General features: G+C 46.3%; 1 protein-coding gene across 5 annotated transcripts; it reads left to right on the top strand.

The window, feature by feature from the left end:
- Nucleotides 1-28559: 28559 nt before the first annotated feature.
- Nucleotides 28560-123514, top strand: IGSF9B (immunoglobulin superfamily member 9B). 5 transcript variants are annotated; one of them, XR_014463990.1, is made up of 21 exons: nt 28560-28849; nt 52509-52706; nt 54576-54722; nt 61124-61275; nt 63080-63197; nt 63323-63464; nt 64099-64244; nt 64845-64987; nt 65937-66077; nt 67842-67958; nt 69401-69551; nt 74068-74191; nt 76601-76776; nt 76996-77222; nt 87711-87795; nt 88544-88705; nt 89483-89528; nt 90447-91937; nt 105769-105875; nt 106520-106643; nt 109224-109360. XR_014463990.1 is itself a non-coding variant. In XM_083162899.1 (20 exons), the coding sequence occupies exons 1-20, from the start codon at nt 28786-28788 to the stop codon at nt 109436-109438; spliced, it is 4140 nt and encodes a 1379-aa protein (XP_083019025.1). In that variant the 5' UTR covers nt 28560-28785; the 3' UTR covers nt 109439-123514. The 5 variants fall into 5 exon arrangements, 3 of the variants coding, with proteins under 3 accessions (XP_083019025.1, XP_083019024.1, XP_083019026.1); XR_014463991.1 differs by lacking the exon at nt 106520-106643 and adding an exon at nt 95966-96008 and having other exon boundaries at nt 109224-109240; XM_083162899.1 differs by lacking the exon at nt 106520-106643 and having other exon boundaries at nt 74068-74179; nt 109224-123514.
- The last annotated feature ends 20665 nt before the right edge of the window (nt 123515-144179 follow it).

Below are 144179 nucleotides of genomic sequence, written 5' to 3'. Positions count from 1 at the left end.
GGCCCAACATCTGCTCTAGGTCTGCCCTGTTGTGTTGACTTGCCCTCCCCCCTGCTGTTTATCTACTGCACCCCCTCACCCCCTAAAGCTGCCCTGCACAGGGCACCTAGTGACCCCCCACTCAGGGTGCCTCTTGAGAGGAGAACAGGCCTCAACCCTCCTGCCAGGGGCAGCCCATCAGGGATATCATCCCCCAACCACTAAACACTCATAACAGTGAGACCGACCATCGGACCTCACGTAACCAATTGGGGGCCGCCTAAACTCACCCGGACTACAGGGGACTGACTATTGAATTCCTAGTTGAATATCTGCTCCCCCTATTCAAATGAAGTGTACAAGGCAGCAGTCTGTGATCCACCACCGGGACACCATATCTATCAACATCCAATAGACTGCACGCTCTGGGCCCTCCCACAGGCGGGCGAAGGACAGTCCCCCAGTCCTCTGCTTGGAAAACAATCTGAGCTACTGCTTTACTACACACTTTCTATCACAAGTAGGAGATACTGAATCTGCCATTCTCCAATGTCTAGAAGGTAGGGGTAGCACAGAGCTTGACAGGCAAATACAACTAATTTCATATATGCGTTAAATTAAAACTAAAGCGTGTCTTTCCACGACCAGAACAACATCTAAATTAATTTCTGTTTGGCAGGTTATGAACAGGTTTTTTGAACCTTATCCCTCTTTCACTATGGCAAAGGGTAAATCACAGGGGACTAAGACTCCCCAGGCCGGCTCCACCTCCTCCGCTGTGTCCCTTCCTGCCCAGTCTCCCCCCCCCCAACGCCTTGCCTTTACCAGCTGGTCTCCCAGACTCCGGACCCTTCAGCATCTTTGGTTGCTGTGTCGGCCGCGGATACAGCGAAGGAGATGTTGCTGATACTTAAACCAGCAATGGATCAACAGTTTACTCAGTTCAAGAATACACTGACCTCAGTGGTTGCGCAGCTAGATTCCAATACTAAGAGAATCGCCTCCTTAGAACAAAGGGTTAGCGACAACGACGACGGCCTAATGTCAGTACAAACCTCTGTAGAAGACCATACCGCCACAATAAAATCCCTTATGGATAAAATTGACGATCTGGAAAACAGGAGCCGTCGGAGTAATCTGCGGTTCCTGGGAATCCCAGAATCAACAACAGGCCAGTCCCTGATACATTACCTCCAATCCGATTTGCCCCACGCACTGGGATTGACGGGTACAGTCTGGTCCCCGTCAGGGTACTTAATCCACACAACAGAGTGGTCAAGGTTTACCGAAACTAACCCCTTGCAACCTTAACGTGGGGGAGACAGGTTCTAGAGTTACTGTTGGACCTCTAGCATTTGCCAAGAAAGCACAGCGCTTACATCGCTACCCGGAACTATGGATTCCAGGAGCGCTGGCATTCTGTGCAACTGCAGCCTCTGGCAATGAGCATGTAACACCCTGGTAGCAAGCATGTAACCCTGTTGGCAATGAGCATGTAAACCCCCTGGCAACACGCGTGTAACCCCCTCAGCAATGAGCATGTAACCCAGCCTAGCAACCAGCATGTAACCCCGATGGCAATTAGCATGTAACCCCCCTAGCAATGACCATGTAAACCCTCCCCCTGGCAATGAGCATGTAACACTCCCTAGCATTGAGCATGTAAGCCCCCTAGAAACAAGCATGTAACCCTCCTGGTAGCAAGTTTGTAACCCTGTGGGCAAGGAGCATGTAAACCCCTGGCAACAAGCATGTAAGTGCCACCCCCCCCCCCCCCAGCAATAACCATGTAAACCCTTCCCCTGGTAATGAGCATGTAAGCCCTCTAACCAATTCTCTGGTGAGACAGGTCCCAATTCTATCAGGACTAAAGTTGGGAGGTATGATTATAGAAGACAGCCTGCAGACAACATGGATACTACAGTGCATAGTCAGTTCATCCAGGTTCCTCCATATGGAATCCAAATTATTAGCAGAGAAATACATTTTATAGTTGTTTGCGTATATTCGCCGCTGCAAGCCGATAATCGGCGCAGTCTGCGTGTATACGCACCGAATACAGCAGAAACTTACCAGGCACAAAACAGAGCATATCTACAACACACAACGATACAATGAACCCCTAGCAGAGAAGGAATGCCAACACCAATACTTGGTTTTTAATGCTGTGGTCCGAAGCAGCAGCATATGTTTTACTTAGGGAAAGACAATATACAGTCTTACAGTCAAGTACAAAGAAATAGCTACAACCAATATACATATGTGATACGCAAGCCAGGGACGTAACTAGGGGGGGGGGGCTAGGGGTCACGTGCACCGGGCGCTGGAGGGTGGGGGCGCTGGGGTGAGGTCCCGGGGATGGGCAGCGGGGGTCCAGGGACTGGTAGGTTAACGCTGGCTCCTACCGGGGTCCCGGGGATGGGCAGCGGGGGTCCAGGGACTGGTGGGTTAACTCCGGCTCTTACTAGCGCTGCCGGGCGGTGGGCGGGAAGCAGGTTTTGAAAAGACTTGCCGGACGCTGATTGGCTGAATTCAGCCAATCAGCGTCCAGCAAGTCTTTTCAAAGTCATCGGTGCTTCCTGCCGCCAGGCAGATAGCGCTAGGAGATGGAGTGAGAGAAGGCTGCCGCTACACCAGTCCCTGGACCCCTGGACGCTGCCTACCCCTGCTGGCTGCACACAGGTATGTTGGCAGCGGGGGTCCAGGGACTGGTGTAGCGGCAGCTTTCACATACACAGCCGCTCGCTATTTGCCTGGAAGCGCTGATGATTTTGAAAAGACTTGCCGGACGCTGATTGGTTGAATTCAGCCAATCAGCGTCCGGCAAGTCTTTTCAAAATCTGCTTCCCGCCCACCCGCCCGGCAGCGCTAGGAGCCGGAGTTAACCTTCTCCAGTCCTCGGACCCCCGCTGCCTGTCCCCGAGTAATTTGACCAAGTGACTGCCGACCCGGGCACCGAAACACCTAGTTTCGGCCCTGCGCAAGCGCTCCCAGGCCTGGGCCTCAGTCTAGCTTAGCAAGATGACCTCAGAAGAAGGTGTGTTTTACCTGGGCTGGGTGTGCTCTTTTATACAATAGTTCAAAGGGTAGTACAATAGAGAATGTGTGCTCTTCTTCCATTGGTCCGGGGGAAATAACTAGTACATTGGTGGGAAATAACTAGTACACTGGGGATTATTGGTCGGCTCGAATGATGGGCGATGTCTGAGTCTTGAGATGTGATTACAGTTGTTTATTTCTGGGTTCCCCACCCCGAGACTAGTCAAACCCACCACATTATCATACAGTAATATACATGAACCTGATATTCTTAATAACTTGTTGCTGCAATATGTGACTATATTTTCACAACCACCAGATTACTGCTTATAAATTACTGAACATTTTGATCCCAAGAATGATGCTCTAATGTGGTCCCATTCCCTCACAGCATGTCCGGCTCGATACCTCAGTCACCATGTATTGGAAGTGGATGAGACTCGCTGACCAGATGGGTGAGGACTATATGTAGGGGGAAATGTATTTTATACATTTGAAATACCACTATTTATATATACATTTTCTTAATGTCTTATATCAATGTCTTACAGTGTACATTTAAAAGTTAGTAATCAGATCCAATGGTTACAATCAGGAATCTGCATATCCATTAAATCGTGTATGGTGTATTGTATTCCTAGTTGTTCTGACCTATAGTGTATACAATGACCAACCGAAATCTATGGACCTATCTATTGATGAACAATTCTCAATTGTTCATGCTTGCAGTTTATGCTGCCCATACATATTTGAGATATCGAATGCAATCATTCTATTTCGGCCACATCTGGCTGATAAATCGAATGATTGCATTCTAACTGACATTAGACACGATGCGCAGGCACGCCATTGAATGTCGCATCGATAGATATTATGAGCTGCACATGCGATTGCTCGAATGCAATCAGGTTCAGGGAGCGGGGCCGGGATGGGTACCAGAGTGCTGGCGGGGAGCCGGTACCTTAATGCTGGGGACCGGAGGGACTCAGCAGCAGGGGAGGCATGGCGGTTGTGTAGCATGGAGCTTTCAGGCAGTGGGACGCGGCAATGGCAGCAGATGAGAGAGAGTTCTCTCAGCCAATCAACGGCCGCCTGAATGTGAGGCCGCTGACTGGCTGAGAGAGCGCTCTCTCATCAGCCTCAGCCAATCAGAGGGTCGTCCCAGTGTTTCAAAGTCAACTGCTGCCGCTGACAAGTCCCGCCGCCTGAAAGCTCCACCGCTATGGTCCCCAGCTCCGGTTCCGCCTACACAGCGTACACACCACCCCTCCAGCACCCGATGTCCATCGCAGGATGGCATACGACATCGGGTGCTGCACTGGCACCACTTGATCTGATCAGATTCAATGGGACATTGCATTGCGATGTCCCATCACATCTGATCGCACATATGTATGGGCAGCATTAGACAGAGGAAAACAGAAACTACATTGTATTTTTCACAATGGCTGTTTGCAAAAATGATAGTACAGTATCTGTCATCTACAACAGATATTGGGCAACTCTAGAACAATGGGGGGGGGGGGGGGGGGGGACGAAGGTATTTACATTTCCAATAGATCAGGTTCTATTTTCCATGATTTACAAAGCCTTGCATAAACAAGACAGTCTGATACATTCAAGACACTGTTTATACTTGAGTTCTTAAAAGTATCACCTTCATTGTGTGTGGGAGTGATTATTATAATGTGTGCGCACAGTAACTTGCCATGGAAGAGTGTATAGACTGTGTAGGCCTTATGCACTATATGGATAAAATATTGAATATGGCTTTTCTATGCAAATGCGTATGTTACCGTATTTACTCATACCACGTGCTAATACTTCTTCATGAGCGAATGTACGCAGGTTTGCGCATGCACGGCTGGTACACAACCACACAGAGGCCACTCTGAATGGCGTTTGCACGTGATACATGTGGCTATAATATTTTCGACTTCCACATCCACTACCAGGCAGTGGCGTAAGTCATCCCAGGCGCCCGGAGGCAAGATGAATGATGGTGCCCCTAAAACCCCCGTATATATTTATCTATCTATATCTCAATAGCAAGGCGTCCCTCAGGTTCTTGATAAGAAACGTGAAATTCAAGTGTTTATTGTCATCAGCATTTCGGGCCTGTGTCTGTCTTCAGGCGAACTACAGTACGTGTGGACGCCCGGCAGTGGAGCAAGTAGAATTTTTTCTTAGTGGTACTATTAGCTTGCACCGCCAAAAGTTGGCATGGTCATGTGTCATGATGGGGGTGGTCATATGAAACTAGGGGAGGGGCTACATGACAATAGGGGCATAGCCACATTATACCACACATTGTAATGAAAATTAGATATTATGCCACACATGTAATGACCATTACACCACATGCCATAATGCTCATTACACATTATAGCACACGCCGTAATGCTTATTACATATTATACCACACACCATAATGCCCATTACATATTATACTACACACTGTAATGCCAATAACACCTTATGCCATACACCGTAATGCTTATTATATATTATACCACACACTATAATGCCATTACATATTATACCATGTACTGTAATGCCAATTACACATTATGCCACACGCTGTAATGCTTATTACATACTATACCACACACAATAATGGCCATTACATATTATACCACACACTGTAATGCCAATTACATATTTTGCCCATTACATATTATACCATGTACTGTAATGCCAATTACACATTATGCCACACGCTGTAATGCTTATTACATACTATACAACACACACAATAATGGCCATTACATATTATACCACACACTGTAATGCCAATTAAACCTTTTGCTATACACTGTAATGCTTAATACATATTATACCACACCATAATGCCCATAATATATTATACCACACACTGTAAACACATTATGTAACATGCCGTAATTCTTATTACATTTATTACATATTATACCATACACCGTAATGCACATTACATATACCACACACCTTAATGCCCATTTCACATTATGCCACACACCTTAATGCCTAGAACATATTATACATAACATAAGTGCCACTTACCTACATGCTCTTTGCCAGGAGTTATATGCTTGATGCCAAGGGTTCCATGCTCTTTGCCATGGGGTGGGGGTTCATGCTTGTTGCCCGGGGGATTACATACTTGTCGCCCAGGTGGGGATCACATGCTCATTTCCCAGGGCATATTATATGATTATTGCCCAGGCGATCACATTCTTGTTGTCCAGTGAGTTTACATGCAGTTACATAGGGGCAGATGTATTAAGCCTTAACAAGAGATAAATGCAAGGCTGATAAAGGCCCTTATTCTGATCGGTGCGGCCGGATCCGAATATGCGGCCAGGACCGTGCGTGCGAAACCCCGCCTTCCATACGGATCGGCAACTTCGTCCGTACGCGGTAAGAAGCTGGCCGAACGGACCGCACGTGTATTTTTCATGGAATACGCCTCCTCCATCTCAGGGAACCTCCCCCATCATTTGATGGTCGCAGACCATCGAATGCAGGACCGAGTGGTCCACCAGCTCCCGCAACCTCAGACCACACGGACATTTTTCCGTGCAAAAGCAGGGATCTGGGCGGGCAGCTGACATCCGGCGATGTCATATGTCCGCCCCCTACACGTGCGTCACGACTGCATTACCATACGTACGCCCAGCGTTTGCATGGGAACGCCCATGAAACGCGGGGCGTATGCATATGGTAATGAGCCAAAATAGTCCTTCACGCCCCTCTCCACCCCCTGTTCGTAGTGTTGACATTTCATGCAGAATTTGGCCGTACGCCCCGCTCGCACATGCGCAGAGACGCCTCTGCACATGCGCAGACACAAAACATCGGCGGCACGAACGCACGCGGATATTACCGCACCAACCAGAATAAGGGCCAAAGAGAGATAAATGTCCAGCCAATCAGCTCCTTACTGACTTTTTTCAAACACAGCCTGTAACATGGCAGTTAGGATGTGATTGGCTGGGCGTTTATCTCTCCTTATCACCCTTGCATTTATCTTTTGTTAAGGCTTAATACATCTGCCCCATAGTTACATAGTAGGTGAGGATGAATAAAGACTTGCGTCCATCTAGTTCAACCTATGTTTATAATAGTTTATCCCTTGTTGTATAGTATGTTATGATATTTTAAAGACAGATTATGTTACTTATTCATACCCATGGATGTTTTTAACCAATAAATGTTTATCCAATCTTATTTTAAACGTATTTATAGTGTCTGCCGACACCACTTCTCCAGGAAGAGAGTTCCAAAGTTTGACTGCTCTGACTGTAAAGATTTTTTTTCTTCTAGATGAACAAAATCTATTTTCTTCTAATCTAAACTCATGCCCTCGCGTCCTAGATTCCTTTCTAAGGAGGGGGGGGGGGGGTAGTTCCATATATGTGTATGTATGCATGTATATATATATATATATATATATATATATATATATACACATATACTTACCTTCTCCATATGTTGTGTGAGAACTTCAGAACCCACATACAGATTAGATCCCCAGTAGCGCACGCAGGGGGGGGGGGGGTTCTGGGTACCCAGAAACCCCCCCAGTAGTCTAAGATCACCTCTTTCAATGGGTGCAAGAATTTTAAAAATCGGCCCTTGGGAACCGGAGATATCTGACTTGTGGTCCCCATCCAAGCCTGTTAATTGCTCTTCCCAGTCAGATATTTCAGGTTCTGTCTGACTTAGAGTTTTCTGCGAGTATATTGCTGGGACTCTCCCCCTTTGATGGATACTAGTAGCTTGTCTCTACTGTTCTCCGAACCAGAGATATCAGCCTTCCAGCAGCTGGTTACTGCTCCAGCTCCACACACCTGGTATGTAGTTTTATATTCTCGTGGGCAGATTGCTCTGCCTCCTGAACTCTGATCCTCTAGTCCCCAATACCATTTGGTAGGTGGGATTCTCTAGTTTTTAATTCCTTTAAAATCTAAGAAATCTATTTCCGGGAACTGGAGATATCTGCAGTCAAGCAAGCTGTCCTCCCACCAGAAAATTATGAATAATAAGCCCACTCCACTATACACCCCTCCTCTGTGTATTAAACATCCTCTACCACACCGGAAGTTATGTATCAGGACCCCTTCATTTAGCCCAATGCCCCCTTCTCCCACCCCATCTCCCACCATCTGTGCAGTAAAGGGGTAATTAGTGGAAATGACTGATCCAGGACCTACATGCTGAGCGGTTGATATAATACCCCCTACCACCCGCGGGACATCAAAGCTTCCCCCACCCATACCGCTGGAGGATCGGTAGGGGCCCCAATACATTGCTATGTCCAGGGGTCTACACTGCTGTTATATATATATGTGTGTGTATATATATATATATATATCCAAATTCCAGATGACGGGCACATTCCCCAGCTACTCACTACAGCCGCGGTGCTCCAGCAAGCATAGAAATACAGGAGACTTCCAGAGGCGGGCACCCACGAACTTTCAGTAATCAATGACTCACTCTGGCGAGAGTTTGGTAGCAAGCTTTCGGGCCTTTATTGTAGCCCTTCGTCAGGCAACACATATACAAAAATATATGTATATTTTTTTATTATTATTATTTATATACATTTGGTCTATCTATAATACTTTAACTGACCCGGCATATACTGGGTCACCTAAGTGTCCATCTCTGTGCTTTGCTCCGCCCCTCTGGAAACCCCCCTTCTGAAAATCCTGCGTTTGCCCCATATCCCCTGGGATAACAGCTACTAGGGTACATTAAATGGACAAGAAATAACAGCCCCATAGCAACTACAGCAACCAACCACTGTCAAGAAGATGTCAGATCTTCTGATAGTTGATAGAGTGCGGTAGATAGGGTAATATCTCTTATTCTAGCTGACCTGCAGATTTCACCTAGGATGGCAGCATCTTCAAGTACTGTGCTGAGGCGGCTCTCTTCTCCCTCCGACACATTGTAAGACATGGAACTGGCTGGAAGCAGGAGTATGAAATTGGGGGACAGCGAGCATCTAGCACTTCATCTGTGGAACCTGCCAAGCTGACCCCCTGAAAGCCTCCTCCGGCCCTTCACTAGAGATCGACTAGTCAGTGCTAGAATAGACTGGCGCTGGCTTTCATGCATCTCTACGGCCGGCCACAGTACACCGAGAGGAGGGAGGAAGCAGGCCACATCTGAGCGGTCATCCTAGCGGAAGTCGACGGAGCTCAGACCCGTGATCAGAGCTGCCTGGCTGCTGTCACTGCTCTGCATCAGGTGGTTTGGTAAGGTTATGAAAGCCATTTGATGCGGTAGCACTGACAGCTGAACTGGCAGTAGCCGGGTAGCTCTGAGCGCAGGTGGTCTGTTTCTGGCAACAACAAAAAAACTTGGTCCATCAGGGGGAGTTACCGAGTACTCAGAAACCCCCCTCCCCTGTGTGTGCCACTGTGTCCCCCCTTAAACGTCTCTTCTCTGGTGTAAATAGTCCAAGCTGCTTAATCTCTCCTCGTAGCTTAAATTCTCCATTCCCCTAATAAGCTTTGTTGCTCTTCTTTAGATTTTTTCTAATTCTATGATGTCCTTTTTATAGTGCGGGGCCCAGAATTGTACCTCGTATTCGAGGCGCGGTCTAACCAATGATTTGTACAGAGGCATAATTACTTTTGAGTCCCTACTTTCTATGCCCCTTTTAATACATGCTAGAATTTTGTTGGCCTCTTTTGTTGCTATATTACATTGAGCACTACACCCCAGTTTGTTGTCTATTTGGACTCCTAGATCCTTTTCGAGTACTGAATTACCCAATTCATCCCGCTTAGGATATAACTAGCACACTGGTTATGTCTCCCAAGGTGCATAACCTTGCATTTGTCCACATTGAACCTCATCTTCCACTTTTTTGCTCACTCATCTAGATTGTGGTGACATCTTCTGATGATTTAATAACTCTGCTCAGTTTTGTATCATCCGCAAAGATGGATACAATCATTGCAGCAGCCGAAGGACTGGATATCCTATCCCCATGCCCTGAGAGGGGGGCAATTAAGCATGACCTGAGGGGATTATCTGAGAAGGATCTCTGTTGGTGCCACAATCCAACCCATAGTTGAAGCAGCCCCTAGGCATGCAATGCATGGCCCTAGGCAATGCAAATTCCCTAGGCATTTGCCTATGCCTGGCTTTGCCAGTGAGAACAACCCCACATGATCCTGATGTCATAATAGTTGTGAAGTGAGTGATCTCAGCTTCATATGTGCAGCCGCTCATGTGCAGCCGCTCCTACAGTGACACACATCGGTTCCCTGGGAAGGAGGGGCCTGAGGCAGCGTGGTATTTTGTCAAATCCGGGAATGCATATTTTTCTGGCACAAAAAATGGAGAAACGCTCTGCATTTGCTGTAATGCAGACATGCCTGCATCTTGGTCTAGCTACAATATTGCAATCACACACAATCAAAGCATTTTTTAATGAACAGATCTGGCTTTCCATTGGGACTAAGTAAAAACCAGACCAATCGGGGGGCCTGTGATAGCTTTCACCTGGAACATTGGGAAGGGGAGATGTCAGCCTCCTTGTGTGGTCCAGACCATTCCGGTTTTGCTACATGCAGGCTCCTCTACCTAGTGACAGCTGTCACATGAAGCTGTAACGTGGCACTCCAAGATCTTGTCCGGCTCCGGTTTTTACCCATACCCCATGTTTTAGTGAACACATCTGGCTTTCCAGAGCCAGCATCTGAGAAGGTATCTTTAGGAGGTGTTGCAGAAAGGGACAAGAATGCAGTGTGCATTGCAGTGTGCAGCTCCCAGCTCAACGTCTTCGGTACCCAAGAACTGTGTGTGTGATGTCAGCTGTCTGTTCATATTCAGAGTTGTGCTGTAGAACGCAGGAAAAGTCATCCATCTGCTGTTAGATATCATGGAACGGAATTTGTTCTAGCAGAGACGTATAAAGCGTTACATGACGTAGCCTCTGATTTGTATCATGCAGGTAGGAAAGGCTGACCCTACAGGAGGGAGTTACAAGTGAACACGTGAGCCTGGAATACAGGGCGTGAATTGCGTCAGCAGTCTGATCTCTCTCTCTCCTACAACTGTGTTACATGAGCACAAGTGTGAGAATCAACTTAACCCACTGGCTGCTAAACAAGAGGGACTCATTCAGGCCTGTTTGCTAGGCTTCACATGTTCTCAGCCTAGCAAACAGGTAAACACCTCGCTGAATGTCCAAAGAATGCCCGTGAATCTCCGCACCTCGCTGAATGCACGCCTCGTGAATCCCTGCATTTGCATGCGAGTGGCCGTGTTCGCTTACACCTCCACACGCATACGGCCAAACGGGTGAAAAATCATTCAATGGTCGCTGATTAAACTGACTTGTATGTTGGCCAGAGATGGCTGAATTTGGGGCGGGCTCTGACATCATGTGACATCAGCCACCCACCCAAGTGGGCATCGACATGCCTGATTGGCAGGGGAACACCCTCTGTTTCCATTGGCGTGCCCAAAAAATGCTAGATGTTGTGCTGCTTCCTCCATCTTCCCTCCCCTTACTGAGTGAACGCCACGGCTAGTGTGAAAAGCACAGAAGGCACTCAGGGGGTTTGCACATGCCCATATTAGCGCAAGCGCAGATCCCCACCATTGCCCGGGGACCGAATTCGGACCGCAACAAGCAGGGTCTGAATCTCCTCTTAAAGGTGCCCATACACTTATACAATTTGGGCACTTTTCACCCGATTCCGATGGATTGGGCCGCAAAATCGTGTTAAGTGCAAAATCGCATCCGATTCTGATCCGATGCGCAGTTCCGTGTACATCGGATCAGATCCAGAGATCACAAGTGCTGCACAAAAGATTTATCAGATTGCATACTATACATCAATACAATTTATGCGGTCCAGCTGCCGGGGAGTCCAGCAGCTCCCTGGTGGGCAGCTGCCGAGGTACAGTATTGCATGGGAATCCCTGGCCTGGTGCACGTCTCCGTGTGCATCGGATCGGACAGGTTGCATATGATACATCGATACGATGTATCGCATGCGGTCCATCCACCAGGAGTCCAGCAGCTTCCCAGTGGGCAGCTGCCGAGGTATTACATGCGAGTCCCTGGCATGGTTCAGTAAGGATCATATATACGAAGCTAGGCATACTGTATACCCCCCGACTGTCTCGATTCTAGAGGAACAGTCCCACTAATTATAGACTACCAAAGAAAATGGATCACTGGGCGCAATCTAATGGTGCCCATACACTAGGGTGGAACATGCATACAATCCGTCGATTTCGACTGCATCAGTGCAATAAATGGCATGAATGTATGCAAATGTAATGTGTCCGCCCCCGATGCTATGCGCGGGCATGCTGGTCGAATCTCACATCTCAAGATATATATTTACTATATAAAGAAGTCTATTCCTCATATAAAATGCATTCATGTACTGTACATGTACCTTAATAAGACATGGCAATTAAAACATACATGTGTATACACAGCTCCCAATGGATATTTATAACGGTATGTGTGGCAGAGCACCCCTCCTGGTGGCTGGATATAATATTTGTGCTGGTGCACAATCAAATATACATTCATGTATCATGCATTGTAAGGAGGAATGGGTATTAAACTTACCATCGGCAATCTTTATGCCCCACACTTTAATAAACTTATCTAAACCTTATATAACTTAACACTAAAATAACGAGACAGACACAAGTGCTGGCGTTTCAATATGAATGTCAAATTTATTGATTGAGAACTATATATATTGATCTATAAAAGGGGTGGCGGCCCTAAAGAACGGTCATAGAGAAAAGAGGGGTAAGATCACATTACACCGTTCACACATCGTTGGTGTTCAACTCTCCCCTCGCAACCTGGTGTAGCCCATCCCCCGTCCAAGGGGCATGGGCTAGTGACACTATCCTCATACTACTTCCATTTGAACAAGGACCGTTCTTTACCGCCACAAGCCAGGCCATAGGCCGCAGCACCGCCACCACTAACAACGCACAGCACTTCTAACTAAAAACAACTAAACAAGTCGTCCAGAAAGATGGCCATACCTTCTGGACTCAGATGGACACCGTCCGGCCTATACAGGGAGCCCCACTTATAGATGATGGAGTCATGCCTGATGACCCCTCCGCCATTTGCCAACAGGTAACGCTGCACCGTAGAATTCACCTTCCTCCGTGCTCCATCCAAGCGGGGTCCTGACCTAGCATTCCTCCAGACCCGCCTGGGAATCATCGAGCACCAAACTAACCGGAAGCAAGGGAGCGTCTTGGCCACGATGTGCAGGTCTCTGATAATAATAGACCTCAGCTCCAAAGCAGTGCACCGGCCTAGATCGTTGCCGCCGAAGTGCAAAATTAGTACCTGTAGGATTCTATGTGTACATAGCTGTCTTTATTATATCCTAAACGTCTGTTGTGTAACTTCTTTGTCTTTTGTCTGCTCCTTGACCTCCCCCCTCCCATCCCTGTTTATGTCGAGTGCAAACTCTATTTGTCCAGTGTGCAAACTTCTTGCTGAGTACAAAAGTTTACCAAACATGTAGTTCTGCTGATGCAGTATCCCCCTACGTCAGAGCCACCCCTATGCACCACTTTTGGTCCAATTAAATGTATAGTTCAATGTTCATTTTCTTGTCTACTGATATATATACCTATAATCTGTACCATTAAAGGCAGAGTTGTACCCTGCATACTTGGTCTTCGATTATTGATCATTCCTATACAGGGTCTCTCTCACGGAATTCTAAGGAGTCATCACATTGAGGTCTATCAGGTAAAGGAGAGATAAAATTACATCTCCGAACAGTACCTCAGGGACCCCAAAGTCCCGCACCGACTTCAGCAACAGGCCCTGCAACGCTCCCCAAAGCATGCCGTGCACTCCCATCCATCGGACCCTCTGGGCCTTTGCACGCGTACACGCATCCAAACTCCCACATGATTTTGACGCCCAATGGAAAAACGAATGTCCCATCGCCCACACCGTCTTGGCGTCTCTGCAACCTGCAAGATGTCAAACAGGTTAGGCACATGACATCATCATCTCACCACTCTCAACAATTCAGGCACACTAGAGAAGGGGAGAAGAAGAAGGAACCGTAGCCGACCAGACCTTGAGGCACACTGCACAGAAAACCCCCGGAGTAAACTAGCCAGGACGCCATGTCAGATTGAAATTGAGCCGAATTGTGCCCCCGGGGGAAAGTGAACCACCTCAAGACTCCCGATAAAGTGAGACGAGTACTTATGCGTTCAGTCGGCTACGGTCAGGCAGATGGACAGATAAACCAGGCTGAATGTATTTGCAGAATGCTGCCGAACGCCATCGACCCAGAGATTGACTATTGTGTCCATGGGAACTATATTTATGGGATACAGTCCTTGGGTCACCAGCAAGTTGTTAGACAGTCATTAGGTCGACACCATTAGGTCGACATGCATTTAGGTTGACGTGTCTAGGTAGACATGCAGAAAGGTCGACATGGTCATTAGGTCAACATGTGTTTGGTCGACAGTCAAAAGGTCGACATGGGGTTTTTCACTGTATTTTTGAGCCAACATGTAATGACAGGCGATATTTCATGCCCTACCATCCACTAATGCATGGTGGGAGAATAAAATAGTGTGCCGAGCGTAGCGAGGCACCGAGCCCGAAGCATGGCTCACGGTGCACGGTGCTCACGGGTTTGAAAACACTTGCCGCATGCTGATTGGCTGAGATTCAGCCAATCAGCGTGCGGCAAGTGTTTTCAAAATCAGAAGCGCTTCCCGCGCCGCCGCATAGCGCTAGTTATTCTCTATTCACTGCAGGGACCCTGCCGCCGCCGACAGCAGCTTTATACACAGTGACAGCGCCGCAGGTACCCCCGCGTCACGGACACCCCTGCCCGCTCCAGCACTGCAGGGACGCCGACGCCGACAGTTTTATAATCCAGTTACCAGGTACCACCCCCCCCCGGGCACCGGGGCGCCCCCACCCTGACTCGCCTGGGGCGCTCCGGTGCCTTGCACCGGCCCTGCATATAACATTTCTTTCCCTGCTCATGTGAGAAGGCTCCTGGAGTTCACAGGAGCTGGTGGAGGAGCGGGTGCTATGTAGAAGTCACCATCTGCTGAAAGCATTCTCTGTCTTATTTCCCAGAACTGTTTGTGACAGTGAATCACCTGGATGTGTCACACAAGGGTCCTTGCACAGACACCACCCACTCCGTACTCTGTGCACAGAATGTGAGGGGGAGCAGGAGCTGGGGTCCTTGTGTGCTTCATCATGTATTATAAAAGGTATGGCCTAACAGCCCACTCGCACATTAACCTCTATGTGGAACAAGTGACTACAGCTCACATGTGGGTTTCTCAGATCTTAATGTCTCACAGCATTTACTAGTGTGCTGTTACATGAAGGTCTGCAATGACAGTGGCAGTTTGATTGACAGCCAGCATAGGTATGCCACAAAGGTTTTGAGGGTATATACTAGCCAGCGACGGCACCTTCACAATCTTCTGGCCCCAGCGTCTCAAAATCGCAGGGTTGGAAGAATGCGACACATATACTTACCAACCCATTGGTGCTCAGATGTCTAAAGGTGAGACCAGTGTTTCCAATGTGTGATGGATGCTGTGTCTTTGGAAGCTAGCTGCGGATCTTCGGAAGATGATGAGCAGCAGACAGGTGCCCTCCAGCTCCCGAACCGAGCCATACAGCAACCTCCTGTAACTACCCCCTGTAACCTAACACCCCTGGAGCCTGATGTGTCCAGATTAAAGATACGCCTGATAAATTATGTTGTATCTGTAATAAAGTCCTCAATTCTGAAATCACCAGTGGGGGTGTACCTATGGCATACCTCCCAGCATGACCCTCTCCAGGAGGGACACATTGCTCTGTTCCTGGACTTTCCTCTTAATTTATGATTGCCATCACCTGTGGTGAAGCACCTTTCTTATCAATTAATCTGTTCAAAACAGGTGATGGAAATAATAAATTAAGAGAGAAGTCCAGAAACAGAGGGTGAGATTTAATAGGATGAGAGATTCAGAAAGTGAGAGATTTTGTGAGAAATCTCCAGTTTTTTTAAAGAGGCAATCATTTACGCAGCAAAATCAAACTGGTTTTGCAGTGTAAATGATTGCCGCTTTAAAAAAACTGGAGATTTCTCACCAAATCTCTCACTTTCTGAATCTCTCATTCTATTAAATCTCACCCAGAGCATTGTGTCCCTCCTGGAGAGGGTCATGTTGGGAGGTATGCTATGGGCTCCAGTTCTCTCTCAGTCCCGAAACCCCTTGCTATTTCACGTGTGGATTTTTAGATAGACAGGGCGAAATAGACTAAAGAGTTCTATTTCAGATGGGATGTTGCTATAGGCAACCAATCAGATACTGGGCGGGATGTTCTAACATCCGCACCCCTGCTCCTCCCATCGCATTCATAATTATCGCATATGCTCTAACATATGCGATAATTATGGCAAAGGGCAGCTCTTGCGTTAAAAGCTGTCCTTTGCGGTGAGTCAGCGGGTCCCATCGAGTCTTGGCGGCTTCCCCCTCCCTCCCTTACCTGGCGCTGCTGCTGTGCTAGGCTCTCATCCTCCCTGCACCCGGAAGAGGATCATAGTGCAGGTAGGAGGAGGTCACAGATCCGGGCAGCACAACTCTGTGCTGCCTGAACACAGGTGAAGGGGGTAGTGGCGGGGCGGCGGTGGGTCGCGGTAGAAGCCCATAGACTTCTATGGGGCATCGCCAGATTTTTCTGCCGATGCCCCCCGTCGCGGTAACCCGGCGGGGGATGTTTAGAGCATCCCAAAATGCGGTAAAAACCCAGATAACAGGGTTTATACTGCATTTTTAGTTTAGAGAATCTCCCCCAAAATCTTCTAGAAGGTGCTAAATAAATAAGTAGATTCTGATTGGTTACCCATAGCAACATCCCATGTGAAATCAAACTTCCATTTTAGTAAATTTCCCCCATTGTATCTAGATAGACAGTTAATAGGTTTCACCCAAAAGGTTGACATACAATAAGTCAACGGGGTTAAAAGGTCGCCTTGAAAAGGTTGACATGAGTTTTACAAAACATTTTGGTGTCAATGTCAACAACTGTTGACATTGGCCCCCAATTAGTGTAACTCGAAAGCTCGCCATGCTTCAGGCTTGGTGTCACACTACGCTCAGCACACTATGATATTCTTCCTCTGTGCCGACATGAATAGTTAAAAGAAAATCATAAAAAACGCATGTCGAACTTTTGATCCTGTCGATCTATTGCGTTTCACCTTTCTGGGGTAGACCTATTGACTGACTTTCTAGATACCTTAGATCTACAGTATCAACCGCAACCACGTTCACCCAACACCGGAGAAGCCCCTACAGCAGAGGTTCCCAAACGTGGTCCTCAAGGCACCCCAACGGTTCAGGTATTAAGTATATCCATGGTTGGCCACAGGTGAATTAATTAGTAATCAGTCAGTATTTTAACCATCTGTGCTGAGCCATGGATATACCTAAAACCTGGACCGTTGGGGTGCCTTGAGGACCGCGTTTGGGAACCTCTGCCCTACAGAGACCAAACAGGAGACGTCTATAGGGACACCATATCTAAAAGCTTATCTAAAAGATCTACCATATGTACATGAATATGAAATAAAATAATCAGAAGCCGCACCATAATTGATACCAGGTGCATTTGCCCTTCTTCTACTTTCTCTCCTGGCTGTGCCAATGTGCTCACCACGTACGTGCTGCGGGACACATGACCTGCATTGTACAGTCCCTTCATAATGTAATATTAAGTACTGATGCTGTATGTACTGTATGACTAATGTGCTGCCGTTCTAAGCCTGCTTTAGTACTACGTGTGTGTTTCTCACCCTGATATCCTGTTTCCAGCTGGCATTGCATAAGGCATAGCATGGTGCGCAATTGGTAAGGTGGGCCCACAACTAAGTAGTGCTACTTAGACTCTGCTGCTGTGCATGGCAGAAATGAATCACACACACTTGCTATTTCTGTATGAGTCGGTGTTTAGCAGATAAGTGAGATTATGATCTGCGTAAGGAATATGAACCATTGAATGATTTCTCCAGTCTGTGCGAGTGTGAGAAGCTCTGATCCTTTCACGGCGGCAGCTCTATGCCACACTGACAACGTAGCCTAAGCTACGTTGTCAGCATAGCCGGTGCCGTGAAATTAATCAATGGCTCCCCCCCGCTCCCAGCTGTCTGCCGCGGGGCATCACCCCCCCCCCCCCACCCCTGCTCCCGGCTGTGTGCACGGCGCTGTATGGTTCCCCCCGCTCCCGGCTGTGTGCCGCCGGGTGCATCTCCCCCTGCTCCCGCTTGTGTGAGCGGCAGTGCTCCCGGCCAGTGACAGGCAGGTGCGGCGTATCAGCAGAGTGTCAGCCGCCAGCAGCAGCTTCAGCATGACGCAGGCGGCGGAGGGGGGAAATCGTTGAGGGTATCACGCACTGCAGTACACACATACACAAACTATCAACACACATTTCACACACTAACACAATCATAGCCCCACTATCCACGGCATACCCCCAGTGTCCACGTGGGCGTGGAGTAGATTTTATAAAGAGTGGCGAGAGCCACCAAGCCCGAAGCGAAGCGTGATGAGCGCAGCGAGCTCCGCGAGGGGACGCGTATCCGCGTTCCCTCGCCGAGTTCGCCACGCTTTGGGCTCAAGGGGGCTCGCTGCGCTTGCCACGCTTTATAAAATCACCCTCCCTGATAACGGATTGGGCCCGCGCGCATTTCCTGACACTCCCAGAAAATGTCAGGTTAGCACCCCAAATGCTGGCTTCCTGTCAGTCTGCCTCCAGCCACATTGCGTTTCAGATCCATAAGCATTTTCTGCCACTTTTTGGGCTCATGCATGCACAACACAGGGGGTGATTCTAATCTACTCACTAAACAGCTAATTAGGTCCCGTCCCAATGGTTATGGGACTACGCATGTGCAGCTCCCCTTTCTGATCGGCTTTGGCGACTTGCAGAGTTGTTTGCAGGGATCAGGGCTGTCTAGGGAGCAGCCCATGTGAATGCCCAGCGTTTCATGGGCATCCCCATGCCAATGCTGGGCATTCCCATGTAGGGGCGGGTGGGACGATGTGGGGCAGAGGTGGTCGGCTGACGTCACAGGAAATCAGCTGCCCGAACTGTCTTCGTCCCGGAGCTTGCAAATACAAGTCAGTTCACACTGACGTTTATTTGCAAAGCCAGTAGAAATCATTCAATTGTCGGCGACCATCGAATGATTTCTCCGGCAGCGGCAGGAATGCGAGGGGATGTGTTAACACATAACACATGGTTGAGCGGGGAAATGGCATTGGGTGGGGGGATATTCTGTGGGGAAAGCAGCTTACAGAGTCAACCAGATTATAGCCCACAGTGTAATGGGTAATTTGTCATATTGATGGTAAAATAAAAAAGAACTAGAATTGAATTGATAGCACCAATACAGGTAGTGCATTCAGGCTTTACTTTTTTTTTTTTAATATATATATGTTTATTGAATTTTCCAAAAATAACTTCCATTACATACATTTTACAAAGGGTATAAATGGAGGAATATACATCAAGTCTTCCAACATAACAGCAAAGTTTTTATACCAACAATGACATTCCAGGGGAAGCTAGGCAGCCTCAGTCTGTCTATACTTGGATATAATCTGTGGTAGTATATGGAATTGGTAGCCAGACTTCCCTGCTTGTGTGTTGGAGTGGTGTCGGTATCTAAGTAACTTTTTCGTTGTTTTGGTGTTTGAGAACCTTCATGGTCTTGAAATGGCGGAGAAAGGTAAGTTACCCTGAAGTGTTAAACACTAGTTTGCTGTCAATTAGAGGAAGGATGATGAGTTGAAGGAGAGGGGGGGGGGGGGAGTAGGGAGGGTGTCGTTCGCATGTATCCTGGGTATATTCGAGGTATCTTTCCCTGGTTGGAATTACTTAAGGTCTATATTATTTATCTACTCATTCCGTATTTGCTTCTATGGAGGGAGGGGGGGTTTGAGGATGGAGGAGGGGGTGGGTATTCAAGGAACTAGTGGTCCCTTACTTGCTTAGTCTTCTATCTTTCCCGTCTGGCTACTTCTTTACAAGGCATATCACATCATATACATCACATTCAAAACACATTATACAATATTCAGGTTACAATGTCTGTTAGAGGTCTAGTGCAGAAAAAATGCGTGTTTGGAACTCTAAGGGTTTTGATCGTATGTAGGGTTCCCATTTTCTCATGAAGCTAGTGGATAAAGTTTTAGTTACATGTAATGAGTTATACCGTTCATACGACATGTATTTATGCAGGAGACCCTCCAAATCCATGAGATTGGGAGTGGGTTTATCTATCCAAGATGTCAAAATCACCTTTTTTGCTGCGGTAAACAAGTTGGTAAGAAATGGGATTAGGTGACAATGGGCGGTATTCAATGAGAATACCTGCGAGGTGCAGCGAATCCTTTTTAGGATTCGCTGCACATTCGCCACGTTCCGGAGCCGGCGGGCTCCGGTATTCAACGTGTCAGGGGCTCGCTGCCCCTGACTGGCGAATATGAGCTCCTGCGGCGATTGCCGCAGGGAGCCTGAGGACGGTGCCAGACAGAGAGATGGTAGTCTCTCTGCCTGCCCCAGAACTTTGTGGGGGGTAGGTGGGCTCCCCGGGTGCCAGGCAGCACAGGCTGCCCCCCGGGGGTGCCAGCAGGGGAGCGTATATTCACTACACCCGATCGTAACGATCGGGTGCAGTGAATATATGAATATGTAATGAGCGGCTCGGCTCCGGCGCCCCCTGCTGGCTGCTGTGTAAAAAAAATAATATATATTTTTTTTAATTAAATATATATTCATGTGCTTACAGCACATGAATAAAAATAGCATGCCCCTCCTCAGAATAAAATTCCTGATTTTTTGACACCAAATGTAAAAAACAAAACATTTTATTTTAAAAGTTCACATTCCACTTCACCATAAAAAGATAGCGATTGCTACTCGGTGAATCATGGTGAAAAAAACCTTGAAATGTATTCGCCATGTGGTCATTGAATAGGGTGATTCACCGTTTTAGTCAGAAATTCGCCAAACAGCACAAATTCGCCATAAAAACATGGCGAATCAGGCTCATTGAATACCGCCCAATGTGTTTCATCTAACTGCCAAATCGTAAAGTCTAGGAATAACATCGGTATTGGATGTGTCGATATGCAGAGATGGAATGTGGTGTTCACATAATTAATTACCTTGTTTCAATACTTTTTTTCCACAGGACCAAAAGTTGTGAAAGTAACATGCTGAGTGGTACCCGCATTTGAGGCATCGACCTGACTCGTCTGGATCGAAGTAGCTGCGTTGTCTTTGCGACATGTAAGCTCTGTGTATGAACCTGAAGTGCACCTCTTGTAAGACAGATGATTGGAGTAAACGCATTGATGATTCAAATCTGTCAAATATATTGGATGTTTCCAATAAAGGGATGTCTTGCAACCATGAGAGTTTGGATTTATTCCATATGTTCTATGTGTCTAGGAGTAATAATGCCTCATATATGATTTTGGGTTTAAAGGAGCCTTTCAGTAGTTTGTCAACCCATACATTTATCACTGTGTGTAGGTGCAAGAGAATTTGGGATGGGGGTAGAGATAGAACATAGTGGTGTAATTGCATAATCGGGAACAGACTGCTGTGTGGGAATTTTTGTCTGAGTGCTGAGAAGGGGATTTATTTGCCTCCAGGGTCAAATACCTGGGAGATCAGTTTTAATCCTTTGGCCTGGATACGGTTAAAGGTTGGGTTGTTCACCGCTGGGGGGGAACATAGGGTTGCCGCATATTGGTATCCACTCAGTATGGGTATTGGAAGTCCCTATTTTTTTGCAGATCTTTCTCCATGAGAGGTAAATATCTTTAAAGAGGGGGTTATCCATGATATTTTTAGGTATGTGCTTAGGGTCAGAGTGTAATAGGGCTTTCGGGGTGTACGGGAAAAACATTGCACTATCAAGTGCGTAAATTGAGAGGGTGTCGGTTTCTGCGAGCCAGCCTACTGCAAATCTTGCTAATAGGGAACTAGAGTAATTTCTTATGTCCTACAGTCCTAATCCATCTTCTTTTTTTGGGAGTTGTAGTTTGGCTAGAGATATCCTTGTTTTTTTGTGGTTCCATATAAATTTGGAACATACTTGATTTAATATTTTCTCTTCTTGGGCTTTGATTTTTATTGGAAGCATCTGTAGTGCATACATCAGCCTCAGCATTACCACCGTCTTTACCACTTCTACTCTCCCTAATAGTGAAAGGGGCAGATTCTTCCAATCTATTAATGTTTTAAGAAGTTTTTCAATTATCGGGGGAAATTGACTTTGTCTAAGTTCACTAACTTGTTTGGGATCTGCACTCCCAGGAATTTTATGTGGCTGGCGTTTAGTTTGATGGAGTTAAGGATGTCTCCCGTCAGGAAATTTGGGAGAGGTCCCTGAATGGTTAGAAGTTCCGACTTATCAATATTTACTTTGTAGCCAGAAAAATCTCTGAAAGTTTTTAAGATACGGAAGACAGTTGGTATGGCATATTGCGGGTAAGAGAGAAATAGCAACATGTCATCCGCGAACAGTGAAACTCGCAGGTCGACTTGTCGCAGCATAATCCCCTGGAACTTGGGAGATTCTCTAAGGGTGATTGCTTCTCAGCGTCCAATGACAAGATAGCTTTCGGGCAGTCCAACACAGCACACTGGGCACCATTCACCGCCGTTAGGACTCTTCTTATGTTTATAGATGAGTTGCGGTTCTTAACAAATCCAGTCTGGTCGCTATGTATGAGGGAGGGGAGCATTTCCTTTAGTCGTTTAGTATAATTTTGGTAAGGCGTTTATAGTCTAAATTCAATAGTGAAATGGGTCTGTAGGAGCTGGGGGAGGAGAGGTCTCTGTCTAGTTTAGGTAGTACATGAATGTTCGCTGAGTTGAAGTATGTGGGTAAGGTCTTAGAGTGTAATATTGTGTTGAAGACTGCTGTTAGGACTGGAGTGATTTTTGTAGCTAGTAGTTTATAATATTCTGAAGAGAGGCCATCTGGCCCTGGTGCTTTTCCTGATTTTAGTCCAGAGATGGCTCTGGATACCTCTTCTACTGTGATATCTTGTATTAAAGTTTCTGAGTCTTTAGGGGATAGTTGGGGGGTCGTCAGACCTTCCCAGAATTTTTTCTCAGAGTCTGGGATAGTTATTGGCTGCGAGTAAAGATTTGTATAATAATCACATAGTGTTTGCGCTATTTGAGAGTTTGATGTGGCTAAGGTGCCTTTGGTGGTTTAGAGAGGGTGTATCGGTGCAGGCATCCTCTGACCCTGTAGCAGGGAGGAGAGCAGTGTGCTCGATTTGTTCCCAAATCGGTGGAAGCGGGATGCTTTTGTGAATGAGTAAATCGATTCTGATTTTTCGATTAGGTTTTCAAAGAGGGCTTTGGATTCTAAGTATTTTTGCTTATTGGCTGGTGAGGGGGTGACGTTATATGTCTGATAGTTTTCAGTTAATATCGCCTGAGCTTTCACATAGTCAGCCTTCATAGTCCGCTTGTATGATGACATGTGGGATATTATTTCTCCTCTAATTGTGGCCTTAGAGGCTTGCCAAAACAGCAGGGGGTCGGATTGTAAGGTAGAAGCATTGTTTTGAGCATAGTCATCCCAGGCCGTTAATACAGCATTTCTAATTTGGGTTGATGTGGCTATTTTGGGCGGGCATCTCCACATTGTCGAGGTATTTTGTGGAGGAGTTAGGCATAGTTTAATGTGGACTACGCCATGGTCCGAAACAACTATTGGGGCAATATCTGCATATTCTATTCTAGGTAACATGAAGTGTGATAATAATATGTAATCTATTCGGGACATGTGTCCCGTGGCAGCAGATAGGCAGGAGTATCCTTTTTCAGTGGGGTGGAGCACTCTCCAGGTGTCTAATAGGTGTAATGTCTCGCACAATGCGGGAACTCCAAATTTTGGGAGTTTTCTGGGTTGCTTGGGAGGGCATTGCTTATCTAGAAGGGTTGAGGACACTAGGTTTAGATCACCACATACTATGACAGGGTCATTTGGGAATGAAGCTAGGAGTGACACTAGTTTTCTCAGGAAGGATTCTGAATACTGATTGGGAGCATATACATTCAAGCATATCAAATTCTGCTGTCCTAATTTCAGGTGACATAAAACATAACGACCATTAGGGTCTGCAACAACCTTGATTACAGTTACATCTACATGACATTTTGCTAATATCAGCACCCCTCTAGCCTTCGAATTGTAAGATGCTGAAGCTAATAGCTTCCATTTTAGTATATTTAATTTGGTTACCTCTGAGGGTATCAAGTAGGATTATTGTATAAATACCAGGTCTAGTTTCATTTTGTTGAGGTAAATAAGGATTTTCTTGCGTTTAATGGGGGAGTTAATACCTCCCACATTCCAGCTTCCTATGCGCAGTGCCATATCAGCTTGCGAATGGAAAAGGGTACTGAGGCTCTGTGGTCTCACAGGAGCCGGGACAGGGTGGGATCAAGCTGGATTCACATAAGCTAGTATACCTTGGGGGATTCTCAAACCATATACAGGCATGTACATGCGATTTCGTGGGGGGGGGGGGGGGGAGGGGGAAGAAAGGGGGGGGGAGACAAAACTGTAATAAAACATCAATGTGAGACTTCCTCGTCTCGTTCCGGGGAGATCATAGATCTCTCTCATGCGTAGTCCCTTACTATTGCTCCTGAGCCCTACCGGCTCCTTAATAAAATTTCTTATCCTAAACATCTTAACCGAACATGTATTTAAGCAAGATAATTGTAACATAGTCCCATACAACCTGTAACTTTAGGATCCCCAAGGCGATACGTTACCAAGTGGGAGCAGGCTGCAAATAGCCGAGTCTCTGAAACCTGTCAACATATAGGTAACAAATAACATGTCCTTCCCAGGGTGAAGAAGGAAAGTCAAGTTTCACCAAAATCTTCCCGATGAAGCTCAGAGATCTTCTCAAGCTTTTGTGTGTGTTCTGGTCGACTTTGGTGTGAGAAAGTCTGGTCATGCAGTCAGTATGGCAGGCGGGAGTTCTCCTGGCGGACCGCCAGGTATTTCTGTGGATCTGTTGAGGCCGTTCATTCACAATCCGACATTCCGCCTTGTTCATCGGGGGGGGGGGGGGGATTTCCTCGTTTAGAACGCATTCTGCATCTGTTGCGGACATAAAGTCTTTGAAAGAGGTGCCATTATAAATCCTCAGTTTAGCTGGGTATAAGAGCAAATTTGAGCTCCATTTTAATGAGCCTTGAGCATATTGGGGAGAATTCTTTCCTCTGCTTGGTCAGCTCAGCTGAGTAGTCTTGGAAAATCAGTATGGAGTGGTCCTTCCATTTAATATTTCTGTGTTTCCTAGATGCTTCCCAGAAAAGTTCTTTGTGTAGGTAATTGAGTGTTTTAAAATTAACTGTTCTTGGTCTGGTTTCATTTTGTGGGCATTGGGGGCCAAGTCTGTGTGCCCGTTCAATCACCATGTCGGTGCATCTGTCCTGAATCTCCAGCAGCTCTGGTAGAGTGTTTTTAATAAAGTGAAACAGTTCTGGACCTTTTATGGTCTCTGGGATGCCTACCAGACGGAGGTTATTCCGTCTGTATCTGTTCTCCAGATCTTGCATTTTGTTATGGAGGACTAAGAGATCTCTGGAGTGCTGGGTCACTGCTGGTTTAATCTCAGCCATATCCTGGAAGCACTCCCCCAGCCTGCATTCAGTGTCTAGCACTCTTTTTTGCATTTGGGCCAGTTGTTGATTTATTTTTGCTGTCTGTTCCTGAAATAGGGGCAGTATAGCAGCCCTGATTGCTCCCACCATCTCCCCATATGTGACCGGCGCGTGCAGGTCAGGGATTACCTTGTCTTGTGGCATTGGTGTTGTCAGCTGGTATTCCTCCTCAGAGGGGCTTGCAGGGGAGTCAGCCTGTGAGTTGGCTGGGGATCCTTTGGTCCTCTGTGGCATTGGAGTAGCCTGGCGTTGCTGGCGCGTGGGCTCCGTGATCAGAGCCATCTTGGAGGTGGCAGGAGTCGCGGCTTTTGGGCGCTGTATGCGGGGCTTTGATCCTGGCATCTCCGCCAGAAATTTCTCCATGTGCTGCCGGGCGGGCGCTGGGGGACGTCTGGGGGTGCTTTTCGGCGTTGATGGAGGCTCAGGGAGCCGTGAAAATGAGTTTTCGGAGCCGGTGGGCAGCGTAGCTGAGGTGCACGCTTCCTCACATCTAGCCGCCGGAACCGGAAGTCTCAGGCTTTACTTACATGTGCCATTCAATATACTGTTTTTAGCCTACATTTATTTGATGTCATGATTTCATGGACAAGTTCTGATGAACTATCCTTGATTTGTTCACCATAGTGGTGGCTCCGGAAGTGAGTCCGCAGCGGCATTCAGTGACATCACCAGGACCCGCTGAAAGTGCAGGTCATTGGCTACCTTTCTCATGATGACCTTTTGACCCTGTCAGCTTTTTCCATGTTGACCTTTCCCATGCACACCTTTTGACCCTGTCAACCTTTTGCGTTTTGACCTTTTGGAGTCGACCTATCTATCTGTCTATCTAGCATTCTATCTAATAATACGCACCTGCACTCCTGGCCCCCTTGGGAAATCAGCCAAGTCTCCCGCATTCGGCCCGCCCCCTCTATCGGCTCCTACCCTCTCTATCCATTCACCACCATGATGTGGGTGGAATGATGACTTGATCCGCTTCTATGGTACTAGAATTTCAAATGCCTAGAGCTGCCTAGTGGTGGCGTCGGCCCTGTGTACAGAAAAAGGAGGACATCACTAATGACCCATGGGATGCTGCATATTTAACGATATTGATCGAACACACCGGACGATATTACAAATTATATAATATAATATTTATATTAGTATTATTACTATTGTATTAGTATTACCTGTATTATTACTACTAATACTGTATTAGTATTGCCTGCATTATTACTATTATTAATACTACTGTATTAGTATTACCTGTAATATTACTAATATTGATATTACTACTGTATTAGTATTACTTGTATTATTATTATCTGTATTACTATGATTACTATATTAGTATTACCTGTAGTAGTATTACTATTATTGATATTACTATAGTTACTATGGTATTACCTGTAGCAGTACTATATTATTATAGTACTATTATTACTACTGTATTAGTATTACTGTACCTGTAATAGTATTATTGTTATTACTATTATCACTATTGTATTAGTATCACCTATAGTACAGGTCGGGTCTCCTATATCAGTTTATTCCAAAAATGGAAATATTCTGAAAACCGTGGTTTTTCAGAATATTTCATTTCCCCCCCAGCCCCTTTTTTTCATACTTACCTCATCCCCCAATGTCTACAGCGGCCTCCAGTATCCTCTTCAGCGGCATCTCCGGTCCCAAGGGTGCATTGCAATAAATGTGTAGGCATACCGGTGACATCGCCAGCACGCCCACGGGACCGGAGATGCCCCTGAAAAGGATACTGAAGGCCACCGTGGATGCTGGGGGACACCGTGGATGTGGGGGGACCATTGGGGCACCACCAGGGGACCACGTAATTATGGGGGAAAAAATATTCCAAATTAAAAAAAAATCCCTTATACAAAATGCTTGTGGTCTCGAGCATTTCGGCTAAGGGGTACTCAGCCTGTATTACTATTATTACTTGCAGTACTATAATTACTCCTTTTACTATATGTTGTAGTACTAGAATTACTCCTATTACTATATGTTGCAGTACTAGAATTACTCCCATTACTATAAATTGCAGTACTATAATTACTCCCATTACTATGTGTTGCAGTACTAGATTTACTCATATTGCTATATGTTGCAGTACTAGAATTACAACTATTACTATATGTTGCAGTACTATAATCACTCCCATTACTATATGTTGCAGTACTATAACTACTCCTATTACTATATGTTGCAGTACTTATACAATTACTACCATTACTATATGTTGCAGTAGTATAATTACTCCTATTGCTATTTGTTGCAGTACTATAATTAATCCTATTACTATATGTTGCAGTACAATAATTACTCCTATTACTATATGTAGCAGTACAGTAATTACTCCTTTCACTATATGTTGCAGTACTATAATTACTCCTATGATGAGATGTGAGTAGCTGTGCAGGTCAGAGCTGACAGTGGAGCAGCACAAGGTATGGCTCCTCCATCCATGCTGCATGCACAGAGCCAGGCTCTATCCTAGGCGGCAGATGCTTAATCCCATCCCGTCTTCCATTATAACGGATGGCAACGCTCCCAACTCCCGGTCCCCGGCCTCCTGCGCCCGGCAGCACGGAGTCAGGCAGCCGGCAATGCGCATGATACTGCGGCTTCTGTGCAGTGTGCACTAGCCTGCGCGTCAACGCACCTTGAAACGGGACCGCCCTGCTTCGCCCCTGCGACTGGCACCTCCCCCAGCCAATCGCCACCTCCCTTCCCGTGACGCGGCCAATGGGAAGGCCCCGTGGGCGGTGCGAGCCCGTAAAGAGCCGGGCTAGGCTGTGCGGCGGTACTGCTGCTACTGCTGGCTGTGTTCTCGCTGCTGCTGGGAGCCCGGCCGGACGGAGCGGGGCGGCTGCTGGGGCGATGATGGAGAGAGGGGATGAGGCATGAGAAGGAATGTCTGCAGCGCCCCGGGGCTCGCCAGGGACGGCTCCTCTGAAATATGATGAGGCTCCGGACTGGTGCTCTGCACTACTATGATTCGCTATGTGCTGGCTTTGATAGCAAGTGTCATCAGCGCCGGAGGACTCACTGTTCAAGGTGAGTTGAAGTGCAGCTTGCTGTGGAAAGGATCTCATGGGGTGTAGTGCCCGGGGGAAGCAGCCTGGCTGCCCCCATCCCAGAGCCAGGACAGCTGGCATGTTGCTACTGCTAGCTCAGCTCGTAGGTTGGGTGCTAGTTCACGGCATCAGGGGGCATGTTGCTTTATGCAGTGCTGGTATCACTATAAGGAGGTTGAGTAAACCTTACATTCCTCAGGAGCCTCATCTTCCATGCACAGTGGTTCATGGGCCCAATCAAATTAGAGGTGGCATATGCCAGTCACAGGGAGGGGGAGATCATCTAATAAGAAGAGGTGGCATCTGCCAGTCACAAGGGGGCATAATCTAATAAGAAGAGGTGGCATCTGTCAGTCACAGAAGAGCTAAGATACCTCATAAATTGTATCTGCCAGTCATTGGCATTATTGCTGCCCACTGGTGAAATTGGCATTGTTGCTACCCACTGGTGGAATTGGCATTGTTGATGCCCACTGGTGGAGCAGAACTTATCTCAGTTAAGTGATTCCTCCTGACACACCAATCTGTGAGTGGCTGAATCCCTTTCCCCTCTCTAGCGCTTCGGGTCGGGATAGGGAGTTCCTAGGAACGCTGCCTCTGAGAGAGCACATGAGGTCATGATGCATGTATAGCACTCTTTTACTGTATATGGGAGCTGTGTATTGTGTTCTACAGTGTATATATACAGATTGTCTAGTGATGTCTTAGAACTGCCTTACTATAGGTGTCCAGGCCACCTCGTTCTGTACCTGGTGCTCTTTTGCTCAGAGGTCTCCGTAAGGGAGAGGTCTATTTGGAACCATTGGGTTGAATCAAACCTTACGGTCATCAGAACAGAGGTGACTTTCATTGGGTATCACTGGGCAAACTGTGGATGAGGGGTCAATGATTTTGACAATGATCGCCTAATGGTCTGTGAGTTTAGGGTTAAGAGCAGAGATAAATGGTCACTACCAGTTACTGCTGCAAAGTGACAATAAGGTCATTGTCTGGGCAAACTAAAGCAGTAATGAGAGAAGGTCGATGACCAGAAGAGGTCAGAGATGGGGTGGGGATGGTGGCTGTAGTCATGATTCATAACCACAAAAACTATTTTATTTTATCCCAACATAATGAATCTTGAGACAAATTCACAATTTAAATTGAAAACGGCAAGCTCCATCAACGTGAAAGAGATGTCATTGAAGTTGGTCTCAATCACAGTCTAGGGGAGGACAGTAAGGAAGCGCTTGGTATGGATGATGTAATGTGTAATTATGAGAGCATTCATTTTCATTCACCTAAATATGAACTTACTGAATGGTCTCGGTGTTGATTTATGAAATGTCATTCTAGGCAGCGGGAGCCGGATTGCAAACAGTTTGACCCCTTGCATACTGACCGAGGTCATCTTTGGAGGTCCTGTCCCAGATTACAAAATGTCTTTCACCTGTCCTTGCAATGATGTATCACACAATGAAAACTGTAGATAAGCGCAATAGTTGCATTGGAGATGCAGTTATGTGTCATTGCCTACTCCATCAACCCATACATTAATTGGAGAAGCATCACAAACCTGTGGTCCATGGCAGGAGACATATGTCACTTATTAGCCAGAGAAAGTTGTCACCGAGTAGCCTGCGGGGACGTGCCACCTTCCTGGTGACTTCACTTATTGTATCTTTATATTCTTGTGTACAGCTTTAACCCCACCTCTGCCAAGGCTTTGATACATGCAGTTGCATTGTGATGGCTCATTATAGATTGGCTGTTGTGCTGCAGGATGGGGTTAATTAGAAGCAGGACGAGACTTGCACACTGATTTACAGGCTGCGGTCCTCTGGCTCTTGATCGATGACAGCTTGAAGTTTCCATCAGTAATTGCAGAAATGAGTCCTCATCTCTGCTGAGTGTGGGGATTCCTTATGCGTGATCTTTCTAGTACAGTATGCATGCTGAGATGCAGGCTCTGCAGGATGCACATGATCTCCAGGGCTAATACACCTATTTTTAGCCTATAATTCTTACCGTGAATCAAAAATGGCTGCATTTTTACCAATGGTGGGAGCCTTGGAATGTGTTCTGATAAGTAGCAGGGTGTCTGTGTAAGTCATTTCCTATAGAACTAGAAGTTTGATTAGTCTTTTATGAAAATCTAGGTTGGATTGTCAGCCTTGTGTAAGCCCTCTGAATATCGCCCCTGGTTGGATTGGAAAGCACATTTCAGTGATCGGATGATGCTTTTCCTGGTTAAACATTTGCTACAGGTTTTTTTACACCCCAGAGCTGCCATGTTCAGCTGACAGCTCTGACGTGTGAAGACGGGGGTGAGGAAGGGAGGTGTAGAAAGCAGTCTGGAAGGCTAGAATAGACTTTACTTGATTTCCTTTTTAATAAGAAGTATTAAGGATATCCCAGAATTTATAAAATAAAGTCCCAGGCTCAGATTTAGTGTTTTTTTTTTTTTTTTTTTAAATAATATGCCATTTCTGACAATAGTATACGGGTATGGGTACAAAACAGAACTGGTCAGGACCCCGGAATGCCGGATAGGACAGCCTCCATTCATCAATTTATGTAATTCCGGATCTTGTTTAATGAGTGAATATCACTTAAAATTAATATTTTTAACGTTAAAAATGAATGCTCAAAGAACACTTTAGATGCACATTTGTGCATAATAACATAAATCAATATAAATGTAAAAAATGCAAAATGACATATAAAAAAACACACATCAGTAAAAATTATACCAATGAATTGGCTATGTGGCCAGATCGCACGTGGGGAGATGAACCCAAATGGGATTTCAATGTGACCTGCACTGTCCACACTGTAATAGTCCCAGAAGATGGATGGAGTCCAAATGATTCGGCAATGTATGATCCTGTGTACCAACCGAGGGAGTGACTGTTTGTTAGAAGCCTGACCTTCAACCTCGTGGTAATTTGTATCAGATGGACAGGGAATAAGCCGATGACTTCCAAATGGTTAGGGACCCGGTGGTCAGAGTAGTAAGCAGGTGATGAATCAAATGTCTCCCCAGATCTGCAGCAAAACAGTACCACCAACGCGTTTCACTGGGCTGACGTCTTTATCAAGACACCTTGATAAAGACGTCAGCCCAGTGAAACGCGTTGGTGTCATTTTGCATTTTTTACATTTATATTGATTTATGTTATTATGCACAAATGTACATCTAAAGTGTTCTATGAGTATTCATTTTTAACGTTAAAAATATTAATTTTAAGTGGTATTCACTCATCATTAAACAAGACCGCTGCTAATTCTCTGTGTATAAACTTGTAAAAAAAAAATGCCCTTTAAAAAAAAAAAAAACCTCAGAGTTCGGCCCGGCTGTTACATCTGGCCCCATATTTTTGACGGAATGCAGTTAAAATCCCGGCGGTCGGGATCCCGGGGTTCAGAATCCCGACCGCCGAAATCCCGACACATTCTCCCTCCGTGGGTGTCCACGACACCCCTGGAGGGAGAATAAATTAGTGTGCCGAGCGTAGTGAGGCACCGGGCCCGTGCGTGGCGAGTGCAGCGAGCCCGCAAGGGGGAGCGATCCACGTCCCCCCCCCCCTTGTCGGCATATCAGCTGTCGGGATTCTGAACGACGGGATCCCGACCGCCGGGATTCAGTACTGAATCCTTTTTGACATTGACAAGGTCAACATAGACAAAAGGTTGACATGGCAATGGTTGACAGTAATTTGGGGTCCACGTGATAATCTACAAATGAACAGCAAATAACCCATAAAAAAAACTCATGTCGACCTTTCATTGCGTCAACCATTACCACCCTTTACTCTATATTGACTGTAGACCCTTTACACCAACTTGACCAGGCCGTCATGAAGCTAAAGTGAATTAGTTGGATGTTTGACTTATTTAGTAAAAGTTGTGTTGTAACGCACTAAGCAGACACTCTATTGTCCCTCACAGCACATACTGATACATAGGAGCTTACAGTCCATCTACTAAACATACCCAGCTTTACAGTTAAAAGCCCATTGTACTCAAGCCCATGTCCTCAGTGCTGCGGGCTAGCAATGCTAACCCCAGTGCAACCATGCTGCATCCAGTGAGGCGTTTGTTGTTCTCTTGTTATCATTTCAGATCCGTCTTGGGAGCTAACTGTAACTGTCACTATTTGACTTCAATCCTTCTCTGTAATGAGTAGCTGTATAAATTCCTTTTAAGAGCTAAAATGGTGGTTACCCATAGCAACCAATCTGCCTCTACATGCCATTTCATAAACTGTCAGAAGCAAAGAACAGCTTTACCGATAAGAGCTGTGGGGCCTTCCAGGTTTGTGTCCTGGGAATTGCTGGAATTTACTAAAACCACCGCTTTTAGTAAATGTATACACGGAACGATTTCATACACTTCACAAAAGATTGGTCTATGTGCATGCAGGGAAGATCATAGACCAATGCTAATGATCGGCGGGTACGCGCATTGTTAACGATGCAAGGAACAATTTGAAAGATTGGTCGTTCCCATCGATCGGGAACGCCCACATTGTCCTTCAAATAGTTCCTTGTGTATGCACCTTAAATCTTTAGTAGATTCCTTTTTGCCCTGTATCTAGACATATTGTTACAATTTAATAAAGCTTTTCTATTTTAAAGCGGATCACGGGGGTATTCTGCTTGTGAGTCCACCAAATCCCCGCCTTGGGAATGGTGGCTTGGCCGCTACCCATTCTCAGTGTGTGTTCTCGCACACTGTCTGCGAATAGATGTTTTACATAAACATCCATTCGCAGCCTGCAGGGGAACACCCACATCATTCAATGGTTGCCAACCTTCAAATGATGTGGAAGGCACACGCACATGTAAGGTTGCTCAGATCAACCTTTGATGTGCATGTGCACTCTGAAGAAAGTGGGCGGGCAGCTGACATCCAGTGATGTCAGATACCCGCCCCCTGCAGCCACGTCATTGGCCCATTAGCAGGAACGGCCATGATACGCTAGGCGTTCCTATATGCAAATGGACCACCCCATGCACATCACAGGGAGGGACCCAGCGAGCAGGATGGCTTTGCCCTTTGCTGGGCTTATATCTTAAACTGGCACTAAATTTACAAGTAGTTTTTGTTTAACCTCCTACCGAATGCAGTAAAAAACCAGCCGTCCCCCTACCTTTAATCCCCCAGCCCTCCGCTGAGAACACTACCCCCAACATCGGTACCGTCGCAGGCAAGCGCTCCCCCAGCACACGATGCGCCACGGCTCCTCTGAGCTTGAGCTTTGTAGGCTGTAATCACACACACACACACACACACACACACACAACTTCCCATTGTCTATCAGAGTAGTCCTGCAGTATTATTCTTCCGCCTACTCCTGTAGTGTGCACACTGGAACTGGTTGTATCTCACGCTGCGGCATGAGAGCCGAAAATACAGAACTAAATTTTCTTGACCTAAGTGACCGCTAACGACATTTGCAAGTCGAGAACGTGTCGGGATAATGTGCTGTATGTGTAGAAGTGTTTTGACTGACACCGCAGGCCTGACATGACTGAGATCTGGTGACACTCAAATCTGTTGCTCTTTCACACGTTTAGGGGTTTCACTCATTTTGGTCAAGAACTGTGACGTTTATACAGCAGTTACTGCAGGTTGGTCGTGTGATATTATAGGTTTTGGGGAAAATCCTATATGAAAAAAATGCTACACCTCACCTCTGTGGGGAAGTGTTTTGCATGCCTGCGGTCACTAGATGGCTCCCAAAAGAGCAATTCAAGAGTTGCTCCATTTGCGTAGAGCTGTTCTGATGTTCAATGGCCTGTGGACAGTTTCCGGACACCCGTCATTAGCTGGCATGCAGATAGAAGGGGTTATGCTGCCAGGCCAGACACCATGCCCACAAGGATGTGCAAGGAAGTCAAGGCCCCAGACCAATCATGGTGATCTAGACACACCAGTCTGTATTACAGTGGATAGTAAAAGTAGGCATCTCAGTCCTCGCCCTTTCAGCCGCCTAGATGTACAGAAGGGTGGGACTTCAGGTGGTCATAAACTAGTGCAATATGGGCCCTTTTCGCACAAGTTTGACGCATCGGGCATATAAAGCATGTGAAAAATGGCAAATGATATGGTATCCTTGGGAATGCCCAGCATTTCACTGGCGTTATCATGCTAATGCGGCTGTGACGCGGGTGCGGGGGGCAGCCCTCAGTGGCTGTCAGCTGCCGGCCCTCTTCCCGTACAAGGGTGTCGCAAACCTGGGACACCAGAGATTGTCCCGTACACATGGAGCAATGTGATCGCTGAGCAATATATTGCTCTGTGTCCCGTTTTCATCAAGGGCCAGAGATGGTCGCTGATAAAAACGTCGCTCCATACACACTGGGATATAGTCGCTCAGCGACCATATCCCCATGATTATGGCTGGAATTGTCCCGTGTGTACAGGGCTTTAGATCAGTGGTTCCCAACCCTGGTCCTCAAGTACCCCCAACAGTGCACGTTTTCCAGGTCTCCACACAGAATCACAGGCAAAATAATTAGCTCCACCTGTGGATTTTTTAAAATGTGACTAAATAATGAGTGCACTTGCCGGGTGACCTGGAAAACGTGCAGTGTTGGGGGTACTTGAGGACCAGGGTTGGGAACCACTGCTTTAGATTTGGGAACGCCTTAGAAATCATTTGAGGGTCGGCGACCGTCAAATGATTTCTGCCCCTCACGCAAGGCTGCAAATGTTAATGCAAAACATTCGTGCTGGGATTTTCGGCATGTGAGCAGGGGCGGGCGGGCTGCGGGTGGCATTTAGATGATCGGAGTTTCGCAGCTTTGCAGTTCCATCAGAATGACCTCCAGTGTCTGTTTGCAGACATTACATATTATTGTTTCACCTGCTCTCTTCTCTAGTCCTAAATATTATGAGTGCTGGGGCTTACTTTGCCCGCACAGTAGGTAGCCTGTAACAGCGAAACCTCAGTGATCAGTGGTGCGTTATTACTATCGGGTGACACAGAGGGACTGCTGCCCATCTGTTGGGTAACATTATTTTCCATCGGATTCCAATTTTATCTACCAGCTCTCCCTAGTTGTACCATCAGTGTATCCGCTGCCTTTTTAAACACCATTAAAATGTTCCCTGGCAGTACAGTTCCCTGCAGCCTTCACCTCACTTCACCTTCCATGCATATGCTGATAATTGTTTTATTTAAAGGAGCCACAGAGGCTGATGGGTGTATAGTCCCAAACAAGTGTTTGCCGCAGCTCCTGATGCTCTGATCTGGGATGAAAAAATAAAAAGTACTGCAACTTGGTAGCACCATGCTGCGCTGCTGGTGGGGCAGATGCAGCATTGGATCTGGGAGGAGCGACTGCCTGAAATTGAAGTGGGCAACAGAATTACTTTCTGGGAAGGTTGGAGTGGATATGGATTATACGGTCGACATTGTCTCGGTTGACCCAGGAAACTTGATACCCAAAAGGCAGAAAATGGTGAAATACGTGCGTCGACATTTTCATGCGTCAACCTTTTTTATGCAGCGACCTTTTTATGCTTTGACCTTTTGCTTGTGTAAACAATTTGCCTATCAACCTTACGCGTGTCGACTATATAGTGCCTCCCTATTATCAGGATCCCAGATGGAGCACCCTAGTTATATGGAGCAAGGCAAAGAAACAGATAACCCTTTGTGGAGCGAAGTCTGAAGTTGGGGATCGGAGGCAGTGTGTATGGGTTTTTGCTGTCATACACACTTATGGGCAGTGCAGTAGTGAGCCCGGATGGGCACAGGTACACTTGAGCGGGTGTGGCCTTAGAATAAAATACCAAAAAAAATAGTATAGTATAGTAAGCCCCTTCATGGCCACACACCAGCATGTGCTGGATGAGAAAAGAAGCTGCTGCTAGGTAACAGGGGCCCAACCAACAGACTGTGCCCCTCCCCCCCACTCCTGGCACCACTGCTCGTAGGCATTTGCTGTCTTTAAAAGTACTTGATCTCGGTAACAGATCTGAGTTGGCAGGATCAGTTCTCGTCCTGTACTTTTCGTGGCATTAATTTTGCAACATCCACGTTTCTTCAGATGCAGAGTAACTTAGCCTCAAATACTCAAATTCCACCTGTTCTAAATACCGTTCTTAGCAAAAAGTTCCATCAACCATGTCTGCATCAAGGAGCTTATTCAGGTCCATATGCAGGCCGCGTTCATTCACATGGCCGTTCTCATGCTAATGTGCCAATGACGCGCAGGGTGGGCAGCTGACATCACCGGATGTCAGCTGCTCGCTAACTTCCCTCAGAGAGCACACTAACATCTAAGGTTGCTAAGTGCAATGTGCTCTGACTTTGTAGGCCTAATCCACTTATTTATCCTGCTATGTTCTTCAGTTACACTAGTAGTGACTAGGTTGACACCTAGGAATGATCAACGTACCTTAGTTCGACAGTGTCAGAAGGTCGACGCAAGCTTACGGTTCACATGGACATGGTCAACGCTCCAAAAGGTCAACATGATTTTTTTTCATGTGTTTTTTTTTTTATGTTAGACCTACTTGCTTCATACTTCACCCAGTTGGGCACAGAGGGAGAATATAATAGTGTGCAGAGGGCAGCAAGACACCGTTCCTGAAGCATGGCGAGCGCAGTGCGCCATGCAAGGTGATGCGGTACACTTATACATATACACCAACAACCATGAAAAACTCATGACTACCTTTTGAATGTCGACTTTAAGCTTGTGAAGACCTTCTAGGTCAATGTCGACCTATGGTATACAGGGGTGGGGTCCTGGGGTGCACACCAATTGAGAGGTGCGACCCTGCGGAGACCTTTCAGTAGAACTGCATACAAAGTCTCCTGAGGCCAAACAGCCACACCAGTCCAGGGGGGCCCACAACCCAGAATCGACCTATGGTATGTTGATCATTTTTAGGTGCCCTCCTATTCACTGTCGACCCCCTATACCATAACCCTGTAATTAGAATGCATCTACAGTACAGGTAAGTCCTTTACTTATCGATGTGGATGTTTTATCGGCAATCAATGGACTTTCTGATCTGAATGTGCCCTGATATTGCACCCCTGTGGGCGCACAAAAACAATAGACAATTCTTCCCAACATTGGGGGGGGGGGGTTTAGGAATGGATAAAGGGACGCCTAGTCCCTCTCCATAATGTGTGCATCAATTTGCTGGTGCCCTCTAAACCACTCGCATTATCATTTGGTTGTAAATGGTGGGGCTGCTGCTGCACAGTTCAAAATTCAAATAGAGGAGCCACACCATTTGCCACCAACTGCCATTCCAAACTGACTCACTGGCAGTGGGTGCAGCACTCCTGTTTGAATTTTGAACTGAGCTGCAGCCCCTCCTCTGGATCCACCACTGGTTGTAAATCTGGCAACCACCGACGTCCGTATATGGCGGCACTGTGCATCCGAGCCAGGCCTGTCATGTTTAAATGACCTAATAAAACCAAGGACCTGCCATAGATTCCCATCAGGCTGATGCTATAGTGAGTGCACTGTACATCTGCTCACAGGAAGCTGCTGTCCTTGAGCATTGATGGAAATGTATCTGTCATTCTCTATGTTGGGTTTGACAGTTACAGATTATAATGAGGCTGCTGAGAACAGGAGAGGACTGGACGGGATACGGTCGTATTGTCGACCCGACTTAGGTCAACAGTCATTAGATCAACACGGTTGGGTCGACAGGGTTCTATGTCGACATGGATGAAGGTCGACGGGACAAGATCGACAAATGGGTTAGGTCGTCAGGTCGCGAGGTCGACATGTGTTTTTCTGTTTTTTGAGCTGACATGTGCCGACAGGTGGTACTTCATGCCCTACCATCCACTGGGGCGTGGCAGGAGAGTACAGTGTGCCGAGTGCAGCGAGGCACCGTGCCCGAAGCATAGCGAGGGGTTGCGGTGGACTTCCAACTGTGTCCGTGTCGACATTCGGGTAAAAAAACAGTGACCGTCACTTTGCGATTCTAGGCACATATGTCAATACATATGTGCTAGCATTGCAGCAGCGGCACAGTGAGGGGGTGTGATGTATTTTAATACTCTCAGGTAACCTTAGATGCGCATGGGCATTCGGAAGGAAGTGGGCAAGCAGCTGACATCCGGTGATGTCAGCTGCCTGTCCACAGTGTATCCTGCGTTACCTGATTGGCGGACCAGGATTTGGTGAAAGTCACCGGAGTCCCTAGTTGCATCCTGCTAGATGTCAGCACTGGGGAGTACACAAGTGTGATGTGAATATGGATCAATGAGGCAGATGTATTAAGCCTGGTGAAGAGATAAAATCAAAGGTGACAACGCACCATCCAACCACCCCCAAATTCTCACTTTTCAAAAACAGCCTGTAACTTGATTGGCTGTTACAGTATCACCTTCGATTTTATCTCTGCTCCAGGTTTAATACATCTGCCCCACTGATAATCCCAGGAAAAGATGGCTGGCTGTTGGGTGCACTCTTCCCGGGCGGCGGTTTGCCATCTCTGTATGGGCCCTTCAGCAGGATATTGCCACATGCCACAAAGTTAGGTGACTAAATGTTATCCACTCCCATACCGCCGCATCTCAGGACCTTATTCACAGATGGACGCAGTAAGCACGTGAGATGCCTGCTATGCGCAGGAGGAGCCTTGTATTCATAGAAACCTCATGCCGGCTTGTCTGATCTGCTGCTGCGTCGAAAGACGCAGCATAGGATCATCTGCCTCAATAGCGAATGTCTGGTGTTTCCATATTGCTGGGGCCAGTGATGCTGTGTCCTCAGTCCGCCCAGGATATGGGACCAACATGCCCCTGTTTCCTGAAAAACAGAATGTCTCTGCCATGCGTAGTACCGGTCCTGCACATTCACATCAGTAACTATTGGAGATATATGAAGACCATGGGGTTGTGTTCATCTCTGAATTAGACCCTTAAACAATTACTATTCTCTTCTCTACAGAGTCATTATTCTTAGGACAGCTTGGCCAGGTCCCCACTGAGGTAAAAATAGTCCCAGGTCAGCAGAAATCTGTAGTGTTGGCCACATGACTGTTGCTACATTTTTGTTGGCACTTGCACCATTTTCAGCCTTTGGAAATCCTTGCCCCCCCCCCCCTTAACACACACATGCTGCTGCGCCTAGAGTGTTCTCTGCTATGGCTGCAAAGTTTCAGAATTGTGCTTATGGCTGGCACATACTGTACCCGTACTCTCATGTGTATGCAGGGCTGGTGCTAGGGCGTATGCAACATGCTATCCTATGGAGGATCTCGGGTACATGTACATGTATGCATAGACCATCTCAGTGCTGTGTCCGCAAAATGTTGCAGGCACTAATGGTGCCCATACACGCTGCGAGAATCGCATACGTTATGTGCTAGATCCCATCACACGGCATGCATGCAATGTGTGTGCGATGCAATCCGAAAGCAGTACAAAAAGTATGTGCAGCACATACTTTTTGTACTGTGCGATGCAATGCCCGCAGGAGCGCACATCGCACGCTGCTATTGCCGCATGTATGGCCACCTAGTGTTCCTGCTAGGCTGTTTTTAGCGGGGCGCTGCGCCCTGCCCGTTTTTTAAAGGGCAAAATGCGCCCTGCCCCTCTAGCAGCGCCCCGCTAAAACAGCCTGGTGCCTTCCCGACTCCTTGCACGGGGAAGCCCAGCGCCGCCTTAGACGGCGATGCCCGGAGCTTCCCCGGCATCAAGGCACCTTCCCCCTGTGGTGACAGCATCTTCGGCGCAGCCGGGCCTGCCCCCTTTAGTGACGCCGGCACCCCGGCCCGCCCACTTTCATGATGCCGGCGGCCCGGCCCACCCACTTTCGTGATGTCGGCGGTCCGGGCTGCCCACAAGTGTGCCGTCGGCGGCCCCGGACCGCCCCCCCGGCGCCCTGCCCGGCACAATTTCTAGAGTGAACACTAGCCACCTTTTAGGCACATAGCCCAGCCCATTATTTAAAAAAGTGTCTAAATTAATAAACTAAATCTACAATTATTAAAAAATTTGTTATAAACATGTATAATAAGACTCACTGTTCTTTTGCTGTTTAACTCTTGTACAGTGCCTCCTCTTCTATCTGCGTAGGCAGGACGCTGAGGACGCCATTACACCCCTCTCGTGACTGAGGGGGAAAGGAGGGGAGAGAAGGAGGAGATGGAGATAGAGGGGGCGGAGTGTTGAGGACTGGCAATGACACTGAGAAGAGGGAAGGAAGGGCGGCGCTGCTGCCTGTTCGTCATTTGGCGCAGGGAGCAATGGGTAGGGGGCGGATCCGGACATGACATGGCATTCACAGACAACACTTCATGCCTCAGCGCAAGTGTCTGTGAGGAAGAGGGGGCAGGTCGCAGGAGGAGGACAGTGTGTGCGCGGTGCAGGGAGCAGCTCTTTATACTGCCGCCCGCCCGCTGTCAGATAGGCGCTGCGGGTGGCGTTCAGGAGGCAGTGACATTGAGGGCTGAGGCAGCTTTAGCAGAGCTGGGAGGGAGACAGCGACTTTTGAGCATGGCGCCTCCCTGCTTTGCAGGAGCTGCTGAGTGGGTAGCGCCAGCCCTGTGTGTGTGTGTGTGTGTGTGTGTATGTATGTGTGTGTGTGTGTGTGTATATATATATATATATATATATATATATATATATATATATATATATATATATATATATATATATATATATATATATATATATATATATATATATATATATATATATAGTGTGGTTGTGGTGTTTAGCAAGTGGTTGGGGTGCGAGGGAAGTTGTTTGGGTGTGTTGCAGGTGGGGTAGTCACAGGTGTGAGGATACTGCGGGTGTTGGAGTTCCACATGCGGGGTGTTTTAGGATGGGTGGTGTGGGTTGGTGAGGTGCAGGGGTGGAATGGTTGAGAGACTGGCAGTTGCAGGGGTGGTGAGGGTGCTGGATAGATGGGTGCGTGAGTACCGCAGATGGTGGATTTTCCTGGTGCGCAGGGGGGAGGGGTCTGCGGTACCCGCTGCGGAACCCGGTGTAGAATGAGGAGGTGCGAAGTGATGCTGGGGATGGTTTGTGGTTAGGGGGTGCTGGGAAACCTGCCAGGGGAAAGAGGAGGTATGGCGGTGAGAACGATGAAAGATGGGGGGGCTAGGGGGCGGATGCTGCAGGGGGATGTTGGCGGGGCTGGGGACCTTGTGAGGAGGCAGTGGGTTGGGGGACATAGGTCCCGTCCCAGGTTAAGGTACCTATGTACTATAGCAGGTGATGGCAGAGGTCTCTGATGGGGATGGGGGGAGAGTGAGCATCTGTGGCGTTCAATAGAAGTAAATATTTGTGGGGGATGATATGGAATTGAGCATGTAGGGGAAAAAAAGCAAGAGGGAATAAGCCACAAAAACTGATAATGTGCAGATCCAAACAACATTAGTGGTAAGCAGAGAGCGGGGTCCCGCTAGCTGCTGCTTACCCTCCTTGCAGTATGTATTGCCGAGTGTGGTCCGTTCTGTGCTGTGCTGGCATCTGCTATGCGGCAACCCACCCCCACCCCAGAGACCCGCTAATTTGGGGGGGGGGGTAGTTACGCCCGCCGCCGCTGCTGGGTAGGGGGGTGGTCATCCCCTGGTGAGCTGTTTATTGCAGGGACGCAAGTATGAAGTGGCGGTGACTTGGGGGGGAATAGTTGCGCTCGGGGGGGGAATAGTTGCGCTCGCCGCTGCTGCTCGGTAGTGGCGGGGGGGGGGCTCATCCCCAGTGAGCTGTTTCCTGCAGGGGTGCTAGTGTGAAGCGGCGGGCACCGTTGAGTTGGGGGGGGGGTAGTTACGCCCGCCGCCGCTGCTGGGTAGGGGGGTGGTCATCCCCTGGTGAGCTGTTTATTGCAGGGACGCAAGTATGAAGCGGCGGTGACTTGGGGGGGAATAGTTGCGCTCGGGGGGGAATAGTTGCGCTCGCCGCTGCTGCTCGGTAGTGGCGGGGGGGGGCTCATCCCCAGTGAGCTGTTTCCTGCAGGGGTGCTAGTGTGAAGCGGCGGGCACCGTTGAGTTGGGGGGGGGGGTAGTTACGCCCGCCGCCGCTGCTGGGTAGGGGGGTGGTCATCCCCTGGTGAGCTGTTTATTGCAGGGACGCAAGTATGAAGCGGTGGTGACTTGGGGGGGAATAGTTGCGCTCGGGGGGGGAATAGTTGCGCTCGCCGCTGCTGCTCGGTAGTGGCGGGGGGGGGGCTCATCCCCAGTGAGCTGTTTCCTGCAGGGGTGCTAGTGTGAAGCGGCGGGCACCGTTGAGTTGGGGGGGGTAGTTACGCCCGCCGCTGCTGGGTAGGGGGGTGGTCATCCCCTGGTGAGCAGTTTATTGCAGGGACGCAAGTATGAAGCGGCGGTGACTTGGGGGGGAATAGTTGCGCTCGGGGGGGAATAGTTGCGCTCGCCGCTGCTGCTCGGTAGTGGCGGGGGGGGGCTCATCCCCAGTGAGCTGTTTCCTGCAGGGGTGCTAGTGTGAAGCGGCGGGCACCGTTGAGTTGGGGGGGGGGGGGGGATAGTTGTGCTCGCCGCCACTGCTAAGTAGTGCTGGGGGGGGGGGCGGGGGGTGCCTTATCCCCCGGTGAGCCACTGCTTCAGGGGCGCTAGTCTGATGCGGCGGCCGGCGAGTGATTTGGGAGGGGGGATTCAAGAACCCTCCCGCTGACCCACCGTATGGCAGGAGGGAGGGATGTGGGCGGTTTAGAAGTGGAATGCTGGGAGGGGGGGCGGATCTGTGTAGCGTGAGGGTGTCTGGAGAGCGAGGCTGGGGGGGGGGGCGGATAGTGTGGGAGCTGCTGTGTAGAACAGAGGGCAAGGGGGGTGTTTTGTAGAACGGAAGTGGCCAGGTTTTGCAGTGTGGCTAACGGTGGACGGGCCTGTCAATCAGCCGTGGAGGTCCGCCCACCGTTACCTACACTGCTTGTGAGTGACGGATCTGGCTAAATATATATATATATATATTACCATGTAGCTCTGGGAAGCAGTATAGCCGATAGGGATTTGGAAAGTGGAATCGGTTTCCCCTTAAACTACAAAATCTTTTTGGAACAGAGGAGGTTTTTTATATCCATATTGTTGAAACTGTCGTCTTCTAGTCATAGTAAACAGCCTGGACTGGGTGAGATGGGTGTTTGGCAGATATCATAGAGGCATCCGCCCACGTCCTCGCCCACTCGCACACATGTATTGATACAAAACATCTTGAAACTTTATACTAACAGTCTATCACTTTCCATTGCGGGGCCAAGAATTGCGGGAGGAATTATTCTTATCATTAAGTCAGTGTTTTGACAATGTATTTTTTTTTGGGGGGGAGGGGAGGAGAAATTGCTAATGAGCACATATAAAGCTTAATTGCATTTAAAAAGCCTCATTTTATGTGCTGACAGGTTATTTTATATGGGAAGTTAGAGCCACTATATATTGTAAGGTTATTGAGAAATGCGGTTACTTATTGATTGTTATCAGCATGGCTGGTTCAAGGGCAAGGCCGTTACAATATGTGCAACGTGTTCAAGGGCCCGATTAGCATATCAATTGGATAACGATTATTTCTCGTCTCCTGTTTTGTGTTCTATAGAGCTTGCAGCCCCCAATGTGTCACCCAGAGGCTGCAGCATTTAAGAACTCTATGCAGACTCCCTGACAGTAGGCATTATTCATAGAGAAGAGCAAACTGCGTGCAAAAGGCTGGGCTCTAGCCTTTACTTCATTACTATGGTCAGGCATACCAGGAGGAAAGACCAATATCTACTGTGGATTGGGCAGTCCGTCCTTAGTCCCACTCCCCCAGAGGTCAAGGGCCCACGCCATATCATGAAGATTGTGAAAAGGGTGGTTTAGGGTGACATGCATTGGGTGGACCTCTGAAGATCGACAAGTCTTAGGTCAAAACCTGAAATAGATCGACATGGTTGGAAGGTCAACACAATCATTAGGACAACAATAACGGGGGGGGACGACGTGGTAAACTATGACAGTTTCCATGTCGACTGTGACAAAAAATGTGAAAAACTCATGACAAATGGCCTTGCCATTGTCTACTTCCCAACCCTGTCGACCTATTTCAGGTGTTGACATAAGGCCCGTTGACATGGCCAATAGCAGTTTGTCAGGTACTGTACAGAAGAGGAATATAACTGAGGCTCTGGGGTTAATTTATTAAACTGCTAAATCTCACAGCCTGTAACAAAGCAAGAGATGTAATCACAGCTTTATCTGGGCCATGTAATACATTATGCAAATACTCGTTATCAGCATACACCTTAAAAGGGTTCGTTAGTGCTGCGCAGTTTGTGTACTTGGGCACAAAGTTATTACTGTGTGTTGTGTTACATGGGGGGGGGGGCCTCATTTGGCATTAATAGGTGCAGCTAATAATTAGGACATCTTGAAAAGCGGCATTTTAATGTGTGCTGCAGGGTGTTGTTACTTAATTACGCCCCATAACGCTCCACTTCAGCTCAGTGATTACGCTTGATGGGAAATGCCCACCCATCCTTATAATTCCACATACAAAGCGCTTTTAGGACTTTTAAATGTTTCAAAACTGGACCAATTTTGACATCATCTTTATTCAGTATACTGGGTAAGCCTCTGGCGCTTCAAATAATGTAACCTAATAAATAGGGGTAATTATGGGTTGGCTGGGTGTCTCCACCAGGGAAGGGTACACTAGTTACACATGTCTGAGTGTTTAGCGTTGAAAATGTCAGGGTAAAGGTACTAAGATGGGAGTTCTATAGAATGGGTCTTATTTCATAGGAGCAGAGAAGGGAGAGGGGGGACATGATATATTTCATAGTTTCTATCAAGGGTTTACCAAGGTACAGGAGGGAGCTGCAGCGGGCGGTGAGGAGCAGGGGGTGGGCGGTGATGCTCATCAGTGGGACGCCGGAGCGGGCAGCGGGTCCTGACGCTTTAACTAGCTGGCGGCGGCGAGTGCTGACCTGGCCGGGCGGTGTGTGTTCACAGACATCAGCAGCGGGGACGGGCAGTGCAGTGGCGGCCAGGTATTAGATTTTTTTAAATACCTGTCAAATGATTGGCTGAGAGCTCTGAGTGTTTTAAAAAAATCTAATGTCCACCACTGCACTGCCCATCCCCGCTGCTGATGTCTGAACACACACCGCCCGGCCAGGTCAGCACTTGCCGGCGCCGCCAGCTATTTAAAGCGTCAGGTCCTGCTGCCCCCTCCGGCGTCCCCCTTATGAGCGCTGCTGCTCCTCCAGTCAGTCTGAAGGTCGGATGTGATCTTATGTGCTGATCGTCTGACCTCCCTGATCCAATCCGATGCGCACAGGACCGCGCATTGGATCAGATGTCACACATCTGCGATTTTGGGATGATTTCACCCGGTTAAGTCGGATGAAATAGTCCCAAAATCGCATAGTGTATGGGCGCCTTAACATAGTAATTAAGTCTGAAAAAAGATGTTAGTCCATCGAGTTCAATCTATCTAACTTGTAAGTACTGTAGGGTGACCAACTCATCCCTTTAATCCGGGACACATATTAATTACACAGGTTCTGTGGCAGTTTAAAACCAGGTGAAAGCCAGCCACAGAACCTGTGTAATTAATGTGTCCCGGATTAAAGGGATGAGTTGGTCACCCTAAAGTACTGACTTGAGTAAGTCCTATCTATAGGATTCCCTTCATGGCCAAAAATGCATCCAGTTTTGATTTAAATTCATTAACAGTAGTTGCTGTAATCACCCCCATCGCAATGTGTGAAACCAGAAACTGAAATTAGAGGGAGGAAGATTCAGGGGAAATCTGAGAAAAAATTACTTTACAGAAAGGGTAGTGGATAAGTGGAAGTGCCTCCCATCAGAGGTGGTAGAGGCAGAGGGTGACATTTCAGCGCTCGGTAAGCAGCCATACAGAATCCCCCCCCAAATGTGATGTTGCCCATAGCAACCAATCCGATTGTATCTTATATTCTAGAAGGTGCTAAAGAAATAAGTAGACTCTGATTGGTTGCTATGGGCAACATCCCATTTTCAACAGAACTATCTTAGTAAATTTACTATCGTGTGACATGGCATAAACATTTATGTGTAAACAAATGCTCTTCACTTTAGGCCCAAATCACAATCCCGGGACGTGCCGCTGCTCGGCAACCAGGTTGTGTGGCTGTGCAGCATGATGTTAAAGGTTCGGTTGTTCAGCCATGCACCTCCCTGCCCCTTCAGCAGTGCGCGTCTGCCCGCTCAAAGACTGGACACCAGCATGGCATGGCACTAGATGCCGATCCTGGGATTGAGGAATAGAGCCGAATCCCAGGATTTAAAAATGTCCCCAGTTTTGGGGCCTGATTCTAATTCCTTCGGTCCCTGGTGTGTTCGCATTGGGGACCAGCGTATCCTCAAAAATGCTGGGTACGCCCAGAAAAACGCTGGGTGTCTCCATGCGAAAGCAGACGAGCAGCTGCCTGCTGGGGGCTGGTGGCTGACGTTACAGGACCTCATCCCCCGATCCGTTCTCGTACCTGGACGCCATAAGTCTAAGTCAACACAGACTGACTAAGATTTGCTCGGCGACCATCAAATGATTTTGCCCCTCTACTCTATCCTGCGAATGGATGCTTATGCAAAACATCCATTCGCAAAGTGTCGGGATGTTCAGAGTGCGGATGGGGGCAGGCATTTGCACGTGGCATTAGAAGGCTCGCTAAACAGTGCCCTTTGTGCAGCTGAGCAGTCTTCCTGCCAGGGGCGCAATAATATAAATACCCTGCGATGACAAAGACTCTGCTTGACAGTGATAAATGATACTCTATTTTATACCCTAGTGAATGTCTTCACACTGCTACTAATAAGGCAACATTTGCAATAACAAGGAATGAAATTCAGACCATCCCACATGATGTCACATTTTGCAAATTTAGGTTCCCCCTAGCCATCGGCACTTCAGGAATAACCAGGTTTTCCTCCTGCCTGATGTGTAAATGATGGATTATTGTGTAGTTACTGTTCTCTGTTCAGCACCACCAGGACCCTGGACAGCTCCTCTGCACAATCCCTGCTCAGATACAATGCTGCCTGGAGAGCTTATTACCCCGACACTGCATCTTCCAGCACTGGAGAGCTTATTACCCCGACACTGCATCTTCCAGCACTGGAGAGCTTATTACCCCGACACTGCATCTTCCAGCACTGGAGAGCTTATTACCCCGACACTGCATCTTCCAGCGCTGGAGAGCTTATTACCCCGACACTGCATCTTCCAGCACTGGAGAGCTTATTACCCCGACACTGCATCTTCCAGCGCTGGAGAGCTTATTACCCCGACACTGCATCTTCCAGCGCTGGAGAGCTTATTACCCCGACACTGCATCTTCCAGCACTGGAGAGCTTATTACCCCGACACTGCATCTTCCAGCACTGGAGAGCTTATTACCCCGACACTGCATCTTCCAGCGCTGGCGAGCTTATTACCCCGACACTGCATCTTCCAGCGCTGGAGAGCTTGTTACCCCGACACTGCATCTTCCAGCGCTGGAGAGCTTGTTACCCCGACACTGCATCTTCCAGCACTGGAGAGCTTATTACCTTGACACTGCATCTTCCAGCACTGGAGAGCTTATTACCCCGACACTGCATCTTCCAGCACAATGTTCAGACCATGCAGTAGGTCAGGTCCCATAAGATTAGAAGCACACAGTAACTAATGATGCTTCTTGGTGGATAGATTCACCACAAGGTAGGGTGACCAACTCATCCCTTTAATCCGGGACACATATTAATTACACAGGTTCTGTGGCAGTTTGAAACCAGGTGAAATGGAGTCTTGAGATGTGGCAGTTTAAAACCAGGTGAAAGCCAGCAACAGAACCTGTGTAATTAATGTGTCCCGAATTAAAGGGATGAGTTGGTCACCCTACCACTAGGGTCCCATGGGCTCCCTGCCTCTAAACTGCACCTCTCCATGGCCCTTATTCTGAATCGTGCGGTACGGCCCGCGTGCGGCCGTACCGCCGATGTTTTCAGTCTGCACATGCGCAGAGGTCAATCTGCGCATGTGCAGCCCAATTCGCCGCAGACGTAGTTCGTCCGCCGCAAAGGGGGCGTATAGGGGCGTGAGGGGCTTCATACCCTCATTTCCCTATGCATACGCCCCGCGTTTCATGGGCGTTCCCATGCAAACGCGGGGCGTATGCATGCTAATGAGGGTATGACGCCAGTGATGGGGGCGGGAAGCTGACGTCGCCGGATGTCAGCTCTCAGCCCCCATACAAGCTATCACACGGACGATTGTCCGTGTGGTCTCAGCTTGCGGGACCTGGTGGGGCGTGCGGCCCTGCCTTCGATGGTCACCGACCATCGAATGCAGGGGGCAGCTCCCACCATGGTGGAGGCGTACGCCCCACCATTTTCTTGCGGATCGCCAGCCGTCCGTGTACGGACGGCCGTGGCGATCCGTATCGTGGGCGGGGATTGGTTTGTGCGGCCGGAGCACCGTGTGCGGCTCCGGCCGCACAGATCTGAATAAGGGCCCATGTTTTGCAGTAGCAGAGTGATTTCTACACGTCCCCCTCTAATCAGATGGATCCAGCCAGCAGTCTGCTGTCTCGTAGGCAATCAGGTGTCTCAGTAACACTGTCTCTCAGGACCTGAGATCTACCTGTGACTTCATCTTCCCGGGTTATGCATTATTTATCTGCCTGGTCCCAGCTACACTGTGGTTCATGTCTCTAGATCAGCCAGAGCTGCTACATTGTGTGTGTGTGTGTGTGTGTGTTTAAGGGTGTGGAGATGATCACAGTGTAATATCCTGACATCTTCGAGGGGGTGGGGGGGATCCTCTCAGTCCTCATGGGGGGGGGGATTAGGTGAGAATGATTCTGTCGAATAAACAAAGAATGCTTTATTGCAGATACCTATGTGATCATGGTACAGCATAATGTGCTTTGGGCTGTATAAGACCTATACACACACATATATACACACACACACACACACACACACACACACACACACACACACACACACACACAAGCACGCCTGCAATAGTATGACATAATCCATTCTGAGAAAAATACATTTAAATTGATGCATAGACATCTGCCCTCCTGGTGATAGAGGTTGCTGAGGTCTTAATTTGTCAGCACTTGTCACTCGGGGGTCACCCATCAACCCCCCTCCATACACACACACACCCCCCATCGTTGGCTATCTTCAGTGTGTCAGAAATATCCACTGATGTCTCTCCCCAGAGCTAGTGATGTCACCATCAGCCAATCCGATCGCTCGCGGCTGCTCTAGCTACAGACTCGTAGAGGAGAACGAGCTTCCTAGTTCCCCATTAACCACTTCACTGCTGCACAGAATCCACTCACTGTCACCTTCTCACCCTAGTAGAGCGTTCCCTGGTAATAGAAACGTTTTTGTGTGTGTGTGTGTGTGTGTGTGTGTGTGCACATGGCTGCCTTACATGGCTGAAGACACATTAATTCAGAGAATGCAGCCCTAATCTCTCTGGAAGACTCCTCGCATTGGCCCATTGCAGCTGTAAAACGCAGCAGAGCGTTGCTTTAAAAATCCGTTTCCTGCCAGAGAAAGGCTCAGGGGAGACAAGATGGAAATAGAGCATCTCTGCACTCCTGCAGTTCTGTCCTCAGAACACATTGCATGTATCCATTAAGAGCATCTTTGCTAGGCAGATTAGCATATACAATACCAGGGGCGAATACACCTGTACCCGTTCTTGCATTGAGCCACCATAACCAGTAGAAAGTGTAGATCGTACTAAGGTGTAGCCTGCCATAACCCTGCATTGCATGCAGAACAATGCTCTGCAACACTCATGCAGGAATATCATCTCCCCCATATGTTTCTAGCTGAGCAGGATCTGCAGCAATTCAGTTATTTTTAGCCAGACCCTGTGTCCGCACTAGAGCCCAGGGCCTCTGCAGCAATGGGAAATACACAGCGTTTGTCATAGTGGAGGCCGCTCCGCTACAAGGATCTTACAGACTCGCTAAGCCATCATTCGCTGCTTTGCAAGTCCATAAACGCTGCCCAGCTGTATGCGAACACATCCCCTCACATGCAGCTGAAGGGGAGAGAAATTATTCCATGGTCGCTGACCATCGACTGATTTCTCTCCCTTTCATAAATAAGTCTGTCTAAACTGAGTTTTATTTCCATCTGGGTGATGTCATGTGACGTCTGCCACCCGGAGCAGGGAACGCCGCACCTGTGTTCCCCTGCACCCGCCCACAGCCCTCCCTCCCTGCAGCGAACAGCAGAAATGCGCATGGGCAAAACCAACCATCGGGAATGGGGCTGAATTCGTATCGCACCGAGCGATCCTGAATCGGCCCGAGTGAGTACCTCCGTATAGATGTAGTCGCACTCACCGTTGTGGCAATCTGGCTGCTCGTGCTCTTTTATCATACTGAATTCGCACACGCTGCGCAGAATCGCCATGCTGCGATATTGCCACTCAGTGCATTTCTATGAGCGAGTTGGAGCGAATTAGATGCACATACGTGACGATGGGATCACGGCAATCACCACAGGAGTTGCACATGGTGATTGGAGCATATGAATGGGGCCCAGAGATTGCATTTTCTGTGCTTCACATACTTTTTGTACTAGATTGCATCTCACTGCATGGCAAAATGTATGCGATGTGATCTACACCAAATTGCATACCATAATTGTACCTTGTATGGGCACCTTAATCTTCAAAAAGTGATGAAGTGGAGAGTGCTAAAGAACCAGCCAATCAGCTCCGTCCTGTCCTTTTTCAAACCCAGCCTATAACATGACAGGTTGAAGCTGATTGGCTGTCTGTTTTATCTCTCTGGTTTATCACTTTTTGAAACTTGATACATCTGGCTCTAAGGCAGAAAGGAGAGGAAGCAGCTTATGTGCAATGGACCTGATTCCAATGTAGTTGGAGTTGCTATCACTGATGCTTCGGCAGAGATCCCTGACCGCTGTCAAAACTGTACCCTCCCAACTCCAGTCACTGACCATCTGCTGCTGTCCTGCGTCAGGTGTCGCTGGACTCCTTTGCTCTTGCACAGAGCACAGTCCTGCGCATGTGCAAAATAGCGATAATCTGTACATTGCAGAGCAGGGCGCATCTCCCACCACAGCTGCATGTAAGACTGCTATTAAATAAAGCACATGCATGCAGTAGGAGTGATTATCCGATGTATTATTCAATGCCAGAGTGCTAAGAGAAATGTCAGTTCTGTATAGAGCTAGTTTACATAGGAGACATTGGGTAATATTCATGACTATATATCTTACACTGTATATATAAACAGCGGCTTTGTTCAGAAAGGGACTGATTCAGAGGAGGATGCAATCGATATCATGGGCGGCTACAAATGTGTTCTATACATATATAGTCCATTCACTGCTATGGATCAGTTGCGCCTGCTCCGGTGAGCATCTCTTTCTATTCCTGGGCCGCAGCCTAACTTGCTAACATTCTCATGGCCCATTTACAGTATTATCTGGAAATCCCCCTTTAATGACTAACTATTATAATTTATGAAATGATAAAGGCCCACAATCCGGATTTTAGCGGACACCCACCCCCATCTCTGGTGACCACGGAACCCCTGCGGATGCTCTGTGCTCAGATCTTCTAATGTCTTTAATATTTTCCTAATTTTCTCTTTATAGCTGTCTATCTGCCTATGACCTTACCGATCCCTGTCTTGCAGGTGTGGGGGGCTCCCGGGAGGAGCCGCAGTTTGTGACGGCACGTGCAGGAGAGAGCATCATTCTGGGGTGCAATGTGATACATCCACTTACTGCGCAGCCTCCTCCCTACGTTGTTGAATGGTTTAAGTTTGGCGTACCCATTCCCATCTTCATCAAGTTTGGGTTCTACCCTCCTCACGTGGACCCAGAATATGCAGGTATGGATTGGTTAGGGACCTCACACTGTAAATTCCTTTCTGTATTAATCAGACATTGCCGACTTGGTCCTTCCACAAGCAGTTCTCCTTGTGGAACAGATAGGAACAGTGAAAGGTATGGGGGAGGGAGGGGAGGGGCTGGGAGACTGGGGAAGGGGGTAGAATTTGGATTTGGAAGCTTTTAATGTGTTCTAACACAATGCAGAAATCCTGATATTATATACTGTAGGCCATCAGCCAAGTGTACATGTAACATCTCAGCAATGCGCGCACACACAGGAACTGCAGCCAGGGAGCGGAGAATTATCTGTCTCTATGGAAGGTGTGAAATACAGAAATCAATAAATACCAATAGTGTGAGCAATATTATATCTTGTGGTCTAAATAACAGGATGTTCCGTCAAAGAACACACATCCCAGAATCAGAAGGAGCAGTGCGAGATCATCCGTGTGACCGTGTTCCCCAAACAGCAGCAATATTGTATAGGATTCTACTATAGTGTAGTGAGACAGGGACTGACAATTATACTGTGGGGAGAGAGGGGGGACCCTGGCCGTAATACAGTGGGAGAGAGGGGAGACCCTGGCCGTAATACAGTGGGAGAGAGGGGGGACCCTGGCTGTAATACAGTGGGAGAGAGGGGGGACCCTGGCTGTAATACAGTGGGAGAGAGGGGGGACCCTGGCCGTAATACAGTGGGAGAGAGGGGGGACCCTGGCCGTAATACAGTGGGAGAGAGGGGGGACCCTGGCCGTAATACAGTGGGAGAGAGGGGGTACCCTGGCCGTAATATAGTGGGAGAGAGGGGGGACCCTGGCCGTAATACAGTGGGAGAGAAGGGGGACCCTGGCCTTAATACTGTGTGAGAGGAGGACGCTGGCTGTAATACTGTGGGAGAGGGGGATTCTGGTTGTTCTACTTTGGGAGACAGGGGGACTCTGGCCTCAGATCTCCTTACCTGCACCTCATATCACCTCTGTCTCCCCCTCCTTCTAGATTGTAAGCTCCTAAGAGCAGAGCCCTCTCCCCTCCTGTTCTCACAGCACTCTTGCTTTTCAATTACAGCTCTATTACTCGCCTACAATCTATACCTGCATCTCTTCTCACTCACTTCCCTATATCTCAGCTGTATTGTTTACTAAGATTTGTGCTGTTAATTATGCTCTGTTTTTGTTCTATAGTTGCCGTTATGTCTAGTTCTTTTTACCTTGTACTGTTCTGTTCTACATGTATGGCGCCTTATAAATAAAAATATAATAATAATATATACTGTGGGAGAGAGGGGGACCCTTGCCGTAATCGTAATACTGTGGGAGAGGGGGGCTGTGGCCGTAATACTGTGGGAGAGGGGGACCCTAGCCGTAATACTGTGGGAGAGAGGGGGATGCTGGCTGTAATACTGTGGGAGAGGGGGGGGGGGGGGACCGTGGCCGTAATACTGTGGGAGAGGGGGGACCCTAGCCGTGATACTGTGGGAGAGAGGGGGATGCTGGCTGTAATACTGTGGGAGAGAGGGGGATGCTGGCTGTAATACTGTGGGAGAGAGGGGGATGCTGGCTGTAATACTGTGGGAGAGGGGAATCCTAGCTGTGATACTGTGGGGAGAGGGGAACACTGGCTGTAATTCTGTGGGAGAGAGGAGGACGCTGGCTTTAATACTATGGGAGAGGGGGTACCCTAACCGTATTTACTGTGAGGCGAGGGGAGCCCTAGCCACTAGCCTCTGGTGGGAGCAGTAATGTCTGGGCGTGTGTGCAATCACTGGTGTGTAATGACACGTGTAAGTTGATGGGTGTATAATACAGAGTGAGTGCTGCAAAGTATTGTAGTGTTATATTGATTGTGTTCCCATATCGCCCTGCTCCCAGGCCGCGCCACCCTCCATGACAAGGCATCGCTGCGCATTGATCAGGCTCGCTCACAAGATCAGGGCTGGTACGAGTGCAAAGTGCTGATGCTGGAGCAGCAATATGACACATTTCACAACGGCAGCTGGGTCCACCTGACAGTGAACGGTAAGTGGCTGGCACACCGAGAATAGCCTGACCCTGAACCTGTGCTTCTGTCTGATGTTGCTGACATTCTGAGCCAATGAGAAGGTGAGAATTCTGACGCCAGTGTCATGGCCACGCACATGTATTTTGGCCGATATACCGTGCGCGCGCCCTGGCCGTTATACCGTGCGGGCGCCCTGGTCGTTATACTCTGGGCAGATGTAATATACTGGGGAGAAAGAGGAGGCTGCTTTAGATCGGAAGCGGTACATCTGTCAGAACAGACTTAGGTCTACAGTCATTAGGTCGACCCCGGAAGGTCGACTGTCCCCAAGGTCGACATGACTTAAGGTCGACATGGGCCAATGTCGACATGGTTTTAGGTCGACAGTCATTAGGTCGACATGAGTTTTCACTGTTTTTTTACCCGAATGTCGACACAGTCGACATGGACACAGTGTGAGTTGAACCGCAGGCCCTCGCTTTGCTCGCAATGCTTCTGGCATGGTGCCTCGCTGCGCTCGGCACACTATTTTATTCTCCCACCACGCCCTAGTGGATGGCAGGGCATGAAATACCGCCTGTCGGCTCAAACAGTGAAAAACTCATGTCGACCTAATGATTGTCAACCTAAAACCATGTCGACCTTAAGTCATGTCGACCTTGAGCCACGTCGACCTTTAACCCTGTCGACCTAATGACTGTCTGACAGATGACTGTTTCCCTTTAGAACTAACCCTTTAAATCTCCTGCTATTCCCTCCATAGCTGCGTGTTCCTGAGCTGAATGTTGGTTACATATTGGGAGCCGCTGATGTAACTGGCGGTAGAAACATTTCCGTTTTAACAGAGGCTTAACCCAATATGTCCCTCACCACCCCCAGCGCCTGCACGCATCAAACAGCTCTGTGGGAAGGAACGCGCAGCCTTTTACTCCTTGCTGGATAACAGATATAGTCTATCCATCATTGACTGCAGAGTATTTCAGCTGATGTTTCATTAGAGCACTGAATATTATATTAGCCATGGCAAAGACTAAGGTCACAAGACAAGTGCATTAAAAATGAATGTTGCCCTTTTATTAGTTCACGTGAGTGCGACCTTTCAGTGCCCAAGTTTCCACAGCGACAAATCCAGGCACTGGCCGTTTAATACATTTACAGCACAAATGTCAAAGGAAACTCCTCCATGACGGTCAACGGGCGAAGAAGAAAAAAATCAGTATTTCTGTATTCTGCAACCCTCCAAAGCCCAATTCTTATTAGTAATGGGAGAGAGATAAAGTTAAGAGAATTAAAGTACCAAATGCTCATTTTCCAAACACAGCCTGTAACATGGCAGCTAGGAGCTGATTGGCTGGTACTTTATCTCTCTACAAGCTTTGATGAAGCTCAAAGGAGTCCGATCAGTCCTTTCATAATGTAACATTTGCAATAAACATTGAAATAACACTTTGTTCCTGAACGGCATGTCTGAGTGACTTCCAGTAGGAAGCGATGGGAGATAAATGGCACGGCAGTTGCCAAGTTAAATCCTATGATAACAGAAAGTAATGAAGCAGATCGCTCATTAATAAATAATGGGTAATACTAGGGTATCGCCCCCTGACCTTTCACCTATGACACCCAGCCCCCTCCTGCTTTATCGTTGCATGGATTTATTCTAGCTTGTGGCGCTGTCTGTGTGTTATTACGGATGCCTCTGTCTGTGATCGCATTGTATTGATTGAATTCATTAGTGTGATTAAGGTTCATGTGGGGCGGACATATCACAGCTGTCGCTAGTACAAACTGTATCCTTTCTTATATCTAGACTTTCAGCCTTCAGCGGATTCCACTGGGGTAGACTTTTTTTAAACCCGGTGAAGTAATAAAGGGCGGGTACTTTATCATTGGCCAACCAGCTCCTAACTGTCAAGTTACCGACATGATCAGAAAAATTACTGTTGGGAGCTGATTGGCTTCTGCATTATCCTCTTCCACTTTGTCACTTCTCCAGGCTTAATACATCTGCCCCTGTGTCTACTGGTCACGCTGTCAGAAGTGCAAAAATGTGGTGTTAATGCTAACTATTGTTTGCAAAGTGGATGGACAGCAGAGAAATCTAAATCAAATCCGTATTTGGGTCCTCATTCGGACCTGACCGTTTATCTGCTAATTGGCGAGTAAATAGCCGGTGTCCAGACAAAAAGAAAACCCGCCGCTTGCAAAAATATCCTGTCACACATCCATACACAACTCGCAAATCATTGAATGAGTCTCCTGGTCTGTGCAAATGCGAGGAATCCTGACCCTTCCACAACTGCGACAGAGACAGGCTGATCAAGACCAACACTGATGTCACTGACCCTTCCTGAAAACACCTGGGCATGCCTGACACTCCCCAAACGGCGACTCCCTGTCCAGCAAATTGCGACGGGATTGTGATTAGATACTTCAGCTATTACTGTCGCTGTGAGCTATGATCTGTATGCACGACTGACCTAATCTCCTACTTCCTTTGCAGAAATGCTGCCCCTAATTTACAAGAAACCCCCACCATGCTACACTGTTGCCTGCAGACACTCATTACTGTACACCTCTCCAGTCCTTCAGCGAACACACTGCCTTCTGTTACAGCCAAATATGTCACCCACTGCTATTTTTCTGTACCCTATGTTTTCATAAATAGTTGTGGTGCTTGGGGGAAAAAAAATTCACAGAGGTGAGAGTATAGGCACTATGGGGTGGGGGTTGAGCCAGCTGCTCACACACAGGGGAAGGTCAGTCCCCAGAAAAAGAAGAAAACAAGAAAAAAAACAATATTGGTGGAGCTCTCAGATATACAAAATTATAAAAAAAATTAATGAAAGACTATAAAGCTGATCAATTGGGTATCACATATAAAATTTATTTAATTTGAACTAACACATAGTAAACATTAATTAATGACAGATATCAAAGCACAATGCATAATCTATTTCGTTACTTGTGTAGTTTCACGGTGGCAGTTGCGTCGTCAGCGTAGTGCTCCCGTGGTTAGCGTAGTCAGTCAGAAGTAGCGTAGTGTTCACGCGAGCATCCCTGTCAGAATCAGCGTAGTGTTCACGCGGCCGCTTAGCATAGCCAGCGTCTCTGTCAGAGTAAGCGTACTGTTTCCGTGGTCAGCGTAGTCAGTCAGCGGTACTTGGTTAGCGGAGTCACATTTTCAGTTATGGCTGCCGAAAAGTTAACAATATTTAACCTGCCGCAGACGGAGGAGGAGTCTGTGAATTTCTTGCAGCTTCAGCACTTTTTCTCCCTGAGACCAAGACGTGTCCTAATGGCCATCCAATGTGAAGGAGCGGATGTGACGCTGCCATATAAGTTATAAGTTGCCTTCTTCTTTATTATTAACTAAAATCCAGTTACCAGTTAACACGTCGTCATTACTGTCTCAGATGTATGATATGGCAGGTGTGAATGTGTTCCTGAAACACCCCCACTATCCACGCCAGCCCGAAGCATGGCGAGGGGACGTGTTACGTGTCCTCCCGACCTTTTCATACCCCCCACTATCAACGTTGGCGTTGAGTTGATTTTATAAAGTGTGGCGAGCCCGAAGCGTGGCGAGGACGCGGATTACATGTAAAGTAATGCACGTCCCCTCACGGGGCTCGCTACACTCGCCACGCTTTGGGCTTGGTGGCACGCTGCGCTCGCCACACTTTGAGGCGCTCACTACGCTTGCCAGGGACAGAGCTGCAGCTCCCGGGGATGGTACGGTAACTACGCAGGGTTGCCGCGGAGACAGTATGCTTACTACGCTAGGCAGCCGTTGGGCTACGCTGACAACCTAGCTTAGGCTGCCACTGTGAAACTACACAAGTAAGGCAGCCGTTGGGCTATGCTGTTCTACGCTGACAATGTACTGTAGATTCAAACATAGCTTAGGCTGCCGCCGTGAAACTACACAAGTACCTATATTTCATAAAAAGCAATATTAAAAAGGTGCACTTGATAAAAATAATGTTGAATGGGCCATATTATATACTTAGGATATGTCCCGCTTGTTCCTATTCGTGCTCTCCTCAGTGATTATGCGCGGTCTCCCGGATGAGTATTGGGGCAATAACTGTTATGGTGGGTGTCCATAAACCTGTCTGGATGCCTTGTACCTTACTACTCTCTCTTGTTGGACACTGGACATTTTATTTATTATCCCACTTGGACCAGCTCTCCACCGTTTATCTCCTATCGGATTCCCTATATTGCTTTGCCGCTTTCAACTGGAAACTTACTTTGGGACACCACCACCTGCTAACCATTTGGAGCCTATCCTGACTACCATTCAGGACCACCTTCATACCATCAGAATCAAGGTACAAGGCATCCAGACAGGTTTATGGACACCCACCATACCAGTTATTGCACCAATACTCATCCGGGAGACCGCGCATAATCACTGAGGAGAGCACGAATAGGAGCAAGCGGGACATATCCAAGATTATTTTTAACAAGTGTTCTTTTATAACATTGCTTTTTATGAAATATATTATGCATTGTGCTTTGATATCTGTCATTAATTAATGTGTTAGTTCAAATTAAATGAATTTTATATGTGGTACCCAATTGATCTGCTTTATAGTCTTGCATTCATTTCTGGAATAATTTTGGATATCTGAGCGCTCCACCAATATTGTTTTCCCGTCGATGGCTTTTTGGCTGCAATTCTTTTCTGAAGATCACTTCTGCCAAGTCTTCTCTAAGTAGTAGATGTGTGTACCTGGGTCCCACTGGTTTCTGCCAGCTCTGAGCTGATGGCCCTACTGGACATCTTCGGATTTAGAAAAGATGTAAGCAAGATGTATCTTTAATCTAAAGCACAGGTTCTCAAACTCCGTCCTAGGGTCCCCGCACAGTGCATGTTTTGTAGGTCTCCTCACAGAATCACAAGTGAAATTGTCTCCACCTGTGGATCTTTTAAAATGTTTTAATGAGTAATGAATGCACCTGTGCACCTGCCCTGTGAACTGTGTGGGGTCCTGAAGACCAAGTTTGAGAACCCCTGATTTTAAAGCACTACATTTCTTTGGCAGACCACTGTGTCTGCTTTCCTCAACATTGCCCATTTCTTTGTGCTTTGCCAAAAGAGGTTGAAAAACCTATTAAAACCCCAGTTTGCTTTGAAATCTTTGCCTGGGAGAGACCTTGATAATGCAGTAGAACTACCTTGTGTCCTGTTGCTGTACTAAGTCTTGCCATTGTGTAAAGGCCCCCATACATTAGTCCGACTTGTCCTAAGGACAAGTCGGACCTGATTTCCCCCTGCAGCTCCCCGGGAGGGGGACACACGATTAGGCACTGATGTGCCAAGTTTTGCAAATGATACATCGCATGCGATGTATCATTTGCAACTCCCGGGGAGCTACAAGGTGGAGGGAGCAGGGGGGCAAGGGTCATCCAGGTGGCGGGTGGAGGACGCTGCGAGGTGGCTGGGGGGCGCTGCTAGTAGCCCAGAGGCAGCGGACGCTGCGGGGGACACAGGCGGCAGTAACGTAGAGGCAGGCAGGGGGAGCCAGGAGCTGTCAGCGCTGGAGAAAAAAAAAGCCCATACAATGAATAGGCGGCCTGAGATTGGCTGAGCGCTCTCAGCCAATTGCTGACTGGCTGAGAGAGCGCTCAGCCAATCACAGTCTGCCCATTCATTGTATGGGCTTTTTTTTTTCTCCAGCGCCGACAGCTCCCGGCTCCCCCTACCTGCCTCTACGTTACTGCCGCCTGTGTCCCCCGCAGCGTCCGCTGCCTTTGCGCTACTAGAAGCGTCCCCCTGCTCCCTCCACCGGACGGCGCATTGACCACTCCCTGCTCCGGCTCCCCCTGCCCATCTTCCTCGCCAGCATCCGCCACCTGTGTCCCCTGCCCGGCTGTTCATAACATTTAGCAAATCTTATGTGCAGCCGGTCCGACCTCCCGACTCTGACCCGATGCGCACGGGACCGCGCATTGGGTCGGACCGGGTGTCTATACCTGCGATTTGGCACGATTTCACTGCCCGATCCATCTGAATTGGGTGAAATCGGGACCAAATCGCATAGTGTATGGGGGCCTTATGACCTGTGACTGAAACTGTCTTTCACAACCTCTGCTTTGTAGCCGGGTTTGGCTGTTCCTTACCCAGTTTTAAGCCTACTACACAACTGTTTCTGTTTCATTTAATGACTGTGTTTCAACCTACATATGAAAATGATGATCTTTAAGACCTATTTGGTATGGTTGGTTAATCATACACCTGACTCTTATATAATCAGGCAAAACCCCAGATTTTGTGCAAGTGTACCTAGAAGAATAAATGCCATTTTGAAACCAAAGGTCTCATCCAATGTCGAAAACTTTTGCACAGTACTGTATACACGTGGCTTTTGTTTTTAGAAAATATTAATTGTTTTCTGTTTGGCCTCCTCAGCTCCTCCCACTTTCACGGAAACACCCCCTCAATACCTCGAGGTAAAGGAGGGAAGCAGCATCACGTTAACTTGCACTGCGTTTGGGAACCCTAAACCTACTGTCACGTGGCTGCGAGAGGGAGAGTTCCTTGGTGGAACCCCAAAATATCAGGTATTTATTTTTGAAACATGAGTTGTGACATATATGTACAATGATACAGTGCAGCTATCTGAGCATGCGAAGAACTCAAACATCAGCCATAATGCAGTTTGGATAGGGTAGGCTCTGATTCAGTTTGGCTCGGTAAGCTGCCAACATTGGCCTATACCTGCCACCGAATCACATGATTGAAATCATTCAATGGTCGCAGACCATAAAGTGCATGTGTTTGTGCCCTACTGTTGAAAGCTGGACATGCCTGAGACATTTGCAATTTTTGTGCCATTATTTTAATGCGTGCAAATTGCACCAGCCTCTAAATGATGTATTTAATGACTACCGGAAAGTCCAAGCCACACAGACTTGGCTCTTGCCAATGGGTTAGTGGCACATAAGTACTTTGGGTACCCATGTTTGTACCCTTACACGACTCATTTGACCCGCACTATTAAATCCAGGCACTTGGCTTAGGGGGTTATTCACAGGGCACTTTTTTTTTTTTTTTTAGCAAAGGGACAACCATGCTGCTCTTCAGGTGGGGCAGTGGATTTGAGTGGGGTGTGTTCAAACTGAAATCTAAATTGCAGTGTAAGAATAAAGCAATCGGTATTTGCTCTGCACAGAAACAAAATAACTCACCCAGATCTAACTCTCTGCACATGTTACATCTGCCCCACCTTCAGTGCAGCATTGTTTTGTCCATTTGCTAAACAAATGTGCAATCAGGTCTGAATAATTCTTCGTCAGGCTGACCCCATACCAGGCAGCAGTCAGACAACGCAGAATTGGCGGTACTTGTTTCCTAGCATGGCCACAATCGCGGGCATCGTGTACCTTTAAGTTAAGGTACACGATGCCCGCGATGGACCCGATTTCCTTTGAAATCAGGTCCATTTTGCCGGCAAAGGGAAAATCACGAGCATCGCGTCAGTCGCGACCATTAACATTGGCCCCGACGCGATGGCCGCGATTTTGCCATAGGCTTCAATGTTAAAATATTTTTTAACATTGAAATCGGGAGCATCGCGTCGGTCTTGTGCCATTATAATGGCATGAGATGGACTTGATTAAGTCCATCTCACATAGGAAAAAATTTGAAATGGGCCAATATGACCCATTTCACATTATATATGGCCCCGTCGTCACCCCACGATTGACGCGAACCCGAAGCGTGGCGAGCGCAGCGGTGCGCGTCCTCCGATTCCCCTACTATCCACGTCGGCGTGGAGTTGAGAATATAAAGTGTGGCGAGCCACCGAGCCCGAAGCGTGGCGAGCGCACGCGTATACCTGTGTAGTTATACGCGTCCCCTCGCGGGGCTCGCTACGCTCGCCACGCTTCCGGCTCGCTGCGCTCGCCACACTTTATATTCTCAACTCCACGCCGACGTGGATAGTAGGGGAATGAAAAGGTCGGAGGACGTGCACCGCCGCCCCGCGCGGGCTCGCTGCGCTCGCCACGCTTCAGGTTGGCGTCAATCGTGGGGTGGGGTTTACGGTGTAAAATTGGGGGTCTAGGGAATATTTTACATTGAATCCAATGTAAAATCGGATCCCAGGGACCCTATTCACATTTGATTCAATTAAAAAATCGGGTCGGTCGCATCGCATGCGACAAAATCGACGCAATTTTTCCGACACGACCACCCCGATGGAAATTGGTGTGGCCGTGCTAGGAAACAAGTACCGAATTGGATCAGCGTGTTATGCTAATGTCAGGTCAGCCAGTATGGATGTGTGCTATAATTTAGCTGTGACCGATTTATACAAGTCATTGCCATGTAACCTTAACCGCAACCTCACTTGGTGTCACGCAGGTAAATGATGGGAGTTTGACCATCTCATCCATTGGGCGTGAAGACCGAGGATCTTACACCTGCCGCGCTACCAGTATTCAGGGAGAAGCTATTCACAGTACACGGATTCTAGTACAAGGTAATGGTCCCGTCGCTGGGAGCGTGATCTGAATGCTCCCCGGTGTCCTGCCCTTGCTGGCTGGGCTCCAGGTGACAGCATGCCCTGTTTCGGGCAGCTGAGGTAATGTTTGTTCCTGTCCCCAGGGTCGCCCTTCATTGTTTCCCCTCCTGAGAACATCACAGTTAACATTTCCCAGGATGCTCTGTTCACATGCCAAGCCGAAGCGTATCCAGGGAACCTCACCTACACCTGGTACTGGATGGAGGAGAACGTTTTTTTTAAAAAGTGAGTATGGTTGGGAGAAGCGGAGGATGGTTTAACCCCTTATACCAGGGCTGGGCAATAAGCGGCCCTACAGCTGTTGATGAACTACACATCCCAGCATGCTTTGCATCAGTTTTGCTATTTGGCTATGCCAAAACTAATGCAAGGCATGCTGGGATGTGTAGTTCATCAACAGCTGGAGGACTGATTATGGTCCACCCCTGCCTTAAACACTTACATCTTCCCCACAAAATGCTGGGTGTTTCCCCTGCTTCCGTCCTATACCCGCCTACTGCCTGCCCATTTGGGGGTTTGCACATGCGAATATTCACCTACAGTATGTACAAACCCCAAACATCGACCGGGGGTTTGAATTTGTCATCTGCGAGCGGATCTGAATCGCCCACTTTGTGGATTATTTTGTTTCTGTGCAGGGTAAATACTGGCTGCTTTATTTTTACACTGCAATTTAGATTTCAGTTTGAACACACCTCACCCTCATCTAACTCTGTCTGCAAATGTTACATCTGGCCCATCTGCACTGCAGCATGGTTTTGTCCATTCGGAGCAGGTGCTTATTCAGACGTCAGCGATGCTCTCTAATGTATCTTTGGTGCTTTTATTTTTGTTTGTGATTGTTTCCCTCTCAACGCAGCGACCTAAAGCTAAGGGTCCGGATATTGATTGACGGAACATTGATCATATTCAGAGTCAAACCAGAGGATGCTGGGAAATATACCTGCGTGCCTAGCAACAGCCTCGGACGCTCCCCATCGGCATCGGCATACCTTACTGTGCAATGTGAGTGTTACTGGCGGTGTGATAGAGGACTCCAATATCGCAACCACAATTTCATCTTCGCTATCCTCCACTATTGCATGTTGCAGCAGCGCTGATTTGGGGATAAAGAGGAGTGCGGTGACCCGGATACTGAAGCTATATTATCTCTACACCAGTGGTAGCCAACTACGGTCCTCGACAGCTACCAACAGTTCACATTTTACAGGCAACCTAGCTGCTGCACAGGTGCACTCATTACTAGCTGAAACATTTTCAAAGATCCACAGGTGGAGCTAATTACTTCACTTGTGATTCTGTGAGGAGATCTGGAAAACATGAACTGTTGGTAGCTCTCGAGGACTAGAGTTGGCTACCCCAGCTCTAGACTATTATTATATCTGTTACTGTTCTTAGCATTGGGAGAACACGATTTATAGTTTGCGCATTAACCAGGACAGTGCAGCCTATAGGCAGCGTTTTCGTCTTGTGAACTTGGCGGACAGAGTCCCCTAACTGTACATGTACAGAGACGTACCAGGGAAATAATGTGGCGACATTGGGTGAGTTGCTGGTTAGGTGAATACGGACGTAACGCCTTCCGTGTCATCATTCTCCTCCCAGATCCAGCACGAGTAATCAATATGCCACCAGTCATCTACGTCCCGGTCGGTATTCATGGTCACGTCCGCTGCCCTGTGGATGCTGTGCCGCCTGTCACCTATGTGAAATGGAATAAAGATGGCCGACCTCTGAGGACTGATAAGGTAGGTAGTGTGGGATACTGCTGGCTGGCTGGGAGGGAGGATTATTTGGTTTGCACCTCTGTTGCTTGTTGTGTTTCAAGAGAAAAAAGTTAAAAGGGAAAATGTATTGCGAAAGCATATTTCAGTGCCAAGCGGGATAACTATGACTGGGAATACTGGGATGCTGCAGACTTATTTACTATATAATGAACAGGCCAGAACATCCAGGTGCACAGACATGGTACAGCACATTAGCCCAGCCCAGAGCTGCATACTGTCTATGCACGTGCCAGACTGTTACTGTACACATCCTTATATACGGACTGGCCCAGTGCTGCTCCCTGCCTTATATACGGACTGGCCCAGTGCTGCTCCCTGCCTTATATACGGACTGGCCCGGTGCTGCTCCCTGCTTTATATATGGACTGACCCAGTGCCACACCCTGCCTTATATACGGACTGGCCCAGGGCCGAGCCCTGCCTTATATATGGACTGGCCCGGTGCCGCTCCTTGCCTTCTATACGGACTGGCCCGGTGCCGCTCCTTGCCTTCTATACAGACTGTCCCGGTGCCGCTCCTTGCCTTCTATACGGACTGGCCCGGTGCCGCTCCTTGCCTTCTATACGGACTGGCCCGGTGCCGCTCCTTGCCTTCTATACGGACTGGCCCGGTGCCGCTCCCTGCCTTATATACGGACTGGCCCGGTGCTGCTCCCTGCCTTATATATGGACTGGCCCGGTGCCGCTCCCTGCCTTATATACGGACTGGCCCAGCGTTACAGACTAATTTCCAGTCCTATGGTCTTTATCCCCTTTCAATCCCTATGGTCTCTGCTGCCTGGTTGGTAGTTGTTGCAGTGTTATGTGGTCTCTGAATATGATGGCGTCCTGTGCTTGGGATCAGGGCTGTCTGGATGGGGTGTTGCAGTCAGAGGACATGCTCCCGTCTTACATGCTCTCCCATTTTCAGTTATCGGGCTGGAAACTCTTAGAAGATGGATCTATTCACATTGAGGAGGCGACTGAGGAGTTGCTGGGCACGTACACCTGTGTGCCTTATAATGCGCTGGGGACCATGGGCCAGTCCCCTCCTGCACGGCTGCTGCTGAAGGTGAGCGCACATTCTCACATTGCACGATCACGCTGCAGGACAACAGCAAAGTGTGTGGTTTCCAATAATTGATTAGAATACATGTGATTTTTTTTTAAATCTTTTTGTTTATTAGAAAAAGATACATTGCATTACCCCCGTTGCTGTGTAAGATGCAGAATGTCTACCGGGAGGTCTCTTTGTATGTACTTAAGATAACATGCAGCCACCTCTTCTATGTTATTGCATTTTGTTCCTGGTTATTACCGTGCAATCTGCAGCATCTGCTTTTCCTCCTTTATGCCTGATATTATCACAACTGCCCCTGCACGCAAAATTAGGAAAAACTAGTGCGTACACACCGAGCAAAGAGAAAGAGATTATCCGGAGGAGAAAGACTTTGCTGAAAATCTTTCATTATAAGTCTATTTACATAAGGGGCGGGGTTTGATATCCAAGGGTGGGAGCAGGGGCCATTTTATTCAGTGCATTACTGTTCTTGGGGCCTGGTTCAGAACTGATTGCTGGCCTATGTATTTTCGAGCCCAGCAATCTGGTAAATGCCGCCGCGCCAGGGGGTGAAATCCCGCCCATGTGCACGGCTACAATTTTATTTGCAGCTGTGCACAAAGAAATACAGATGGAGCAGCTCTTATTTGAGCTGCTCCTGGCGATTCTATTGCCGCCAGCCGCTGTCCTCCGACAGAAGGGGGTGCGTGCGCACTAGATGCTTGCACGCCCTGTTCTGTCAGAGATGGTAGCAGCTCTGCCCCAGCCTGACCACCGCTCCCTGCCAGTCTCCCTGAAGAGGAGATGGGCAGGAAAGCCGCTCCCTGTCGTCTTGTGCTCCGTGCAGGGTCACAAAACGGAGCAGGTGGAGGGAGCACGGGGAGGTCAGCCAGGCTGGAATAGCATACACTGCAGGGGGAAGGGGCAGGGGCAGTCACCTGGGCTGAAAGTGTATCCTCTCTCAGCCTGGCACGGCTGTGCATACACACTCAGCGATGATGGCTGAGAAACCAGCCATCATCGCTAGACATGCTGGTAAAACCAGCTGACGGGGGACCTTGCTAGCGATGATGCAGGAGCGTGCATCATCGGTGGCCCATACACAAATGAATATCGCCTGTTGTGTGTGGGCCTTTACTGCTCAAGTATATAGGGCATCTGGTGAAGAGATAAAGTGGTTGGTGATCACGAACTAGCCAATCAACTCCTAATTGTCATTTTTAAACTTAGCTGATTGGCTGGTGCGTTAAACCTAAACCCCTCCCCCTTTCCACCGACCTGGATCTAAGGGGTAGATGTATGAAGCAGTGATAAGGAAGGAGAAGTGATAAAGTGTCTGGTACTTTATCACCGGCCAATCAGCTCCTAACTGTTAAGTTACATGCTGGGTTTAAAAAGGAACAGTTAGGAGCTGATTGGCCTGTGATAAAGTACCAGGCACTTGATCACATCTCCTCCCTTATTACTGCTCCATACATCTACCCCTAAATTACATATACAGTATAAATTTGTCATCCTATGTTCTATGAAAGTGATAATTCCATGTACATGCTGCATAATAATTCATAGCAGACCTATGTGGCATTTATAGGGTTTTCCTTCCATCTTTCCACTTGTATGAGTCCACCACGTGGGAGAGCAGAGCTGTCCTAGTCGGTGGCATTAAGACTATGCTGTCCCATACACGTGGTATATACTGCTGCACCTGAACACGCTGTTTGCCAATCCTTTGTCTCATGTTACTGCAGTATGCCCAAATTGTACCCTTGTCACTAGGACCCGCCCTATTTCACGGTGCTGCCCGGTTGGGAATACAGACAGGAAGCCGGGAGGGAGCTGCTGATTCCTTGTGCTGCTGCTGGAGACCCGTTCCCGACCATCTCCTGGAGAAAGGTAATCGCATTGTTGCTGTGATGCATTGCTGGTAATGCATAGACTCGTTGCTATGGGAAACATCCAAATTTCTAAAATAAATCCAACTTTAGTAAATATATACCCCCAAGTGTCTGTTCATTTACTGCACATTTTGCAAAAGTTAACAATGATCAATTCAGATTATCTGCGGGTCGCTTGCCATCTACAGGCAACACTGGGTAGTACATGCTGACCATAACGTCACTCTGGGAGCTTCCCTGATTGAAATGGCAAATTGTTCAGAGTAGGGATGCCAATACCGGGGCATTTGCTCAATCTCGGGATCACAAGATTGGCATACCTAAGAAAAACAAATACGCTCCTTCGCCCCACACTGGCCGCCCCGCAGATTTACTTACATGGGCGGGCGGCCAGCAGCGGGACAGAGAGTAGCCGTGCTGTGGGTCCTGTGCCTCCCGGCGGATGGTGGCATCATCAGCACAGCAGTGGGTGTGGCTGGGGTCGGGTACAGCCGAGCAACGACACCCAAACCAACCACAATGACCCCCCAAATAGAGAAATATGTAAGAGATGGTTTGCTTTGACCACTGTGAGATGTTTTGGGGTCGGTTTGGGTGGTTTGGGTAACATGTCAACATGTGCTCTTCTAGTAGTAGGCAAGCACAAAATAAATGTTAGTCTTAACTTAATAGACGTGAGTGCATTGCTGCATGTAGGTTCTCTCCAGCAATTATGCATGGTGCTCTGCACTCATTTTCTGTCCCAGATACCAGCACGCTGCTGGGCATATGACCAGCGTATTCCCCCTGAGACCAGCACTGGGACTCCCATAGAGCGGCTGTGTGATGAAGCGTGCTGCTGTGTATTCCTGTTACGTAGCTTGCCATGGCCCAGATCTTATTGTAGGCATTGCAGAAAATAAGCTGATCCGCTGCCCACCTAAACCTTGGGGTTGACAGGCAGAAATTGTGTGTTTATACAGGTTATTTTGAGGAGTCCGATTAGATCCTGTGTCAGGTTGAGCTCAGGTGAATTATTTTGGGTTCTGTGTCCCGTGTTATGTTGCTGGGTCAGTATAGTTGGTCCATGTAGAGAGTGACTTCCAGCCGTATAGTGCGTAGAGCTTATTGGTGTTGGAGTAAGACGTTCTGCAGTAAGGTGATTGTCTGAGTGCCGGGTCTAGGCAGGAGAAGGCTGAGTGCCGGGTCTAGGCGGGAGAAGGCCCTGTGTTCTAGATCGGTAGGTCTTTTTGTAGTAATGCTGTATACTCTGTGTTCTAGGTCGGGAGGCCTATTTGTAGTAACGCTGTATACTCTGTGTTCTAGGTCGGGAGGCCTATTTGTAGTAACGCTGTACACTCTGTGTTCTAGGTCGGGAGGCCTATTTGTAGATACGCTGTATACCCTGGGTTCTAGGTTGGGAGGTCTATTTGTAGTAATGCTTTATACCCTGTGTTCTAGGTCGGGAGACCCTCTACCAGCAAGTACAGTGTGCTGCCCAGCGGCTCCTTACAATTTAGATCTCTCAGTAAGGAAGATCACGGAGAATGGGAATGTGTGGCTAGCAATGTCGTGACCAGTATCACTGCCAGTGCTCACCTCACTGTTATTGGTAAGTACACCAAGTTCCAGCTGTCAGCTGCTAAATCTCCCGATGTCATTGACTACTGAGAGCAGGTTATTATCTTGAAATAAACGTATCTGACTGTATTCCGGGGTTACCACAAATGGTGTCAGCCAGAGAGTCCCTGGGGGTCTGCATCTCTGTGCAGGCATTCTGGAATAGTAGCACATTGAGACTCGTGCTTAATGACATCACGCATTTCTCACCAGTGGTAGGTCAGGGATTTTGGGAAATGATGGCGGAATCTGCCCAATAAGAGGACAGTCAGTGGATTTGAGATGTTCCCTGCTGAGTGATAGCTTTGCATATGAGGCATTTGTCTCCTGGCTTTACTGTCCTTTGAGCTAGTGGAGAACGGGGCTTGTTTGTCCTACACCTTCCAGTATACACTAGTCACTTGGTTCTATATAGTGTTATGTTGCCTCAGGGCGTCATAAGCCACTATCTGCCATAGACTGTACCCTGGGCCAGGTGCAGCTGTTTGCTTGGAAGCAGACATGGTTGGATATGGTAATGCCGCAGGAGGTGTCTGGTATAAGTAGGCGCCTCCTGCTTCTTCCTTGCAGAGGTCAGAAAATTTGCCCTGAAAGACCGGGAGCCTGACCTTTGCACTCAAAAGAAAGGTAACGCACCTTCTCCCATAGGGAATTACTGAGATGGGGGCATGGTGTTTGAGGGGCTACACTCAAAAGTGATTAGACGTACTGAGCTGCCATACTGGATTTTAAAAAGGGTGCTTCTATGAATGAGTTTGCCAATCGTGGCTCGCAGTGTCATCGCCCCGTTGGCTAGCATGAGTACAGGGTGACTGTCCGACAGCGGAGGTGGAGCCCCAGATGGATTGTGGCCATGTAAAAGAGCTTAAGAGCCACCACCCACCAGGTGAAGAGGAAGAATATGGCGGGTTCGGGGGGAGGCGGTGGCCATGCAAAGCTTAAAGGCTGCTGCCTCTCCCTCGGGGGGGGCATGACAGGGGTGGGGTTGGTGAGTAAACCCTGCCCCTCCCGCAGGTGACAACTTTGCAGGCTCAACAAATTAAAATTCCCTATCTTTATAATGGGGACATGTTCTACTGAATTGAATAAAACTTGTAGCTTTCTGGAAAAACGTAACCCCAAAATGCCCTACACTGGAACAGGATCTATCTAACAACACAAACCCCAAGTCTCAATTCACTCTCTACCCATAGTTATAGAAAAAAACCTGAGAGAACGTTAGATTGTTTCCGAATTCTCTTTTTATTTTTTTTTATTTTTTATTATTTTGCACCGGGCGACAGTTCTACATGCTCCTGCCAATTTGCAGCTCAGTACGTCAAATCTTGTTTGAGGTGTAGCCCCTCAAACCCCATACCCCCATCACAGGAATTCCTTATGGGAGAATTCAAATTTTTCGCTTTAAAAAAAATAGAACATTTATTATTATTATTATTATTATTATTTATCAATTTCCAAAATGTAAAGTCACTCCCCTTTGCAGTCTCCGCTCCACATGTCTCCCATGGTGTTGCAGTTTTTTAATCCACTTACAGGACCATTCAGGACTGTGCGCACTACATTCCTGTTCAAAGCAACTGAAAGCCTAGGGGAACGCGTCTTATCGAGGCAGGAGCTTAACGCATTTCTCTACCTCTAGTGATCAGTGGATTCCTCAGCACATTCACTATAGGGAAGTCAATCCCGGGGCATTTTTACAATCCTGGGATTCGGGTTTCAAAAATCCTCAATCCCAGGATTCCCGGGATTTGCTTCCCTAATAATAAAAATGCCCTGGCCGCACCGCATATTTACTTATCAATGCGGGCTGGGTGCTGGAGCTGAGCGGACGGGAGCCAGGGGGTCGGTGCAGAGTGCGGGCAGTGCAGCTGGCATCTGGGCAGATGGGAGCCAGGTGGGTGGAGCATGTGTTGCCTGCGCAGCGTGACCTCTGACCAGGTGACCAGTGACTGGCCAGTGATGCATATGCATTCTAATCTCAAAATCCCGGCACTGGACTGAGCAGGCGCATTCTAATCTCGAAATCCAAGAATTGGAAACTCCAATCCCGGGATTGAAATTCCGGCGTTTTTGTAGCCAAATCCCGGGATCCCGTTGATCCTGGGATTGGCCACCCTAATCCACTAGAGTGGTCGCTACAAAAGAAACCGGGGGCGTGACTTTGGACCCTTCCCCCGATGTTTGAGGTTTGCGCATGTGCAAACCCCAGGAGCGAACGGTTATGGCAAGTTTCACACACGCCGAGACCTGCACTCCAGAGGGGGCGGGTGGACATGTCTAGAGCAGGGGAACCCCAGCATTTTATGGGCATCCCCATGAAAATCTGGGTGTTCCTCTGGGAACATAGGCGTGCCAGTGCCTGCTCGAGGCAGGTGAGCCAGACCCATTTTCGGCCATCTCCGGCTCACTGAACTTTTATTTCCGAAGGGGAGAGAAATCATTTGATGGTCGGCGACTAAACTACTTTAGTGGTCAACTGTGTCCTCATACACAATGGCTGTAGTCACGCCAAGTATTCTCACTTAGTGCTCCATGGACTTCGTGACTTTGCTCCAAACCTTTTATGATAATGTATTGGAAAATAATGTTTCATCCTATCAAAGGACAGCTGTAGGCAGAGAACGATCTGTTCTCCTATATCTTACCCTACCTACACCCGCACTGTATGTCAGTAACGTTGCTGAGAATTGTTATACCTAGGGGATCAGTGCACCTGCTACTTAGTTAGCACCCAGCTCCCCTCTCTGTCTGTCTGTGTGACCTTCTGCTGTCCCCGGTCATTCCTCATAGACCTGTGTACTTTGGCAGGGTGTCGATCATAGGGTCAACAGTGTCTATAGTTGGCATGCACAAAGTCAACATGGAGGAAAAGGTCAACACAAGAAAAGGTTGACATCGTTTTTTTTGGTTGTCATTATGTACATTTGCCCCCCCCCCCCCCCCCCCCACACACACACACACACACACACACACACACACACACACACACACACACACACACACATACATATTAAGCGTAAAACATCTCCTCTGCAACCATTGCTCTCGCACGCTCTACTGTTACCAATCATAGTCCACATGAAAGGTAGAGTATGAAAAAGGTTCCAAAAATGAAAATAATCGTGAAGAACTTGTGTTGACCTGATATGTCAACCAGAATCTGGATCCCGTTTCGTGTGAGTTATGAAATCCAAGCTCGTGGCAACACCAAAGATTGGTTCATTCATTTAGGCCAGGGGTGTCCAAACTTTTTGCGACGAGGACCAGATTTGGTGAAGTGTAAATGTGTGGGGGCCGACCATTCAGCCTGACATTCTTTGAATCTTTAATCACATCAGAATGGTCCCCCACTCTGCCCTCATTCACTCTGTCCCCCAGCCTACCCCTTCACTGTATTTCCCCCAGCCTGCCCCCATTCACTATATGTCCCCCAGCCTGCCCCTTAACTGTATTTCCCCCAGCCTGCCCCCATTCACGCTGTCCCCCAGCCTGCCCCCCCTTCTCTTAATGTCCATCAGTGCCTCCATTCATTGTATGTCATTGTATGTCCCCAAGCCTGACCCTCCTTCACTGTATGACTCCCATTCACTGTATGACCCCCATTCACTACGTACCCCACTCTGCCCCCATTCACTGTATCTCCCACAGCCTGCCCCTGCTCCCCATTCTCTGAATGGCCATCACTGCCTCCATTCACTGTATGTCCCCCAGCCTGACCCTCCTTCACTGTATGTCCCCCACTCTGCCCCCTCCCTTCTTTGCATGTTTCCCAGCCCCTTGCGTGAGCCAGAGGAAGGAGAGGCAAAGCAGGCACTGCAAGGACAGGAGATGCTTGGGCTCCCGCTGCTGCCCTCCTCTGCTCTGCATGTTACGTGAGCAAGCTTCCCCCATGCTGCCCCCCTCCCCACACACTGCTGTCACTGATTGTGGAGTAGGGTGATATACGATTGCAGCAGCAGAGGTAGGACACAAAACACATCTGACTGTGGCGACCGGCACCTCCTCACTGCAGCAGACAGCAAGGTAAAGGCGCGCTTGCCGGGGCCCCACCTTTAGTGTCCTGTGCTTTCCATATCTGATGCTATGGCCGCTTCCAGCTGGAGGCTGTGGGCCACTTGAATTGACAGCATGGGCCGCATTTGGCCCCCGGGCCTGACTTTGGACATGCCTGATTTAGGCCAATGTTCAAAAAGTGATAAACAACCAGCTCCTATCTGTCATTTTTCAAATCCAGCCTGTAACATGGCCAGTAGGAGCTGATTGGCTGGCTGCAAACAGAATCTAGAATGTCTCTTTATAGGACAACACTGTGCTATGCCTCGCACATTCCCTGGTGGCATGTTAAAGAGCAAAACAAATATTGGGCCTAGATTCCTCTGTCTTCTATTCTTAATGGTGACAAGATCATTAACAATTCTTCTTCCGATCTGCTTCTCAGCTGTGCTAAGGTGACAATGCAGAAAATTATTAAGTGCTATAAATCCTGTGACCTGTTTATGTTTGTTTAGGCACCAGCCCCCACGCCCCATCCAATATCCGTGTCCTGGTGTCCATGAACACAGCGAATGTGTCCTGGGAGGTTGGATATGACGGAGGATTTGAGCAGACATTCTCAGTTTGGTATGGTGCTCTGTGAGTCAGCCCAGCATGCCTTGCAGCTTCTATCGCCACCGTGTGTATATGTCTGTCTGCCGTTCTGTCTAGATGGCTCTCTGTATGTGGGATTTGTCTGCTGTTCTGTCTAGATGGCTGTCTGTAGGTGGGATCTGTCTGCCATTCTGCAATAATGGCTATCTGTATGTGGGATCTGTCTGCTGTTTTGTCTAGATGGCTGTCTGTAAGTGGAAAATATACAATCTTTAATTCAGGGCCAGATTCTGGTTCACTTGCAAAAGCAAATTCATTCTCTCTCTCTCTCTCTCTCTCTCTCTCTCTCTCTCTCTCTCTCTCTCTCTCTCTCTCTCTCTCTCTCTCTCTCTCTCTCTCTCTCTCTCTCTCTCTCTCTCTCTCTCTCTCTCTCTCTCTCTCTCTCTCCTGCTGGGGGCAGATGTAACTTGTGCAGAGAGAGTTAGTGAGTTATTTTGAGAGAGTGGGTGAGTTATTTTGAGAGAGTGGGTGAGTTATTTTGTTTCTGTGCAGGGTAAATACTGGCTGCTTTATTTTTACACTGCGATATAGATTTCAGTTTGACGTAAAAACCCGACCCAAATATAACTCTCATGTTACATCTGCCCCACCTGCAGTGTAGCATGGTTTTGTCCATTAGAGAGAGAATTTGCTTTTACAAGTAAACTAGAATCAGGCCTACAGATTTGATGTTTCCGTATGACACTATTGCCACTGAAGTTAATGGTAATGGCTGTAAGGGCAAAATTTACTAAGATGGAAGATCTATTGAAGATAGGATGTTGCTATGGGCAACCAATCAGATTTAGTCTATTATCTTCCAGAAGGTGCTAAATAAATAAGCAGTATAATCTTATTGGTTGCTATGGGCAACATCCCATCTTCAATATAACGTCCATCTTGGTACATTTACCCCTAAGGGTGGACAGCTTATATGGACTAATACCGCTTTCACATCAGATTGTGGGTTTGGGGTATTCATGTCTCAAACCATATACAGCTGTACACTATATACATTAACTATATTTGACAATGTTTTTTTTGTGTGAGAGATGTGCAAAATATCCGCTAAAAATGCCAGCGCCGCAGTCGAGGAATAGGAATCATTTTAGTTATTGATCGGAAGTCAATTAATTGAAGCTTATTTACATTTTGCGCCAAAAAGGATCAGTCGTGGGAGTGATGCTGGCATTTTCAGCCGATATTTTGCCCTTCACTCACGGCAATGTTGGCACTCAAAGGGTTAAAACAATGCAGATAATCATATATCACACCAGTAACACAATGCGGCCATCACCAGGATAAGATTATTTACCATGAAGTTAGAGCCAATGAGATTTCTGCAGCAGTAAGGCCGTGCTTCTTAGACTCTGCCTGAAGACTCACTAACAGGTTTCAAGAATATCCATGGTTGAGCTAAGCTAGTTGAATCAAAATGACTGTGGTACTAATTAAGTTTCCTATGCTCAAGCATGCATAGCCTGGCCTGTTACTGTGTCTTGAGGACAGATGTTGTCTATAACTAGTAAAATCATGGGAACTTGTGTGATAATATTTGGTCCCAACAGACCCTGACACATTTAGAGGAATCAATGGAGTAGCTGGCAGTAGGATGGGAGGGTGGCATTGGAGTAACTGGCAGCAGCAGGGGAGGGTGACATTGGAGTACATGGCATCTGGACAGGGGCTAGAACAGAGCCTTGTGGGACTCTATAAGGGTTGTGAGGAATGGGAGCATGTGTCAGGTATAGAAACCCTAAAGGAGACATTTTAATAGCGAGGAAATGAACCAGAGAAGCACTGTGACACAAAAGCAATGGGGCGAAAGGTGTGCCATAGAGAAGTAAGCCGCAGAGAGGTCCAGGAGGATGAGTGTGGGGGAGAGTGACCCTTAGGTTCTGCTGGAAGTAGATTATGGATCAGTTTTGTTAGTGCAGTCTCAGTGGATTGAGGAGCCCATATTTTCAGAGGGTCAGGCATGAATCGAGAGCAGAGTGCACAGGGAAAGGGGAGGAAGAGGATGGAGGTATGTGGATAAAGAAGGAGGATTTGGAAGTACAGAAGGGAGGTAAAGTTTTGACCTGGAAAGAAGGGGAGCAGATAGTGGGGATTGTGTCGGGTACAGGGCAAGATGGATGAGATGTCTCCAGCAGACATGAGAAGAAGCAGGAACAGCTAGGATGAATTCTGGGGGTGAGTTTGGTTTCTTCTGTAGGCCAGTGAGTGTAGAAAGAGCTCATGGGGCAAATCTGTATTGAAGGATATTGTAAAGGGGGATGATATTTATGGGTACTCCAGAGAGAAGACTTCGGACAGAAGGGTGGTGATAGAGCTTAGACGAGAGAAGACATTTATGTAAGGATGGTAATAGGAGCATTATTACCCTTACATGTCTGTTTTGTGGGTTTCCTAAAGGATCAAACGGGCTCAGTTCGGGCCCCATGACTGGATCTCCATGCCTGTCGCCATCGGATCTTCCTTCCTCCTCGTAGACTCTCTGGATCCAGAGACAGAATACCAGTTCAGTGTTCTTGCCCAGAATAAATTGGGGACCAGCTCTTTTAGCGAGGTGGTCACGGTGCGGACTTTAGGTGAGCAGGAAGTCCTTTTCATCCTCTTTCTATTTCTACTGACGTCTCTCCAGTATGCTGCCCATCCTCCGTGAAATGTGACCTGAATACGGGCACATTGGTTGCTTTTCATCCGTGTTCCTGTTCATGATTCAGTGCAAGCGCTAATATTGTGCAACATAACCGTGGTCTTAGTATGACGAATGTATGATAGAGTTGTATGTCTTATTCTATTTAAAGCTTTCCCTCTCACAACCCCTGAGCCTCTCTTGGTTTTGACCTCACCCCGCTGCCTAATAGCTAATCGGACTCAGCAAGGCGTGCTCCTTTCCTGGCTCCCGCCATCCAATCACAGCTTTCCGTTGGATCGGTACATCATGGAGTTCCGTTTAGCAGAGAGATGGGAGATTCTGGACGACTCTATTGCAGGAGGCGAAACGGAGATCCTAGCAAAGGAACTATCTCAGGTATGTTTAGACACAACAGAAAGCATGATTTCACCTTATGCCTGGTAGCGTAGAATACACTTCTGTTCCAGCACATTTGCACCAGAGCTCATGTAGATATGTCATATTGCTGACGTAGTGGCAGAACATTAGGGTAAATTTACTATGATGGGAGTTCTATTGAATATGGGATGTTGCCCATAGCAACCAATTAGATTGTATCTATTAGCTGCTAGAACAGTGGGTCTCAACCTCAGTCCTCAGGACCCCCCAACCGTTCACGGTTCTCCACCCAGAATCATAAGTGAAATAATTAGCTCCATCTGTGGATATTTTAAAATGTGTCGGTGAATAATGAGTGGACCTGCACACCGACCGGGTGTCCTGGAAAACGTGAACTGGTGTGGGGTCCTGAGGACCGATGTTGAGAACCACTGTTCTAGAAGATGAAATCTGATTGGTTGCTATGGGCAACATTCTATCTTCAATGGAATTCCCATCTTAGTAAATTAACTCCCACTTGTCGCATTCCCCTATTCCTAATGGGTGTCATACAGAGGGTATGGGTCATTGGTTTGACACAGTTTAGGTCGACATGCATTGAGTCGACCACTGAAGGTCGACGAGGCCTTAGGTCGATGCCTGATATAGGTCGACACAAGCATTAGGTCGAAAATGGCAAGGTCAACAGTCAAAAGGTTGACATGAGCTTGTCGTGTTTTCTTTTAGCCGACATGTGCTGTCAGGTGGAATTTCATGATTGTCAACCTTCCAACCCTGTGGCTTTAGCCATGTCAACCTATTTCAGGTGTCAACTTAAGGCCTGTCGACCATCAGTGGTCGACCCACTGCATGTCGACCTTAATAGGGTCGACCTAATAGCCGTATCCCCATACAGAGTATTTTCTTCTACGACCCCCATGGCAGCCATGACAATGGGGTATTCCCCTCCTCCCACTAGTTAAGACAGGACTTTTTTCTAGGGACCGCCCACCTTGGGTATTAAAGCTTGCTCCTCCCTTCTCCCTGTGTCTTTTTCTCCTGTCTCCATCTAGATAGGACAGGCAGGGCTTTTATGTTTATTTCGAACAGGGTTACCTCGGTAAAATCAGCATTTTTGATTGGGATGGCACCCCAGGAAGAGGAAGAGTGTGGAGGAGAGTGGAGAAGATTCCTGCCTCTTACACTATGGGCATCTGTATGTTACAGTGCTGTACTTGGTGCCAGCAGTAACTAGTAAACGGCAGCTTATAATGGTAACCTGAATAGCGTTTACCTTAATGGCGCCAAAATGCCTTCAGTGCTGAGTGGCGTATAGTGCTTGCGGACGGGCGGTATTCTCTGCTGGCCGTGTCTCCTGGCCGAGAGCAGTGCAGAAGCTGCCGGGTGCAGGGACGCGAAGGGCGGAAGTGCGCTTAGACTTCACTTCCGCCGGCGGTGCACAGGCAGTGCATCGCAGAATAAGGCCCCCCGGAAACCGGGCGGGATACTTTAGTTCCACTTGCCGTCTTTTTCAGGTATTCTAAGTTAGGTGGTGTATGAAGGGTCAAATTGACTGATTGAGGTAAGCCCTTGGTTTTTATGGGCATTAGATTATTATTTATGTGATACTAGTTAGGCTTTACATAGAAACATAGAATTTGACGGCAGATAAGAACCACTTGGCCCATCTAGTCTGCCCCTTTTTTTAAACATGTTACCTCAAACCATATTTGATCCTTATTTTTTTGTAAGGATATCAATATGCTTATCCCAAGCATGTTTAAATTGTACTACTGTATTTGCGTCTACCACCTCTGATGGTAGGCTATTCCACTTATGTACTACTCTTTCTGTGAAAAAATTCTTCCTCACATTTCCCCTGAATCTTCCTCCTTCTAGTTTCAGTGCATGTCCTCGTGTTCTGTTGCTCCTCTTCCTGTGAATAATGTCTCCCACCTGTACCTTGTTAAAACCCTTGATATATTTGAAAGTTTCTATCATGTCCCCCCTTTCCCTTCTCTGCTCTAAAGTATACATATTAAGATCTTTTAGTCTTTCCTGGTACGTTTTGTGATGTAGGCCATGCACCATTTTAGTTGCCCTTCTTTGTACAGTCTCTAATGTATTTATATCCTTCTGGAGATATGGCCTCCAGAACTGAACACAATACTCTAGATGAGGTCGTACCAATGACCTATACAGTGGCATTATTACTTCTTTCTTTCTACTGCTGATACCTCTCCCTATGCAACCAAGCATCTGACTTGCCTTCTTCATTGCTTTGTTACATTGCCTACCTGCTTTTAAGTCCCCTGAAATAGTGACACCTAGATCCCTTTCTTCCTCAGTAGTTTCCATTATAGTGCCATTTATACTATATTGAGTCTTTGGATTTCTGAGACCCAAGTGCATGATTTTGCATTTTTTGGCATTAAACTTTAGTTGCCATTCTCTTGACCATTTCTCTAATCTACCTAGATCCTCAAATCATTTGTTTTACCCCTCCTGGTGTGTCTACCCTGTTGCATACCTTTGTGTCATCTGCAAAAAGGCACATGTTACCCTCAATTCCATTTGCAATATCACCAATAAAGATATTAAAAAGCACCGGTCCAAGTACAGATCCCTGGGGTACTCAACTTGTAACCTTTCCCTCCTTTGACTGTACTCAGTTTACTACAACTCTCTGTTTTCTGTCCTGCAACCACGCTCTTATCCATTCAACTATCTTAGAATCCAATCTCAAGCTTTCAAGTTTATTTAACAGTCTGCGATGTGGGACAGTGTCAAAAGCTTTACTAAAGTCTAGATAAGCTACATCTACAGCCCCACCTTGATCTATTACTTTAGTCACCCAGTCAAAAAAGTCAATAAGATTTGTTTGACATGATCTTCCCCCATTAAACCCATGCTGTTTTGGATCCTTTAAATTGCTGGTTTTGAGATATTCTACAACTCTTTCTTTTAAGAGTGTTTCTATCAATTTCCCTACTACTGATGTAAGGCTCACTGGTCGATAGTTGCTTACCTCTTCCTTGCTTCCACTTTTGTGCAGTGGGACTACATTCGCTGTTTTCCAGTCCTCTGGGATTACTCCAGTAGCTAGTGACTGGTTGAATAATTCTGTTATTGGTTTTACCAGCTCCCCTTTAAGCTCTTTTAGTATCCTTGGATGTATCCCATCTGGCCCCATTGATTTATCCACTTTCTGTTTTGAGAGTTCTGTGAGGACTTTCTCCTCTTTAAATGTACTTGTCTCTCCCTCAGTTTTCTTACTATACTTGCAACTTAACTGTGGCCCCTTCCCCTCTCTTTCAGCAGTGAATACTGAGCAAAAATAATTATTAATATTATCTGCTATTACATTGTCCCCCTCAAGAAAACTTCCACTCTCTGTCTTCAGTCTAATTATTCCACTTTTTGTTTTTCTCCTTTCACTTTTATACCTAAAAAAAGTTTTCCCCCCTTTACCCACTGACTGGTCCATTTTCTCTTCAGTCTGTGCTTTTGCACATCTGATTACCTTCTTAGCCTCCTTCTGTCTAACAAGATACACCTCTTTGTCCTCATTCTTCTGCGTCTGCTTAAATTTCTTAAAGGCCAACTTTTTTGCTTTCACAATACTTGCTACTTCTTTTGAAAACCACAATGGCTTTCTTTTTCTTGTGTTTTTCCTAACTCTTTTGACACAAAGTTCTGTTGCTTTTAGAATTGCACTTTTTAATTTTTCCCACTTATCCTGCACTTCTTCCAAGTTCTTCCACTCTGCCAAAGAATCCCTTACAGAGTTTCCCATCTCTACAAAATCAGGCTTCCTAAAATCTAACACCTTTGTTTTTGTGTGCGATGAGTCAGTCTCTGTCTTTATTTTGAACCATACTGCTTGATGGTCACTGGATCCCAGATTTTCACCCACATTTATGTCAGATATTCTGTCACCATTTGTAAGTATTAAGTCTAATATTGCGTCCTTACGAGTGGGCTCCCTCACCAATTGCTGGAGGGATGCTCCTTGCAAGGAATTCAGCATGTCCCTACTTCTGGTGGAACTTGCAACAGGCAGCTCCCAGTTTACTCCTATACATAAGAGGACTGCTAAAAAGAAATATTTATCATGTACATGCATGGCTTGCGATAAGACTTTTATGGGTTCTGCTAAAAGAAATTTGTGTGAGGACTGTGAAAAATCTCAGCATAAAGTGGCAGATAAACCTGACCAATCTGATATGCTTAAGAAATTGATGTATTGGATGAAGCAATCTTTTGTTTCCAAGGACGAATTTCGTGAGTCCCAGCATCCTAAGAGATCTAGGGAGCAAGTAGGAATGAGTTATGAAGGAGAAGGTTCTTCTGAGGAATTAGATCTGTTGGAAGAGGCTACAGCTGAATCAGGAGAATTGGAGGAAGAGGTCAGATCGTTTAATCTTGACACAGTGGAGAGTATGTTGAAAAATATTTATAAATCAATGAATTACCAAGACGTTTCTGCTACAGCGGAAGATCCATTGTTTGAAGAAAGATCTAAGAAAGGTAGAACCTTTCCAGTTCATAAGGTGGTCTGAGAAATGATTAATAAATAATGGACTACCATTGACAAGAGGTTGGGAGGTTGGGCCAGAATGGATAAAATGGGCCCATTTCAAAAGGTCTTCATCTTTGAATGGAAACAAGTTCCAAAAGTGGATGCGGCAGTGGCAGAACTAACGTCTAGGACAACGATTCCATTAGAGCAGGGGTGTCCAAACGTTTTGCGACAAGGGCCAGTTTTGGTGAGGTGAAAATGTGGGGGGCCGACCATTCAGCCTGACATTCTTTGAATCATTAATCACATCACAATGGTCCCCCACTCTGCCCCCATTCACTTTATATCCCCCAGCCTGCCCCTTCACTGTATATTCCATAGACTGCCCCCCCCCCCCTTCTCTGTATTTCCTCCAGCCTGCCCCCAATCACTGTATGTCCCCCACTCTGCCCTTTCACTGTATATTCCCCTGCCTGGACATTTTTCTCTGTATGTCCCCCAGCCTGCTCGTCCTTCACTGTATGTCCACCATTCACTGTATGTTCCCCACTAAGCACCCATTCACTCTGTCTTCCAGCCTATCCACCCTTCTCTGAATGTCCATCACTGCCTCCAATCACTGTATGTCCCAAAACCTGACCCTCCTTCACTGTATGTCCCAAAGCCTGACCCTCCTTCACTGTACAGTATGTCCCCCAATCTGCCCCCATTCAATGTATGACTCCCATTCACTATGTCCCACAGCCTGCCCGCCCTTCACTGATAGTCCTTCACTTCCTCCATTCACTGTATGTCCCCCAGCCTGACCCTCCTTCACTGTATGTCCCCCACTCTGCCCCATTGACTGTATGTACCCCTACCTGCCTTCTCCCTTCTCTGTATGTTTCCCAGCCCCTTGTGTGAGCCAGAGGACAGAGAAGCAAAGCAGGAACTGCAAGGACAGGAGATGCTTGGGCTCCCGCTGCCGCCCTCCTCCACTCTGCATGTTACGGTAGCAAGCTTCCCCCTTGCTGCACCCCCTCCCCACACATTGCTGTCACTGTGATTGTGGATGAGGGTGATATACAATTGCAGCTGCAGGGTTTGGATGCATACTCACCCGAAAGACTCCAAACACATCTCACTGTGGCGGCCAGCACCTCCTCACTGCTGCAGACAGCAAGGTAAAGGCACACACGCACGCCGGGGCCCCGCCTGTGTGTCCCGCATCTGATGCTCCACCCGCTTCTGGCTGGAGGCTGCGGGCCACTTGAAATGACAGGACGGGCCGCATTTTGGACATGCCTGCATTAGCGGAATGGAGCAGCGTTTAAGGACGCTATGGAAAGGAAAATTTAAAATTCACTCAGAAAATTGCACCAAGCCTCAACACTATCTCTTAAGTCTAGTGTGGCTATTGCCTCCGTATCTAGAGCACGAAGATTGTGGTCCTCAGAATTGTACACAGATATAAATGATAACATTTCTAAACAAAATCTGTTAAGAAGTTTACAAATAATGCAAAAAGCAATAGAGTATCTCTATGAATCATATCTTGATGCTGTGTCCTTTTCAGCTAAGACCATGGAAGCTGGGGTCACGGCCAGAAGGGCACTCTGGCTCAAACCATTTAACGCTGATGCCAGTTCTAAAAACAGATTGACCGCTTTGCCTTTTGAGGGAAGTTTCTTGTTTGGCTCTAAGTTGGACTCTATTATCCAGAGGATTTTAGGAGGCAAATCCGTTAGATTACCTCAAGATAAAAGCGGGAGGTTTCAGAATCGGTTTCCCATATCAACTTCCAGTAGACAATCGTATAAGGAGGCTAAGGGCTATCGCCCGGGTCGCCCTTACTTCCGAAGAAGCAACCCCAATTTCACTTGACAGTCCTTATGACAATCGTATAGAAGAGGTTCAAGATTATGAAGGTGGATTGACAGTGGAAGTAGGAGCCCGCCTACTTCAGTTTGCAGAAATTTGGAGAACATCAATCACAGACAAATGGCCACTCGAAGTGGTGGAAAATGGTTACCAGATGGAGTTTTTAAGAAGGCTGTGGAAAACCAGATTTGTCAAGTCCCGTGTTCCAGAGAGAATAGGAGAGAAACAAACCCTGCTTATGAAGATCCAACAGTTACTAGAAATAGGAGCAGTAGAACATGTTCCAGAAGATCAACGGGGTCTAGGTATTTATTCAAATCTATTTCTCGTGAAAAAAAGCACGGGAGGTTTCAGAACAATTCTGGGCTTGCGAGAACTGAATATGTATATCAGAAGAACAGTTTCAGATGGACACTATCACTTCTATTCTCACAGGGATAAAACAAGGAGAATTCCTAGCTTCCATAGACTTAAAAGATGCTTACTATCATATCGCAATAAGTCACAGGGACAGGAACTTCCTGAGATTATCTCTTCAAAGTCTCCATTGTCAATTCACCTGTCTCCCATTTGGACTGAATACATCTCCACTAGTGTTTACAAAGATCCTGGTGACGTTAACCGCAGAGCTGAGAAAGCAAGGATACAAATTTGTCCCTATTTGGATGACCTGTTGCTGTCGGGAAGGTCGATAAAAGAAGTTCAAAGCAGTGTGAAGTTCACGATAAATTTCCTGCAGAATCATGGTTGGGTAATCAACCAGAAAAAAAGTCAACTGATACCTTCAGAGACAATCACATTTCTGGGCGTCTGTATAGATACAAGAAGCTTTTCAGTGAGATTATCAAGAGACCAGTGTATGAAGATTCAGAATCTAGCTCAAACAATTTTCCTGCAAGAAGATGTTCCCTGAAGTCAGGCCTTCAACTTCAATGATTGCATCATGTATACATATCATTTAATGGTACATGAGAGGTGTGCAATGGCAACTTGTACCACATGTAAGGAACAAAAGCGATGACCGTATCCAAATCCTGTTGAATGGCAAGACAAGAGAATCCCTGGGATGGTGGACAAAGGGATTAGAGACAAGATTTTCCAGTTTAGCAAACCCAGAATTCTTAGTGCTCACAACAGACGCGAGTTTACAAGGATGGGGTGCGCATCTAGGAAACTACTCAGTACAGGGAATTTGGTCTCAAGAAGAAAGCTCAAAATCGTGAAACGTAAAATAATTACAGGCTGTCTGAAAGGTGATTTCTTGTCTAAAGGAAAGATTTCGACGTTCCAATCTAAGGGTGATGTCAGACTGTCGTGGCTCATATAAATCATCAGGGAGGAACAAGGAGTCTACCAATATTGGCGGTCACAGAGAAGATCATGTCATGGGCAGTAAAAAATCTTCTATCAATCTCAGCTGTCTACATTCCAGGGCCAGAAAAAATCATCGTGGTCTTTCTGAGCCGGAAGCAGATCTTACCCAGGAGAATGGGAGATATCTGCAGAAGTGTTGGACATGATAGTAGCCAGATTCGGGGAACCAGAGGTAGACCTCATGGCTTCATACAACAACAGAAAGGTGCACAGATTTTACTCTAAATTCTTTCATCCTCTGCCTGCGGTCCTAGACACTTTTTCAGTAAAGTGGGAATTCACTCTGGGGTACATTTTTCCTCCGTTTACCATGATAAACCAGATACAAAAAAAAAAAATCAGGGAGGACCTAATGGAGGTCATCGCTTTCTTGCCCTATTGGCCTAGAAGAGCCTGGTTCACAAATGTGATAACAATGTCAGTTTATCAACCCTGGGAATTGCCAGTCACGCCAGATCTTTTGGGGCAGGGGCCAGTGTGTCATCCAGAGCCGAAATCCTTTTGTCTGAAGGTATGGAGATTGAGCAGTCTCCTTTGAGACACCACAATCTATCTAGTTAAGTAACAGATCTGCTTTTAAAAGCAAGGAAAGAGGTTTCATCTATAGTGTATTACAAGACATGGAACAAGTTTATGTCTTGGGAACATTTTGAGAAAGATTTCGTGAATATTCCTACGGCGAAAGTATTGACGACTGGCAGAAGAGAAACTGGTGAAATAATTCTGCAGAGCTATCAGAAGAATTTGTTCGCCACTAAAATCCTCGGTTGCTCCGTGGGATTTAAACTTCGTTTTTAGACTCTTGATGAGACAACCGTTTGAACCTATGGAAGACATTGGGTGAGATTTAATAGGATGAGAGATTCAGAAAGTTAGAGATTTTTAGAAGAAATCTCCAGTTTTTTTAAAGCGGCAATCATTTACACTGCAAAACCAGTTTGATTTTGCAGTGTAAATGATTGCCGCTTTAAAAAAACTGGAGATTTCTTCCCAAATCTCTCACTTTCTGAATATCTCATCCTATTAAATCTCACCCAAAGCCTTTAAGTTCCTCACTTGGAAGGTTTTGTTTCTTGTGGCAATCACATCAGCCTGAAGGGTGAATGAGATACAGGCTTTCTGGATAAAAGAAAAACAGGTGTGTGGGGAGCGCTATTAACAGCAGCTGGCAAGGGGTTGTCACTCCCCTAATAATCAAGAGAGAAATATATACAAGATGCCAGCGCTGGCTGAATAATTGTTCAGACGGTAATCCAAATAAATTATATTTAATAACTCTAATAGCAAGTGTAAAACAATAAAATCTAACTAAGACAATGCACAACAAAATACATACAAATGAAAATAAAAGGATAGGGGAATTGTCACATGAGGGACATATGGTGGTATGTAGCAGGATTTAAAAGTCAAATGTCATAAAACATCCATAATAGGAATTTATATTACCGATTGGGAAATTGCTCCACTGACGAAATTGGCTGAGGCATTGAAGGTGTGTACCCTCCAATTGTGGATAAAAGATGGTTGTAGTGATGATCAGCTCTTATGTAAAAGGATCTTGGTTAAATCCTTGATGGCGACCACTTGCTGAACTGGTAAGTCTCTTAGGGACCTGGCTTGGTGTCCCAACAGCTTTTGTTTGAAACTTTAAATCCAGATTTCTGGGTGGTGCTCTATTTCTTTCAGGGATGAAGATTGACCATCAGTAAGAGCAAAAGGGTCCAGTATAATGCTCAACGCGTTTCCCGGATCAGTAATTTCCGGCTTCCTCAGGATAAAAGAACCTTATCTGATAATCTTCCCTGAGTTGTTTTGCGTACTCACCCAGATTTTATTCCTAAAGTCATATCAGCATTCCATATTAATCAGGAAGTATCCTTACCGAGTTTGTTTCCTAATCCCATAGATGAGGAACAGAAGTCTTTTCACATGTTGGACCTGGTGAGAGCGGTGTCCATTTATGTCGACCGTACAAAATAATGGAGAAAGTTGGATCATCTGTTCATTATTCCTGAAGGGCCAAAAAAAGGATTGGCTCCAACAAAGCAAACCATATTAAGATTGGTTCGAGAGGGGATTGAGTTTACCTACAAAAAAAAAGGCACCGTTTCACCTCCAGCGATTAAGGCACATTCTACCTGGGCAGTGTCCACGTCTTGGGCTAGAAGGGCTAAAGCATCGGTGAAGGAATTCTGCCAAGCAGTGACCTGGTCCTCTGTCCATACTTTCACTAACCATTATGCCTTAAATGTGTCTACAGCCCACTTTGGGAGTCATGTACTACAAGAGGCTTTATCCATAAGATGATTCCTCTAAAATAAAGGATGAGTTATTGGCATTCATATTGGCTCCCTCCCGTTTTTTATTCAGCATGGGTATGTCCCATTGTCATGGCTGCCATGGGAATCTTAAAAGAAATATGTGAATTATACTCACAGATAATTCCTTTTCTTCCTAGAGATCCCATGGCAGCCATTGGTTTCCCACCCTTGTGTTATGTATTAGTGTTTTTCAGGGACCGTTATTGAGGAGACACTCGAAAGACACAGGGAGAAGGGAGGAGCAAGCTATTATACCCAAGGTGGGCGGTCCCTAGAAAAAAGTCCTGTCTTAACTAGTGGGAGGAGGGGAATACCCCATTGTCATGACTGCCATGGGATCTCTAGGAAGAAAAGGAATTATCGGTGAGTATAATTCGCATATTTCCTGCAGTGTCCGATGCCTTTTAGAATGACCAGCTGGTATGCTGAATACGTTGTGTTTCTCTCTAGGACACCTGGTATGAATTTCGGGTTCTAGCGGTCATGCAGGATCTCATCAGCGAGCCCAGTAATATAGCCGGAGTGTCCAGCACAGGTGCAGTATACAGAGTGACAAACTTGCAGCCCTTACCTGTCTTGTATAAAAGCCTGCAGGGTGCGATTTCCGCCAAGTTTTTTTTAAAGCGGTCTTTAAATCGGTAATAATTTAATTGGCTAAACCTGGTAGCTTTTATTGCTCCTTGAAATCCACCTTGTAAGCCAGTTTAAAATTCCTTTTTATATTGGAATTCTCATATCTAAAATCTTTTTGTGCCTTTAGAACAGGATTGGCTAAACCTGTCGGTACTTGTTTAGTTTCACAGTGGCAGCATGGCCAGGTGCTACTTCTGGGTTCGGCGCTCGCCAAACTACCTGTATCTAAAATAAACTCCATGCCAACGTGGATAGTTCATACCCCCACTATCAACGTTGGCATGGAGTTGATTTTAGATAGTGTAGTCAGCCACCGAGCCCATAGTGTAGGTGAGCGCAATGAGCCCCGCAAGGGGACTCAGACACGCGGCCATGCTGCCGCCATGAAACTAAACAAGTACCAACCTGTCTTTAGGATCTACCAACCGTTCATATGTCTCCGGCAACCTGTGGATCTTTAGTAGGAATAAATGCAGCATGTGTGAAAATGTGACTGTTAGTAATGACTACACCTGTGCACCAGCTAGGTGATCTGGAAACATGGACCATTGGTAGGGGACCGGTTTGGCCACCCATGATGTAGTGCTTATATTAGGGTTTTGTTTTGAATGTATTTATTTTTATTAATTGCTCTATTCCTTGTCTTGCAGATGTCTTCCCCTCTCCAGAACTTAGTGATGAAGGCTTCGCTCGGCCGGTGCTTGCTGGAATTGTCGCTACCATCTGCTTCCTGGCGGCTGCAGTTCTGTTCAGCACTTTGGCAGCGTGCGTGGTAAACAGGCAGCGAAAACGGAAATTGAAAAGGAAAAAGGGTGAGCGATGAAATCTTCGGAAAGAACTTAACAGTATCACAATACAATAAAGTACTGTACAGTACATTTTTATATTTACTTATTTATTTAGTTTCTTATATAGCGCAGCAGATTCCATTGCGATTTACAATTGGAAACAGTGATAAAAGAAACTGTGTAGTAACAATTCAACGTAGAGTTAGAAGAACCCTGCCCGCAAGCTTACAATCTACCCACCTGCCCCCAAACTATCGTCTGCCTGATGGCAGTCACTGCACGGTTTTAATGAAAAGCTTTCCTGAGAGTGCCTGAACCCTTCCTATTACTGCACAGAGGGGTGAGGAGTGTAGGGAGAAGGGCTGCACAACTATTATTCTAAGTTATAGGCACACATAAGAATATCTTGCAGCATAGCAGCCCCCTCTAGTGGTCAATCCATAAAATTACAGGCTGACAGAATGCTATCACTATTTATTTATTTATTTATTTATTTTATTTATTTATTAACAGTTTCTTCTATAGCGCAGCATATTCCGTTGCGCTTTACAATAGCAAACAGTGATACAACAAAACAGGGTATTTACAGACAGTCAAAATGTACACTATACAACTTTGGCAATATTAACCACTAGTCACGTAAAATAGGGATTTACAAGTATGGAAAATACAAGTACCAGCATGCAGGCATTATATGCCTACTGGTATCTTATTTTTTAAATGTCCCAATATTGCTTTTATCGTGAATCTGATATTCGTGTTCTATTATGCATTGAGTTTCCTGTTCTCCTTTCCTAACAGACCCACCACTATCCATTACACATTGTCGGAAAAGCATGGAGTCTCCGTAAGTACATGCATACATACCATCTTCATTGCACACTAGAGTGCACGGCATCCCACACAGCTGGCTGCTTGTTTTTATTTTAATATCGTGTGTGTGTGTGTGTGTGTGTGTGTGTGTGTGTGTGTGTGTGTGTGTGTGTGTGTGTGTGTGATTTATTCATATGCAAAGCTCTGGATAGCTGCAATTCTGTCATCGCCCCATCTCTGAACTTTCACTACTTATGAACACCCTGATCCAATGAGGGGCACTGTTGCTGCCCATGGCCGTACCCCTCTGCTGTGTCTGCCAGCTTTCTGTACACAACACAATTTGAGTCTTGCATCCCCATGCAAGCTTCAAAATTGTGTTGTGTACCAGTTTATTTTTAACTTCAAACATCAAAACAAAGTTGGAGCTTTCACAATATTAAATAAATATTATTTTGCCAGTATATAGTTTAGGCCAGTGGTAGCCAACTCCAGTCCTTGAGAGCTACCAACAGTTCACATTTTCCAGCTCACCTCGCAGGTGCACAGGTGCACTCATTACTGACTAACACATTTGAAAAGATCCACAGGTGGAGCTAATTAGTTCACTTGCGATTCTGTGTGGAAACATGGAAAACGTTAACTGTTGGTAGTTCCAGAGGACTGGAGTTGGCTATCCCTGGTTTAGACTCATTACTTTGAATTAGCAGATAGGCGTTTAGCTCTCCCATTTGTGCAAAAAATACTACAGGGAATTTTGTTCTTTGTTTATTTGAGTTTGTTTTTACCAGTTAATAAGATATTGTATGTACACAACATTCATATAAAGTATCTTATGGAGTAATCCCGATTGCATCAGACCCCACTTTATTGAGGGGCCTTGCCATTAGTACCACTTAAACCAATCATTAATTAATCAATTTGGCCTTTACGATGTTCTCTTTCCATTTAGGTTGTCCTCTGGAAAGGTCAGCCCAGAGAGTGTTCGTACACTTCGTGCTCCCTCAGAATCTTCAGAAGATCAGTGTCCACCATCCAAGCGGCCTCTGAGCCCTGGGCGTGAGAAAGAGCTGTCCTTGTATAAGAAAACCAAACGTGCCATGACCAGCAAGAAATATAGTGTCAGCCAGGCTGAAGCAGAGGTGACTACACCAATTGAGTTAATCAGCAGGGGTCCAGATGGTCGCTTTGTGACAGGTGGTCCAGATCAGGAACCAGCTCTCCGCAGTCGCAGAATTCAAGGCTTTCCATTTGCAGAGGAGACTGATATGTACCCAGAGTTTAGACAATCTGATGAGGAGAATGATGAGCCATCTGGTTTAAAGTCCCAGCTTACCCCACTGTCATCCAGTCAAGACTCTCCACTTCAGCCTCCGGCCTATAGTCCCCATTTCCAACATCAACCATCTGAAGGAAGACAGCAGCCTTCTGGTCAATCCAGACCTGGAGGATACCACCAGGGTCACTTGTATGGCTATCTTAGCAGCAGTCCTCGGGATTCAGATCCACCTCCACCCTTTTATATGCCAGAAGTCAGTCCGCTTAGTTCCGTCATGTCCTCGCCACCATTGCTTCCTGAGGGATCTTTCCCAACAATTCCTGAAGAGAATGGGGAGAATAGTTCTACCAGTACCCTGCCTCTGACACATACACCAACTGGGGGACGCTCTCCAGAGCAGTGGGGAGTTCCAGATTTTCCTTTTGGAGGTTTGGAGGCTCCCCCATCTCCCTCCATGTTTGTCCAGCACCGGTATGAACCTGGAGAGATGCGGCGTCCTCTGCCTCCACCTCCTCCAGCCCCCTTTCCTCGGGGACGTCCTCCACCCAACTCCTTGCAGGTTCCATCATATGCTGCCATCTTGCCTCTTGAACCACATCCAGGCTGGGGAGGAAGGCTCCCTAGTCGGTGTCCACTTCCTCCCCACCCAACTTCTTGGCAGGATGCAGCTATGCAACTGGCTGCTCAGAGCCAGCTCCGGCACACTAGCCAAGGTATGGGAATCCAGGTTCTTCCATACCCTGACATCTCTGACCCAGGACCTTTTGGGATGGATGCCCGTTGGTTTGAAAGCCGGACACGTCCTCAGATGAGCCCCAGACAGCATCGTAGACTGGAGCCAAGCATACATCAGGTGGTGCTGCAACCTTCCCGTCTCTCCCCACTTACTCAAAGTCCCCTAAGCTCCAGACATGGCTCCCCTGAGCTAAGTGCCAGAGCCAGACCTCGTCCTGGTCTTCTGCCGCCGCCACCAGACTGCTCTGGCATTGCTCTGCAGCCCCCGGGCTTCTTACACAAATCACCCCCTTCTTCTGGATCCCCGGCTAAAAGCAGCCATGACAGTCCTTGTTACCGTCCCACCCCACCTGATACATCTCCCCATGCAGATGGACGTAGGAGAGAAGAGCGGATACACGCAGAGACAGCGGTGCTGTGCACTGCAGGGTAAGTGTAAAGCTGAACCTGAAGGCAGAGTTCCCAATAGTCATTTTTCCGCATTAAAATAAGTCTGGGTCACGTATCCTAGAACAGTGCTTAGGAATGAATGGTTGCAAGTTCTCTATCTGCGGTATAACAGCATAGTATATTAAGGTAATCCACATCGCAGCCTTGTTGTGGGGGGTTAATAAAGCTGGTAGCATTGAAAAGATAATACTGTGCCAGCAGAAATGGGTATGGGGTTGTTTAACCCTTTGAGTGCCAAGTGAATTTGACGAAATAGGTGAGAAACTTGCCAAGCAACCATTTGTATTCATCGTAATGACCTTATATAGGGAATATAATCTTTTTTTTTTTTTACACCACATTTTTTATTTGAATTTGTATAACAAATGTAAGCGACGCTGGTATTTTTAGTGGATACTTTTCACATCTCTCACAGATGCTGGCACTCAAAGGGTTAATCCAGTAGATTCCATTACCTTACCCATTTTCATGCTATTACTGCTGTCAACAATGAGGAACTGGACCTAAGGACTCTGGTCCAGGCCAACAAAGACATAGGGCCAGATTCTCTAAGCTTCAAAAGTGATCAAATGGAGAGTGATAAACAGCCAGCCAATCAGCTCCTGACTGACATTTTTCAAACACAGTCTGTGACATGGCAGGTAGGAGCTGATTGGCTGGCTGTTTATCACACTCTATTTTATCACTTTTGAAGCTTAGAGAATCTGCCCAAACGGTGTTCCAGATGCCCAGACTAGAATAGAACTAAGGGAAGATGATTTTATATGATAAACTGGAAGAAATGTACACATGCATATTCTTTACCCTTCCGGTTTTCATTATTACAAGTACAGTATAACGGTCGCTAAATAGACAGATCCTTAGGCGTTTAGCCAACTTGTACAAAATACAACGGATATCCAGGAATAGTATTTACGATAAGAAATCCAAATGTCTTCGATGTTCTTCATGCTTTGAAACTTTATTTTTCTATATTGCTAAAAACATTGCCACCTACTGAGTATTCTACTGCAGGGAAACGGACACCGGCTAATTAATCTGGGAGAGGTCCATCATATAGATATTGTGTTTTCTATCCTTTATATAGTGACATTTATAGTGCCATACATACATACAGGCAGGACTCACGGAACTGATGCAGGGATATTCAGACCTGATTGCTGGGCTGCAAATTCGCAGGCCAGACGATTATCGATCATTACGCGCATGCGTGAGGTCCTGGGATACACACACTGGGAAAATGATTCAATGAAGAGCGAGTTGTGAATTGATTTGTGGCTAGACGCCCACCTGCGATATTTTCAGAAGCCTTTAGCACAGGGCGAGATTTCACTCTGGTAGGGCGGCAGCTATCTGATTGCAGGGCTCTGCAAAATAGCAGAGAAGCGATCGGGTCTGAATAACCCCCACAATTCAAACAGACACAGCCCAATGGATATGCAAGAGAGATTATGAGGCTGTGTAACCATTAGTTCACTTGTGTTTTGGCTCTGAAAAGCACAGATCAGCGCCGGAAGCCGGTACATGAATACAGATACAGAAATTGCACCTTATTCGCAAAGCAATGTGACGCACAAGGTTTATGTGATGTGACACATTGGCCCCAATTCAGACAAGTACACAGGGCTGCTATTCCGCAGCCCTGACGATTAACAAAAGACTGCGCATGCGAAGTCTGAATACTCGCAGCCCAGCGAGCAGGTCTGAATTGTGTCCATTGTGTGTGACTGGATCTGTACACGGAGCAGAACAGAATTTGCACTTTTTCACATTACTCAACAGAGTCATGTGTGTCCTAGTCATATTGCATTGCAACCTGAATCAGCTGTAGCACCAACCATGTGTGGTGAAGGGGGGAGAATTGGTAAGTCTCTCTCTCTCTCTCTCTCTCTCTCTCTCTCTCTCTCTCTCTCTCTCTCTCTCTCTCTCTCTCTCTCTCTCTCTCTCTCTCTCTCTCTCTCTCTCTCTCTCTCTCTCTCTCTCTCTCTCTCTCTCTCTCTCTCTCCACACATTGGTGGGTTCTGGCACTCTATATAAATCCCTTACTACGCCTGTTGCCCTCCACATTCAGGAACCAACTCGTCCCCACATAGAGCAAAGTCCGGCGGCACTCTGGCACCAACAAAAGGGAACACAGCCACAGGCAGACATTTGTGGCTGTGTTTCCTTTGTGTTGGTGCCTGAGTGCCGCCGGACTTTGCTATATATATATATATATATCAGGGAATGGAGCCGGCCCTCTAATGCTTAGTAGAAATATTTGCTGCAGGCTGTTTCCAGGCTGGCACATGTAAAGAGATCAATAGGCAGCACTTGGGCGACTTGGAATAAATGTAGACCACACACAGTACTTTAGTTGGATGAGTACAGATCTAAGAGCGAAGCCATTGGTGCCACAGAGACGCCTCCGTCCATAGGCTGTTTTTGCCCTTCTTATCTGTATCGCTAGGTAGCAGACTCTTCGTACACATTTTTAAGGGCAAAGTGCAATAATTAAAAAGTTTACCACAACGTTGACATACTTCCTAATGTATGGCTTTCATTTCTTGATGGGCTGCAGACAGGACTATGGCGGACATCCATAACTGTGTGACAGATATACCGGATCCACCAGCTGTAAACTGCACATTTTGTCAATTTTAATAAAGTTTTTTTTTTTTTTTATCTTGTGCAAAATGGTTCTCGCCACTCTTTATGCAGGGGCTCTGAATTTCTCACCCATCTCCTGAGATGAATTTATTTATAGAGAAGCCCTTGAATGGAAACATCCGTCAGCTGTATATGTGCACACGTCTTGTGTATGCCCGGAGTGCAACTGTGCGGTATTGTGTCTGCTGTGAAAACCTATGTAATATAGGAAAAACTATCAGTATGTCATGCCTTAGCCTTCAATATAGTTGCGCTTTGTTAGTACATAGCCTAGTTACTTCCCAGTTTGTGGGAATACCAGGCCTCTAATTAGCTAATGGTTCTAGAGAACAATCTGGTACCTGCAGAGTTTTGTGCCACAGTTCTTATAGGCCGACACAGATAACAGACCAATAAATAATGTTCTACTAATATACCTGGTGATGTTTATTTGTGTGAGATTGTGCAAAGCTGTTTGGCTCTTCAACACACAACGGAACCGGAGTTTGTCAAGGCCCAATGGTGGTCATCGCATGGAAATACTATGTACAGTACTATGACGACACAAACACACATTGCCTATTTATGTACACACAGATCTTACGAGGGTGTTCTATCCAGGTTTCCCAACCTCGTTCCTTTAAGGCACACTTAACAGTCCAGGTTTTTAGGATATCTACACTCAAGTGCAGATTGTTAAATCAAAATTACTGAGACACTATTTAACACAATTGCATGGCGATTCTTTGCACCTGGCCTGCCTCGAGTTGTGAGGTTGGAAAACACTGTTATATGATCACCAAGCTGAGAACCTTTTGGATAAGTGGAGATTACGTCATTAGAACAGGCCTGAGCATCTTGTGGCTCGCTGGGTGTAGTAAAACTACAAGTACCAGCATGCCCTGCCACAGTTTCACTATTCGGGAATGCTACTGTCTGTTGTCCCTACCTTCAGATTCTCAGTAAAGTGGCAATGTTTTTTAACAATGTGACCAGTACATATGTTTTTTGTTGTTTTGTTTTTTACTTTTTGTGTTTTTTTACTTTTTTGTGTTTATTTAATTTTATTTATTTTTTTGACCAAAAGGCCTCAAACTTGAAAATACCTTGTTATAATGTGAAACGCTCCCGCTGTGACAAGCAGAATATTATGTTTTAGACTCTGTTAGATAAAACATGGAGAACCAGAACGAACATTTTAAGGGCGACATTTATGCATACGATTACAGGCTCTGCTGCTAGGCTGTCTTAGATGGATAAGCGTGTCAGGTCTGGCATGTGAGTGGGCACTTCACCCCCAAGCACCCCCTTCACCCCCAAGCACACCTCACTCTCCACCGCGTTGCCCTTAGTAACTGTCTGTTTCTGATTGATCTCAGCTATCTGAGCAGTGTTGACGTCATGAACGCCTCCATCCAATAGGTAAGGGTGATCCATGTCTGAAGGGGGAAGAGGGGAGTGCGGGGTGGGCTCCTGGAGGGTGGGCTAACATAATAACGTCCTTTCCCTCTGTTTATTAATCCCAGCGCCTGCTTTAAAGGGGAACAGAGCATGCAGCTCAGATCACGTTGATGCATTTAAACGGCATTTAAACAAAACCAGAGGGCCTGATCAGGTCACCTTACACAGTGACATGGCCTCTCGGTGTCAGCACTCTTAAGTAGATCACAGTGTGGATAGAAATTCCGGATGACAGCCCCGGACACTCAGACCCTTTCCGGTACAGTATTTACCATAGGAATGATGATATAACCTTACCCCTGAAACCTAGGGTGCATTTGCATTATCTTAATGCATCACCCTGAGGAACGTTACTTTCAGAACTGTGTATCTGCATTGATGCATGATCATATCACATGGCCTGACTTAATGCCAGGCACAATGGCGGCTTTCGGCACTCGCATTGTACCCATACGAGGCCTTCTTATCCAGCTAGTCCACATTTTCTGTCACATTCTTAAAGTAGTAACACACACAAAATGGCAACCTTCCTCATAGAACATAAGTTTAGCCCACAAAAGGAATGGGTTCACTTGGTCTACAGTTAGTTGGTCAACGTGGATCTAGGTCGACATGGCTATAGGTCGACAGGACATTAGGTCCACATGGTGTAGCTTGACAGTCTAAAGGTCGACATGGGTTTTTTTACAGTTTTTTTGACCCGAATGTCACCATGGACACTGGTTAAAGTGCACCACGTCCACTTGCATGGCTCGCTACGCTCGGCAGACTGTTTTATTCTCCCACCACACCTTAAGGTGCCCACAGACGCATCAATTATCGAATGCGTTTTGTACTTTTTAAGCACAAATTGCATCTTATGTACAATTATTGGATGGTGTTTATGTTCCCGGGAGCCCGATATTGTATGTCTAAAAAAGTACGTGCTGCATGTACTATTTAGACTACATCTAAAAATTTAACATTACAAACATGGGTTCATCACATGCATCCAAGTGCACATCTCATAGCAAGCTGGAAGAAAAATTGTATAGAACCATTGTACAGTCAAAAACGCATAGCACAGTACAATTGTAGCGTCTGTGGGCACCTTTAGTGTATGGTAGGGCATGAAATACCACCTCATACCCTCCAACATGACCCTTTCCATTAGGTCCAAAATGCTCTGTTCCTAGACTTCCCTGCTAGTGGCAGTTACAGAGGTGGCTATCCAGCACTGTCCAATATTCAAAAAGGGGAGCCACACCTAATGCCACCTCAAACATCACTATCCTGCACTCACTGGCAGTTGATGTGACCCCCCCTCTTTGAATATTGGACTGTGCTGGAGTCCCACCTATGTAACTGCAACTGGCAGGGAAGTCCAGGAACAGAGCATTTTGTACCTAATGGAATGGGTCATGTTGGAGTATATCCCTAAATTTATACATATATCTAGCAGCGCAATACACACCACCCCCTCTCTTTTCATGTTGGAGGATATGCCACCTGTCGGCACATGTTAGCTAAAAAAACTAAAAAAAAAACATGTCGACCTATTGACTGTTGACCTAAACCATGGCGACCTAATGCTTGTGTCAACCTACTGACATGAGGACCTATCCCCATGGCGACCTAATGCTTGTCGACCATCATGCTGTAGACCAAATGACCTTATCCCCCACAAAATGGCTGCCACCACTGTGTGCATGTGATGGCTTTATCCTTGAATAAAGAGGCGGTATGACATGAGACCACCTTTTAAGTTGGTGTTTGGGCGCGGTGGGTACATTTCTATGGATGATGCCAGGTTCCCCTTTAAAGGAGACCATGCAACTCATATGCATGATAAAGCTTTGTCCTTATGCTGTGGCTGTAGCAACCTCTCCCTCCGTCTTCCTCCCTTCCTGTCATGGTGATGCCCTCATGCAATGATCCATCCCAGCATTACTCGCTGGTGCTTCCAGACTGACATCCCCTCTATCCCGGCCTGTAGTGCAGTTCCTCCTCTACATTTGTCTGTCAGTCTCTGAACGCTCACGCGTTTCTCTTTCATTAAGTGTCTTCTGTTTGTCCTTATCCCATTGAGTGTCTGCTTATTCGTTCAGAGTCCTTTGCTAACAAACTACTGGTTCTGGGTTATGTACAGCCATAATGGAGGATTATTACATGTGCGGGACAGTGTTTGCTGATAGGGGACACCTTACCATCTAAGGGTCATAGATCTTGTCCCAGCTCACTGTCCGTCTGTCTTTGTTTGGGGGTGGATCAAAGGTTCTAGGTAGACAGTCAATAGGCCGACATTGACATTATCAAAATGGCGCTATGGAAAAGGGCGTCACACAAATAAGTTTGACATAAATTGTTTTGTGTCGTCACTAGTCTAAAGGTCGACACATGAAAAATGTGGTCAAAATGTTGTCATTTTTTGTGTCTGTCTATGTCGACATGGGCACCATATAAGCTGCGCTCACCATGCTTTGGGCACTATTATATTCTCTCTCTATGCCCACTGGGATGGCAAAGTATGAACAAGTCAATTTACTGACTCAACCAATAGATGTCAACCTCTTGGTGGTCGACCTAGAACTGTCGACCTAATGACCGCATCCCGAATGAGTGTAATGTGTACCCTTGCATGACTCGCTGTGCTCGGCACACTTTTTACCTTTCCCAGTCAACGCAGATGTTAAAGTATGAAAAAGTCCCCCAAAAATGTAGAAAATAATCCATGTTGACCTTTGCTTGTGTTGACCTTTTTATACATGTTGATCTAGGGCATGTCGACATTTTGGTGCAGATCTATAAACTGTTGACCTATCATGCGGATCCCATCTTTGCGTCGACCCAATGGCCTCATCAGATGTAAAGGTGTGATGTTTTGGGGTACATTTTTAAGTGTGAGTTTTAGTAGTGAGAGGTGTCTCCCATAGCAACCAGTCAGATTCTGGGGGAAATTTGCTAAGATGGGAGTTCTATTTCCGATGGGATGTTGCTATGGGCAACCAATCAGATACTATCTATTATCTTCAAGAGGATGCTAAAAAAAAAAAAAAAAAGTAGATTCTGAGTGGTTGCCCATAGCAACATCCCGTGTGAAATAGAACTCCCATCTTATTAAACTTCCCCCAGAATCTGACTGGTTGCTATGGGCAACACCTCTCACTTCTAAAAACTTACATTTAAAAATGTACCACAAATTCCCCCCCTAGGTATTATATCAAACTGTGGCCCCCCCAGCTGTTGTGAAACTACACGTCCCAGCATGCCTTGCCACAGTTTTAGCATTCCCTAATAGCAAATCTGTGACAAGGCATGACGGGACTTGTAGTTTCACAATAGCTGGAGGGCCATAGTTTGGACATGCCTGTATTATATTCTTCTAGAAGGTGATTATATATATATATATATATATATATATATATATATATATATATATATATATATATATATATATATATATATATATATATATATATATATATATATACATATATATACAGATGCAAGTCGGCGGCACCCGGAGGCAATGAAGACAAGACACTGCAGTTAGTGATCAAACGTTTTCGATGTACATAACTTTATAGGAAATACCTTCACCACAGGAAAAGCAAAGCAGAAATATAACATGAGGTAAGTTTAAAGAAACCAGTGAAGGCCCCCTCATTGGGGGCTCAATGAGTCTGCCGGCCTTCACTGCTTTCTTTAAACTTACCTCATGTTATATTTCTGCTTTGCTTTTCCTGCTTATCGCTCTGTGTGTACGCCCGCATCATGCAACATATCTGTACAATTTATCTGTACAATTTATGCGTTTTATCTGTGCAATCTTTTTGCTTTTGGTCCATGTTATCCGTCCATGCCGTTCATGTATACATGCATATTTGTAATTTGTAAATGTGTACGCCTGTGTAGCCAGTCCGTCGCGTTCTATTACCTTTACAGGCTCCTACATTGATTCATGCATCGCCGTATGCAAATAGCCGATGTTGCATTTTCTTTCTCCTTTTTTATATATTATTTCTTTTAGCCACATTCTCCGCACTTGGTACATTGATACACTGTACATATTACCTTTTTTGTCACACTGTACATATATTACTGTTCACGATTTTTGTTGCATTATACCTTATGTCATTTTTTCACGGTACCTTACTGGTTTCCATGGTAACCAGGTGAGCGCGTCACTAGTGGGCGCTCTGACACCTGACCAGCCTCTCTTGGGTTTTTTCACGTGGTGAAGGTATTTCCTATAAAGTTATGTTCACTATGCTTGTACTGCATCCTGATGACGATGTGAAATCTCACACTTTCCATCCCAATCTCCGGTATGATCTCAGGCGATCCCCCACTTTCCTAGTAATGTCACCTTATGCCCAGTCCATTCTATTGGGAACCACTGCTATAGAGGGTTGCAGACAGACACTATAAAAGTGTATATATCTTAAAAGCCACTGGGCCAAATGCACTAAGCTTCAAAAGTGATAAAATGGAGGGTGCTAAACACCCAGCCAATCAGCTCCTACCTGCCATATCACAGGCTGTGTTTGTAAAATGTCAGGAAGCAGCTGATTGGTTGGTGGTTTATCACTCCATTTTATCACTTTTTAAGCTTAGTGCATCTGGCCCTATATCTGCTTCTCACCTCTGTCGTTCTCCGGCAGCCTCTAGGTGGCGCACACTTAGGGCGGGATGTATTCAAATACATCGCCGCCCTCCCGCCGCGATGCTACCATGCGGCTGGCATCGTGGTGCGGTGACGGAGGCCCCCCACGATACCTGTACTGTGGTGTGCGGGGGGTCTCCGTCACCTTCCTGCCGCCTCCTGCTCCCCTCACGCCGGGGACAGCTAAACAGGCTGTTCCCCGCGCCTCCCCCTCCTCACTGCAGCCGGAAGGACGTCCGGCTGCTTCACTAGGGGGAGGAGGGGTTTACCTTCCGGGGTCCAGGCGGACCTTTCAGGAAGGTAAGCCGGAGGGGGGGTCAGCGAGGCGGCGGGTTTGCGTCGGAGGCGGCGGGCGGCGAAAAGAAGCCCATAGGCTTCTATAGGGTATCGCCACCCAAAGGTGGCGATACCCTACAATGCGGTATCGGTGCGGCCTGGTTTTGATACATCTTTGATACAGTTTGATACATCTCGTGCTTGGTTTGTGGTCCCTAGGTCGATACTGGTGGAAGGTCGACACAAGCTTAAGGTGGACAAGATCAAGATTTTCACTTTAAAAAAAGAAAAAAGGTGGTTTTTCATACTTTACTATTCAAGTGGGCATAGAGTGGACGTGATACACTTATACTTATACACATGTCGACGTAGGCACAAAAAAAGGGAAAAATTCACGTCGACCATGCTGACTGAAAGTGTGTGTGGCCTTCTACATCTATACCTTAACCCACACACTCACACCCCTACACCTACACACCTCAGCATGACGGAACCCTGGTAACTAGTAGTTAATGTGGTTGTGGGCCCTGTTAATGGGCACACCTCAGTGTACCCCTTTTTCACCACAATGCCAGGCTAGACCCTGGTAGCTACCAGCATCGGGTTCCCGGGTAATGCATTGCCTTAAGAACCACTCTCAGACACACTAAGCTTCAAAAACGAGTAAAATGGAGAGTGATAAATGACCAGCCAATCAGCCCCTAACCACCATTTTAAACCCAGTATGTATCATGACAGTTAGGAGCTGATTGCATGGTCATTTATCACTCTCAATATTACCATTTTTTGAAGCTTGATACATCTGGCCCGTAGAGAGCAACTACACACCCCAGCATGCCTTGGCAGAGTTGCTGTTAAGGCATGCTAAAACTATGGTAGTGCATGCTGGGATGTGTAGTTCCACAGCAACTGGCGCGCCTCAGGTTGCCCATTCCTGTGAAGGAGGGTGTGGATTCTTATATAGATAATATCTCGATAGACAGTCAATAGGTCAAAAGGTCCACATGACAAAGTAGACACATGAAAAGGTCGACATGCATTTTTTCACGTCGGCATTGTCACATCGACATGTCTACCTTTTCAATGACCCTACCTTTTCAATGACATGTCTACCTTTTCAATGACCCTACCTTTTCAATGACATGTCTACCTTTTCAATTACCCTTTTTTGACCCTGTCAACCTATTGCATGTTGACCTTTTGGGGTAGACCTATTGACTGTCTATCCAAACAATGTAGCTCTATCAACTGGAACCAGTGACGCTAAAGCTGCATCACTGGTTCCATGTGCAGAGAGAGTTAAGGTGGGTACACACGGAACGATGTCAGAAGCGTTCCGACATCGTTAACGAGTGTATCAAATCGTTCATCGTGCGTACACACGGAACGATTGGATACACTTGACAAAAGATTTGTCTATGATCTTCCTGCATGCAGGAAAGATCATAGACCATCGTTAACGCTTCGCGGGTACGCGCATCGTTAACGATGCACGGAACGATTTGAACGATTGGTCGTTCCCATCGATCGGGAACGCCCACACAGCGGGCTTCAAATCTATCCGGTTGTACCCAGCTTTAGTGTAGGTTTGGGCAGGACCGACCAGAAGCTAATTATTTTGCTAAGCAAACATAGATTTTAACACAAAGATAGTTAGAATTCTGCACTTCCACTTGGATGCGACAGGGTCCCTTGTAGTACCACCTCTTACAAAAAAGACACAAACATAGATTTTAGCACCCCTCACTGTGGATATTGTAGGCAGAGCTACAATGTGTGTGGAGTATCACTTAGGTCAAAAATGTAGATAATGGCTACATTATAGTACCAATTCACATTACACCACACAGTAGTGCCACTTAGACACACTGCGCCAGGTAGAGCTCCTTAGACACACCATGATGTCAATCACACATTATGGGCGGGATGTACTAAAGGGAAAATGCGGTAAAACAGGGGTTTTACTGCATTTTCCTATGTACTATTACCCGTCTGCCTCGTTTTCGAAAGCCGCCGCCTCACCAACCCCCCCCCCCTTTCCCCCTCCCTTGGGCTTACCTTCTTGCAGGTCCTCCAGGACCCCGGAAGGTAAGTCCTTCCTCCCCCTATCAACGCAGCCAGACGTCCTTCCGGCTGCAGGGGGGAGGAGGAGGCGCCGGGGACAGCCTGCTTAGCTGTCCCCGGCGTGTAGGCATCAGGAGCCGGCAGGGAGGAGACAGACCCCCGCAGACCACAGTACAGGTATCGCGGGGGTCTCCATTACCGCACCGCGATGCCAGCCGCATATGTTAGTACATATGCGGCAGCATCGCGGCGGACACCCGGCGAAGGGCGTCGATGTATATTAACACATCCGGCCCTATGCCACACACATGATACCCATTACACATTATACCACACACTGTGATGCCCATTATCCATTATGCCACACACAGTGATGCCCCTTACACATTATGCCAAACAGTAAGGCACCATGGTAATCAGGGCGCTGACCTCAATGAAGAAGAAACTGTCAGCGCCCTGATTACTATGGAGCCTTACTCAACTGGATAGTCCGTGTAATGAACGGGGATGGCCCTTGGCTTGGATGCGCTATTTTGTTTCTGTGCGGGGTAATTACTGGTTGCTTTATTCTTTACACTGCAATGTAAATTTCAGTTTCAACACACCTCATCCAAATCTAAAGCTGTGTACACATGGGGGAGATTTCAGCACATATCGCTGGCAATATGGTCGCTGAGTGACCATATTGCCAGTGATTTCATGTGCTGTGGGAGATAAATCGCCAGGAGCGCACTCCCGCTGCCAGCCCTTCATGGTCGCTTGTTGCAGGAGCATGCTTCTCTGATTATGGCTAAAAATCTCTGGTCACTGGTGCACAATGCACTGTGCACCAGCGATTTCTAGCCAAAATGAGGTAGAGACCGAATGAGACAGAATAGCTTGCAATTTTCAGCCAAAATCGCTGGTCACTGATGAAAACAGTACACTGAGCAATATGGTCGCTGAGTGATATTGCCATTACACTGAGCAGTATATTCCTGAGCGATTTTAATCCAAAATCGCTCAGCGACCAAATCGCACCATGTGTACACAGCTTTACTCTCTCTCTGCATATGTTACATCAGCCCCACCTGCAGTGCACATGGTTTTGTCCATTTGCGAAAAAACGCAGCATTGCGATCAGGTCTGAATATCCCCTTAAATTCATTGTGATGGCAAAGAGGGACTGTGCAATTAATTGCAATTTATCTGATCACTCTTCATGGCTATCTGCAGTATATGCAAATTGTCATCATAAAATCTGACGCAGCAGACATATTTGTGTCATTCTGAAAACTTTTGGCCTTGGCTGTACACATGTGCAAGTACACATGGCTGTACACATGCGTGGTACCGTTACCGTATGCTAACCAAAGGATCAGCTGGATATGTTGTATTTTCTGTACCTAGTTACAGTATGGGGCTTAGTCGCAGTATAGAAATGTAGATACTTTGCTTCTGGATCAACCATGTTACAATGTTAGGCAAATACATTTGTCTGCATGCAGGGTAAATACTGGCTGCTTTTGCATGTAGCCCACAAATACTGGGCAGCTTTGTTTTTAGAACAGGCCCCTCCTACCTCTCACTCTCTCTGCTCATTGGGCCTAATCCCAAGATGTAAGATAATGCATTGGCAGCTGTTATCCCATTGGTAGGATCCCATTGGTAGGAGTAACCCTGTGGCAGAATGGCCATAGGAAGTGAGACCCTGGTGCTATTTTCTGCCTATGGGATTATAGTTGTAGGCAACACGCCGGCTATATTCTTTCCACTCCCCATTATGGTCCCTGACTGCCATAAATCCTCACTGCAAGCGTCATCGCGCAGTGGGGCAGATGTATTAAGCCTTAACAAGAGATAAATGCAAGGGTGATAAGGAGGGGGGGGGGGGCGAAGGGCGGCGATGTATTTTAATACATCCCGCCCATAAAGTGTTCAGAAGGAACACATTTTTGAAGCAAATTCTCCCAGTATTAATGATGGCTATCAGTGTGTTTCTCATCGGAGGGAAACACAAAATGAACAATCAATGGTATAAAACTATGCAAAGTTATACCATTGAGGGTTTCTGCAGTAGGCACATGAGCACTGCAGGTTCCCGTATCCCAATCATTTCTCTGATTAAAGACTGAGACCACACTGATGGAGGCGGGGCAAGGTGCGAGTAGCTGTTCTGCCTGCCGATTAAAGAGAGTGGGTGGAGCTGCAGTGCTGACTGACAGGTAAGACTGTCAAGTCAGGGCACACATCAAGAAAGAGATTTGGTGGACTCAAGCAGGCATCACAGCCCAGGGATACTATTGGCTGACAGTGTCAAAGTAAAATGAACACCATCATCAGGTGGACCAATGCCCACTATAGATGGTGTGAAACTGCAGCCGATGGTTGGGGTGAAAAAAACATTGGTTGATGACTATCAATGACAATTTAAAGCCTTTATGTATGACATTTAAAGGGCCTGTTGCGGGCACTGAGTGAGGTGGCATTTTGCCAGATGAACCATTATGCATGAGACCGGCTCAGCTCGCCATCCCCTGACAGTGGTGCTCTCGGTTATGCCTTCCCTTTGTGTACAGGTTACCAGTCATGCTAACCCGCTGTTGTTTTATATATTCTTGAGGCGCTCTCTAGCTGTTTACACACTACAACTTCCAGCATGCATCCAAGAGGCCCCTGTCGGACAGCCCAGAGGGAGCCGAGAGCTTGTAACCCATTTCCTACCTAGCCCTCATCTCAATTTCCTCTCCTCTGCAGGCTTGGGCTAGCTGCTGTACCTGAGAGGTCGGAAGTTGTGAGGGACGACCGCGATCATAAGCCAAAAAAATCCAACAAGGGCCGATCCAAATCCAGAAAGCACTACGGTAAGAAACCTACCCCCAACACCCCCAGCCCCCCTAATTCTAAACCACTAAAATGCATTCAGTCACTCATATACCCCATGTAATGATGTGATGGTTGCACTTCTATGAATGAAGCAGGCCCTACGGGGAGATTTATCGAATCTTTGATTAATAGTCTTTTAGAAGCTCCGATTTTATGGGCTAATTTAGCAATGGGTTTTAGCATACGCAGCCAGTTTGAAAACTCCTTGCGTCGATAAATGGTGATCCAGCCAATCAGCTCACAGCTGCCATGGGTTTGGAAAACTGACAGTTGGAAGCTGATGCATAAGCAAGGCATTTTAAAACTCTTTTTGTGTGATACCGCTTGTTGATAAATAAGCCCCTTACTCTCCATCACTTGAGACATCTTCCCCTAGTCATCCCAAAGTAGGCATTGTGATAGAGAAATGTAATCGCCAGCCCACCTTGCTCCGTAGTTCCCGTGCCCATGTTTCAGACCAGAGTCTAGATTTTTAGACCTAGTTTGTTAAAAGAAAGTCCCATAATGGCACCTCTGTAGTCCTGTCTCCCGTTCCAGAAGGTTTCTTGGGTTTACAGCGTATACCTAATAGGTGTAGACATATCGCAACCAGTGCTATGATTGTATTGCTATTTATTTGTAGGTTTGGGTGACGTCCAAAAATTCTACATAAATTGGTAAACCAACAGTGCCACCTGAGGATATAAGATGGTACTGCACACCTTTAAAGAAAATAATTTACATTTTGAATAATGTATCTGCAGCAGGTATAGTGCCCCTCGCTTTATTCAGCATAATACACCTTGCAATGTCTTCCATTTTACTCTGCTAGACTAGGGGCGGTGATATTCACGGTTAAGGTGTCAAGTAGATGTTGGGGGTGGGGGTTTTGTTGTCTAAATGTGTAATTGCCTAGCTGTGTATAATGTGTGTAATACTGTATTTTACTACACGGGATTATAGGCCCGATTCAGAACTGATCACTGCTGGGCGAATTTACACAGCGGACGATTATCGATATACTGCGCATGCATTTTGTCTGCGGTACGCATGTGCGACGCCCGCTAGTGAAGGAATCCTGCTTCTTTTTTCCTTTGCTAGCCGGTCCCAAGGTCGGCACCTGAGGGTGGTGCAGGCGCGCCAGAAAAACTGCTGGGTCAACATGCATTTGGTTGACCACTGAAGGTCGACACCTGAAATAGGTTGACATGGGTAAGGTTCACATGGTCTGAAGGTCTACACAAGCATTGGGTTGATAATGGGATGGTTGACGTGAGTTTTTATATCTTTTTTTAAGCTGACAAGTGCTGACAGACCAGGGCCGTCTTAACAGCAGTGTGGGCCCCTGGGAAAAGCAATGCACTGGGGCCCTTACCTATTCTCTCCTCCGAGGGCTGGGGGGTGCTATCAGCAGCAGCTTTGATGTCCCACGGGTGGCAGGGGTGCTCTATCTTCCACTCAACATGTAGGATCTGGAGCAGTAACTTCTGCTAATTTTTCTAAATTCTGGTATCCCTGGAAAAAGGGGATCTTCAGCTATCAGCATAGGGCCCTTATACACCTGGGGCCCCTGGGCAAGTGCCCATTAAGCCCATACGAACATACGGCCCTGCGACAGGCAGTATTTTATGCCATACCATCCACTATGGCGCGGTGGGAGAATAAAATAGTGTGCCGAGCATATCGAGGCAATGTGCCCCGAAGCATGGCGAGCGTAGCTTGCCATGCGAGGAAACACAGTACACTTAGACGGTGTCCATGTTGACTGTGTCAACATTTGTGTCAAAAAGACATGTTGAAAAACATGTCGACCTTTTGACTGTCAACCTTCCCATGGTTGATCTAATGCTTGTGTTGACCTTCAGACCTATGTCGACCTATTTCAGGTGTCGACATGGGTAAAAGTTGGTCGACCTAGGAAAGCACAAAGTGCCCAAACATTTTAGGTGAGGGTGTGTGACATCAGCTCCAGGCTGGATATGCCTGTTTTCATCGCAGCCGCCGAGGAAGACTGGAGCCCATTGGAAGCATTGTGCGATGTTGAGCCTGTATCTAAGGATTTGGGACCTTTTTGCTCACCTGTGAACTCTGAACTAGGCTTACACATCCATTTTCACAGTGAGCTCATTCATTCATTGATTGTTGGACGCTTTTAATTCGCTCACCAGCAACCAGGTCTGAATTACCCCTATACAGAAGTGACTTTTGGGAAATTTCATGCTGTTACCTTGTATTGTGCTGTTATACTAGTATTACTGGGCTGGTTTATAGCATGATAAATGGACCATCAATAAACTCCACCTGCTCCAGCTGTTGTTACAGATATACATACATGTGATTACTAATGAATTATTATAAGCAGAATTAATGCCAGTTTTGTCGTACTTTCCCATCACATTATGGGCTGGATTCTGAGTCGGACACAGTGACGGACAGTTTGCCTGAAAATTTTGATGGTGCGACTACACCAGGGACGGGATGTACTAACTTTCTCTGCTACATCCCAACATACAACACACTGATACTAATCGTACTAACATATGCCATTAGTAATGCAGAGGGCAGCTCTGTGGATAAGACAAGTGCTGGTGACTGGATTCCTGGGTTTATGACGGATGGGGAACCTACGGCCCTCCAGCTGTTGTTGAACTACACATCCCAGCATGCCCTTATACAGTTTTGTTATTTGGCCATGCTAAAAATGTTGCAGGGCATGCTGGGATGTGTAGTTCAACAACAGCTGGAGGGCTGAAGGTTCCCCATTCCTGGTTTATGACCCGGGAGTCCAATTGGATCCCTATGAGCACTGTATGCAGAAAGAAGCGCATAGGTGAAAGTTGGTGTTACCCCCACACCGAGCCCAGGAATTAAGGGATTTTTACCGCATTTCTTTCTTTCTAGTACATTCCATCCCAATCATGATAGCAGGGCCTGATGTTACTCAGTCCTTGCATGTAAATGCATAGCTGTACACCTGGGAAGCATATGTAGCGGCATTAGCATAGAGTTGCGACATGTCAGCCAGCAAATGGCACAGACTTGGCCGCGGCTGCGTGCGACTGAGAAAGCAGGCCCTATATATCCTTGTCTCCCACCAGTAATCATTGTGGGCCAGATGCACTAAGCTTCAAAAGTGATCAAATGGAGAGTGCTAAACGAACAGCCAATCAGCTCCTACCTGCCATGTTACAGTGTTTGAAAAATGTCAGGTAGGAGCTGATTGGCTGGTTATTTAACACTCTCCATTTTATCACTTTTGAAGCTTAGTGCATCTGGTCCTGTATGTGTAACCTATTTAATAATGTTGTATTGTGTGAGGCTAATGCACATTGTCTTCTCTCTATTAGATGGGTCCACCTCACAGGTCCACCAGCCACCCATAGCCACGTACACCGACACGCGCTGCATCCGCAGGAAGAAACGCCCAACGCGGCAAGACCCCCTCTCTCGCCTCTCCGCCCTGAGGGACGAGATCTGTCACCGTTCACTGTCTGATGACCGGGCTGCCATTTTGACCAGCACAGAGCCCGATGACTCCTGCGGTCATGCCACCCTTCTGTGACCATCCTCGGAGAGAGGCCTTGGTATCCCGGCCCTTTCTGTCTCTTGGTGCTGACACTCCCTGCCCTCCCTCTGAAAAGAGCTGCACACAGAAGCCTGAGCAGCGAGTTCATTGCCTACCTCACCGACCCTGTGTGTGTGTGTTTGTGTGTGTGAAGGAGGGTGAACCCATTGCCGCGTGGAGCAATGTACAGTGTTAAGACTTATAGATGTGAGGATACATGCGTATGATGTGATAATGGCGCATATATATATATATATATATATATATATCTCCTCACATGTAATGTATTTATGCTACAGACATAGGGACATATGGATAATATTTATATGTACAGGATACAGTTCTTTGTGTAGGAACGGAATGATTAGAACAGGCACGTCCAAACTGTGGCCCTACACATCCCAGCATGCCTTGCCACAGTTTTAGCATTCTCTAATAGCAAAACTGTGGCAAGGCATGATGGGACTTGTAGTTTCACAACACCTGGGGGGCCATAGTTTGGACATGCCTAGATTAGATGGTTCATTCAGGGGAATTTCCACCACTGAAAGCTCCATAGACTTCCCTGTAGTTTGTGCTACCTATTCCTGTGCAACTTATTCCATGTAAGTCCAGGTAGAACCCATTGTATCTTCTCGAAAAATGTCATGTCATAATGAGGAGCTGTCAATAAGGACAGAAAGGGGATCACTGCCTGTGAGTTGTGGGGTGGAAGATGGGATATAGTAGAACGGGCTAGTTCTAGTTCAAGTTACGCTGATGTAAATTAACGGTGTCTATTTTTCTTTATGGAATTTTTGTTATTTATGGACATCAACGGACAAAAACAAGTTGCTGAAATAACCATATAACGACCCGTGTGGACTGGGGTGTGACTGAACTCCGTCCATACACACAACGTATGGCCTAAGATTACATTCTTACAGTGCGTGTTCACATTGGGAAGTTCCATCACTCATGCGATTCTCCAAAAGAGAACCTTACTGTGGTGATTCTAGCGGGTGGACAGTAATATAGAGTGATTGGGAGTGACATAAAGGGCGAGATTTACTAAGCTTGAAAAGTGATAAAATGTAGAGTGATAAACAGCCAGCCAATCAGCTCCTTCCTGTCATTTTTTCAAACACAGCCTGTGACATGGCAGGCAGGAGCTGATTTGCTGGCTGTTTATCACTCTCAATTGTATCACTTTTCAAGCTTAGTACATCTGGCCCAAACTATTGACAGGAAGACTGAGGAGAATTGTGCAGAGAGGATAGTGATGTAATTGTGGGAGGGTAATGTGGAAGGGGAGGAGAGTGATGTAATTTTGGGAGGGAAATGTGGAAGGGGAGGAGAGTGATGTAATGGTGTGAGGGTAATATGGAAGTGGAGGAGAGTGATGTAATTGTGGGAGGGTGAAATGAAGTGGAGGAATGATGTAGTTGTGTGAGCATAATGTGTAAAGGGAGGAGAGTGATGTAATTATAAGAGGGTAATATGGAAGCGGATGAGAGTGATGTAATTGTGGGAGGGTAATGTGGAAGGGGAGGAGAGTGATGTAATTGTGTAAGCATAATGTGTAAAGGGAGGAGAGTGATGTAATTATAAGAGGGTAATATGGAAGCGGATGAGAGTGATGTAATTGTGGGAGGGTAATGTGGAAGGGGAGGAGAGTTATGTAATTGTGTGAGCATAATGTGTAAAGGGAGGAGAGAGATGTTATTGTAAGAGGGTAATATGTAAGTGGATGAGAGTGGTGTAATTGTGTGAGTATAATGTGGAAGGGGAGGAGAGTAATGTAATTGTATGAGGGTAATATGGAAGGGGAGGAGAGTGATGTCATTGTGGGAGGGTAATTTGGAATGAGAGGAGAGTGTTGTCATTGTGGGAGAGTAATGTGGAATAGGAGGAGAGTGATGTCATTGTGGGAGGGTAAAGTGGAAAGGGAGGAGAGTGACATAATTGTGGAGGCTAATGTGGAAGGGGAGGCACGTGATGTAATTGCCTCCTTGTGGAAGGTAGGAGAGTGATGTCATTGTGGGATGGTAATGTGGAAGGGGAGGAGAGTGATGTATTTGTGGGAGGGTAATGTGGAAGCAGAGGAGAGTGATGTAGAATCGGGAGAGTAACACGGAAGGGGAGGACAGTAATAATGTACTGTATAGAGTGGTTGATAGTAATATATATCGGGTTATATAATAATATGGAGGGTTAACAGTTATGATGTCAATATAGGTAAATGTCAACACCTGAACAATAACTATATATGAAATGTCAACATGTTAAAATGTCCACACAAACATTAGGGTTAGGGATAGGCTGATATTAAACCATAGAATGTTGGCATACACCGAACCCATGTACATAGTCATGTATAGAAGACTCATAGTCATGTAGATGACAGAATTGTACAGAGGAGGGAGTGGGGAGTAATGGTGAGGGGAGGGAGAGTTATGTAGAGGGCATTGTCTATATTTACTAAAGTGTGTGTTTATAGAAATGGAGTTGCCCATAGCAGCCAATCAAATTTTAGCTAGTAGGTGCTAGATAAATAAGTAGAATCTGATTGGTTGGTATGGGAAACATCTCCACTTCTATTTAGCCTCCAGGAGATAATATAGAGGGATGTAGTGTAGAAGTAGGGTGGGTAATGTAGAGGGAAGTACAGTAAGTAGGGGGAGCAGACTAATGTAGAGGGGTGTAGAACGAATGAGAGACTAGTCAGTGCCGGAGGTTAAGCAATAATTTCCATGTATTCAGACACTTCAGCAAATGGTTGTATAATAGTGTTTGCCTCATTCTACATTTCAGGAGGGGAGACGATCATCCATTGTGTCATTGTGTAACCTCCCCTGACACCATTGTAACCGATGAGCCTCAGTGATCCCGATGATGTCCTCATTATACCCTGTCCTAGTGCCAATCGTACACCAGAGTCATAAACACGGGAGCCCGTCCCGTCTCCTGTTTACACCACGCACTGTACAGTGTATTTTATTGTACATACATTCCACCCTCCCACCTGTCACAGACTGATGGAATAAGTGGAATCGGACGTGCCCCAGCTTTAAATACAGAAATAGGCGGTAATACTCATCGGAACGCAGCCTGTTATTGGTTCCCCATGAGTATTGCTCCCGCTGGCCCCTCCCCCGGCCCCTCAGAGGATAATGCATTGAGGCCTAGTTGCATCATTTATCATGCCAGCAATTGGAGCACATTTCGAAGTTTGCAGGACATCATGGCTGATTTATACAGGCCTAATTGTCCCAGACGCGGGGTCGTTCTGTTTTCTTACTTATAGCCTAATGACGTCACGCTGATATCTACAGTATACAGTACTGTCTGTATGTCCTTTGTGGATAGATAGAATAGAGCAATAGATTTTGTTTGATTATATCTGGCATCAAACAGATTTGGATTCCATTGACATTTGTTCAGAACTGCGTCGTGGAGCGGTATAGGCAATAATCACCGGTTCTGTACGTAAGAAGGATGCTAGCAATGTACAGGGTATCCGGACGGCCAATCGACTGGGTTTAGGTTGACAATACCTTGGTCGACGGCATCTGCTTAGACGTCTAAACTTGGTCTACCATGTTTCCATGGACAGTGACGCTAGATCGATGGAAGTAAAGCATCGACGGGACCATGGTGTACAGTAGCAAGGTCGACACGATTTTTTTGTCTTTTTTTGGTGCCGGTCCACTTCGTTCCTACTCTACTATCCAATTGGACAGTGTGCCGAGCACAGCAAGCCATGCGCGGGGACACTGAGCACATATACAGTGTCCACCGACACGCCTCTGACATTCAGCAATAAAAAAGACAGAAAAAACCTTGTGTCGACCTGCTACTGTCAACCATTGTCCCATTGATGCTTTACTTTCGTCGGTCTAGCTTCACTCTCTAAATAAACGCCGTCGACCAAGTTTAGATGTCTAACTATATGCCGTCACCCAGTTGTGGTCGACTGTGGTATTGTTGACCTAAACTCGATCCGTTAATACGGAACCATGTACAGTTAGGGCTTTACTTACTAAGATGGGTGTTCTATTGGAGATGGGATGTTTCCCATAGTAAATAAGAATCTATATTTTTTTTAGCACCTTCTAGAAGATAATAGATCGAATCTGCTTGGTTGCCCCTAGCAACATCGCATCTTCAATAGAACTCCCATCTTAGTAATCCCTACGTGTACAGGCTGTATGTAATATGCTTGTATTGTGTTATTAGGTCGTATATATATAATTTATTCATTTCAGGGTAAATTATTTTTGCACAGAGCGCCTGGTTTTATGCAGTGAGTCAGGTATAGGTCGGATGGTCGATAGATTCTAGGTCCATGTGCACAAGGCCGACACTGGGAAAAAGAGTTTTTCACATTTTTGTTGTCAGCATTGACAGTTCAGTGCGCTGACCCCCAAATAGCGATAAGGTCCTCGGCACAGTTCCCAATCATAGATGGTAACGTATGACAAAGGGGTTTTTTTAAATTGTGAAAAACTCACCTCAACCTGTTCATGTGTCAAGCTTTGGATTGTGTTGTGAGACGCCAACCTTTGCCCGCTTTGCAGATATGCTAATCATCTGCATAGAAACAAAGCATTGTTTACAGGCGCTTCGGTAATCAGTCATCTTGCCACGGGATCAGACACGCTGCCACCATGTTTTCTGCATAGATCGCATACGTATGCTGTAACACTCCCCGAGAACGTCCCAATGCGCCTGCGCTTTTGTCGCCACTTCCTTTTTCCTCTCCAAATGGTCCCCAACTGCCCATCACCTTGAGAAGAGACCGACACTGCAAGCGATATTACGGAGGGACCGTGACGCGCGTGCAGTCAGGTGATAATCGCTAAACTTTGGCGTAAATATCGGCATATCGGTTATCTCTGAATCAGGCCCTGTGCATGAGGGAGGGGGCCTGTGCAGAAGACAAGCTGGGTGCATCCACATCAAGGGAGTTATGGCTGCATTACCCTACACCTTGGTGCAGAGCATGCGCAGTGCACAAACATGCAAGATATGCTCCGCAAACCCAAATATCTCTGCATCAAGGACCTAATTCAGCATGAATCAGCAAATTCACAAATTATGGAATCATCGCGCATGTGCTAAGGTGATTAGCTTGAATAAATGGATCGTATACACAATGTGGCCAGTATAAGGGGGTTATTCTAATTCACTCGGAAAACACACAATCACTCTCTAATGGACAAAACCATGTGCACTGCAGGTGGGGCTAATGTAACATGTGCAGAGAGAGTTATGTATGGTTCACACCAGAACGATTTGGACTCAATCCCATCAATCTGGAATCCAATTGTATGTAGATTGGGCATGTTTTTGCATGTTTAGATGCAAAACCGATCAGATTCCAATCCGATGCGCGTCCCCGCTATCGTTTGGTCATTTAACAGATCCTACCTGCTGCAGGTAGGATCTGCAATAGAACCATTCAACTAGATACAGGCTCAGATTGGATTGGGATCGGATTGGATGCAGATCGTGTGCTCCAACAGATCGTGCGACCATCACACAATCTGCTAACGATCTACTAACAATCAGGATCGTTCTGCTGTGTATCAGTCATTAGATTTGGGTGTTTTAATGTTTCTGTGCAGGGTAACAACTGGCTGCTTTATTTGTACACTGCAATATAGATATCAGTTTGAGGTACAAACCCCACCCAAATCTAATGTTACATCAGCCCCACCTGCAGTGCACATGGTTTTGTCCATTAGAGAGTGTTTGTGCCTTTCCGAGTGAACTAGAATAACCCCCTTTGACAGGAAGCCCGCGTCTGGTCGTGGAAACGTTTTCCAGCAGTGTCTGAAAAAAACCGCAGGTGTGGCCAGGCATTTTCACAGTGGTGCTCTGATCTGATGTCAGTGCCGGCCTTGCTCAGCCTGTTTCAGTCGCAGATTAGTGGAAGAGTCAGAACTATTTACATTGTCAGAGACAAAAGGCCTTTGATGGTTCGGAAATTGGGTTTGTGAGTCAATACCGTTTAGCGTTCCATTTGCAAATATGTCTGGGCGGCGCCTATCTACTCGCAGTCAACTGCAATTTTGTAAATTAGCGATCCATACCGAATTATCCCCCATTTTCAGAAGGGTTCGCAAGTACATTAGAGTTAGCCTAGACAGTAGACCTGGCTCGCCAACTCCAGCATTGGTTAAATGATATACTGTACACCAGGCACAGTTGCCTTCTGTGCCACTTACTGGGGACCACCGCTATACCTAATGTCACAGGATTGGCATGCCATTTGTTTGGTCTCTAAGCGGAACCACGCACAGCACAGAGGCATAGCTTACATAACGCATGTCCAAACTATGGCCCTCCAGCTGTTGTGAAACTACAAGTCCCATCATACTTCACCACGATTTTGCTATTAGGGAATGCTAAAACTATGGTAAGGAATGCTGGGATGTGTAGTTACAAAACAGCTGGAGAGCCACAGTTTGGACATGTCTGGCCTACATTATAAAACAGGAGTGCAAGCTTAGGTTGTCATCAGTTTCACAGCATATTCAAACTTATAATCAGTACAGCAGAAAGGTAACTGGGAGACATTGGGGAGGGATGATGATTTATATCGGAGTCCTCTGTTCCTACTTGTTTCCTTGGACACTTAGCTGTCTTTATGGTGCTTTATACAATAGCAGGACTTCTGCTGTTGCATCTTGTAGCAGATTATATCCCAGGATAAGGTCTGGGATAACCTTAGGGCCTGTTACCCCACAGACGGTGCTGTCTTTTATGACCTATCTAGTGGTCAGTGAGTGCACTGATAAATCACTGAGTGGCCACGCTTTGTACAATGTTCTGTAATATACTGTATTGTATTAATAACCAGTACCAGCAATAATGTCAGCCAGAACCACCCATGAAGGCGTCATTTTGGTAATATCATTAGAATTACCTTAATCCTGCAATGATGGTGCTACCTGAGTCACGCGTCACACTGCGCTGCGTAATATGTAGGCACTATATAAGTAATTGTTAATAAAATGATGTTAATAACAAATGCGACATTCCACCGTTCTTGCAGTAGGACACATACTAATTCAGACTGTTTGGCGGACATTGGGTTCAGTAGCTTTCAGGGGAATTTCTGGTGCTATAAAATATTAGTCCCAAAATGAATGTGACACATTTGTGTTGACCCAGTTGGTGCGAGACTTTGTATTTTAATAGCTGGGATCACAAATCTAGGACAGTCACATCCAGTGGCGGATCCAGAGGTGGGGGCTGCAGCACAGTTCGAAATTCAAACGGGTGAAAGAGCAACGGCCAGTGAGTCAGTTAGAAATGGCAGTGGGTGTGGCTCCCCTATTTGAAACTACAGCAGCCCCTCTCTGGATCCCCCACTGGTCACAGCTCCTGAAACACTAGCATGATTGTGTGACAGTGATGCGAGGGATGAGACCGCAGACAGAAACCCACAGGATACTGCCACGGGTCCTGTCTCAGGTTTATCTAGTGTGCTGATAATGAGGACCTTATAGCAGGGGTCAGGAAACTTTTTTTTACCTTTTACCCCAAAATATATTTTGATACGCTGACGTTACCCTCTATTATTACTCATCTATTATTATTTGAATTCAAAATTTTATTGGGGAATGGGAAAACATATACATTCCTCATTATATATAATATGAATATGCAAATACTTATTTTTGCTACTATTCAGATAATTATATTAAAAAAACTATCTTAGTGTAACAGTTATATTGCACACCTCCTCCTCCCCCCAGCATTGCACATTAATGCAGCTTGAGTTTAGGGTAATATTACACGCCAGGCTCTGCTGTTAGTATCAGACCGAGTAGAAGCCACAAACCTCTCTACTAGTGCGTCTCTCCCACCTAGTCAAATGTATCCCATCACCGGGGGCAGTGGCCGAGTATCACTGCAGTGCGCACTACTCACCATGAGGCGGGTCAGGCAGTGTCCACAGTTCGCACCCTCCGACCCCCTTCGCACGCATCAGTCCACCCCGGCGCCAGGAAAGAGACGTGGCACCGTTGCGCCGCTCCTCAGACTCCTCTGCAGCCGCATAACTACAGAGGTGGCAACACAGATCCCCCCAGCCGGAACATAATTAAAGGGAGAGCACATCAATCTGGGTGGAGTTTGCACCCATACAATTTGGTTTTAAAAATGGGTAAAATACGTGCTATATGACCGTCCACCCACCCACCCCCTAGTTACGGCCCTGTGCGTGCCCGGCTGTGTCTTGAATTTCATGTTCACCCCTGTTTCCTGACCACTGCCTTATAGTGTTTGTCTAGTAACAACTTTATAGCAGTGTATAGTGTACAGCACATAGATATTTGCCGACTGCAATGTAACAGAAGCATGATAGGAACGTGTTTAATGCCAGAGGATTTGTAAGAGACTTTAGATGTGACGTAACTTACCTAATAAGATGTGTAATACACTTCTAAGCACATGAATGATTTACAAATAGCAGCAAGCAGCTGCAACATTGACAGACAGTTTAGATTATTATATTTTGTTTTTCATACATTTGTTCTGTGAACTTGCACTGGAATTCCATCTCTAATATGGGGACCTTCATTTCCTATTTATTTATTTAATACATTTCCTTCAGAATGGTGCTAAATAGTAACGTGCAAAAGAACCTGGTGGCCTCATGACATCCAACCACCAACACGTGTATATATATATATATACACACACACTTTTAATAATGATACCGTATATTTGAACTGTTTTCCATGCAAGAAATACAAATGATCTCCCAGCAGCCTCTGTTCTGTACTAGCGGCATGATTCATCTGGGTGTGTACCCTGCCGGTATGCCAGCACTGCTGCCATCAGATGTCGGCAATGTATTAAGGGACTGATTCAGAGATGTTTGCAGATTTCTAATTAGCGCTATTTGGCGATTTCCAGAGATCTGTGCACGTGCCGACCGTTTGGGTTTGGGTACAGACCATTTTGTATAAGCAGTCCAGACAACCAGGCAGGTCCAGGCCCTCCTTGCCCATCTCCTTGAAGCGGAGATGGGCAGGGTTCTGCTGGCGAGTATTGGGGCTGTGCGTGTGTGTGAGGCGCTAGCGCTTCCCCATCAGTTTAAGCACCTCTTCGCCAGCGCAGGGAATCTGGCGATTCCCAGCACTGACTGAGAGGCGCGCCATCTATATTCTTTTTTATCCTTTAGGTAAAATCATAAACCCTTTTTAATCCTTAGCTCTTTGTAAGGATATTCAGATCCCCCAATATGGTACAACCAGTGTCACGTAATATTGTATAACCTCTAATCACTTTCATCTCAATCGATGGCTCTTCGGTTTTGGTTCCACTGTATAATTTTCCAATGAAAGAATCTCAATAGTTTTTGAATCTAATACTCCACATTCGGTGCATAACGTAAGGATACGCAGATTGCGGTTACACGTGTCTATAGTGATCATTTAGCATACATAAGTCCATTAAATGATTTCCTTGTTGTATATACCTATTCGTTACTTTAGTTTCCATGGCAAGAGTTATTCTCATCATAACTGTTTACGTACAGATATACATCTCTACATATACAAATAATATATATATATATATATAATATATACTGAAAGAGAGAGGGTGGAGTCTATATCTATAGATAGATATATAATGTTTTATTTTTGTATGAAGTTGCTGGTAACCACAAGGTTTGTTAGGGATTATATGTACTAGCCGGTGTGACAATAGTCGCCCTATATTGGTTTTCCCTCTGGGAATGCTGAGTAGATTTCTAGTTGAGAAAGGGCAATTGGCGCTATAAATTACTGGTCCTAGTTTAATTAGATTCCTTGTTGCAGTTGCCTGGCCAGGTAGGTATTAATGGTGCAGTGAACTATGGGGTTCTAAGTGTTATATTAGTGCTGTGTATCTGTTTGACAAAGGCATTTTTTTAGCGGTCAGCAATAGACACAGACGACAAGGGAGTAGGTCCCATCGTTCGCGGTTCTTTCAGATGAGTTGGCAAGTCATCGCACGTTTCGTCAACTTTCCTAGCAACACATAGATTGAAGGTGCTAATATACTAGTATAATGATTGTGAGACCTAACTGTTTGATTGTGTAAGGCTTGGTCACCGCAAGACCATCAATACCAAACAACATGTCTGATGGTCTACTCCTGGCTAGTATCCTTACTGATGTTCCCTTGCCTTCCAAACACGTAAAGTCTCAGACATACTGCACAGTCTTTAACACTCCGAGGGTTACGTGCTTGGTGGTAGAACTGAATGCCGCATGAAAGGAAGGACATTTTATATTAGGGCCACTGAAGACAGGTAGGAGATGTTTGGTAGAAGCACACTGGGGTTCTCTGGATTTCTAACAACCAATCCAGGATCATTTTGCAGATGTACTGGATGTATTTGGCATCCATAGGATAATGAATTCTCTGTGTGCTGAGACCCTACAGAGGGTTACCTCACCCCTTCAGTGCCTTATTGCCACCAGAAGCACATATGCCATCTTAATATAGACCTGTTAAAGCCTTAGCTTGCTAAGACAGATGAGGTGGGGATGGCGCAGCTGCTGAAGTCAGGGATCGATGATGGGGATCTAATATTGACGTGTGTCCTGTTTATATGCATCAAGTTGTACTTCAACACATGGGTGCTATCTAGAGAGGGTTTTCAGTGATTAGTTCTGGTGTAAGACCACAGGGAAGTCTCATGTAACAGGAAACACACTATTCAACAGCGTTTGCCTAATAACAGCCATACCCACAACCGAATAATCCAGTTGTGGTGCCAAATCTTGGGTTGGGTGGGTTTTCCAACATATTTGTTGAGCTCTTGACTAAAAAATAAGCACGGAATGTATTCTGCATGTGTCTTTGGCAGTTCAATAACATGACATGCCCTCGATTTTCAATCTGCTTCAAGTCTCAAGAACTTTGGTCAATTGGACCATCTGAGAATAATGCGCCGTTGGATTTCGAAAACTGCTAGAGTTTTATTGACCATTTCCAAGCTCTGTAGCCTATATTAGCCTTTTTGGTCAGTTTGGCTAGTGGCCGCCCTGGCTCATGTTACGGTTGAAGACCAGAGATACAGTATGATAATCTTGGACTGTTATATTAGTATTAGACCCCAAGCTGCACAAAGCCAGCTCTTCTGCAACCAGATCATTGTGTTTTTTAAGAAACGAGAAAATAAAATGTCTGAGATGTTTTATATAATACCAAATATGAGTAACAACCATTTCTATCTCCACAATGATGCAAAACATCGAAGGCTCTTAGCCATAAACCACGGTTGTACTTAGAGCTGTCGTACCATCGCTTGAGGGGTATAGAGCAAGACAGTACTAGGTCACACTAGGCTGTGTGCTCTGGGACCATGATATATTTATCTGTACTGTACGGTCTACAAACCACCATAACTCATATGCCATGGACACTGTAAACTCTGGTCACCCGGCAATCACAAGCCATGGGGACCTGCTGTTGACAAGCAGATGCTAAGCTTCTGAAGGGAAAGGTGGGGTTCCCAGCAGCAATAGGTGAAAAACAAGACAGCTGATTGGTCAGATTATTTTATTAAACCACTTACTGCTTTTGACTTTCTGATGACTGAGTTGCAGGGTGCACTGCATAGAACACAATGCACATGTGAGTGTATGTGTATATGTAGTACTGTGTTTTGTGTGCCTGTCAGTGACCTAAGGAAATATTATTTGCCTGTTGACACGAGAAATGCATGAACAGAACACATGTACGATGTGCCGGCAGTCTCCCTCACCTCTGAGATCTAGGGGCTCACCCGCTACCAGTACATTTTCCTTCCAGGTTAAGGAAATTATTTGCGCTGATCTCGGGTTGTCTTCTGCTACTTAGAAATATTCACCCTTCCCCTTACAAGGACCTCCATATCCCCAAGCAAAAGAAACAAGTTTGTTGGTTGTTATTGTGTTCCACTGACATTAAGTGGTCACCTGACGTTTTCACTTTGGGTCATTGGGTCATCAGTGATGAAAGGTTCTGACAGTCAGTATATACCTGGAAAACATGCTCCGCTCCAAGTATATGAAGTCTTATGCTAGTAATAGGTGGCTAGTTAAATGCCATGGAGGTCATTTACGAAGCACAACGTGGCCGAGGATTGTAAACCGGATCTGTACTCATTGAGAGCCACACTTTGTGCAAAGGTGCCTAGATTCTGTTTTGCTGAGGCGTGTATATTTACAGAGCAAGATGGATTTTGTGGAGAGGGGAGGTTTGCACTAGTTGGAGGGAGAGCAGGTGTTACCTGCCAAGAGTAGTTGGTCTGCGTCTAGTTTTAAGGTGGAGTGCGGATGGACAAACATCCATTTCCACCTGCTAAAAGCATTGATCTTTGCACCAACTTTGCGCTGATGGAGATCGACAATTGTCCTTGTTGCGTCTTTGGCGGAAAAGTTTGACGTGTTTCACCAAGTGTAATAAAAGCTTCACAAACAGAAGTGCCACATGCAATAAATACAATACCATCACCAAGTCACCTCACTCTGATGATTTGCTTAAGCCATACCTGAGACAAAACCAAGCAGTATTTTAGGAGAATAACAGAAAGGCTTATGTAATGAGGAGTAGATAACACATTGATGGTGGATGTTAAGTGGCAAAGGGGGTGGACTTTTTTACACATTCTATAGTGCATCTCTTCAGAGTATACCCCCCTCTCTGCATAATTGGGTTGGGCTTCAAAAAGCAGAGCGTAGGCGAGACTCTGGTGTGCTTCATAAATAAGCTCCATGTCAGTCATCTTGTACAGTGACTTCACGTCATCAGCTTCTACTTTTTTATTTTTGTGATTTCCTTCTTTATTCTTTATTCTGGCACATTGCTCTCGAAAAATCCTTGCAGTTCTTTCATCCTGCCTGGGGTGTCACTCTTTGCTGTGGTGTTTCTACAACATTGAGATATAAACCAGACTGTTCTTGAGGTACCACAGCAGACCTCAGGCAGAAAGGAGGAACTACAAGGGTTTTACAAGGAGCAGGCTGCTAAAATGAACACTACTTCTGTGCTTTTTAGGCATGTTGTATATCATAAGACAGAGCTTCTCATGGAATAACATTAGATCCAGATCACAGCTATGGGAGTTCGTCAGACCTGATCGCAGGGCTGCGATATTGCAAGGCAGACGATTATCGATCAACTTCGCCTGTGTACGGATCATAGTGCGCATGTGCAAGGCCATTGACTGGAAAAAATCCAGCGTCTTTTCAGCTCACAAGTTGGTTGACAGGAAGCCGGCATTTGGGGGTGGTAACTGATCGTTTTCTGGGAGTGTCGTGGTGTTTTCAGGGAAGGTGTGTGACATCAGCTCCAGCCCTGATCAGCCTGTTTCTATTGCAGACTTGCGGAAGGGTGAGTTACACAAGCAAGCACAGACCAGAGAAAGCAATCGATGCTGAGTGAGTTGAGAATGATTTGCCGCTATTCGCCGGTTGGCGTGATTTTCGCAGTGCAGCGATCTGGTCTGAATCAGGCCTATGTGTGGTATAGAAAGGCAGTGTAGGAAAATAAAATAAAAACTCTGCCTTCTGAAGACATGACTAAAAGGTACTGAATTACCAGAGATATGTGAATGTCTTTAGCAAACAAACGGACATGTACAAATCAATAAACAAAAATCATTCTAAAATTGAAATCACAAGTGCGTAAGGTGTGGGTTATATAAGTTCTTCATTTTGCACATTAACCGGTCACTTAAACGCAAGTTTCTTCCTTGTTATAGAGCACTGCAGAAATAATCTACTTAATGACCAGGCGCTCCGTCCTAAGAATTCAGAGGTGTTTCGGCAGCAATGTGTTACATAGTTTTATAGGCATTTTCCTGCTGAGTCTCAGATGCTGAATCGGAACCAAGGGACCCAACGTTGGTGCTTTAAACATTTTTGTGGTTCACTAAACAGAGAGCTCTGAGTTTCAGATTTTGTTAGTCCACCTCATACGTAGAAGTCAGGAAGAGCATCTACAGGTCATTTTCAATAAATATTTGTACAAGTGAATGCATATTTAATGAAACAAAATGAACTCTTAAATAAATATATTAAATCTGTTTTATATTGATCCAGCTCTTGTCTGTTTATTCCAACAACGTAAGGTGCGCACTCACATGACAATATAAGAGACAATGGGGGAAATTTACTAACAAAAATACATTAAAAATAGGCGTATTCGTATTAAAAAATACTCCTATTTTATAAGTATTCGTATTTTTGGGATTTACTATCTCAAAAATACGTAAATTCCTATTTGTATTCATGGCCCCTTTGTATTTACAAATACGAATGTATACACCATCGAAAGAATACGGATAGGAATCACCATTCAAAAGCATGGTGATTCCTAATTCACTAAGCGGCTGTATATAATATACAGCCGGTAATTAAAATACAAAACGACAGAAACAATCAGGCGCAATAATTAGAAATAATTAGAAAATTGCTCCACCTTTCGATCTATGCTCCACACATGAAAATACTCAAGGTATTTTGCTAAAAGATTGAATAATTGAATAATGCGGCTGCTCCCAGGTGCAATTCTGGAAATTGTCTGTGATAGCAAGAGGGAAGGGAACGTTCACAATAATTATTTGAATAAGACAAATCTATATTCATGTATATATATAAGTGAAAAAGAGAGAGCGCCACACACCTGAAGAATTTTTTGATTGATAAAAAATAGGTACTCTTTACCTAGAACGGCGACCATCGAATGCACTAAAAATCGGGTGCGATGCGATGGCCGCGATTTCCCATAGGGACCAATGTTAAAAATGAGATTGGACCCGATTTTAGTGTTCAATGCCTCAATGCCCGCTATTTTTACATAGGAAACAATGTTAAATGGGCCACAGAGCCCAAATAGTCACCGTGAAGTCTGAAATGGCCCCCACAATTGTTAACGCCACCCCACGATCAACGTCAACCCGAAGCGTGGCGAGCGTAGCGAGCCCGCGAGGGGCGGCGGTACGCGTCCTCCGACCTTTTCATGCCCCACTATCCACGTCGGCGTGGAGTTGAGAATAGAATAGTGTGGCGAGCGCAGCGAGCCACCGAGCCCGAAGCGTAGCGAGCCCCGCGAGGGGACGCGGATACCTTCACAGTTATACACGTCCCCTCGCGGGCTTCACAGGTGTCCGTGGCGACGCGGACACCTGTGAAGCCCGCGAAGGGACGCGTTTACCTGTGAAGGTACCCGCTGCGCTCGCCACGCTTCGGGCTCGGTGGCTCGCTGCGCTCGCCACACTATTCTATTCTCAACTCCACGCCGCCGTGGATAGTGGGGCATGAAAAGGTCGGAGGACGCGTACCGCCGCCCCTCGCGGGCTCGCTGCGCTCGCCACGCTTCGGGTTGACGTTGATCGTGGGGTGGCGTTAACAATTGTGGGGGCCATTTCAGAGTTCAAGGGCACTATTAGGGCTCTGTGGCCCATTTAACATTGTTTCCTATGGCCAAATCGCGGGCATTGAGGCATTTAACAGTAAAATCGCGGTCAATCACCGTTTTAACATTGATCCCTATGGGAAAATCGCGGGCATCGCGTCGCACCCGTTTTTAATGTGCCCGCGATGGCCGCGATTTTTTACCCCCGACGCCCGCGATTCCAATCGCGGGCGCCGTTCTAGGTAAAGAGTACCAAAAAATCTCTTTACTAAAATATAGAAATTCAATACATATAAAAACAGTACCAACAATAACAATAATATAACATGATAAGCTCCTTGTAAATAAGGGGATATTCAAGAATTTTGTAAAAAAGCCAGACTCAGCTCCAAATGAGTGCCCGCACCTGAATTGCTAAAGAGAAAAGTCTCTATAAAGTGGCATCAAATTGAATGGGTTCTTTATACTATATCAGTTCTTTTGTTATAAGATAACAGAAATAGTGTGCCGCTTAATGTCCAGTGACAAAAGGATTTTCCAATGTCGATGTTGAATAGTGAGGGACCCTCAAAAGATTTGTTATAATACCTCTGTAGTTTTGATGGATTTTCCCAATAGCCTGCGGTCGCCAGGAGGATGTTATTTCTTCCGTGCGGCTCAAACTACAACTGGGCGGTCAGCCGTGAATGGCGGGCCGCCGATGGAAATTGAGCAGGGAGTGAGCCCGCACTAACCTGAGATGTGGACTCAGGTGCTCCGTTGTTGTGGCTTCCAAATTGGCAGGTGAGAGGTCCAACTACACTGGATCACGGTAGTAGAGTTTAGAGCGGCTGCTCACAAGTAATAACAGGCAGTCCGGGCAGAGAACTGGCAGGGTGGTCTGTGCCTTGTAGTTTTCCTTGACGCGTTTCTCCGCTGTATATCTGTAGCGGTTTCATCAGAATGGAATAATTTGAGTGCAAAGGCTCTCCAGTATTTAACAGACATGGTGTCCAATCAGACAGGACTAATCAGGAGACCTGTTAGAACAGTCCAGGTGTGTTTTAACTCATTCAGAGTCGTGAGAAGTTATAAGTAATGCGGTGGAGCAATTGTTAAACATCCTTATATAAGGAGCATTTTTATTTAACTAAACAGATAAATAAAATATTATACTTTAAATACATATACAAATGTTCACTGAAAAAATTATATGAAAACTAAATTGAATAAAATAGGAATGGCATCGCTTAAACATATAAAACATGATGGAGAGACAATTAGATCTAATTGCTTGGATTTGTTCACCGGAGCTATAGCTCAGATGGTAAAATGTCATGCTTTCACTATGAGTAGCACATAGCTGCATGAGTTTGAATCCACTAAGAGTCCTCTTAATTTTTATTTTTTATTAATTAGTATTATATATTGTTTTATTTTATTATAATTGGGCAAATATTCCATTTTAAAAAAAAACCTTTGTAAGAGATAAATCAAATTTAATTTAATTATCTCTATTCATATTCAAGATTTGATGTAAAAAAGTATTTTGAATAACTGAAAATAAATCAAATTAATTCAGATGTTCAATATCTCTCGCATAAAGAGAGAAGAGGGAAAGAGTATGGACTAAATATTTACCAATGGATATTAGTATCGTTGATAGCATATATATAGGTAAAATCGATCCATTATATCTCCATCGAGTCAAATCCAATAAAAATTAAACAAATTAGCATATACGTTCGATAAAAAGTTGGTCCATAATAGGGATATATATACTAGTATATTTGATACGTATGCATATGAATGCGGAGTAAATAGTCATTTTGTTTTTAATAGCATCAGCAGTATTCATACTACAGAATTACAATACTGATTACAATGATAGGGATAATAACGCCTATATTAAAAGAATAGCAGCAGAAAAAATAACAGCAGAAAAAATATATATCTGCAGAAAAAATACATAGCAGCAGAAAAAATGAGGGAGAAGGAAGAACTTGATGGCAGGGGGGAAAAAATGGTAATATAGGTTAACAATTTATTAGACATTATTTAGCTCAATAGATTCGTTCAGGCCTGCTGGATATAGTGTATTTAGTGCGGAAATCCAGTAGGCTTCTTTCCTACATAGGTGGTTGAATCTATCACCTCCCCTGGTTGTAATGTCAACCTTTTCAATACCCTGAACTTTTAGATTCTCTACATTACCATGGTGTTTTGAATTAATATGCCAAGACAGGCTGTGTGTTTGGACCCCTTTCAATATTGGGAAAATCCATCAAAACTACAGAGGTATTATAACAAATCTTTTGAGGGTCCCTCACTATTCAACATCGACATTGGAAAATCCTTTTGTCACTGGACATTAAGCGGCACACTATTTCTGTTATCTTATAACAAAAGAACTGATATAGTATAAAGAACCCATTCAATTTGATGCCACTTTATAGAGACTTTTCTCTTTAGCAATACAGGTGCGGGCACTCATTCGGAGCTGAGTCTGGCTTTTTTACAAAATTCTTGAATATCCCCTTATTTACAAGGAGCTTATCATGTTATATTATTGTTATTGTTGGTACTGTTTTTATATGTATTGAATTTCTATATTTTAGTAAAGAGATTTTTTATCAATCAAAAAATTCTTCAGGTGTGTGGCGCTCTCTCTTTTTCACTTATATATATACATGAATATAGATTTGTCTTATTCAAATAATTATTGTGAACGTTCCCTTCCCTCTTGGTAACTAAAATACACTTAATTTGGTACTTGTGTATTATAGCGGCGCCCCCGATGTACATCGCACGATGAACGCATCGCATCGCATGCCATGTACCGGATGGCATGCGATGCGACGCGATTTTGACCCCCTATGCGATTAAAAATCTAATGGGTGCTTACAATGTTACCTTCACAGGTAAACGCGTCCCTTCACGGGCTTCACAGGTATCCGCGTCCCCTCGCGGGGCACGCTGCGCTCGCCACGCTTCGGGCTCGGTGGCTCGCTGCGCTCGCCACACTATTCTATTCTCAACTCCATGCCGACGTGGATAGTGGGGGTATGAAAAGGTCGTAGGACGCGTACCGCCACCCCTCGCGGGCTCGCTGCGCTCGCCACGCTTCGGGTTCACGTTTATAGTGGGGGGGTGGCGTGGGGTGCATTTAACATTGTAAGCACCCATTAGGGTGCTTATACAATGTTTAATCGCATCGCATTGTATGCCATGTACAATGGCATACAATTTGAAAATTGTATGCCATCGCACACTATCCAAGGAAATCGCATCGCATACCATCGCATGCGTTATGGCATGCAATGCGATGGGCGCCGCCAAAATACACAAGTACCCTTAATTTTCCAGGCGTATTTGGCTTAAGGGTGCACAGATCAGGGAGTTCTTCAGGACCGGACTGATGGACGGAGACCTACCTATGGGGTCGAGGTAGATAAGTAACAGTATAAAAGGGCTGTGTATATAATAAAGTTTTATTGTTCTGTGTCAGTTTTTTTAATATACTATTTGTATTGCTGTAGAACTTCAAGTTAAAGTGGGCCCTTTAATGCCCCGCATGCTGGGGCATTAAAGGGCCCAAGTCCCTGCAAGTTCTCCAAGTCCCTGCATGGGTGAGGCTTGCTGGGAATCATAGTTCCACAGCAATATACAATGGTTTTTTCTATCTTTTACACCACGATCAGCCTGGTACCCACCATACAGGGGTACCGGGGACAGCACCAGGCTTCAGTCTGGGTAGGTAAATTGTGGAGGGGGGGGGGCCTTCATTGGGGGTTCCCAGGACCCCTGCCCACCAGGCTGACCGGTCAGGGGGTTAATGCTTTGGCCGGGGGTACTTGTATAAAAAGTAAACCCCCCCCCCCAGCTGTGGCATTACCCTGCTGGCTGGTTGGGCCTGGTGCTGGTTCTTGAAATACAGGGGGGCCCTACACATTTTGTCCCCCGTATTTTGGGAACCAGGTCTTTGGGCCTGGTGCTGGTTTAAAAAAATATGGGGAACCCTATTCAGTTTGTTCCCTGATTTTTTTAAAACCAGGACCGACACTTTGAGCCTGGGGCTGGTGATGCCCATTGTTGTTGTTTTTTACACTGCAGTCTGCACGAATCCGACTAATGCGTGCAGACTGCCAATACGAATTTGTATTTTAAAATACAAAAACCATGTGCACTGCAGGTGGGTCAGAAGTAACTTGTGCAGAGAGAATTAGATTTGGGTGGGGTGTGTTCTTCAAACTGATATCTAAATTGCAGTGTAAAAATAAAGCAGTCAGTATTTTCCCTACACAGAAACAAAATAACACCCCCAATTCTTACTCTCCCTGCACATGTTACACCTGCCCACATGATTTTGTCCATTTGAGAAGGAATTTGCTTTTGCGAGTGAACCAGAATAAGGGCCAATATGCGTGGTAATATCGATCGTTAGCGATGTTTACATGCATATGTGTGTATAAGCGCTACATCATTATTGATGCGCAATCCCACAGATCGTTATCGATGTCTTCTGTCGTCTTTACATGCGTGAGAATGGAGGATATCCCTATCGAGAGCCATGAACGAAGCAGATCAGGGATTCCTCAGTGGGAACCTTTCCAATAGCCTGGTTCCGGTTGATAGATCTACAGGGGTAAATTTTCTAAGATGGGAGTTCTATTGAAGATGGGATGTTGCTCATAGCAACCAAACAGGTTCTACGTATCTATTTTGCAACTTCTAGAAGATAATAGAATCTCATTGGTTGTCCATAGCAACATCCCATCTTCAATAGAACTCCCATCTTACAACATTTACCCCACAGTGTCTAGATTGTGAATAGGTCTCACCCAACAGTTTGATATGCAATAGGCTGACAGGGTCGACGTTAGTTTTTCTTCTTATATTTTTTTTTAACTGGCTACCACCATCTGTGTCGGCATAGAGGGAGAATATAATAGGGTACCGAGCTTAGTAAGGCACCGAGTCCATTGCATGGTGAGCTGTGCAATAGTATGCATTACACAAATTTGGGTTCCATGTTGACAGTTGTTGACATTGACACTAAAAAATGTGTCAACCTTTTCATGTGTCTACCTTTTTCTTGACATTTTTAACCTATCGATCTTTTGACCCTGATGACCATTCCCATGTCAACAGTTTGGGGTTGACCTATTTACTGTCTCTAGACCAGGGTTCTCAATCGCGGTCCTCAGGACCCCACACAGTTCACATTTTCCAGGTCACCTGGCATGTACACTCATTACTGACTGACACATTTTAAAAGATCCAAAGGTGGAGCTAATTATTTCACTTGTGATTCTGTGAGGAGACCTGCAAAACATGCACTGTGTGGGGTCCTGAGGACCGACTTTGAGAACCTGTGATCTAGACAATAATGGTCCCCTCGTAAGGAAATGTTAAATAAACAGCATGCACTCAACGATATTGGAAGTCCTTTATTACACCCATACTGTACCTCCCAACTTTTCTAATTAGAATAGTGCGACTAGCTGCGCCAGAACCACGCTCGTTACTGAAAATAGGGTGGAGCCATGGAAGAAGGAGACGGGGTGGATTGCCGAAACCCTCATTCACTTCTTTACGGTCCTCTTCAGAACATCCCAGGTGTGTGAAAATCAATAAAATGGCACCTAATAATTAATGTACATATGTGGCTAAATGTAATGCGGAATGCCGGCCAAACTCTGAGAGTTTTTAAAGAGGCAATCACTAACAAGACAAAACCATGCTAATTGTCCTTCATTATTTCCGTGGGGAGGACGGAGGAAGGAGGGGGGCAGAGTGCCGTGCGCTGAGGATTTACCCGCATACCGGGGATGAGGAGAGCAACGGACCGGCTGTGGGACCTGCTGTGCGGCAGCTGAATGACGCGACGGAGCTCCCTCATGGCGTCGCAGGCATCAGCTGCTCATATCGGAGCAGCCCTGCAGACACAGGACCTGCCTGCTTGCCGGCTGGGGAGGCGCTGAGGAGGAGAAGAATGCGGCGCTCGCTGGAGGAGAGGCTGCCAGAGAGGCCGGGCCGCACTGCAACCACGAGGAGGACGCAGTGACACCCGGCCAGTGGAAGCCAACACTGCAGCCTCCAGCATCGCCATCGGCCACTGGGGGACCACTGGAGGAGGAAGATCATTTCCAGCTCCCCCTCTACATGGATGGGAGTGTCCTGGAGGGCCCGGTGCAGGTCAGGACGGTGAGGAGGACCCCGAGCACTCTCTTCCCTGCAGGCCCACCCCTGGCCCGCTGCCTCACCTAGGTGGCCCCTGCCCTGGTTGTCTCACCAGCAGTAGCCACCCTTCCCTGCAGGCTTAGCCTTGGCTCCCTGTCCCACTCTCTGGCCTACTGCAGGCCCAGCCTTGGCCCCCCTGTCTCCCACCCTGGCTTACTGCACACCCTGGCCCCCAACAAAGGCCCCCGGACTCATTGGAAATGATCAGGCCCCAGCCGCTGACCCCCATCACCAGCAGATGCTGGAGCCCAACTCCAGCCACAGGCCTCACTGTCTCTCCCCAGGCCTCAATGACTCTCCCCCCTCCCCCCATCACCACCACTGCAAATGACGCCGGAAATGGCTGCCTAGGATCTGTGCACTCAACCATATATAACCTTGTGTCCCCTGTGTGATAACTGTACTGTCTAAGCTATCTCTGCTATAACTGCAATGTCTTTGCTCATACTGTTACCTACCTGGCTGCTGCAACGACCAGTGGCGCCGGTGATGGCTGCCTAGGTGCTGTGCAGCTTGGCGGGTATTTGTTCCCTATGTGATAACTGTACTGTCCCTGCTCATACTGTTACCTACCTGGCTGCTGCAACGACCAGTGGCGCCGCTGATGGCTGCCTAGGCGCTGTGCAGCTCGGCGGGTATATGTTCCCTTTGTGATATTGCACTGTCCCTGCTTATATTGTTACCTACCGGCTGTTGCAACGACCAGTGGCGCCACTGATGGCTGCCTAGGCGCTGTGCAGCTCAGCGGGCATGTGTTTCCCGCATATAATGTCTCAATTTAATGTATGTAATGTCCCCCCCCCCCCTCCCTGGTTGATGCTGCACTGTAAAATCCACAAAAAAATCCTAGTGTGCGCAAGCATACATGGCCAATAAAGTTGATTCTGATTCTGATAAGTGTTGGTGTTTGTTCTATTTTTCTGTGGTGCATGGGGCCAGATTAAGGCTTTAAGGGGGGGGGGGGCACCTAAGACAGGGGGCCTGGTTAAGGGAAGATGTATATTACATTGTGCTTTCCTCCCAACATTGGGGGATGTTCAGACCTGATTGGGACAGATGCAAATTCCCAGGCTGGCCGATTATCGATCAACTGTGCATGCCTATGGCCTGTTACATACATGCTCAAGGCCGTCCTGCAATAAAATCGTGCTACTTTTTTTGATTGCTAGCCGTACGCAAGGTGATTGACTAGAACATTATCTAACAAAAAGGTTTGCTGAAAGATGCCAACCGTAAGGTAATCAAAGTAGGCTGCTCACTCGGAGGTGTGAGTGTAAGAAGTTGTGCCCCAAAGTAGGCTGCTCACTCGGAGGTGTGAGTGTAAGAAGTTCTGCCCCAAAGTAGGCTGCTCACTCGGAGGTGTGAGTGTAAGAAGCTCTGCCCCAAAGTAGGCTGCTCACTCGGAGGTGTGAGTGTAAGAAGTTCTGCCCCAAAGTAGGCTGCTCACTCGGAGGTGTGAGTGTAAGAAGTTCTGCCCCAAAGTAGGCTGCTCACTCGGAGGTATGAGTGTAAGAAGTTCTGCCCCAAAGGTGGCTGCTCACTCGGAGGTGTGAGTGTAAGAAGTTCTGCCCCAAAGTAGGCTGCTCACTCGGAGGTGTGAGTGTAAGAAGTTCTGCCTCAAAGGTGGCTGCTCACTCGGAGGTGTGAGTGTAAGAAGTTCTGCCCCAAAGTAGGCTGCTCTCTCGAAGGTGTGAGTGTAAGAAGTTCTGCCCCAAAGTTGGCTGCTCAATCCGAGGTGTGAGTGTAAGAAGTTCTGCCGCAAAGTAGGCTGTTCACTCGGAGGTGTGAGTGAAAGAAGTTCTGCCCCAAATGAGGCTGCTCACTCGGAGGTGCGAATGTAAGAAGTTCTGACCCAAAGTAGGCTGCTCACTCGGAGGTGCGAGTGTAAGAAGTTGTGCCCCAAAGTAGGCTGCTCACTCGCAGGTGCGAGTGTAAGAAGTTGTGCCCCAAAGTAGGCTACTCACTCGGAGGTGCGAGTGTAAGAAGTTCTGCCTCAAAGTAGGCTGCTCACTCGGAGGTGTGAGTGTAAGAAGTTGTGCCCCAAAGTAGGCTGCTCACTCGGAGGTGTGAATGTAAGAAGTTCTGCCCCAAAGTAGGCTGCTCACTCGGAGGTGTGAGTGTAAGAAGTTCTGCCCCAAAGTAGGCTACTCACTCAGTGGGTCAGCAACAAACAAGAACCAAGGTTACTCCAGAAGACCTTTTTTTCACAGAGGCCGCAATTTTGGCTCTAATGATGGCACTTCAAATGAGGGTGGGTCCACCACTAACAGTGACTATGAGGGCACCAACTCTAGTCAACCAAGGGGAAACCCTCAAGGCGCAACGACCCGGTCCAAATACAAAAAACCAAGCACCCGCACCCGTGGTGGTGGCGGCCAGGGGAAGAGGCTCCAAAAGAGGCAGACCGCCTCTAACCAATCGTCAGTGATCTACAACTTGTCTGACTATACATTATCATCTAGTGAAGTCAGCCTGCTTTTGAAAGGCCTGTCGTTTGTGCCCACGAATAACTTTGAACCATTGAAGTGGCAAATTGAACCACATGATCTACAACGTAAATTACGGAACAAAGAAATTTTTGAAAAAAATCCCTCTGTCAGTGCGAACCAGGACAGTATACCTAATCAGGTCCGTAAACTGATGCCCCGGTCCAAATTCGACCCTCCATCAAATAATGCGTCAATCAAGACATTTATGCGTCAATTAGAACATCAATCGGCTTTACAGCCCATACAGTCTGATGGGTTTAATCGCAGCAATTTAACAAAGGATGAATGGGCATCTCTTCAGCGATTGTCATCCAATAAGGAAGTAATTTTTAGGTCTGCGGATAAAGGTGGAGCCTTGGTACTCCTCAACACTAAGGATTATCTTAAAGAAATATTAAAACAACTGGATGATACATCGATATACCACAAATTGGCGGGTGATCCGACTCCAGTCTTCAAACGTAATCTGATTGTGTGCCTTGAATCTGCAGTGGCAAATAATCTCATTGACAAAAAATTAAAAGATGCGCTTATCCCTGAGGATCCCAAAACCCCTTTGATATATCTTATCCCGAAGATTCACAAAGACCCTGTCAACCCGCCTGGCCGGCCAATAATTGCAGCCAGGGGGTCTTTGTTTCAACGAGTATCTACTTATTTGGACACGCTACTCCAACCTTGTGTCCAGAGTCATGCTAGACTATTACTGGACACAACTGATTTAATAAATAAATTGTTGTTATTGCCCAAAATTTCTGCTGAGATGTGGTTGGTCACCATCGATGTCAGCAGCCTGTACACCTCGATCCCACATAGGGAGGGTGTGCAGGCTGTTAGACGGTTTTTGGTGGATCATCCCTTATATGTGGGTCCTAATGTAACTTTAATCATGGAACTTCTAGAAATGCTGTTGAGTTGTAACTATTTTGCACATGCTAATGATTTCTACCTACAAGTGAGTGGGTGCGATGGGGTCCCCTGTGGCCCCATCGTACGCCAATATATTTATGTTCTTCATCGAACAAATATTGTTTTTCTCCAGTGAAGCTGTGTCATCGAGGATCTTGTTTTATTCAAGATTCATCGACGATATCTTACTACTATGGTCAGGTCCAGCAGAGATGTTGTCCTCCATCATTCAACAGCATAATGCCAGTGAGAGTCCGATTAAGTTCACTTTTGAAATTAATTTAAAAGAGATTTCATTTCTTGATGTAAAGATCATCAAGGATAATGAGTCATTAGTAACTACACTGTTCAGTAAGGAAACTGATAGAAATAACTTATTACTGTATAGCAGTTTCCATCCTGCCCCCCTTAGAGCAGGGTTGCCGTACTCCCAGTTTTTGAGAGTACGAAGAATCAATTCCGATTATGAGACAGCCAGCAAGCAGATCGACATCATGTCGACTAAATTCAGAGAAAGAGGTTATCCCCCTGAATTATTGATTGAGGCCAAAAATAAAGTCTTAAAATTGGACAGAACAGCGTTACTATCCAAAACTCTTAAAAAATCCCAGCAAAAAATGTTACCCTGGCCCACAGTTTTTAATCCTCAAAGTAAGTGTATCAATAAAATTGCTAAACGTAATTGGTCACTAATCACTTCTGATGAGGCTTTAGGCTTGTCAGACACCAAGGGCCTTATTCGACTTCACTCTTTCTGACAAAATCCTTCTTAGATGGACAAAACCATGTGCACTGCAGGTGGGGCAGATGTAACATGTGCAGAGAGAATTAGATTTGGGTGGGGTTTTACTTCAAAGTGAGATCTATATTGCAGTGTAACAATAAAGCAGTCAGTATTTACCCTGCACAGAAACAAAATAACTCACCCAAATCTAATTCTCTCTGCACATTTTACATCTGCCCCCCTGCAGTGCACATGGTTTTGTCCATCTAAGAAGGATTTTGTCAGAAAGAATGAACTAGAATAAGGCCCCAAGTTATTATCATGTTATAAAAGAGGTTGTAACCTCAGAGACTATCTAGTTAAAACTGATATGTCTGACATGTCATCTTCTAAAAGTAAACATTTTTTACAGCCTGAAAACGGATGTTTCGGTTGTGGATGTGTCACATGTGGGTTCCTTCTGAAAGGGAAATCATTTCAACACCCCCAAACAGGGAAAGTTTATGATATCAGATTTAATCTCTCTTGCAAAATGAGATATTTGGTGTACCAAATTGTTTGTCCCTGTGGGTTGTCATACGTGGGCAAGACGGAACGGACGTTTCGTGAACGTATGACAGCCCATAGATCTGCAATTAAGCTGGCTCTTGAAGTTGGCGGCAGTGATCAGCCTGTCGCCAGGCATTTTGTGGAATGTCAACATTCACTGACGTCGATAAGATACAGAATGATCGACTACATTCCGCCCCTTAAAAGGGGTGGGAATAGGGGTACCACTTTATTAAAAAGAGAGAGCCAGTGGATTATGCGTCTCAACACTTTAACCCCCCCATGGTCTTAATGACCAATTAAGTGTTGGTTGTTTTTGATTGCTCGTATTGTTACACATTATGCCATAATGCTTTTTAATACCTGCGCAGCAGGTTGATGCAGTCTGTTTCATTCTGTCATGTTATAATGTTGTGATTTTGGTAATTACAGGATTATTTTTGGGTGTTATGAAGTTAGCGTCAACGTCTCCCTGGTAATGGGAATCACGTGATGACGTCATCTGAGTGCGTCCCGGCCGGGTGTGCGGTCTCGGATCCGGAAGCGCTGTTCCACATGGTGGGGTAGGTCTTGTATATAAGGTATGTTGTTTTATCGTATTTTGTGAGCTTGAAAAAAATGTATTAAACATTGAAACGTTGCTTTGAAGCCGTTACCCCACGTGTGGAGGTCAGTTACTCTTTCAGCTAAAACCCAAGTGTGCAACCGAAGATGTTGACTATGTGTCCAGCAATTGCCAGGAAGGTATGCACCAGGTGAAAGTTGTGCTCAGTCTGCGAGGAGTGCCGGTTAAAGGACATATATATATATATATATATATATATATATATATATATATATATATATATATATATACATGTGTGTGTGTGTGTATATATATATATATATATATATATATACCCACAATAGTGTCTTATGCGCCCTAAGTACAATATGTAATGTCCATAAAAAGTTTCAATAAAATATGAATAAAAGAAGAATACGCTTGTAGCTTCTTGTTTTCTGGAATAATTTTATTTTTATTTTCAAGGATTATGATCAATAACCAACGCATTTCGTTCCGGTTAGTTCCATCAGGGGTTAATTTGATCTTATATTAATTAGAGGGAGATGAGGTCTCTATTTGGAAAGGAGCCTCGAGCCAAGGCTATTGATATCCTATAATTTAAGTGATTACTGCCATTTTTCACATCAAAAAGTGTTTTCTGAATAACAGTCCAAGTTGTATACATATATAAAGGTTTAGGAAATAGTTCCCCTTCTATGTGTGTATACAGTATGTGTGCTCCTTGGAGTCCAGCCAGTTATATATATATATATATATATATATATATATATATATATATATATATATATATATACATACATCTGGCTGGGTACTTGGTATGATCCCAATCCCAAGAGAATACTTCTATTCCTATACTTCTATTCCAAGAGTGTTTGCTTTTTTATATGTTTTAAAATAAATGTTTTATATTTAAGAAGAAGTCTTGGTTGATAATTTTACAAAACGTGGAAAGACTGAATTCATTGTATTGACTTTTGTTGTGATCTAAAATTTGTTTTGCCTAAGTTGTTTGATAGATCGGTGCAGGGCCGTCTTAACATTAGGAAGGGCCCCTGGGCAACCTAGTTCACTGGACCCCCCCAAATTAGTTTGCCCAGGAGCCCACAGTCACCTCCCCAACCCTCACCTCTCTGGCTCCGTGCGGCAGCCAGTCAGCTTCCGGCGGCCGGGGATCCGATCATCTTCGCTGGGGGATCCGGGCAGCGGGATCAGGGCAGCGGCGGTAGCTAGGAGCCTGCCCTGAAGTGGCAAAGCGCTATTAACTGGCGGGGCGGGAAGCGCTGTTGCATTTGAAAAGACTGGCCAGACGCTGATTGGCTGAATTCAGCCAATCAGCGTTCGGCCAGTCTTTTCAAATGCAGCAGCGCTTCCCGCCCCACCGGCAAATAGCGCTAATGGGAAAGATGGTGGCCGGGTGGCGGGATCCGACCATCCTCGCTGGGGAAGGGGATCAGGGCGGCGGTGGAGGTAGCTAGGAGCCCGAAGCGGCGAAGCACTATTTGTCGGCGGGGGCGGGAAGCGCTGTTGAATTTGAAAAGACTGGCCGGATGCTGATTGGCTGAATTCAGCCAATCAGCATTCAGCCAGTCATTTTAAATGCAGCAGCGCTTCTCGCCCCCCCTGCTGGCAAATAGCGCTTCGCCGCTTCGGGCTCCTAGCTACCGCCACCGATGCCCTGATCCCCCTGCCGGATCACCCAGTGAGGGTGATCAGAACCCCGGCACACGGACCCCCGAAATTAAATTCACTGCTAGCTAGGAGGTGAAGCGCTATTTGCCGGCGGGGTGGGAAGCGCTGTTGCCTTTTCAAAGACTGGCCGGATGCTGATTTTCTGAATTCAGCCAATCAGCGTCCGGCCAGTCTATTCAAATGCAACAGCGCTTCCCGCCCCGCCGGCAAATAGAGCTTCGCCGAATCAGGCTTCTAGCTACCGCCACCGCCCTGATCCCCCTGCCCGGATCCCCCAGCGAGGGTGAGCGGATTCCCGGACCCCGGCCACCATCTTTCCCATTGGGCTGGGCCGGGGGCCCCTAGGTCCTAGGGCCCCCGGGCAACTGCCCATCGTGCCCAATGGGAAAGACGGCCCTGGATCGGTGAGAAGGACCAAACCAAGTACTATTGTTCGGCACCACAGCAGTGAAGGTTGCAGAAAAGGAAGCTTGGATCCATCCGTCCCATTGTAAAAAGGTCAATGTCCCGGAAGTGGTTGATGCTAGAAGCGAAGAGAAAGAAGTATCGCTAGAAGCTCTTGTTCCGGAAAGACTGAGAGATGACTAAATCCGACATATCCAAAAAGGAAAAGACAAAGGAAAGACTACTCTGACTATCCCCTGGTCAGACGAAAAAAGAAGCAGCAGGCAGAAGATGAAAACCTTACTTTGTTCTTGTTTTTTCCATCTCTTTTCTCCCCAAGGTGTTGCGTCGCTACCAAAGGGTGGATAAGGAAAGGCGGAGTTCTGACAGTAGGTTGGCGGATCATAATCAAGCCATGTTAGGATCCCTAAGTAGTCCTGATACTTTGTTCAACCCTGGAGTTGGTAAGGAGGCTGAAGAATATGTAGTGTGAAGGTAATGTGATGGGTTGTCGTCTGATGAATATTGTATTTGCAGGAAATGGAGGAAACTTGTATCCACACATGTCAACATGACTTGACAGCTGATGTAAGGCAACTTCCTTTGGGTGGGTATCACTCGCTTGTAGGAAGAGTTTTGAATCAGACAGAATGATGGTTATGTTTGCAGGTACCCCAGAGACGGAGTAGTATGGGTCTAATAATGGCTGAGATACATAATCTAAGCAAAAGAAGACCCTTGCATATGAAATACGTATGCACTAGATCTTCTGCACTTAGATTACAACCATATCGGGTAGACAAGTCCTTTATATGTTGGAACTTTGTTAGTTCAAAGGTACAAGGGACATGGGAAGCCATGCGGTATAATCAGACGATAACCTACTCGCAGCAGCCAGATGGAGAGTCGATAGATTACAAAGCATTGTTAGAAATCCGCACAAGTGAAAAGACAGTATAAATAAATCTTATCGGTCAATGCATACAGCCAAACCCTTGTGGATGTCAGGTCGGGAAGGAGGGAATGGGAATGCTCATATGGATATTGTATGACAAAGTTGTAAAATTCTCTGAACCTCATTCCTTTCCAGATGACGTTTATTTTTATTTTGTGACAGGCGAGCATTTAAAGGTGCTTTGTGAACCAAATCGAATGGTGTTGATTAAGGTGGAGCGATGACCATTACACATGACTCAATGGTAAAAATAAACAAATGTATACCCTCTCCTTATAGTCTCATACGCGTTACCGTCTGAGTTGCACGTGTATCGGCACGTGTGCCTAAGTTGTATACTTCTGTATAAGGTGCTGGTTGCCAAGGGTAACGGCACATTGGTAATTTCTTATACAGCAGTATAAGGGTTAAAATCTGCTAAAGTCACAGTACACTGGAATCAGCAGCTTCTAGTCATATGCAAATTTGGTGTTCCTATTGTCTGTGAATGAGAAGCTTTTAGAACTCTGAGCTAGGAATTTGCTAATATCACTGTGGCAACCTGCCGTTGTTAGGGGTAACCAGCTGTATGTTTTAGGAGGTAACGAATTCAGTGTAACAACTACATTATCCACCGGTTTGTTAAAATACTGACATTAACAATAAATATATATATATATATCCTGATGACGGGAAGTGTCCCGAAACGCCGTTGACATACGCCATTAAACTTATTTCGGTGAAGCCCCAGGAGTGACGCATTTATTCTTCTATACATTTGGAGCACATTGTGGTTTCATGTGCGTGCACCCGGGCAAAGATAACTACAAGCCATCACCTGTTGGCGGAGGAGTGCCAGACCCCTGCCTTTGTATATATATATATATATATATATATATATATATATATATATATATATATATATACACAGAAAACAATACCCAGGTGCAAAATCTCCTCAATCCAATTTTCAGATCTTCAATGTGTTCAGCTTTTAACGAGGACCAACCAGGACCCAGACAGCAATCTCAGGAGAAATTAGAAAAGCGCACCTTGAGCAAAAGATATAACAGTTCTTTACTGCAAATATAAGCTCACATACATGAAGGTTTAAGATCAACAGCTTGCCAGCATAAATGGGAGCTCACAGCATGCGGTATCACAGGTACACGGCAACACAAACATCCAACGTCCGATCACCGTCTTCCATACTCAGCCGCCGCTCAGATCTCCCTCACAGTTGGACGTCACTCCATCCTCTCCGTAGGCTACTCCAAACGCGTTTCGTCTATGGACTTCGTCACACCCCCCTGACGAAGTCCATAGACAAAACGCATTGGGCATTATTAACCAGCCTCTGCAATTAAGCTGCCTGATTGGCTTTTATGCCTTTGAAATATTGGAGACTTTCCTCCCTCATAATATTCCTTCTGAAGAAACCGCCATTTGTGTCTAGCAGAGAAATACGTCAAGGATTCCAATTGGGGCACGTATAACCATTGCTCTCGCCTGCTGGGACTATCCGTTAAGGGCCCAATACATCAGCAATTAATTGTGACAATTTTCAGATAATCGATCGATTGCTTAATCAGGTTTTTAAACATGTTTAATAATCTGCAGATCTTTTTTATATGTGTGGGGATTCCCAATTCGTCTTCTTCATCTATTTACATTATGAACAGCTGAAATGACAATCGATTGGGCAATTTTCAGATATAAAGATGCAATCTTTAAATCTGCCGATCACTGAAATAAATCTGTAATGTGTGGGCAAGTCCAATAGATTGTAGAATCCATTTATCTGGCCAAAAAATCCCTGGATCTGGAAATCCATAAATTGTGATTGCTGATGTATGGGGCCCATAACCCTCAGAGATCGCACCCAAGCGACCGCTACCTCCTATACACAGCTGCACATCGCTGATGAAAGAACCGCCTGCTTACTTCTGGAAGCCGGATACGGAGTACCTGTCCAACAATCACAGTTCAGTGAGGCTTGCTCCCTGACGCACAAACATCAAAGGCTCGCTGATCACAGCTGAAGCCAAGCGGGTTGTAGTGAGCCTGCACTCAGAGCATCCTCCCAGGCTATTGCAGGAATCATAAAACATACAAACAAGGAGGTATTGCAACAATTTAATACAAAAGTATAACGTTCTCTTGAGTGACTGAGGACATTACCAATACTATGCAATAGTGGATCTTAACATCTACACCCCCTGTTAAGGGAACAAAAGGATTGCATTCCTTTCCATTATTTTATTCCATCCACCCTGGTTTATACAGGGAATATTATTTACTGACTTCTATACAAAAATAAGGTTTTTTTCTTCCCACTAATGTAATATTTTGCAGGTGCCATACCAATCTAGAGCTGGGTTCAATTAATGTTTACCATTTCTCTGTAAATTTTTAGAGAAGTTGCCCTGTTGCACTCTTTTTCAGAATAATATATATACTGGGCATATTGGTCTTATGTTTATTGTTTATTTTTAATTTTTATTATTTTTAAGCTAATAAATTTAAAATCATTTTTCAGATTCGTGGCGCTCTCTTTTATTCAGATATATATAAGTACATATGTGTATAAGATTGATTGGTTTCTATTATCCAACTGTCTACTATGCTGTAACTCAGTGGTTCCCAACCCTGGTCCTCAAGTACCCCCAACAGTGCACGTTTTCCAGGTCACCCGGCAGGTGCACTCATTATTCAGGCACATTTGAAAAGATCCACAGGTGGAGCTAATTATGTCACTTGTGATTCTGTGTGGAGACTTGCAAAACATGCACTGTTGGGGGTATTGAGGACCAGGGTTGGGAACCACTGCTGTAGCTAATGACCATAATTTATTATGTTCCTATTTATTTACATGTCTTGCTACCTTGCTCATTAATTAGCCGACCGATTGCGGCCAGACTCAGGCGGATGGTCTAAGGGTGCTATGAAGCACAGGGGCGGATTTAGGGATGAGGGCGCCCCTAGGCACAACAATAATGTTTACTAAGTAGGACAGTTTATAGGGGCAGTATCTGCATGTCCTATCCATTTACACTCTATTTAAGATGGAATATAGTACAGTACAGTGGATATTTTGCAGTTATTGGTACATTTTGGGCTGACAGTACTATCACAGGCATCGAAGTGCCGCCCCCAAACATGTGCCGCCCCTAGGCCGGTGCCTCATGTGCCTAATGGGAAATTCGGCTCTGATGAAGCACTCTTTGGTGGTCCGATGGTTTTGGGGCATAAGCGTCCCGATCACTCTCCGAGTGAGGCGGATGCACACCCCGTGTACGCCAAGGGATACGCCCAGTTTTTTCCTATTTTCAGTCCCTCTCCCCTAGGAAAGGATTTTTTTGATCGGAGAGTTGCGTCCACAAGTGGTGTGCTGTCATCGCACATGCGCATTGTGGGCAGTACGCATGCGCAGAAGAAAAAAAACGAGTTCCGTCCGAACACGGATCCAAGCAGAATAACCCCCTAAGTGCTGGCAATTTGCTTCTGACATAAATTACCAGTAGCCAGACATTTCCCAGGGAACACAGGCTTGCTGATGACTTCAAAGCTGTAATGCACTTTGATATTGACGTTCAGCCTAATATCAACATCAAAGATGAGCTGTCACAGCGGCAATTTGCACCTTTTTGCTTCCAAGATGTTCAATGTATCTACCGTGCGTGATTCCTCTTTTTTTTAATAAGCTTTGCGACTCGGATCTACCCATTTACAGCCTCAACGGCATTTTAATGTTCTATTTTGATGACATTTCCATCAAATCTCCTTCCAAAACGTATCTGTAATCCCCGCAATTGCCAGAATGAATTATAAATGCACTTAAAGAAATGTAATGTTAGAGTGACATCCGGGCGATGGGTAGCTCTGACACCTGAAAAAACTAAACCGGAATGATGGTATACTCTGTGCTCTTGGTAACCCTGGAAACACCCTAGAATTACCAAGATCTGGACTATGGACTATGGTAAGTGGTGGCAAAGGTGTGTGTGTGTGTGTGTGTGGGGGGGGGTAATGGGCCCCTCCATCAGGGGTAAAAAGTCACCGCCCACCCCCTCCCCCTTGGCACCCTTGCCCATAGTCCAGATTACCTAGAGCACAGAGTAAACCAGCATTCCTGCATATGAAAAAGGGGAAGGGCCTTGTGTGGGTGGATGTGCCTCGGATGGAGGGGTGCGGCCTTATGCTACAACCTCTGTTTTTGTCATTTTGAGATCAGTGAGCACAGGGTCTTGCAACCTACCCATACTTGCGTACCCTCCCGGAATGGCCGGGAGGGTCCCACAAATCGGGTCCCCCTCCCGGTCCCCCGGGAAGGGGGGCAAGTCTCCCGCATTTCCCTACAGCCCCGGCTCCCCCTCTCCCCGCGGTCTAAAAACTATGACTTTCGCGGGTCCGCGGGGAGGGGGCGGGGCTAAATGACGCAATTTGCGTCATTTTTAGCCCCTCCCCCCACGGACCCGCAAATTGAGGCTTCAGCCCGTCATGGAGGCGGGGCTTGATGACATCACCCGTGCCCCGCCCCCAAAACGAAGCCTCTACCCGCCCCCTTTCACTCCTCTCCGGGCTTCTCCCGGAAAGGAGTATGCCAAAGTCGGCAAGTATGAACCTACCCAACTAAATACCGCTGCAAGCCCACAGGACTATGTGGCCAGGGGGTGGGATAGCAGGACAGTGAATCTTATTCTGGTTCACTAGCAAAGGAAAATTCCTTCTCAAATGGACAAAACCATGTGCACTGCAGGTGGGGCAGATGTAACATGTGCAGAGAGAATTAGATTTGGGTGGGGTTTTACTTCAAAGTGAGATCTATATTGCAGTGTAAAAATAAAGCAGTCAGTATTTTCCCTGCACAGAAACAA

The sequence above is a fragment of the Crinia signifera genome, chromosome 19, assembly GCF_055691185.1.
Source record: "Crinia signifera chromosome 19, ASM5569118v1, whole genome shotgun sequence".
NCBI classification, from domain to species: domain Eukaryota; kingdom Metazoa; phylum Chordata; class Amphibia; order Anura; family Myobatrachidae; genus Crinia; species Crinia signifera.
This window is presented reverse-complemented; position numbering and strand designations above follow the sequence as displayed.

Excerpts from the sequence above, each read along its gene's own strand:
- IGSF9B (XM_083162898.1), top strand. The coding sequence starts at position 28,786 with ATGATTCGCTATGTGCTGGCTTTGATAGCAAGTGTCATCAGCGCCGGA. Across the intron at positions 52,707-54,575 it reads CGTGGACCCAGAATATGCAG|GCCGCGCCACCCTCCATGAC; the intron begins GTATGGATTGGT and ends CCCTGCTCCCAG. Across the intron at positions 61,276-63,079 it reads GTGGAACCCCAAAATATCAG|GTAAATGATGGGAGTTTGAC; the intron begins GTATTTATTTTT and ends GGTGTCACGCAG.